The 144,179-nt window shown below is 38.3% G+C and overlaps 2 protein-coding genes, 2 non-coding genes and 1 pseudogene across 7 annotated transcripts; 1 reads left to right on the top strand and 4 right to left on the bottom strand.

Moving 5' to 3' along the window:
- The first annotated feature begins 9,893 nt into the window (after positions 1 to 9,893).
- KCNMB3 (potassium calcium-activated channel subfamily M regulatory beta subunit 3) lies at positions 9,894 to 22,842 on the top strand. Its single transcript, XM_036242493.1, has 4 exons — positions 9,894 to 9,955; positions 20,060 to 20,251; positions 21,109 to 21,307; positions 22,495 to 22,842. Exons 1-4 carry the CDS (start codon positions 9,894 to 9,896, stop codon positions 22,840 to 22,842), a joined length of 801 nt encoding a protein of 266 aa, XP_036098386.1.
- Positions 22,843 to 30,989: 8,147 nt separating this feature from the next.
- PIK3CA (phosphatidylinositol-4,5-bisphosphate 3-kinase catalytic subunit alpha) lies at positions 30,990 to 116,534 on the bottom strand. 4 transcript variants are annotated; one of them, XM_036242715.1, is made up of 21 exons: positions 116,480 to 116,534; positions 65,641 to 66,068; positions 64,930 to 65,139; positions 62,561 to 62,811; positions 60,801 to 61,046; positions 59,881 to 59,966; positions 55,482 to 55,587; positions 54,596 to 54,748; positions 54,366 to 54,500; positions 50,401 to 50,525; positions 49,182 to 49,263; positions 48,692 to 48,856; positions 48,373 to 48,476; positions 46,113 to 46,284; positions 43,022 to 43,128; positions 41,839 to 41,960; positions 40,943 to 41,021; positions 36,111 to 36,281; positions 35,425 to 35,542; positions 35,166 to 35,317; positions 30,990 to 34,140 (listed from the first exon to the last, which is right to left on the bottom strand). In XM_036242715.1, the coding sequence occupies exons 2-21, from the start codon at positions 65,990 to 65,992 to the stop codon at positions 33,870 to 33,872; spliced, it is 3,207 nt and encodes a 1,068-aa protein (XP_036098608.1). In that variant the 5' UTR covers positions 65,993 to 66,068; positions 116,480 to 116,534; the 3' UTR covers positions 30,990 to 33,869. The 4 variants fall into 4 exon arrangements, with proteins under 4 accessions (XP_036098608.1, XP_036098610.1, XP_036098609.1 ...); XM_036242717.1 differs by lacking the exon at positions 116,480 to 116,534 and adding an exon at positions 101,801 to 101,896; XM_036242716.1 differs by lacking the exon at positions 116,480 to 116,534 and adding an exon at positions 75,539 to 75,684.
- Positions 79,286 to 79,388, bottom strand: LOC118617961. The gene has a single exon (XR_004956915.1). It is a non-coding gene; the product is annotated as a U6 spliceosomal RNA (small nuclear RNA).
- Positions 116,535 to 126,760: 10,226 nt separating the features above from the next.
- On the bottom strand, positions 126,761 to 127,126 carry LOC118616854 (annotated as a pseudogene).
- Positions 127,127 to 130,876: 3,750 nt separating this feature from the next.
- On the bottom strand, positions 130,877 to 130,980 carry LOC118617936. Its single transcript, XR_004956894.1, has one exon. It is a non-coding gene; the product is annotated as a U6 spliceosomal RNA (small nuclear RNA).
- Between the last annotated feature and the right edge of the window lie 13,199 nt (positions 130,981 to 144,179).

The following is a 144,179-nucleotide window of genomic DNA, read 5'->3' as shown; positions in this document are numbered from 1 at the left end:
ACCCAGGGCTTGATGATCCTGGGAGTGAGTCCTGGTGCTTGGGTGGCCTGAATTTCAGTACATGGTAAGCTGCCTCAGTTTCCCCTCTTTAGTCCTAACATTCTGGTGCTGCCTTAAGCACTAGTGCAATGGCTGGGCCCTGGTGTCCTACTTAACTCTTGCAACCCCCTTCTGACTTTCTGGCATGTTGGTTAAGGGCCACATGGACAAATAGCCCTTAGTGATGAGCTTTCACCCTGACCCCTGAAGATGAGGCACAGCCTGAATGACTCACAGCCCTGCTGTGCCTGACGATCTGAATGGCTGGGGGCCACCAGGCTTGCCTCTGTCAACACTCTTACTTCCTGCTTCTCCCACTTGGGTGTCGCTGCCATAGTCATCAGGTTTACTCTTGTTCGCCTTGCTGACCAAATTTTTCCCACCTAGGAGCCTTTGCACTGGCCGTACCCCTCTGCTCCCTGGCCTGGTTGGCTTTTCCTCGCCTTTCAGGTCTCAGCTTAAATGCCATGTTCCTATTCAATGTTGCCTGCCCTCTTCCTACCTCTTTCTGTCTCATCATCCCATTTCTCTTTCCTTATCACACTGTAATGTTTGGAATTCTTTTGTTTGGGTTCTTGTTTCTTATCTGTTTACTCACTAGTGTGAAAGCCCCTGGAAGGCAGGGACCTCCTCTTATGCTCACTGCTATACTGGAAGGCCTGAAACAGTGCATGCTGCATAGTAGATGCTCAATGAACTACTTATTGACTGATGCTGGATGGTTCTTGATTGCTAAGACCTCATTAAGTCTTGTTGATGCCAGAGGAAGAAGATGTGATCGATTTTGTGTAGGCTGAATTGTGCTGTCCACTTGGAGCTGTCCAACTCCCTCTGCTGGAACTGTCCACCTGGTCAGTCAAGCAGTGTCCTGGATCAGTTCAGAATTGTCCTCTCAGAAACCTTCCCTTAGCCCTGGCCAGTTTGGCTCAGCGTTTAGAGCGTTGACCTGCGGTCCTGAGAGACCCGGGTTCGGTTCCCGCTAAGGGCATGTACCTCGGTTGCAGTTTGTCCCCGGCCCTGGTTGGGTCATGTGGGTGGCAACCACTCGATGTGTCCCTTTCACGTCGATGTTTCTTTCTCTCTCTCTCTCTCTCTTTCTCCCACTCTATCTGAACAACAACAACAACAACAACAACAAAATGGAGAAAATGTCCTCGGGAGAGGATAAAAAAACCCCAAAAAACCTTCCCTTAAAACAACTATGAGGTATCACCTCACACCTGCCAGAATGGCTGCCATCAACAAATCATCAAACAACAAGTGTTGGCGAGGGTGTGGAGAAAAGAGGACTCTAGTACACTGCTGGTGGGAATGCAGACTGGTGCAGCCATTGTGGAAAACACTATGGTGTTCCTTCAAAAAAATTAAAAATGGAACTGGCATTTGACCCAGTAATCCTACTTCTAAGAATATATCCTAAGAAGCCTGAAACACAAATCAGAAAGAATATGTGTACCCCTATGTTCATAGCGGCACTATTTACAATTGCTAAGATCTGGAAACAGCCCAAGTGTCTATCAATAGACAAATAGATAAAAAAAAGCTGTGGTACATATACACCATGGAATACTATGCAACTGCAATAAAGAGAGATCTCCTATCCTTTGAGACGACATGGAAGGACCTGGAGAGCGTTATGCCAAGTGAAATAAGCCAATCAGAGAAAGACAAATACCACATGATCTCACTTATTTGTGGAATATAATGAACAAGGTGGGCTGATGAACAAAATAGACCCAGAGACATAGAAAGGAGTATGGTTCAGACTGACAAACCTCAGAGGAGAGGGGCAGGGGGGAGGGATGAGATAAACCAAAGAACTTACATGCATGTATGCATATCCAATGGACATAGACAACAATGGGGGGGGTGTCTAGGGGGGAAAAAGAGAAATATCTGTAACAAAATTAATTAATAAGAATTGAGGGGGAAAAGCCTTTCCTTGCCCTAACCCCCAAAGCAGTAGTAGGCATCCATTCTTCCTTGTTCTGGTAGCATTTTTTCCAATCTTTCATTATCCATCTGTCATATAACATTGCATAGTTGCTTACCTAACTTCCCCCCCAGTTAGATTGTGAGTTCTTTGCCAGCAGGAATTCTGTGGAGTTTGTCTTTGAGTCCCTGGTATGTATACATAGTCACAATTCAATCCCACAACTATTTGTGTGGAAATATACGGGTTGGTGAGTGCATCAGTAAACTGCATGCATGAATTTGGTATGCAAGAGGTAAGTCAGGGATAGTGGTGCAATAATAAAACCAACTGATTTAATAGCCATTTATCCAAAAATGACAATCACTGTAGAAAGAAGCCTTTGAAACCTTGGCCATTCATCTGCAGAAGAGCTCATATCGTTGTTATTGTGTCAAGTTAAGTTTATCCCATCCAGCCTCCTATTCACATGCTCTTAGTCACAAGCCTAGGATAGAAGTCCAAAGAGTTATGTGTTCTGACCCACTCGTGACAACTCCAGAGTCACGGTTCAGAAAGTCTTAGCTCTTGAACAACTCTATTTTCATCTAACCTGAATTAGAGTCACGAGCCCTTGTGAGTCCAGCCTCATTAATCATGAGGACGCCTGCCTCATCCTGCCCACGTGCAGATGTAATGACGCACAACACGAAGGCCAGCACAGGCTCACTCTATTCGCTTCCAGTTCACTGATGACTTTATTCTGTGTATCCCTTGACCCACTATGTTATTGCAGTTTGAAATCCAAACACATAATTCCTTTGGTAATTTTATGTAATGCCATTCTGAGATGACATTTTACTCGTAAAAGAAAATTAGTTATTTATTCACCAACCATTGATAAGTCGTGTATTACATCGCAGGCATTGTGCCAGGATGAGTAAATTGAGGACAGGATGAGTAAGATCAAGTCTTTTTCTCTGAGGAGCTGATAGTCCTAAGGGTAAGGCAAGACATGAAGGTAAATGATTTCAGTCTGATTTGGTGAGGGCCATGATAGGCTGAAATCTTGGAGGATGAATGCAAGCTGGTCAGACAAAGCGGGGGACAGGGAGGGAACAGCAAGAACAAGGCAGAAAGCATGGACAGGGAGTGGTACAAGGCCACCCAGAGCATTCTCTGGGCCATGTAAGGTACCTGAATTTTAGCCTATAGGCCCATGTTGTCAAAAACGTATTTTAAAGAATACTTGTTCTGTGTGATGATAAGTACGCTTGCATGGTATAAGGGTTTCATGGTTAACCAAATTTGGGGAACACTGATTTCAAAAACAGTATCAATACTATTCAGTTGGTACCTGTTTTATTGAGCACTGTGCATCATCCTGTGGTCACTGGCGGGGGCAGTGGGGGAAAGGAGGGGGAAGCTATCCAGCAGGAGGCAGTACACATGGCCCCACGCTCTTGGAGCCTGCAGGCCAATAAGGAAAGTAGAAACTAAATAAATGACTACGAATAATTTAAGTATTTACAAGTGAGAAAAGTTCCAGAAAAAATATAAGATATATAAAGAATATAGAGTGGTTAATAAGAAGAATTAACATTCTTTTTTTAGTCTATGCCATGAGCCAGACATTGAGCTAAGGGCTTCATAGTCATTATGACATTTAAAATTGTGGGTGATATGCTAATGTGCTTTTTGCATTTCTAAGTGTTGGACATGAAAAGAGGGCATTTCCCAAGTGGATATGACCACAGGACTGCCCCCCTTCCCACAACATCCATTCAATTCTATAGCAGTTTTGGCATGGGGAGCCAATGGAGGAGGGTTCTCATCTGGGGAGAGAGCTCATCTGGCAAGAGAGTCAGGTTTAATTTTCCAAATGGTAGAAAACATTTATGGGGTAATCCTGGTGACTCAAAAAAGACTAGAAACTTTAGAAAGAGCCTAGGTGTCCTCAACCTTGCCAGTGAGTAAAAATTACCTTTGCTTTTCAAAACACTGACCTATTAAATCTGAGTTTCCTGGAGAACAGTCTGTGTTTTTTTCAAAGCTCCTGTCTACGTGGGAAACTGGTCACATTGGTTGCCTCTGGAGACAGGAACAGGAGGAAGACCCCCATTGTCAGGTTGTGAGCCATGGTTACATGTAACCTATTACAAAACAAATGTGTACATTTAAAAAATCTCCATGGGTAAGCCAGATGTACTTAGAATTGAGAACCACTGGTAGAGTTAATTTAGTGAACTAACAAAATAATGTGAAACCAGTAATTAAGATTTTCTATTACAAGTAAGATATACTAAAATAGATTTTGATCATTTGGAGTTTATTAACTTTAAAGCAACTTTTCAGTGACGGGTGGGAAAGTCAGAGCATGAAGGGTTAAGAAGACAGAAAAAGGGGAGACAGAGACCAAACACAATCAGCTGTTCTCCGGTGGACAGGTGCAGAGTGGGCTGTCAGAACCATGACCTCCACTCACGAGCTGAATAACTGTGGGACTTGGGAATGTTTGTCTGTTTCCCAGATTCCTTATTGAAATGTAGGAATAGTATTAGTTGCCTTACAGGGTAATGGGAATATCCCCTAAATAAGCCAATTGAGATAGAACTATACGTCCACTGAATAGACCTGTCCCATTTGACCCAAGAAAGATGCTGGCACATTTTATCAGAAAGTCTAGAAGAGAATATGTTGAGTCAAACTTAAAGAAATCCCTGCTTCATAATTGCTCACTTTCTTAACAAGGACAGCAGTAGTGTTCAGTTCCTTCAGACTCAATATCCCCTTCACAGCAAATACTTTTACTATCCTGAAATGAGATTCATAGATGAAATAACCTATTTGCATACATTAAAAATAATGTAATGCCCGAACTATTTTATCTTGGATCAAGTAAAGTAAGTTACCATTAAATATGTCCTTTCCCATGTGAATACTTTCATGGCTGTATCAGCAGTACAAGAAGCACAGACGCTGGCATCTATGTGCACAGTCACCATGAATGTGACCGCTGGACATCTGATCTGTCCGTTTTACTATATTGGCAACTCAAATGCTGTGCAGCTATGCTGAGGCGATTTTCTAAAATGTGAGGGACTTTTGAGAAAATTCTGAACAAAACAAGCACACATTTCTCTCTATTTACACAGTAGAGGCATTTTTGGAAAATTCAGTGGATATTGAAAGAATGTAAAGACTTTCAAACATTCCCTGGCCTGTTTTGCTCAGTGGTTAGAGCATCAGCCTGCGGATCAGATAGTCCCAGGTTCGGTTCCCACTAAGGGCATGTACCTCGGGTGCAGTTGGTCCCCGGTCCCGGTTGGGGTCATGTGGGTGGTGACCACTTGATGTATCTCTCTCACATTGATGTTTCTCTCTCTCTTCCTCCCTCCTGCTCTATCTGTAGATACATGTAAAAATGTCCTTGGGTGAGAATAAAAAAAACAAACAAAAAAAATCCTCTCAAACATGAGACATGTTGTGTTTATATGGAAAATGGAGTGAGGTTTTTAGCTCCGATCATTATAAATAGGCTTTTCACCTCCATGAATGTCCAGTGGACATGGACATTTCCATGGCACTCAGTGTAATTCTCTGTTGCATGGAACTTTCTTGTACCCTGCAGGACATCTGCTCCATTTGGCTGTCCACTCCATGCATGGTGACAACCAAGAAACACCTGACATATTTCCAAGATGCCCACCAGGGGGTGGCACTCTCCCCTTGAGAACCACTGCAGCGCCCATGTGACTGTAACTGAAGTCTACCTTGGGAGAAGCTCACTAAATGCTTGTTGAATAAATGATTAAGAATCTTGCAGATTCTCACAACCATCATCTTGAACTTTAGTTCACACTGTGGCCAGGCTGTGGATATAAAAGAAGATCTAGCCAGGGAAAGCCAGATGTTTTCGTCTTTCAAGCCTACCCCAGTTGCCCGGAAGTGGTTGCTTTCAATGCTATGTACCAGTGATTCTCAACCCTTTTCATCTCATGGCACACATAAACTAATCACTAAAATTCCGTGGTACATCAAAAAATATATATAGCTCGGCCAGTGTGGTTCAGTGGTTGAGCATCAACCCATGGACCAAGAGGTCACCAGTACAATTCCCTATCAGGGCACCTGCCCCAGGTATGGGCTTGTTCCTCAGTGGGGGGCATGCAGGAGGCAGCTGATCGATGTAGCTCTCTCTCACATTGATGTTTCTCCCTCTCTCCCTTCCCCTCTCTCAAAAAAATCAATAAAAATATACTTAAAAGAAATTATATTTTTGCTGATCTGACAAAAATTGGTATACTTTTTATTCATTCACACTGGATGGTTATTGTTGTGTTGGCTGTTGTCATTTTAATTCATTTGACAATCTAAGGGAGAAGAGGTCAGTGCCCCTGACTAAATAGTCAGATATTGCATGTTTTAAACATTCTTGTGGCACGCCAGTGGGCCTGCTGTGGCACACCGGGTGAAAATCACTGCTATATAGAGAAAAAACATGCAAAGCCTTAGACTCATGCCTGGCTGGTGGCAAGAGCTGAATAGGTGTTAGTCAGTAGTATTATTACTCATCAGAGCAGGGAGAACACCTTCAGGGAGGTGATGCTGGTTCCTCTGACACACACCAGTGTCGATTTGATTAGTAAAGGTGGCTGGAGATAGTCATTAAGATTAAAAAAAAAGAAAGAAAGAAAGAAAGATTCGATCTAAGACTCCATAAGTGGGTGGCACAGATCATACTCCCTTGCTTTTTTTCCCCTTGCAAAGAGAATTTAAGATCAGATATGACTTTACTTTGAGAGCTTACGTTGTTGCTTATGTCAGCAAAAACTACTCATACTGAGATGATGGTTCAGTTAGGGATTTATTTAGTCTCTGACACACAAATACACAGAGACACAAAAAGAGCATAGACTGTTATAGACTTTTTTGTGGTTGTAAATGATTTGTGCATCTCTGAACTTGGAAAGAGAAATATGTTTCTCATGGACATGGAGCATTTTAGCTACAAAGGAATTCTTAGCTGTAATAGGAATGTGTAATTGAGAGAATGTAAACAAGATGAGTGAGTAGTTTCTCAGCATGGGTAAAGGGAGAGATGATTCTTCTTCTTCTTCTTCTTCTTCTTCTTCTTCTTCTCATGTAAAGCATCTGTAAAGTGCAAAAAAACAAAAACCACGGACGGGACGCGAGTCAGGCATTCATGATGCCAGCCAGCATTTTGCAATAACACCCTCTTTCATCTATAAATCTCACAGCAGTTTATGGGCACTAATTAAATTTCTCCATACTCATACAACTCCCAACAAGTTTCATTTACGCCCTTTTTCCTGAGGAAAACCAGGACAGAGAATGTTTACAGAGTTATTTGAAGTTACTGATCTGGGATTTGAACACAGCACCCAAAGACTGGCCCAGAGAGGGAGGAAACCAACATGGTGGTAGACAGCTGACTCCCGGTTTATGTTCTGTGAGCAGAAAGTGGTCTCCAGCAACTCTGAGAGAGAGGAATAAACTAGGAGTTCAGGGAGAGTCTAGGGGGACCAAGAGTGATGACCAGAGATCCTGACAGACAATGACAGTACAAATACCCATGGTCTCTTACCACCGCAGAACTGTCTGAGCTTGCCATGTTCCTGAATGGACACATGGGATTGCAATTTATGCCAACCACTCTAGGTTCTTCTTGAGAAGTAGGCTTGAGTGAATGGGACTTGCTGTAGAGACATGAGGGGCATTGTCTGGTGTTGGTAGATGGAGAGGCTAACCAGTTACCAAGTGAAGGGGCACCCAGAGGAAAACCAAAGGGCAACAGGTTATGTTACTCCTTCTCACTTGCCATCTTGGCCCTTTATAAAAAATAAAGCACAGGTTCAGTCTGAGATCAAGTTCAGATGGCCCATTAGGTCAGCCACACTTGAGACATATCCAGGGCCAGATGTGTCCAGGACCCACAATAAATCTATCTGGGTCTATCAGAACTTTTAAATTGAGACTAAAAGTAATTTAAAATAACTCACTTTTGCTCTCTGTACCTTCTTAAAAAAATTTTTTTTTTCTTTATTGATTTTAGAGAGAGAGGGAAGGAGAGAGAGAAGAAGATAGAAACAATGATGACAGAGAACATTGATTGGCCACCTCCTGCATGCCCTCCACTGGGGATTTGGTCTACAACCTGGGCATGTGCCCTGACCAGGAATCAAACTGGTGACCTTCTGGTGCATGGGTTGAGGCTCAACCACTGAGCCACACCAGCCAGGCTCTCTCTATACCCTCTTAAGGTGAATTTTAAAAGATAGTGCATGAGCGTGTTCACTTAAACGGAATTAGAATCAAAAGAAGGAAGTAACTGGAAGCCCCAGTAAAGGCAGGTGCAAATTCCGGGTGCCAATAGGGGTCTCACAGGCTCAAAAATTGTTCTATTTCAGAGGTTAAATCAAATACATAAAAATGGCAGCAAATCATTCACTTCTTCAGAGAGAGTTACATACTAAATTGCAGGGGAATTTATTAGCACATCTAAATCTGAAAGGAAAAGGTTATTATATATTTACAATGCTAAATTACAAGCAGGAGGCAGAAAGCAAAAAACCTCTGATTGATATCAGTTTTTATTCCAAAATACATTAAGTACACGTACTTTACTACGAACCTAGTCCCTAACTCTAACAGAAAAATAATACAAACCAGAAATATATAAATTTTTTTAAATCTTCACTCGAGGACATTTTTCTATTTTTTTGTTCAGATAGAGTGGGAGGGAGGGAGAGAGGGAGGGAGGGAGGGAGGGGGGAGAGAGAGAGAGAGAGAGAGAGAGAGAGAGAGAGAGAGAGAGAGAGAGATCGACGTTAAAGGGACACATTGAGTGATTGCCACCAGCAGACCGAACCAGGGCCGGGGGAAAAACTGCAACCGAGGTACGTGCCCTTAACGGGACCCGAACCCGGGTCTCTCTGGACCGCAGGCTGACACTCTAACCACTGAGCCAAACCGGCCAGGGCTATAAATTATTTTTAAATTAAACGATATTAAAATAACTGTAAGCAGCCGTTAATATGCTATCTATAGATGAGATTATACTTGCACTCTTGCTCACACCAATGTTTGGGGAAATGTTAAGATAATAATACCTTTACTAAAACGCATGTAGCAAAAGTACCCTAGCTAGCATTCTATCATCCAATTTCAGTAAGCTATAATATAATAATTGATGTTTATGATCTGGAGGTTATTAAAAGATCCCCAAATGCCTTTTATGTTATCAAAGACAGATAAAATGATATCTGATAGTTTTTAGACCTTTGATAAAGTTTGAATGGTGAGTTATTTTATGGTCCTTGGGGCCTTGAAAAGCTGCGAACTCAAGTAGAAACACTCTCTTAACCAGAACACGCACTAGCCAGAAAAGTCTTTTCTCGACTATTACACTAGAACTTGTGCAAGAGGAAACATGGCCAGGGCAAAACACTTCCTCTTTTTATAAACCTTGAACTGAGTATGTCCCTCACCAATTATATAGGGTCCCTGGGGTCTCGGAACGTTCCCCAAGGGGCTCGGTCTCCATGGCGACGCACCGGGTGGCAAAGCGGAACACAGGTGATAAGGCCTGGCAGGTGCTGGCAGGCCATGGGGAGGAGGTCTGGCTGCAGAAAACCCCGGAGGATCTTCTTGAGCTTCTAGAACTGACTGCTCGGCCTTTTCCGGAATCCGTAGAGCCACAGGCAGGCCTGCCCTGACTTCCCACCCGTCCGAGAAAGTGGGCGCCGCACCCCACCAGGTGGCAGCTCTGGAAGCGCGGGTGCTTTTGAGGGTTGCCTGTGCGGGGACTGCTGGCGCCCTCTGGGACGCCGCTTCCGCCCAGGCCGAAGCAGCACCCTTCTCGCGCCCTCGGGGGCTATGACTCAGGTGAAAGGAGTCCATCTGCCCAGCCCTTGGTCTCATGCAGCCGTTCAGCATCCCGGTTCAAATTACACTCCAGGGTGGCCGCCGGCGCCAGGGCAGGTAAGTCACCACCAGCATCTCTCAGCCCACACTGGGAATCTAGCCGAACAGCAGCTGGAGGAAGAGGCCATAAGGAGCGTTTGGGAGTTGAGTCTGGTTACATCCTCTGAGGGTGCCCACTTGCGGTGACTCCCAGGGAACCCGGGAGGCTTCCCCAGCAGGCTGACTTCTGGGGGCTGCATCCTTTCTCCCTGGCTTCCTCCTCTAGGCTGCACATTCTTGGAGGTCAGTGCCCTTTTAAACTCACCTCTGGCTCCCCAGCACTAGAACATGGCCCAGTACATAGTCGGTGCTCAATAAATATATTTTGGTTAAGTGAAGAATGAAGACATTACTACCAGCATTTGGTCCCATTGTTGAAGCATGCTGGGGCCTTGGAGTCACAGGCCTGGGTTCAAACCCATCAGCTTCACCACTTAATCAGCTGGATGATTGTAGACAAGTCACTTAATTTCTCTCTGCCTCATTCCCCCATTGATGAAATGGGGATAGTAATAGTCACTACATGCCTTAACATACTCTCTATACAATGCCATCATACTATTAGCCATTGCATTTCAAGATTTTTTATTGATGTTTGGAGGGAGAGAAAGGGAGAAGAAGAGAAACATTGATGTGAGAACAGAACATGGATCAGCTGCCTCCCGCACCCCTCCCCCACCGGGGATCAAGTTGGAAACCCAGGCTTGTGTTCTGACCAGAAATTGAACCCAAAATCTTTCAGTGCACCTGACAACACCCAACCAACTGAGCCACACCAGCCAGGGCACTTCTTAAGGGGAAGTGAGATAGTTATGCTATCCTGAGGTCCTTTTTACTCCCCAGGGGGATGCAAAGCAGAGGGGCTGCACGTCTTAAGCTGCACTCCCTTTGCCTGTCCCCGGGTATGGGGCTAGGGGGCAGTCAGAAGTGGGCGCCAAAGTCGGGAGAAGAATAATGCCTGAAGGTGTTTGAGGAATGGGATATTAAAACCTTGCCAGCTTACTCCTGGGAGGGGTACATTTCACAGCCAAGTTCACTCACTCTATCCAAAAACCTGGATGATTTGTTAGTGGTTAAGTGGAGCTGGGAGCTGAGGAAGTAGAAACAGTAAAGATCATGATGGTCATCACATCAACCACTTCCATCATCCTTTAACAACACTCAAGGGGCCCTGGCCGGTTTGGCTCAGTGGTTGGAGCATCAGGCCTGTGGACCAGAGAGTTCGGGGTTCGGTTCCCGCTAGGGGCACGTACCAAAAAAACAACAATCAAGTGGATTTGAGGGAGACAATGCAGGAGAGTGAGATATAGGGGTTTGGATGGATGTAGGAGGTGGAGGAGGAAGGAACAGACAGACCAAAGAGGAAAGAAATAGAGGCGAAAACACTTCTCTCTTAGAAATGAATTAATGCTTTTGTGAAAAGACAATTAAAGTGAATCACTGTTTGGCAGAAGATCAGATGACAAACTTGCAGTGGAACAAGTTTTAATGCCCTGTTCTTAACTTAATTAACCAGATAGAAGAGCAGTTGTGTTCTCCCCAAAGCAATCTAGTATCCCACCTTCATCTTTTAAATGCACAATTGAATTATCGCTCTCTCCTCTTGCCAAACTCCATGAACCAGGATGATTTAACCTCATTTGCTGTTACAAAAGAAGTTGTTAAATAATTTTATAATTAAAAAATAGAAGGGTAAAAACAATTACCCAGATCTCTTCTGCAACACAAACAAATTACAGGAAAACATTAACTTAACATACACAATGCTAAGAAATTACATACACATGTAAAACTAGTGTCAGATGAATTATCAGCTTTGATAAACCACAGCTTCCTGCTAAGGAACATTTTTTGTGCAAGTGACAGTGTTGGAGGGAGAGGCTACTGGTATCTGCAGGGATCGTATCCAGATGAGCATGTTCAAGGCCTTTGAAATTGAGTTTGCCTCAGGCTAAGCCAAAAGGTACTTGTAGCAATGTGTAGTTCCAGGGAGTGTGCAGGTCAGTTCTGTCTGCAGGGGAGACAACAAAAAAGGAGTGGGCACCGCCTTGACTGAATAAAACATCTCCACGTAACACATTGTTTACAAGTAGTGATGTATTGCTGGCAAAAATAAAAAATAAAAATGCTGTTTACTCATTTCTGGCTAGACAGCAAAATTAGGTAATTTTAAATTTTTTTTATTTTTTATCCTCACCCGAGGACATTTTTCTATTTTTTCTTCAGATAGAGTGGGAGGGAGAGAGAGGAAGAGAGAGAGAGAGAGAGAAACGTCGACGTGAAAGGGACACATCGAGTCACTGCCACCTGCACGACCAACAAGGGCCGGGGACAAACTGCAACCGAGGTACGTGCCCTTAGCGGGAACTGAACCCAGGTCTCTCTGGACTGCAGGACGACGCTCTAACCGCTGAGCCAAACCGGCCAGGGCAAATTAGGTCATTTTAAAAAAATAATTTACTTCATTGTTTTTTGTTTGTTTTTTTTTAATTAAAACTTTTTTTTTGTAATTGTTTTTAGAGAGAGAGGAAGGGAGAGGGACAGAGAGATAGAAACATTGATGAGAGAGAACATCAATTGGCTACCTCCTGCACGACCCCCACTGGGGATTAGGCCCACAACCTGGGCATGTACCCTGACCAGGAATCAAACTGGTGACCTCTTGGTGCATGGGTAGATAGATGCTCAACCACTGAGCCACACTGGCCAGGCAAAATTAGGTCATTCTTAAGTGCTTTGAGGTCCTTGGATGAAAGGTGCTTGTAAATGCCACAAAGTTAATTACAGGGCTGTTTATGGTCTTGGAAAACTTATTCAACAATAAAGAAATGATTGAGGAAATCCTCACATATCCAATTGTTGGAATATTATTATGTAGCCAACAGAAGGGTTACAAAGCATTGCTAATGACATGGGAAAGTGCTTATCATGTTAAGTGAAAAAGACAGGATTTAAAAAAAACCATATTCAGTGTGATTTCATTTTATTTAGAATAATATAGAGGAGAGGAATAACCCACTAAACTAACAATTATTATTTCTAAGTAGTAAAATTGTAGGTGATTTTTCTTCTCTATTTTCCAAATTTCATAAAATAAACACATAAAAAGTACCTTACTTTCACAGAGTCTTTGACATTTGTTGAGGCTTTCTTTATGGCTCAGTTGGTGGTTAGGTCTCATAAATGTTTCACATACATTTGAGAAGAATATATATTCCATAGGGGATGGTGTTCTGTATTATCATTGAGATATAGCTTATTAATTGCTTTGCTCTAATCTATTTCCTTATTGATTTGTCTGATTAACTTGTAAATTACTGAGGGAGTATGTAAAAATGTCTCATAATCTGATAGTGGATTTTGTCTATTTCCCCCTGTAGTTCTGTCAATAAGACAATACTATTAGGTACATATAAATCAGTATTGTTAGATTTTCCAAGTGTATTGAACCTTTAATCAATGTTATTACCTTCTTTACATTTATTTATTTATTTATTTACTTATTTATTTATTTATTTATTTTTAATCCTCATCTGAGGATATTTTCCCATTTATTATTAGATAGAATGGGAGGGAGGGAGGGAGAGAGAGAAACATTGATGTGAGAGAGATCAACTGGTTGCCTTCCGTACCCCCCTACCAGGGCCAGGGACAAACCTCAACTAAAGTACATGCCCTTGACTGGAATTGAACCTGAGACTCATTGGTCCGAGGGCCAATGCTCTAACTGCTGAGCCAAACCAGCCAGGGCTACCTTCTTTACTTTTTAAAAAAGATTTTTGTCCCATTAAGTTGAATTTATTAAGCAATTATTCTTTCATTTTACATTTATCTTCAGATAGAGCAGGAGGGAGAGAGGGAGAAAGAGAGAGAGAAACATCAATGTGAGAGAGATACATTGAGTGGTTTCCATGCACACGACCCCAACCGGGCTGGGGACAAACTGCTACTGAGATATGTGCCCTTAGTGGGAACCGACCCCGGGCCTCTCTGGTTCATGGGGTGGCGCGCTAACTGCTGAGCCAAACTGGCCAGGGCTGCCCTTCTTTACTTTTTTTTTTTTTTTTTTTTTTTTTATCCTCACCCGAGGATATTTTTCCATTTTTTGTACAGATAGAGAGGGAGGGAGAGAGAGAGAGAAACATCGAAGTGAAGGGACACATCGAGTGGCTGCCACCCGCACGACCAACCAGGGCCAGGGACAAACTGCAACCGAAGTACGTGCCCTTAGCGGGAACCGAACCCGGGTCTCTCCAGACCGCAGGCCGACGCTCTAACCGCTGAGCCAAACCGGCCAGGGCTGCCCTTCTTTACTTTTAATAAACCCTTTTAATCTTAAGTTTCATATCAACTTGCTTTTTGTTAGACTTTGCCTGACATATTTCAACTTTTCTATGTGTTTTAGATGTATCTTTTGTAAAAACATATATATTTAAATCTAGTCTGATAATCTTTGTCTTTTAGTTGGATTATTTATCCATTTAGATTTATTGTAATTACTGGTGTACTTGGATTTATTTGATCATGTTTTTGTGCTCTCTCTTTTTTTTTTTTTAATCCTCACCCGAGGACATTTTTCCATTTTTTGTCCAGGTAGAGTGAGGAAGAGAGAGAGAGAGAGAGAGAGAAACATCGACGTGAAAGGGACACATCGAGTGGCTGCCACCCGCACGACTGACCAGAGCCGGGGACAAACTGCAACCGAGGTACGCGCCCTTAGCAGGAACCGAACCCGGGTCTCTCAGGACCGCAGGCCGATGCTCTAACCACTGGGCCAAACCGGCCAGGGCTGTGCTCTCTTTTTGTCTTGTCTTTTCCATGAGTTTTCTTCCTCTTTTTTTTTTTTTTTTTGATTGATGCTCCCCCTTCCATACTTTCTTCCTCTACTAGCTTTTAGTTAAATCATTTATTTATACTCTCTATTTGATACTCCAGATATTTTAGCATACAGACTTGAACTTATCAAAGAGAAATCAATGTCTTTATCTTTCCTTAGAAGACTATCAGGCTTTAGAACACATTAACACTGTCACTACCTTTATTTTTTTAAGAAATATTTTTTCTTTATTGACTTTAGAGAAAGAAAGGGAGAGGAAGAGAGAGATCGAAACATGGATGAGAGAGAACTTTGCTTGGCTGCCTCCTGCATGCCCCCCACTGGGGATCGGGCCCACAACCTGGGCATGTGCTGTGACTGGGAATCAAACTGGCCACCTCTTGGTGCATGGGTCGACGCTCAAACACTGAGCCACACCGCCTTGCTGTCACCACCTTTAAATTATATGCTCTTGTCATGTATTTATATTTTCTTTTAACTCCATAATGATGATGATGATCATTCTATTTAAAAATTTTAAAAATAAATTTAAATATTTAATTAAATTTAGTTATTATTCTATAAAGTAAATACCTTCACTTACCTATTTACCTCTTAATTGTTCTTCACTTCTGTTTAAATATCAGCTCTTCCATCTGAATTGTTTTCCCTCTGCCTCAGGCAAATACCTGACATGTTCCTTAGTGAGGATCTATTGATGGCAAACAGTTTTGTGTGTGTCTGAAATGTCTTTATTTCATACTTATTCTTGAGAAATTTCTGCTAGGTATAGAATTCTGTAGTTACCTTCTCTCAGCATTATGGACAATATTCCTGTCTTCTGGCTTTCATTCTTGTTATAGAGAAGTAAGTTTTCACCTGTATCTCATTTTTTTAGTGAATCTGTATTTTCCTCTGGCTGCTTTTAAGCTTTTGTCTGGTCTTGGTGTCTGTGCAATATTTCTGTGATGTGTGTAGGTGTGAATTTCTTTTTAGTTTATCTCACTAAGCTTCTGGAATTTGTGGACTGTGCTCTTCATCAGTTCTGGAATTTTATTATCTTGTTAAAATATTGTTTCTGACTTATTTCTCTTCTCTTTTTCCTGCAGTTCTGAAAAGGCCTTACATTAGACATTTGCTATTTGTTTTCTTGTTTCTTAACCTTTCTTCAAAAAATCTCTCTGTATTATACTCTGGTTTGTAGCTCTATCTCTCTGTTTATTTATTATCTTTTCAGATGTATCTAATCTACTGTTAAATCTTTCCATTGAGTTTTTATTTCAATTATTTCATTTCTAGATATTCTATTTGATTCTTTTAAATATTGGATTGGTCATATTTTAGAGTCTTTTGCTCTTTCTCATATTTCTCATCCTTTCTTTATTTCTTCAAACATATTACAGATATTTTTGTTGTTGTTATTAATTCTCACCTGAGGATATTTCCCCATTGATTTCTTTTTTTTTTTTTTTGAGAGTGGGAAGAAGCGAGAGAGAGAGAGAGAAAAAATGTTGATGTGAGAGAGACACATCAATTGATTGCCTCCACACAACCCCGACGGGGACCAGGCATTGAATCTGCAACCCAGGTACGTGCCCTTGACCAGATCAAACCCGAGACTCTGGTCTTCAGGCCGATGCTCCAATTGCTGAGCTAAACCAGTCAGGGCTATAAATAGTTTTTTTTTTTTTGTTTTAATGTTTTTATTGATTTTTTTAGAGAGGGAGGAAGGGAGAAAGAGAGAGAAACATCAATGTGAGGGAGAAACATCAGCTGCCTCCTGCATGCCCCTCATTGGGAATCGAGCTGGAAACCCAGGCATGTGCCCTGACCGGGAATGGAACCAGGACCTCTCAGTCTATGGGACAATGTTCAATCCACTGGGACACACTGGCCGGGCTAGATACATTTTTTTTTTTTTTTGTCCTCACCTGAGGACAGTTTTGCATTTATCTTCAGACAGAGCAGGAGGGAGAGAGGGGGGAAGAGAGAGAGAGAAACATCGATATGAGAGAGACACATCAACTGGTTGCCACCCACATGACCCCAACTGGGGCTGGGGACAAACTACAACCGAGGTACATGCCCCTAGTGGGAACCGAACTCGGGACTCTCTGGTCTGCGGGCCGACACTCTAACTGCTGAGCCAAACCGGCCAGGGCAGGATACCCAAATATCTGAAATTTTTAGTGGATCTGATTCTCTTGCCAACTTTTTCTCACTCAAAGTCCTTGTGTGTTTTGTGACTTTTAAATGACAGCAATACTCCTGGAAACTTTACAGGATCCCTTTGAGGTGAGCTCCTCTAGGAAAACATGTATTTGCTTCTGCCCTCTGTCAGAGGGACAACTATGTGTGACATTAAATGCAACTGTTAGTTTAAGGGTTTTCAGTTTCCCAAGTAGTGTGAATTTAGTCTAAAACGCTCATGAGGAACAACTAAAAGTTACAGAATCTCAGGGGAGACAGTTATTTTCCCCTTCTAGTTTCAGGGTTTGAGGTGGTTATTTTTAGTTTATTCTTACACTGAGTATCATGTCCTTCGGGGTCCCAGTTCCAGTTGTGTGGTGTATTACATCCTATACCTTGGATAGGCCCTGGGCATTGTTTCCTGTCCAATGCCCCCCCGTTGCCCTCCAACTGTGAAACTGAAGCTCAAGGTCACCAAGTTCTTCGAATGCCCAGGTCAAGGTAAAAGTTTGCATCTGTCCACTTTCCTCTCTAGGTTCCTAGTTTCAAAGAACTTTTGTCCTTTGAGTATGTCCAACTTTATTTATTTATTTATTTATTTATTTATCCTCACCCTAGGACATTTTGTTCAGATAGAGTGGGAGGGGAGGGGAGAGAGAGAGAGAGAGAGAGAGAGAGAGAGAGAGAGAGAGAGATCAACATGAAAGGGACACATCGAGTGATTGCCACCCACACGACCCAACCAGGGCCGGGGACAAACAAACTGCAACCAAGTTACGTGCCCTTAGCGGGAACTGAACCCGGGTCTCTCCAGACTGCAGGCCGATGCTCTAACCGCTGAGCCAAACCGGCCAGGGCCAACTTTATTTTTTTTTTAAAAAAAGCTTTGGCCAAAATATGTAGTTTTTTGCAGTTAGAGTGGGTGTCGAGTCCACCATGCAAATAAAACAGAAGCCTATTACTTTTACAATAATAAAAATGCATCGGTGTATTCATTTTTAGTAATTATTTTATATTATCCTTTTCCTCAAACACGAAGAAACTTCTTCACAAGAGATCTATGAGGTTGCCAGTTTTTCATAAAGCCTTGAAATAAAGTGGACAGAAATATTAAGAGAGAAAATACAGTTTACTATACCACCAGGTCTATCTTTTTCCTAAATTAGACCAGAATCAGGTTATGCTAGTTTTGTATATCATAAAATTATAATGGGTTTGTTAGACCAATGTCTCAGAAATGCCAGAGAGACCTCATAACAAACTTCTTCACACATGGATTCCATGGACATCTTACAATTAAACCTCCAAGATACCTTACGATACAAAACAACTAAAGTCCATTCAGAACACAAGGGAAAATGCAAGGTGTTGGGTACTGGGAATGTACACAACAAACTATCCAAACCTTACTGTATGTGTTTGTTGACACATTATAAAATGTGCGGGCTCAAATTCCATTAAAAAAATTCCCCCTGCCCATTCTCTGAGGGAGGCATGATAGAGGGTGACTAAGTATCAAAGGAGACCAAACATCCCCAGACCAGGTTCTTGATTCCCAAAGCAGGGTTAACTGCAGGGTGCTGCCATCTCCAAGGCCCGTGCCCCCAGAGCCGGCTCCTGAACCATCCTGACGGTCCGAGTTCCCCTCATTCTCTCTAGAGTTTGCAGATGTTGCCAGTAGAAAGCGAGCTACGGAGAAGAAGGGGAAGGATGGGGGATAAAGTGTTAAATATGCTTTGGAAGAAAACAACTAGCAATTCCCTTGATAGGGTTTTTGCTTGGCTTCCTGGAGCCTGAGTCTCTACCATTATAGCTGCATTTGTTTGGCTTAAGATTTTGTTAAAATGGAATTACCTCTGGGACTCAACTGCCTTCTGAGCAGGGACAGCTAATCAGTGACAGTGACCACAGGAAGTGCAGGGACTGAAGCAAATGGGAAAACATACTCCTGTCCACAGGGGCAGCCTCTGCTCAGTTTGGCCAGCTGTTCACAGGCAGGAATGTGGACCTCGTGAAGCTTTTAAAGTCAGAAATCAGCATTTTTATGAGGTTTCTTGATTTTGAAAGTGTTAGTATCTAATCCCACATTTAAAAAATAAAACACAGAGAAAGCCAACCAAAGCACATTTGTGGGCTGGATCCTGCCCATGGGTCACCAGTTTGTAACTTTGTTTTGGCCCTTAGTGTTCACTGGACACCCCGCTGTGAGAGAATTTATGACATCCTTGCTGGGGCGGAGCGGGGAGAGGGAGAGGAGACATGGAGGGGCTCGTGCGCAGGGAGAAGTGAGGTGAAGGGAGACAGGCAGCCGCGAAGCCTCCACTGTTCCGAGTGGACTGGGCACAGGCCAGAGAGCTTTGCGGTAGACGGGCCGCCCTTCCAGCGGCTGGATGTGAAAGATCAAGCCAATTCCTAGTCCAGGATGCTGGCATTCCAAAGGTGAACTTTTGAGTCATTCTTTCCATATGAAATTCATAAGAGAACATAAAAAATATTTTCAGGGGGAATGTGCAGTAACCCTGACAGATAAGCAAGTTCATCACATTTCTGGACATGACACAAACAAAAGGCATGGTGACAGGTGATTCTTCTCTGGCCGTTGGTTAAGCAGGTCTTTAAAGACTTCCACCAGACAACATACCTTTGTTTTGTTTGTTACATTCAAGAAAAAAAAAACAAAAAACTGTAATGCATCGTTTTAGCAAGTTTAGGTAGTCTTTTCACCAAGCTCTGAACATGGGATCTCACTGGGTTGCACTGAACTTGCTCACAAGCCTTAGAGGGGCAGCCAATGGGATCATCCCTCCACCCCACCATGGGTTAGTAAATGTTCCTACTTATTTTTTTAATTTTTATTGATATTTTATAGAGAGAGGGAGGGAGAGAGAGATTGAAATGTCGATGTGAGAGAGAAACATTAATTGACTGCCTCCTGCACGCCCCCTACTGGGGATGGAGCCCACAACCCGGGCATGTGCCCTGACCGGGAATTGAACCAGGACGTCTCAGTCCACGGGACGACGCTCAATCCACCGAACCACACCAGCTGGGCTGTTCCCATTTCTTTATAAACGTATTGAACTATCTCCTCCCTCTCCTCCCCACTGCCCCCAAAGGGCAGCCTTTTCTACCTCAGGGAGGAAGAGCAATACAGACCACACTGATGGAGACCCACCAGATGGGCACAAGAAGCTGCCGTCCAGTGCTGGCGAGGACCGAGCCATGCTGCTAGGGTTCGCAATGATGGGCTTCTCAGTTCTAATGTTCTTCTTGTTTGGAATAACCATCCTAAAGCCTTTCATGCTCAGGTAAGAAACTAGAAAGATAGACCCAGAATTTCCAGTTCAGATCAGACGCAGGCACAGTGGCAGCGAGGGGGGGCTGGCTCCGGTTTCTGCAGCCCTTTGACTGAAGCCGGGAACAGGGAAGACAGAATCCCTTCTTCCTCTCAGTGCTGGGAGCCAGCTGAGAGCTGGAGCAAGAGGTGGTCAGAAAGTGGAAGATACTTCTTTTCTGCTCCCCAACTCCAATCTCAAAAATACTTCCAACAACAAATCCACACATTAATATTCATGTAGGTAATACATCCTTCCTCGAACGTGCAGGTAGCCAAGAGAAGGGTTCATCTAAGCCTTCTACATGAGCACAAGAAATTTTTTAAAAATATGTTTTTACTGCTTTTTTAGAGAGGGAGGAAGGGAAAGAGAGATAGAAACATCAAGTGGATGCCTCCTGCATGCCCCCTCCTGGGGATCGAGCCCCTCATCCCAGGCATGTGCCCTGTCCGGGAATTTAATCGGGACTGCTCAGTCCATGGGAAAATGCTCAATCCACCGAGCCACACCGGCCTGGCAATAAATGTTTTTGAGTCTGCGTTTTTTGAGTTGGATAATGTCTACCTGGCACATAGAAGCTGCTCAGTAAACATTGACCTCAGGGCTGGTGTAGTGAGAAATATGCCAGGAGGGTCACAAATGAGTCGGAACCAGGCAGTTTGCTGCTCTTGTTCCCTGTCTGCATGTCCTCCGTGCCCCCATCATGTGTGGCTGCTGTGATGGTCCTGCGGGACCTCAGAAGAGACAAATGTCTCAGGTTACCCCATGAGCAATATAGAACGATTCTAGAGGGTGAAGATCATCTATTTTATTTTATTTCCAAATGGAAGCACTCAGAGAGAAGAAGCAAACTGCACCGCCATCCACACACGTATCACGGATGATGGGACGGACTGTGCCGTCCTCTGTGGTGTGGACTGTCAAGGTCAGGGCAGGTACCCTTGTCTTCAGGTGTTTGTGAACCTCACCCATTCCGGTCAGAAAGCTCTCCTACATTATAATGAAGAAGCTGTCCAGATAAACTCCAAGGTAATGATCTAATTGAAAAGTTCAAAAGCAACCCCCCCATGCCAGACTGTTCCTAGCACCGTGCAGTACCCTGGGCCATCTTTAGGGATAAATCTGTTTCCTTCCAGTTTTCATAGTGATCAACTCAGGGTCAATGAAACTGAAAGCATTCTTGGAGGAAAAGTGGGGTAAATAGAAAGAGGAGAAATTATTCCAGTTTCACAAATTGGTGTCTGGAATTTATAGGCTGACCCAGTGAACGGAGTCATTTCTAGGCAGTGTTACTTCTGGAGGTCCCGCTCCCCATCATGTCAGAAATGGTAAAAGGTACTCACAGTCCACCTTAAATCAAGCAAGTAATTGACCTTATCAGAGAAATGGAAAGGATTATCATTTTGATTTTAATAAGTTACTCAACTGGTTCATGTAATTTAAAGTGTACGTTTTATAACAATCAAAGTTGAGTTGTATTAGGTTAGTTGTCTTTCATCACTAATTTTCAAAACGTTTTATTGATTTTTTTAGAGAGAGAGAGGAAGGGAGAAAGAGAAACATCCATGTGAGAGAGAAACATTGATCAGCTGCCTCCTGCACGACCCCTACTGGGGACTGAGCCTGAAACCCCGGCATGTACCCTGACCGGGAATGGAACCAGGACCCCTCAGTCCCTGGAAGATGCTCAATCCACTGAGCCACACTGGCTGGATTCAAGCTTTTTTGTAAAGTCAGCAGCTGATAGAGCTCCCTTATCACTGGTTCTGCCTCCCAGGGACCAGGTAGGACCCCTCTGTGTGGGCCTAGGACAGAAGCCTCATATGCTAATCCTTTAGGGAGAGACTTGACTACAGGACATCAAGACAGAGGCAATAGAACGATCAATAGGAGTTGAAAGCATATAGAGAGCACAATAAATATTTGTTGAATGGACCAATGGATTGAGTTCCTGTCCAGGAAGAGACCGAGGACCTGCACGTCAGGATCGTGGTCGTTAGGAAGTTGGTCATTGTCTCTTTTGCAACATCTTTGTTCTAAGAATACATTCCCACATCCCTGCTTTTACCTGCACGAGCTATGTAATAGGTTTCATCACCTCGAGACCGAAACACCCCACTAATGGCTTCATGTTGAAGCTATTTCAGAATGAAAACTGTTAAGTGCTTGATAAGGGGAAGAGTGTCCTCATCTTTCTCCCTCCTCCATATTCCTAGTGCTTTTACACACCTAAGTGCCACCGAGATTGGAATGACTTGCTCCACAGTGCTCTGGACATAAAGGAATTCTTCGATCACAAAAATGGGACCCCCTTTTCGTGCTTCTACCATCCAGACAGCCAATCTGAAGACGTCATTCTCAGAAAAAAGTATGACCAAGTGGTTATCTTCCACTGTTTATTTTGGCCTTCCGTGACGCTGCTCGGCGGTGCCCTGATCGTTGGCATGGTACGGCTCACACAGTACCTGTCCCTGCTGTGCGAGAAGTACGGCGCTGCGCTCAGGGACGCGGCAGGTGGCAGGGGACCTGATATGGAACAGCATCGAAGGAGTAGGGAAATCTGAAGCTGGCGGCCAAATGAAAGTCCTGGCCTGCAGATACCTGCAGTTTCTGCACTTGAGGACTTCATTCTGCCTGCTTGAAAATTAACCATGAATAGGCAGTAAAGTATGATATGGGAAAGAAAACATTTTAAAGTTTTAGTTTTTAGTCTTCACCTGAAAGTATTTTTCCATTGAATTTTAGATAGAATGGAAGGGAAGGAGGGAGCGAGAGAGAGAAAAACACTGACTAGTTGCCTACTAGAAGATCCCAACCAGGGCCAGGGCATTGAACCTGCAACACAGGCATGTGCCCTTGACAGGAATCTAACCCAGGACCCTTAGGTCTGAGGGTCGATGCTCTAATCGCTGAATCAAACCGGCCAGGGTGGAAAGAAAACATTTTATTTATTTATTTATTTATTTATTTATTTAATTTTCTTAAATCGTCACCTGAGGATGTTTTCCCATTTATCTTTAGACAGAGTGGGAGGGCGAGAGAGAGAAAGAGAGAAACATCAACGTGAGAGAGACACATTGACTGGCTCCCTCCCCCCAGACCTTGACCAGGGTCAGGGACCGAACCGCAACCAAGGTACATGCCCTTGACCGAAATCGAATCCATGACTCTTCAGCCATTGGGCCGATGCTCCAACTGCTGAGCCAAACCAGCTGGGGCTGGAAGAAAAAACATTTTAAAAGTCTCGTGTGTATTCTATTTTTCTGTACATACATAACAATCTACCATTTTTCCTACTCCAAATCTCTTTCCACATAAGCCAACAAAGCACTTTTTGTTCCCACGTGGCCAAATAAGCTCAAGGTAGCTGTCCTTGATCCCAGCTCTAGCTAGAACTTGTCCACGTGGAAATCAGTGAGGAGGGTATCTAACCCAGTGAGCACCGGACAGCCAGCTTCGTTCTGTGCAGTCCAGCTTACATTACATTTCTCAAAAAAGTTCTTGGTGAAGAACAGTCTGTTCACTAGGAAGATAGTAATCCGGTAATCACAGAAAGTGGGGACCTGCCATTTCCCTTCACCTTTGGTGAAGCCACTGCCTAGAAAATTCAGTTTAGAGTTATTTGCACTGAACTTTATCATGTATCATAAAATTTGTCTTTTAGCAACAGTTTTTAGTTAATTACGCTTTCCATAAACTCATTTTATTCTTTTTTTAGTTAATCCTTGCCCAAGAATATTTTTTTTCATTGATTTTTTTAGACTGGAAGGGAGGGAGGGAGAGAGAGAAACATCAGTGTGAGAGAGACATATTGATTGGCTTCCTCCCGCATGACCCTGACCAGGGTGGGGGAAAGAATCTGCAACCAAGGTACGTGCCCTTGATTGGGAATTGAACCAGTAACCCTTTGGTCCTCGTGCTGACACTCTGACCGCTGAGCCAAACTGGCCAGGGCTCATTTTATTCCTTGTGCACATTCTGGGGAGAGTGGGAGAGATGGCTAGAATTGTGTTGTGAAGGGGGATGAACCGGACTGGATGGAATCTAACAGTCATCTCAGATAATCCACATCAGAGGACAGCCCCACATGGATACGCAACAATTGTCCATACATTAACTGATGAATCAGCCATGGCTATTAAATAATGAGTCACGAGACTCTCCCTGCAGGTGCTTTCCAAATTAAGCTAAATATATGAGTTGATAACAGAGTTTTTTCTGAAAACCAATGTGCCTTAAAGGATTTTTAACATTGTACTAAAAAAATTTTACTTCATGGACAACAGAAAGAATGAGACTTTTAAAAAAAAATCCTCACCCGAGGAAATTTTTGCATTCAACTTCAGATAGAGTGGGAGGGGGAGAGGAAGAAAGAGAGAGAGAGAGAAACCTTGATGTGAGAGAGACACATTGAGTGGTTGGCACCCACACGACCCCAACCAGGGCCGGGGGACAAACTGCAACCGAGGTACGTGCCCTTAGCGGGAACCGAACCTGGGCCTCTTTGGTCCGTGGGCCAATGCTCTAACCGCTGAGCCAAACTGGCCAGGGCAAGAACGAGACTTTTGAAGCAACTTTTTTTTTTTTTTTGTACAGATAGAGTGGGAGGGAGAGAGAGGAAGGGAGAGAGAGTGAGAAACATCGCCGTGAAGGGACACATCGAGTGGCTGCCACCCGCACGACCAACACGACCAACCAGGGCCGGGGACAAACTGCAACCGAAGTACGTGCCCTTAGCGGGAACCGAACCCGGGTCTCTCCGGACCGCAGGCCGACGCTCTAACCGCTGAGCCAAACTGGCCAGGGCTGAAGCAACTTTTTTATATAGACATAATCAAATGAGAAACTTCGACCCTAAACCAATTTAATGCCTCTTAGAAATTTGTTTTAAGCCATAAGTTACTAAGTAAACTGAATAATCATATTGAGCAATATCGACTTGACGAGTAATGAACAATTTTCGTTTTCTCTTCTTTCCAGTGTGGAATAGTGGAGAGAACGTGTGTCTCAGTGTAGGACTTATTTGAGTTTACAGGCCGTAATTACAACTTTTCAGATGTGTATCCTTGGGCAGTTCAGCAGAGCCTCTCTCTTTCCATTTATAAAATGGGGATCATCTCTTCTCTCATGGGGCCATTTTAGGGAATAAACAAGGTAGAGTATGTGAAACACCTAGCTTAGTTTCTGGTACCTAGCAGAAGTGCTTAAAAAAGTTAGTAGATAATAAAAAAATCTTTTGCTAAGTTTCAATATTCAGTCTGCCTTATGCCTCTCCTGGCTGTATAACCACAGGAAATGGAATTAGTACCTCCAAGAGATATCTGCACCCTCATGTTCACCAAGGCATCATTCGCAATAGCCAAGACATGGAAATAACCTGTGTCCATCGACGGATTAAATCCTGTGATTATAGATATATAATGTGTGTATACATACATGCAATGGAATATTATTCAGCCTTAGAAAGGAAGACCCTGCCCTGGCTCAGCTGTCTGGAGAGCTGTCCTGTACACCACAAGGCTGCCGGTTCTATCTGATTCCCAGTTGGGCATGCCTGGGAGGCAACCTGTTGATGTTTCTCACATTGATGTCTCTAAAAAAAATCAATGACTATATCCTCGGGTGAGGATTAAAAAAAAGGAGATCCTGCTATTTGCAACAATACAGATGAACCTGGAACCAGGCATTACGTTAAGCCAGACACAGAAAGGAAAAAACTGCATTTAACTACATTTATGTGGACTCTAAAAAAGCCGAATACACAGAAACAGAGAGTAGTATGGTGGTTATAAGGGATAGGGAAGTAGGGGAAATGGGAGATTCTGGTTAAAGGCTACAACTTTTAGTTATAAGATAACTACATCTAGAGATGTAGTAAACAGCATGATGATTATAGTTAATAATACTGTATACTGGAAATTCGCTAAGAGTAGATTTCGGGTGCTCTCATCACACACACTTAACTGAGATGATGCGATAATTAGCTTCACTCTAGTAAACATATCACTATGTATATCAAATCATTATATTGTATACCTTAAATATATACAATTCTTATTATAAATAAAATAAATGCAGTGAACCTTAGTACCCTTCACCAGACAGTTGGTAGAGGGGTGAGGGCAGGAGGCTGCAGGAAAGAATCCTCCCTGACTCCTGTTGGCTAAATATGATACGCATTTAAGGTCCAGAATGTGCTGTTTAAAAGGCTGTGGTAAACCCGTTTGTGTACCAAAGACTTCTCTGTAACAAAACGTATATATGTGTACACATTTAAATCATGCCGCAAATTGAGTTTCTGTCCTTTTCTTAAATTAAGGGCACATCTCTATTCCATTGCTTAACAAGTTGGACACCCATCTAACAACATGCAGCTCCTGGGGTTTTTCTCTTAACAAATTCAAATCCACTAATTTGAAAGCAGTTCTCCATGTGTAGAGTGGCTAGGTGGTTCATTTCAGGCAAGAGAGACTTTATGCTTGATGAACAAAGTCAATCAGGGGTGGGGAATGTCCGGCCCGTGGGCCATATAAGGCCCTCGAAATCAATACCAGCCAACATCACACGCCTCACCAAATTAGCCTGACAAAATTTAGCAGGCTAATTTTTAAAGAACTGATTTTTAGATAGAGAGGAAGGGAAAGGGAGAGAGAGAAGTATCGAGAGAGGAACATCGATCGGCTGCCTCCTACTGGGGATGGAGCCCCAAATCTGGCATGTGCCCTGACCAGGAATTGAATTGGTGACCTCTTGGTGCATGGGATGATGCTGAATCCACTGAGCCACACCAGCTGTGCATAGCAGGATAATTTTTAAGATGATAATTTTGGATGGCCTGTGAATAATGTTATAGAAAAAAGTTTCTGCCCCGGCCGGTTTGGCTCAGCGGTTAGTGTCGGCCTGCGGTCCAGAGAGACCCGGGTTCGGTTCCCACTAAGGGCACATACCTTGGTTGCAGTTTGTCCCCGGTCCTGGTTGGGTCGTGCAGGTGGCAGCCACTCGATGTGTCCCTTTTGCGCTGATGTTTCTCTCTCTCTCTCTCCCTCCCACTCTATCTGAACAATAAATTGAAAAATGTCCTCGGGTGAAGGTAAAAAAATAAAAATAAATAAATAAAATAAAAAAATAGAAAAAAGTTTCCCCAACCCTGAAAGTCACTTGAATTACTTGGCAAATAAACACAACTTAAGCAATTATTTTCTGTTAATTGCTTAGAAGTACCAAGTGTCAATGCCCACGTGCATTATGGGTCCAAGAAAAGCTCATACTTACCTTTTGCAAGGTTTACATTAACTGAAAGCAAAACCAGTTTGTTTCTAACCTAACTTCTTTTTTAGGTTCTGTTCTTCAACTGACTTGAAAAAAAGTGCATTTACACATACAAACACATTCATAGGGATATGTTTATACATATATTTCTGCTTAAAATATAACCATATCATTCTTTATGCTTAAAGGAAGTTAATATTTAAACAGATATTTCTCTAATATCCATTACTTTACTGGGGCAGAAAAATTGGCTTTGAAGGCATAATAGTTTCAGGTTTTCATTCCATGTTTCTTAGTCATGATTGTGAAGAACTCAAATTCAGTTAAAATTTGATTATTAGCAATACTGGTTGGCTTTTTAAGCATTCAAAAGATGGCAAAATATAATCATCACAGTTTTTTGGTTTAAAATATATAGTACACTAAGGACTGTTTGGACACAAGTCGAAGTAATGTTTTTAATCAACAGCGTGGTTACAGTCTGCGGAGTCAAAGGAAAGCGACATTGACAGTTCTGGTGAGCACAAGCATAAGTGAGTGACAGGCCACACTTCTCGCAGGAACAGCAAGACGGGGAAGAGGTCTTAAATGTAGCGACACTGTAGTATATTCTATATTCCCAATACAACAACACATGCATTTTGCTGTGTCAGATACTTTTTGGGTTATCATTAAAAGAACATTTAAAAACATTTTTCTCCTAACTAATGCAGAATACCACAGGACTTCAGTCCACTGAATGACAACATATATATAGAGAGATCTGCTACAATAAATTGAACTAGAAAGGGTGGTGGGAGCTACTTTTTAAAATTTCCGAAGTCAACATTTGGTATGATAGTAGTCTTCTTTTGGTAGTGCCACATTCCCCAAGATGTTCAGTGTTATGTTCCAAAAGGATATATTTATTCTTTTAGATTTGTATTCAACCCAATGAAGTCCAAGGATTGAATCACATTTACAACACTGATTGCATTTGAAACTTAGGTTCCATAACCAAAAAATTCCTAGAAACCAGATGAAGGCCAACTTCTCCACTCATTCTTAGGAACCTAAATCAAACCTGGTAAGGGACCTTTTCTTATGAAATCGATAGATAATGACAACATTTGGACATTTACGCTAGAATTAAGGAGTTCAGTCTTAGTAAAGATATTTTGAGAAAATATCAAAGTTGGTTTTCTGCCTCCTTGCTATCCTAAAATAATGAACTAAAATAAGATTCACATAAAAAAAAATGTACATGGATCTTAGCATAATCACAAAATTATTGTAGTGACAGATTAAATAGGACTTCAGATAGATTCATGGACTTAAATAGCTTACAGAATGCAGACTCACCAACATGAGGAATGGAGTCTACAGTTTGTAGTGAAAGCAGTGACCCAACTACACTAGATGTACAAGGGACTGATTGTATTTTTTTCCTCCCTGCTAAAACTTATATGTAATTGTGTAAAAATCAAGCCAGAAACTTTCCTTATGGCTCGTAACTGTCACTTTAAGCAAGCTAGCACGGCTGCAACGTCAACACATCTGAAATCTTAACATGTCTAGGCAAAAGGAACGGGGCTGCGTTGGTAACTAGGAAGTGCAAAACGTCATCAAGTGGAATACTTGAATGAAATAAGCTTATTTAAAAACTAACATCCCAACTTGGGAAACTCCTAATAAATTCTAAACTCTTCTGAATTTTAGAACCTTGATGTTTACACCTTTTACAAAAGATGCCTCTTGACTAGAGCTAGCAAGCAGTGTGTATACAAACAGAAATGTGTGAACATATACCCACACTAATTTCACTAATAATCAAGAAAAGAGAACACAACTAATTTCAAATACTGAACTCAAGAACCGAGTACCATGGACCTCCTAGCACTATAGCCTTTTCCAAATGGCTGCAGCAATGACTCAATTTTTAACCAACATTTTTTCCAAATGTCTCCAATGCCATTAAAAACAAGGCATGCCGACTCTGACTTTGTAAATCTGAAAGACAGTGCTATGCAAATTTCTGTAATATCAGAGCATGAAGTATTGAATTGTAACTCATCTATTATTTTTCCTTATTAACCTTCTGAGGTAGAATTACCAATCTACTTTCATCAGGACCATAGTTATTTTGAGCTAACCCCTAAAATATGTTTACAAAGTGAACATAACTTTTAATAGAAAAGAAAAAAAAAAGGCTTTCCAGGCCATGGCATGTAAGATACATTTACAATTTTTAATGTAATAATTAAGAAATAAAAATGGTTTGTGTTTATGTTTTAAAAAACAGCCCAGCTGTATTATTCTGTCACCAAGAGTTATTATCTGAGTATCCTGTCAATGCTGGAATTTATAGTTCAGCCTTCACACCCCTCCCTCGACAAAGAGCGAGTCCCCCTGCGTCACGCGCAGTATCCTGTCAGGCGTTCAGCCTTCTCCTGTGCCCGCCTGGGCAGGATTTGCAGAATGCGCTCCACTCCTCCCTGTCTGCCCCTTCTCCACAGTCCCTCTTCTCAAACACAACTGAAGTATGAAAGTTGTTTTTAAATAGTAGAAGCACCACAATCCATTAACACCACATATGGCCTTTAAACTGAAATACTATAGTGATGTCTTGGATATTAAAATCAGTTTTTTAAGGTGGATTCTGGGTGTGTGGGTCCAGCCCAGGTCTGCTGATGATGCAGATGTAAAAACAAAAGGAACTTATAACATTCAGTAAAAGTTAACCCGCTGGCTTTAAAATAACGCTAGAAATTAAATTTCTTCAAAGAGCTGCAAGCATGGGCTATTATTAGTCAGGATATGAATTAAAAGGATTTATAAAATCATTAAGAGACAAATCCAAGTATATATGCTGTGAAATTTCCATGGTGTCTTTAGGATAGGCTGCTCATATTTTTTTTATAATGCCAAATCACGCAATTTTTGATGGAAAAAAGAATACAGATGGACTGTGTTTTGCTTATGTGAAAATTACCAATCCATTTAAAATAAAATCCAAGAGGGTATATACATTCTAGTCAAATCATTGATTATTTTCCTGATTAATAAGAACTACACTTTACACAAAATACTTTATCAGCAGTTGTTTTCATAAAAAAACCAATAGTCATAGTTTCACAGTTGAAAAAGTTACACATTAAAATATTTTACAATTCATTGTATATTCACCAGTTTCCCATTTCCTAAAGGGCTTGTAATATAAAGCAGAGTAGAAGGGAAAACCTCAAAGTTGATTTCTTTGACACTAAGTTTTACACAGGACACTAAGAACCACAAAAAGCTTAGGTTCTATCATAAAATAGAGACCAAATTCCATTCTTGATTTAAAATCCAATTAGAAACATCTTTAAAAAAAAAACCAAAAAATTCCATAATATGATTAACAGATTTCAAATTAACAGTAGTCTAAAAATCTGCAAAATAAACAATTTTGTGTAGCTGAAAATATAACAAAAAGTTAAAGCATGATTTTCAAACAGTTGATTATTTTTTGCTAGAATGTGTTTAAAATTAAGTTTTGCTTTCTTTAAACCTACTTTCCCCCTTTCAAAATAGTTATTGAAGGAACTATTGCTCAAGTGACCAAATGAAATTGTAGAGCCATAAGTCAGTTATACCACATTCAATGACAGAGAGTTGGTCATAGAAACTGACCAACTGAAATTGATCTTTGATACCAAAGTACCTGGAAGCGACTATATTGTCATGATTTGAAACATATCCCAAGGGGACTTCCAGTCAAGATGGTGGGGTAGGTAAAAAAAAAAAAAAAAAGAAAAAGAAAAAAAAGAAACATATCCCAGTCATCCATGTAGCATTAATTCAGTTTTTGGTTCTTTGCCTTCAGAGAACCACCTGTCCCTTTTTTCTTATTTTTAATGCTGTTTGCTTAAACTTTGCTTGGATTTGTTTAATATTTACTTGCTTTTAGCTAGATCACAATCTATATTCTTCATAAAATTTGCCTACACTTCTCAAATAGACTTGATTTGGTTGTAAGAACTCTTGAAAATAAGTGTCAATGATGAAATAAGGTATGTGGTGTGATGGAGAGGTCCCAGGGAAAGGGACTAGCTGGACTGACATGGAAAGAGAAAAATTGTATAGATTTTGTGCAAGGAAGCTCAAAGCTTTTTTGGCACTCGGGTAAAACACGGTTCTCTATTAATACTTCAGTTTCTGCCATCAAAGTCTCAGATTTGTACCATTTCACTGAGTTTTCCTGTAATCTATTCCTGACATAGAAAAGACTGGGATGTTAGTATTATAAGTGAATAGATCTAAAAGACACAAAATGTGAACCATAACATTTTAATAAGTTATGAAATCTATATCTGCAAAAGAATCTATTGGTTTCCTGCTTAAAATAGAGGTTAAATTCTTCGGAACTTTTCCAAGACAGTTTAGAGAAGTAAGTTCCCCTAATATTCAAATTTATTTTTCTTGTTGGCAATATTATATAAATGCTTTACTGAAGTACCTAAATCTCCAATAAGTATGCCCTTTAAGGGTTCTAAAATAGCCAAATATTAAGAGTATTTGTATTAGAGTCCTTGTTCACTATTCAAGACTTTTACTATAGTAACTAATTTCATAAGTGAAGATTTTTTAAGTGATGCTGCTTCACTAGAGTACACAACATGCACTCCTCTAAAGTTGTATTCCAATAATATGCCTGATCTCAGTAAATTATTGCACTTTTTCTGGTGTGGCACCTGGACATTTGCTAAAGCTATTTCCTAGGGCATTAATCATTCATTTCAAATACTGAATAAAATATCAGATTCTGGAGTAATAATAGCATTGGGCTCTACATCTTGGGTTAATGTTTTTCAAAATGTTTAAGAATGTTTCCTGTGCTCAAATGCAATTAAGTAAAGTTGGAGAGTGAGCCCTGACCACTAGGAAATGGGACATGATCTTAAAATGGCTTAAGATCCAATTTTTTTTATTGAGATATTAGATAAATAGCCTAAAATGGTAAAAAGTTCATGGTTTTTAGTTCCCCATATTATAAAGTACTATTCATGAGCATACCTCAGTAGAGGGTTTAAGCAATCAGGAAACTGTATTAATTTTGGTAACTAATTTCATATCACTGAGGCATTCTGAACTATAGAAGAGGATGGAAGATGGGGGATTAATGTAAAAACAGAAAGAAAAAAAAGGAAAGAGGATAAACTTTAATGTTTTCTTTAAGTAGTTATTCACTAGTATTGGTATAAATGGAATAGTGCCTGAGTCTTCTCCAAAGACCAAGAGAAGAGCTGACCATGCTGATAGGAACAATAAAAATTTGGGGTGCAAAACAATGCATGACTATGGGACAGATCATGAAATAAAGAATATATATTAATGATAGTTTCTATAATATAAATAGCCTTTAATAAAAAAAATAATCTTTTTAATAACATTAATACTCACTTCTATTTTCTGGAAAACATGCATGAAAAATGTATTCAATTCAATTGCAAAAGGAGAAAAAAAAATCAACGTAAAGTGAATACTGTACAATTCTGGAGCAGAACTATCCTGCTCATTCTTACTCTATGATGATGATTTTACTTTATGGGTGCCCAGAATTTCCCTGGGAAATAAGAATCAGATTCTTGTAAATACTGTCCAGAAAAAAACCCACCCTATAACAGGTCTCATTTGTGACTGCTTCCAAAACTTTGCAGATAGGACCCCAAGTCATCAAAAGGTTTGATTTATTAAAAAAGAAAAGTCTCTGGTGAAATCTCAAGAGTCCCTTCTACCCCAGGCATTTTTCTTCATTAAACAAGGAGTCAAAAACCCACTTCAAACTATAAGTTGAACAGCAATGAAAAAATAAGAAATTTCATCATTTCCAATCTTAATATAATTTAACATCAAACTCCAGTTTACCTGGATGTAATGCCGTAATAGACTTTGCGTGTCCACATTTCAAAACATAGAACATTTGCAAGACAAAAAAAGAACATCATTCTTTTTCCTTCTCCATCATTTCTATATATTTTGGGTTTTTTTTGTTTGTTTGTTTTGTTTTTTAAAAAAAGATACAAACAATCTTCAAAGTTTACCTTTTTGGACTTAAGGCATAACATTAAATTGCGCATCATTCTAAAGCTTAATTTTTTGAAATGAACTAGTTTAGTGCTATCAAACCCTGTTTGCATTTGCATTATTTAAATTATATAGTATTTTATTTCTGTTCTTGCTGTAAATTCTAATGCTGTTCATGGATTGTGCAATTCCTATGCAATCAGTCTTTGCCTGTTGACAGTTATTAGCAGTGCAGTATAGAATCCAATATTGAGCTCTCAGTTTCTTAGTTATCATTTCAGTTCAAAGCATGCTGCTTAATTGTATGGAAGATCCAATCCATTTTTGTTGTCCAGCCACCATGATGTGCATCATTCATTTGTTTCATGAAATATTCCAAAGCCTCTTGCTCAGTTTTATCTAAAGCTAGGGTCTTTCGAATGTAGGCAATATCATCAAAAGATTGTAGTTCTGGCATTCCAGAGCCAAGCATCATTGAGAAAAGATTTATGAAGAGATTGGCATGCTGCCGAATAGCTAGATAAGCTTTGTAACACATCTCCTGAAACCTACAAGTAATAAAACAGTTTGGTTAGTATGAAGCAAATGGCATTTATACCTTCAGGTCTCTGCTCAAATGTCACATCATTCAGAGGCCTTCTTGGACAAACAGGTAACAAACAGCATTCCTCTCCCCAACCCCTTGATCCGACACTAGAACATAAACTACACGCGTCCAAAGGGACTTGGTTTACTGCTTTATTTCCATACCTACAATAATGCCGGGCACATTAGGAGTTTAATAAGGATTTATTAATGTATGAATTGATCCTTTTAGGGTTTAGTCTAGGGCCAGGACTGAGTTATAGATAAAACACAATTTTATAAAAGGTTTTAAAAGTACTTTAAAGTTTAAGATAGACTACTGATAGATATACCATAACAAGAAAAGTTATGAATAAATATGGTAATTACAGTTGACTGAATTCCTCAAATTTCATCACTATACATTTTTCTTAATATCTTAAGTACTATACATTATTTGTCAATACAGAGAAGGTGGAGTCCAAATATTTAAACAGCAGTAAGGCCCTGGCCGGTTTGGCTCAGCAGTTAGAGCGTTGGCCTGCGGTCCTGAGAGACCCGGGTTCGGTTCCCGCTAAGGGCACGTACCTCGGTTGCAGTTTGTCCCCGGCCCCGGTTGGGTCGTGTGGGTGGCAACCACTCGACGTGTCCCTTTCACGTCGATGTTTCTCTCTCTCTCTCTCCCTCCCACACTCTATCTGAACAAAAAATAGAAAAAATGTCCTCGGGTGAGGATAAAAAAAATAAATAAATAAACAGCAGTAAGTAAAAGCTTTTAATGTATTATGAAGTTTAAAGATCACTTTCCTTTTAGACTTTAACTAAATAAGAATTTTTTTCTGTTTTCTTCACAGCATTACACAATAAATAAAACCAATACATTAAAATATTCAGTTTACTCTCCAACGTTAATATAATATCTATTATTGAAATTGATTGAAAAATATCAATTGTTTTGGATAGAATGGCAAGACTTCTTCGTTTTGTGCTTTTGATTTCTTGAGCTTACCTCTCAAATTCTCTTGTCTTTGTGCATTCTTGGGCTCCTTTACTAATCACTATTAAGAAATCTTGTGTCAAAACAAATGGCACACGTTCTCGTTTATAACCAAACTTTTTCTTCTTGTGATCCAAAAAGTGTCCAAAATCTATATGAAACAGCTTTTAAAAATAAGAAATTATGTTATAGTTTGATAAATGCAGAAGTACAATACCCTGAGTGAATAAATTTAAGAACACCAAAATGTTTAAAAAGAGAAAGCTATTACTTGTCCATCATCTTTAACCATGATGTTGCTATTGTGACGATCTCCAATCCCCAAAATGAAGGTAGCGACACAATATCCAGCACATGAACGTGTGAACAGATCAATGGCTGCATCGTATCTACGAAGAAATAAACTCTCTATGAGTACTGTGGAAATACAGAGTGATCCAGTCCAAACTGGGAAAAGATGGTCCAAGTCTGTATTCAAACAATGAAAACAACCACTGACATTAGGGGGAAGACATTATGTTCAAAGATGTGAGAGGTTAGGAGATTGTGAAGTTTTCAGAGGTTTCTAAGGACATTTCTAGATAGTCTTGGACCAAAGGACAATCCTTATTATAGTATAAAAAATAATTACTATGTCATTGATTAAAATGATTTTTTCTAATTATTGTAATTAGAAATAAAAATTTTAATGTGCAATGTTAATTTTTCTGAAAAAGAATAAACAGTAAGAAATACAGCTTTTAAATATCTAAGTTGAATGTATAGGATTTCACTCAATTATAAGCAATTCTGATCATTTAAATACAAATAATCTCAAATATGTCAAAGATTGAACATATTTTTTTCCAAAGTAAATAAGTTGTTTTCCTCTGCTCTAACTCAGAAATATACTCAACCATTAAAGACTTGTCCAATGACAACCTAGGTTAACTAGGAAGAGAAGAATAATACACTCACATTTCTCCTTTGTTCTTGTCTTTGAGCCACTGGTGTAGTGTGTGGCTGTTGAACTGCAGTGCACCCTTCAGACCACCTTTGCACTGAATCTGCATAATGGTGTGAGAATTTCTCACCACCTCAATAAGTCCCACACAGTCACCAATTGACAGACAACCATAAGGTAACATTCTGAAAAAGGATCAAGACATTTGCAATTTAATGATAAAATTTTAAAATGGCAAATATTTTAATAGGCTAATACGGGAATATTCTAGTATTTGCAAATTTGTCATGTTACTCCCTTAACCCAATTTTAACTTTCTTTTATTATAGTATGACAGTCCTAGAAAAATGCTCAAAATTATTTGCCATCATTTATTATAACCTTCAACTGAGAAAGCATTTACTTGTATATCAGAAAAACATTAAGAAAATTACTGTGGCAAGTAAAATGTCATAAACATAACTTAAAAGTATGGATGAATTTAAAGATGTTTAATTGAGCCTGGTCTGTGTGGTTCAGTGGTTGCGCATCGACCTATGCACCAAAAGGTTGCCGGTTTGATTCCCGGTCAAGGCACATGCCCAGGTTGTGGGCCTGATCCCCAGTAGGGGGCATGCAGGAGGCGGCCAATTGATGTTCTCTCTCGATATTTCTATTTCTCTCTCCCTTCCTCTCTCTCTAAATTCAATAAAGAAAAAAGATGTTTAATTGACATCTAAATAATACTTTAAGAACTTATATGAATACAAACATTACCCATGGACACAGAAAATGGGGTGGTGAAGGCCTGGGGTAGGGCAGGAACCGGGAGGAGGGGGGCAATGGGGAAACAAAAAGGGAACATCTGTAATACTCTCAACAATAAAGTTAAAAAAAAAAAGACATTAAATAATACTTTAAGGCACCGGTTTCAAATTTTTGGTCTCAGGACTCCTTTATATTCTTAAAAATCACTGGGGAGTCCCAAGAGCTTTTATTTATGTGGGTTAACTCTATTAACATTAGAAATTAAAATGAAGAAAATAAAATTTAAAATATTTATTCATCCATTTAAAAATAACAAATTATTATAAGGTAATATAAATAACATCTATTATGACACAAAAAAACTGAAGAAAACTTAGTGAGAAGAGTAACACTGTTTTCCATTATTTCAAATTTCTTTAATGTATGGCTTAACAGAACTGAGTTGAACTTTCATATATGCTTTTGTATTCAATCTAATGCAATATTTTAATGGAAGGAAGCTTATGAAGAAAATCTGGCCTCACAGAATATATGGAATAAAAAAAGAGTATAATCGTTTTTTTCAGATAACTATAGATATTTTTCTTTAATATTATTACAAAACTTGTCAAGAGATAGTTTCTCAAGTTGTAATATGGAATCTGAAAGCATATCAATAAACTTTTCATACTGTGTTACATTGAAATTCATTTGTCTATTTTGCCCGTGAATGGAACTTTTACCCATAGTATATGACTATATAATATCCACATCAGTCATTTGGATGACATTAGTTTATTGTATTATGGAGGTCTTTCAAATGTAGACAGTTTTCATTATACCAACTAAAATATCACAATTGTTAATGCAGGGTGAGGCAAAGTAGGCTTACAGTTGTGAGTACGTGAAACAGTTTGTTCTTGTATTATTATATATTAATTATTGTATTATTTTCCATATAGACAACTGTAAACCTATGTTTGCCCCACTCTTTATTACCACTGATCTCATCAGAAAAGTCTTTTATATGGGGAAAGGTGTTATGCTCTTATTGGGGGATATAAAGTTTTCAAAATTCTAATTTTTGCTGGAAAGCTAAAATCTGACAGTTAACAAATACTGTCAGTTGTTCTTGGTGACAGAGGCTCATATTGTTTATCTTCAAGGAAATGACTGTCAAATAGCCATGTCTGAATAACCATAGCTTGTCTATTAGTTATCTCTTAAAAAAAATGGTGTTCCATGAAAAAAACAGCTAGTTCAGCTCACAACTCCGCCCACAAATGCTTTTCCTTGACACGGGCATCCTTTGTCATGCAGCAGAAGTGCTTTATGGGTACTTCCCATTCATCACACAGAATATTAAAAAGGACATGGAGTCAAGGGTAGAGATGGGAGGATTTAAAGAGAGAGAGAAAAAATAAAACCTAACAGCCCAATTGGCATGTAAGTACTTAAATGTGGTTTTTCTTGCTCCATTGTCCTCATAAGCTACTGTCCATTCTTTTTTTTCCTTTAAACATTAACAAAATTTCTTCTTCTTCTTTTTTTTTTTGGTATGTGCCCCTAGCGGGAACCGAACCTGGGACTCTCTAGTCCGCAGGCCAACGCTCCAACCTCTGAGCCAAACCGGTCGGGGCAAATTTTTTCTTTATTGATTTCTAGAGAGAAATGGAAAGGGAGATATAGAAAAATTGATGAGAGAGAACACTGACTGGCTGCCTCCTGCATGCCCCCCACTGGGATGGGGCTCACAACCTGGGCATATGTACTGATTGGGAATCAAACCAGCGACCTCTTGGTGCATGGGTTGACAATGCTAATCACTGAGCCATACCGGTGGGCACTACTGTCCATTCTTTCCACCTTTCTAAAAAGTAATAGTTTACACTTATTTTCATTTAATTCCTTGTGGCCTACCTTCTCTGCCTACCACTTTAGTCAGATTTTCATAAAGCTAATTATGAATCATCAAACCCAAAGGCTTTTTCATAGCCCTTGTGCTCTTAAATCCCCTGAAGTCCCTGACCCTATAAATTGTTCGTGAATCTCTCCTCTCTTTGGGGTTCTCCTAATCACCCTGGTCCTCCTACATGTTTGAATATTTCTCTTATGGAATCTTTTCTTCTACCTGCCCTGGTAAATACTGGAATTTTTAAAGGATGTACTCCTGCTGATTCTCTTATTTTATATTTCATTACTACTGAACATACTTATAGTTTAAAGAGTCACACAGTCCCTATAAGGCTTGTTAGAAAAAAAACAAAACACCATCAAACAGATTACCATAAACATGAATCTAAATTTGCCAAGTATAAAAAACATTTTATGGTTTTGTTTAAAATTAAACAAAAATTTTTACTTAAATTTACTTACGTTAAAAAATACTTAGAAAATATGACTTAAAAACTTTCCCAAGATCCACCTTATTTTCCAATGACCTAGTTTAACTTTAGATTTTTTTTTTGCACAGTCACTAATTTACAATTAAATATTGTAATTACCGGAGTCATATAGTTAAACCTTTCCTCTACTGTGTAGTTCTGCATTCTGTACTTCCCTGGAGGTGGTGTTAGTAGTGGCATGTGGATATCTCACAACAGGAAATTGTACCAAAAAAAGAAACTTGATTCGCCCTGGCCAGTTTGGCTCAGCAGTTAGAGCGTCGGCCTGCGGTCTGGAGAGACCCGGGTTCGGTTCCCGCTAGGGGCAACCGTGCTTCGGTTGCAATTTGTCCCCGGCCCTGGTTGGTTGTGCGGGTGGCAGCCACTCGATGTGTTCCTTCACGTCGATGTTTCTCTCTCTCTCCCCCTTCCTCTCTCTCCCTCCCACTCTATCTGTACAAAAAATGGAAAAATGTCCTTGGGTGAGGATAAAAAAAAAAAGAAACTTGATTCATGTAACAGGAACTGTTTTTTTTGAAAGCAGCAGGTATTAAACAAAGAATTAGAATTTAAGAATTAAAGGTGATAACTAAATTTTGTGATTTGGCAGGTTACTTGATATGTCCATTTTTCTTCTTTGCAATAAAAGGGTTCTATTATTTGTCACCAATATAATTTTATATACTAGTTATTCTTAATCTAAAAGGAGCATACAAATAAACCCTAATCTACTCTGCTGCTGTAGCTAGAACTGATTCCTATTTCCTATGCCCACTAGATAAAATACTTATGAAGAAAGAGGGTGGCCTTTGCCTGAATAACTCTAGATTTGCAAAGTAAGAGACAGAAAAACCACTAGAAGCAAAAATCACTAGAAGATGATGCATGGCAGAAAACTTGGAGATAATACTGATAATTGTGGAAGGCTGGCCAGAAATCAACAGAATGGTAAAAACGTTAAGATTAGTTGCTTTCATAAATTTTCCTGCAAAACCAATTCAAGATTAGAGGATTTAGAAAGTTTTAAAATTAGAAAACTTATATTATGAAAGAAACTTTCTTCTAAACTCTTAACTTCTGAAAGAAAACAGGTCCTTTGTGTCACTTATGTCTTGTTCCTCAACAGACACTCAGAGGCAATTGAAGTCTTTATCAGCTTGTAACAGCTCTTCTTATGTAGCTGAATCTCATTAGCTCTTCTAAGCCCAAGAGGAGGACAAAGGAAAGTACCATAGTGTAATCAACTAGTGTCAATTACTACTCCATACATTTCTTTTACTTATTTATTTGTTCATTTTGTTCATTCATTCATTCACTCATCCATTCATTTATTTTGTTATTCTTCACTCACTCACTCATTCATTCATTCACTCATTCATTCATCCATTCATTTATTTTGTTAATCTTCACTCAAGGATATTTTTCCCATTGATTTTGAGAGAGAGAGAGAAAGAGAGAGAGAGAGAGATCAATGCAAGAGAGACACATAGATTGGTTACCTCCTGCAAGACCCTGACCAGGGTTGGGGATCAAACCTGCAACACAGGTATGTGCCCTTGACCAGGAATCAAACCTGCAACCCTTTGGTCCACAGGCCAATGCTCTAACCACTGAGCCAGGGCTCCATACATTTCTTTACAGATATATGTCTCTACATGCTTTTTAAGTAATATTTACTAATAGTTTACTTTTTCAGAATAACTTTCAACATACAAGATGCCTTACTGGTTACCTACCGAAGATCAAGACCTTGATTTTGCCAGATATTTTCCATAATGCGAATAATCTGAAGTGTTAGCATATCTTGCCGTAAATCTGAAATTCAAATAATATGTATCACCATTTAATGCCTTAAATACAAATTTGGGTATCATGTCATCACACTGTTTTCAAACAATAAATAAATAGAGCTATATTTACTCTTCAAGATAATCTATAAGGAGCAATATGTTGATTCTTTAACTCATTTCTAAAGTATCTGCATAAACCCATCTATATAACAATGTAGGATAAGCTATTTTACAAACATTTTAAATTAACATATTTAAAGTGCTTATTTTTCTGAATCCATGAATTTGAACATGTTTATATTAAAATATTGGGTCAACAGAATTCAATGCTGAAATGTCATTTCCCAATGGAACCCATCAGTGATCCTGCCCCTGCTCCCCCCACAGCCCATTCGCCAAGTAAGAGGATCTTCCTTTACACGATTTCTTACCGGACTACACTTTTCCTTTGTACTATGGTTGTAATTTTATTTTTATAATTATTTGTCTTACATCTTTCTTTTCCCTGCTAGACTGTAAGCTTTAAGAGAACAGTTCTGTTTCGTCTATCCTTACAATCCCACCATCTAGCACATCAAATATTTATGGAAGAAATGCATGCTCTCACAGCTAAACAAACGATAGCTAGAAACTGATTCAGGCCTTCTGATTCTACACTAGTACTTCTTTTTAATAATTATATATACACATTCTAAAGGTTAAGACATCTGCTTAGTATTACACATTTTACCACATGCATATTCCTTAAATAGCTTTTAATAGTCTGCATGGTTCATAAATATCCTGTATATAAAAAGATAGCTAAATTCATGCATCATAAGTTCATTAATACTCTTCCTTACCATCCCCATTTTTAAAGATGATCTCATTGTTCTGAAAGAGTAACTCTGACATGATGTCTGGGTTCTCCCAATTCAACCACAGTGGCCTTTTTGCAGAGGACATAATTCGACACTCTTCAAGCCTTTAAAATATTATAAAACTTTAGCAGGTACCTTAGTTTTATTATTCTTTTACCTTCAAATTAATTTTAAAATACATATATAGCATAGCTTTCTGAAGTGTTATAAAAATGTAAAATTTTCTACTCAAGTTTATTTATGAATTCATTTCTAAGGGATTATAAAGAGAAAATAGCCCTGGCCGGTTTTGCTCAGTGGTTAGAGCATCGGCCTGCGGTCCAGAGAGACCTGGGTTCAGTTCCCGCTAAGGGCGCGTACCTCGGTTGCAGTTTGTCCCCAGCCCTGGTTGGTCATGCGGGTGGCAGCCACTCAATGTGTCCCTTTCACGTTGATGTTTCTCTCTCTCTCTTCCCCTCCCACTCTATCTGAACAAAAAATGGAAAAAAATGTCCTCGGGTGAGGATAAAAAAAAAAGAGAGAAAATAAACATTGCCCTGGCTGGGTAGTTCAGTTGGTTAGAGCTAAGGCTGAGGGTCTGATCTCCAGTCAGAGCACATACAATAAGCAACCATTGAAAACTTAAAACAAGTGGAACAACAAAGCGATGTTTCTCTCTCTCTCTCATCCCCTCTCCCTCTCTCTATTGAAAATCAATTTTATATATATATATATAGCTTAAAATGTGCTATATAATAGCATATAAATTTTCAACAAATATACACATCATTCATTTTGCAGATATTACATTCCCTTTCTTATCCTATGGTACCAGAAATTCTGGCCCAGAATGTTTTAAACTCTATTATTAAAGTAGTAGAACTCATTTGGAACTTAAGAAATATTTTACAACTTACTTTGCAGAGTAGGAGATTGAAAGAGGGAAGCATGTACAGGGTGGAGCAAAAGCAGGCTTACAGTTATTTATATCGAAAACAATACAATAAGTAATACATAATAATACAAGAATATACTGTTCCACATACTCACAACTGTAAAACTACCTTTGCTGCACCCTGTACAATGTAACATTCAAATTATAATGGACATTTTGACTTTTCAAGATTTTCTCCAAAGAGGGCACTTATTTAAATATATCAATAGAAGTTCCAATAAATTACCTTACCTGAGATTTCCTAACTGATGAGCAGGATTTAGAGGAGACAGAAAGCCCTGTAGAGCATCCATGAAATCTGGTCGCCGCATTTGCTCAACTAAAAACTTCATTTGTACCTGATAAATTAGCACAATCATGGTTAAAGACTAATTTCATAAAAGTAAAACTAACTGCTCATTTCTCGCTTTTTTCTTTTTTCCAGATAAAGTGGGAAGGAGGGAGAAAGAGAGAGACAGAGAGAAACTTCAATGTGATAGAGCCACATCGACTGGTTGCCTCCCGCACGACCCAACCAGTGCCAGGGACCAACCGCAACTGAGGTACGTGCCCTTGGTGGGAATCAAACCCGCGACTCATTGGTCCCCAGGCTGACACTCCAACCTCTGAGCCAAACCAGTCAAGGTTGCTCATTTCTCATACACCAGAACCTCAGTCTTTGAGTCTGTATCTTGGATTGGCAGCGTTCTGGTTAGAGGGGTTTCTGGATCACACAGCAGCACAACTCAGGCAGAGAGGCAAGACTGGTGGTATTGTGCACCTTCAGGTAAGAACTCTGAATGAGCCCTGGCTGGTTTTGCTCAGCGGTTAGAGCGCTGGCCCGTGGACTAGAGAGTTCCGGGTTCGGTTCCTGCTAAGGGCACGCACCTCGGTTGCAGTTTGTCCCTGGTCCCGGTTGGGGTTGTGAGGGTGGCAACCAGTCAATGTGTCTCTCTCACATTGATCTTTCTCTCTGTCTTCCTCCCTTTCTCCTTCTCACTCTATCGAAAGATAAATGCAAAAAAAAAAAAAAAAAAAGTCCTTGGGTGAAAATAAAAGAACTCTGAATGATGACGCTGGCAATGTCTTGGCTCTAGGACGGGGCATGGTCAACTACAGCAGGTCAGTAGCCAGTTTTTTTAAGTTGCATTGAATATAGTCATGCCCATTCATTTAGACATTGGCTGCTTTCACACTGGCAAAGCAGTTAAGTAATTACAACAGAGTCCACATGGCCTGCTAAAAATCTAAAGTATTTATTATTTGCCCTTTTAAGAAAAAGTTTGCTGACCCATTGTTGTAGAGGAAAAACTATGGAGACATCATGTTAGCTTAGCTTAGCTTAATAACTTAACTTTAAAGCTTTTCAGAAAATATATTCACTCTCTGTTGGGTAGAAAAGGTCAAGTGAGCGTAAAAGGAATTGCTGGGAAAAGGACTTGTAAAAACATTTGTGATGCTGAGTCTCACACTATACTCATGTTCTAGTATACAATTAGGAAGAAGCTTCCCTTTTTTAATGAATTCAAACCAGAACCCAGACTGCTGATCTACCATGCAATAATTGCCATTTTATTCTAGAAACCACTGTCTATTGAAAATATAAAATGTGAGTGGGGAAAAAAAGAGTTTAGGATCCAGGAATTCATACTAAATTTATTTTCATGCTGGAATTTTAGTAACAAAGATTTTTTCCCCCTTCTTTCCTTACTATGCACATGGGAATAGCTAGAGAATCTAGTTATCACTGACTAGCGTAGCTCTTGATAATGTAAAGACATTTCTTTTTCTGTTACTATCAACCCTAATGTTAGCACACTGCTTCCTGCATTTTATCATTGTTATGATAAAACTACCACACAAGTAACTGATTTTTGTCCTGTGACTGTGCTTTTAGTCCTGTGACTGTGCTTTTAGTCTTGTGATTGCATCTGTACTCGACATCCCTGTGACTATTCATTCCATAAGTACCAATTTGTACTTCTTAATCCCATCACTTTTTTCATCCATCGTCCTATACCCCTCTCATCCGGCAACCATCAAAATGTTCTTAGTATCTATAAGTCTGTTTCTGTTCTGCTTGTTCATTTGTGTCTTTTTAGATTCCATAAATCCTATGACTACATTTTTAGTTCCCTATTCACAACCCCATTTAAGCCAATGGTAATCTGAGTAATGAATTTCATGTTCCTAATTAATCCACTGTATCATGTTTGTTATATCAAAATTCTAGCTTAGAAGAAATGCATATGTTTACAAATTTAACTAATATCGACTTTCTTTTTTCTTACTTCAGTTACAATATAAATAAACTTTATTCTTTCGAAGCAGTCTAGTCCCCTCTTGTTCACAATTCCAGCATCAGAAACAGCACAATTATTTTCTCTGGACGGCAGGCTGATGCTCTAACCACTAAGCAAAACCGGCCAGGGCAGCACAATTATTTTTTAATAACCTATATATAAACTTATATACCACAACTTTAACAAAATCAATTTAGTGGCATTTAGATTAAGCCAGTAACTTTCTTTTAAAGAAAGTGGTATTTTTTCAAGCAGTATTAATGAAGATGTAGGAAAAATTAATTCAGTACTTCTAATTTACATTCTCTGTCCTTTGGGGACTCACTAATAAACTGGGATTTTCCTTTTTTCCAATTCACTAGGGATGGAGTATAATTTTACTTTTTACTATAAAATATGGTGGAATAAAGGATCAAGAATAGGAAAAGGCTGTAAAAACTCTTCACTTTTCATATTCCTTAGTAACATAAAGTTAGACTACAGATGACTAGAACATGTGACATTCACTGAGTGACTAAGAGTCCATTTTAAACTTAGAAATGTAAAAACGGATTTCTTTATTGGTTTAAATTATGTTTAAAAGTTAGGATCATATAAAAGAGAAAGGAGAGAACATTTATTGGGCACTTCCCATGTTCTAGAGACTGTGATAGGTGCTTTACATATCTCATATAATTTAATTCTCATGACAACCCTATGAAGAAACTATTATTCCCATTTTACAGATGGAAAAGATGAATCTAAAAGACTAAATTATGTGTCTAACATTGCAGTGCTGAGAGCTGGTGGCAATGGATCCAAGTCCTAATATGCTTGATTCTAAAAACGCATGATCTGCATAATACAGAGGTGAGCGAATGCAGGTTTACAGTATTTGTATGGAAAGAATACAAATAAACAATACAATAATAAATAAATAACTTAATTATTTGCATACTCACAGCTGCAAACCCAATTCGGCCCACTCCTCTATGCTGGGCTCTCAAATAACCCTGCCACATGCAATGAAGAGTTTCAAAACAAGCTAAAGAGTCACATACCTTTTGAGTTTCATCCTTCTTCTCTTGTTTGAGAATGTCAGTTAAGTTAATGAGCTTTTCCATAGCCTCCACTTGCCTATTCAGGTGCTTCAAATACATCCCACATGCACGACAGTAGGACTCCAAAAGCAGGCCAAATCTCTGACTGACTGTTTTATTGTGCATCTCAGACCTAGAGGAACGGTGCAAGATTAAAAAAATAAAGGCAGAGGGCATGTATATTTATAGTCTCAAATGAGTATATACATCATTTTAAAGAAAATTAAAAATATTTTTTTAAATCCAATAAATGTTATAATCCTACTAACAATAAAATAATTTTAGACCTATCATTTAGAAGAAAAACAAGGGTTTCAGGTAGTTCTTACAAACATTAATTTAATGAACTAGTTTATTTCAACTCCTTTTTTTTTTTTGTTAATCCTCACCTGAGGATATTTTCCCACTGATTTTTAGGTAAGAGTGGGAGGGAGGGAGGGAGAGAAAGAGAAACATGGATGTGAGAGAGAGACATTGATTGGTTGCCTCCTGCACAACCCCGACATGGGCCTTGGATCAAACCTGCAACCAAGGTACATGCTTTTGACCAGGAATTGAGCCTGAGACCCTTTGGTCTGCAGGCAGATGCTCTAACCATTGAGTCAAACCAGCCAGGGCTCAACTACTTTTTTTTTTTTATCCTCACCCGAGGACATTGTTTTCCATTTTTTGTTCAGATAGAGTGGGAGGGAGAAAGAGGAAGAGAGAGAGAGAGAAACAACGACGTGAAAGGGACACATCGAGTGGCTGCCACCCGCACGACCAACCAGGGCCGGGGACAAACTGCAACCGAGGTACATGCCCTTAGCAGGAACCGAACCTGGGTCTCTCTGGACCGCAGGCCGACGCTCTAACCGCTGAACCAAACCGGCCAGGGCTCAACTACTTTTTATTAACTAATGTCAGCACAAGATATTTAAACATGAAAAAAGGAAAAGTAGGCACAAAAATAAAATAGGGAGGGAGTTCAGAACTCAGTGAATACCATGTGACTGCTGGCACACACGTTCTTTTTCTATACTATCTCTAGATTTGTTATTTTATTACATATATGTTTTGGGGGGGGTGGGGAGTGAAACTTTATTAGGCAACATTGCTAAATACACAATACTTTCCCCAATATAATAAAAATTATAAATCCAGAAATCTCAGAAGCTCAACTAACTTAAAGAGAAACACATCAAAGCACATCTGAATTTAAGTTATTTTAAACCCAGCTTCTAGGTTTTACTTTAAATTTATTTTAACATTTAATGAAACCATGTTAATAAATCTGTTTCTAAATTTAGAAAAAAGTGTATGTTTATGACCCCTAACTTTGAGTATTAGATATATCTTATTCTACATTTTTTTTTTTCTATTCTTAATTGGCTTCTTTTCTAATAAGAAACTTGAGATTTTTGTCATTCTTCTAAATTCCAAGGTAAAATTCTTCTCTTTATTTTGGGATATTTTAACCTACACATACAGTAAAACCAAATACACCATTAATCAACATTAATCCAGCAAATTTAACTTTGCTTAGACAGGAAACAAAATCTTAAAAAAATATTTCAGCTTGCCCGGCCGGTGTGGCTCAGTAGACTGAACATCATCCCACGGACGGAGAGGTCCCAGTTCAATTCCTGGTCAGGGCAAATGCCCAGGTTGTGGGCTCAGTCCTCAGTAGGGGGTGTGCAGGAGACAGCCAATTGATGTTTCTCTCTCACACTGATGTTTCTATCTCTTTCTTCCTTCCTTTCTCTAAAAAAATAAAAATCAAAAATAAATATATTTCAGCTCTCGTCTGGCCGGTGTGGCTCAGTTGTTGAGCACTGACCCATGCACCAAGAGGTCATTGGTTCGATTACCCATCAGGACACATGCCTGGGTTGTAGGCCAGATCCCCAGTGGGGAGCATGCAGGAGGCAGCCAACTGATGTCCTCTCTTATTGATGTTTCTATCCCTCTCACTTCCTCTCTCTTTACAGTCAATAAAAAAAAAAAATTAAAAAAAAAATTTCAGCTCTCATTCTTGTAGAAAAATTCAGTTTTTCATTTTACTGCTTATTTAATGTTAAAAAGCAAAGGTTGAGGGGAAACCCATCATTGGTACAATATACTTTCAGTATGGAAAACTCTTCCAGATAAACAAAAACTATAGTATATAAGTAAATATATTTACACACATTTTAAGAAAATAATATGTATCTGAATTTAATGGGAAAATAGTTTGACTTACTTTAAATGCCAAAAGAAAAAGTGCCCAATCCTTTGATTAGTCAATGCTTTTTTGAGTAAAAATCTCACAAGTAGGTTATCCAAATACTGTTCGTATTTTAGTACCTATGTGTTTAAAAACAAACAAACATAAAAACAACTTTATATCAATCAAGGTCAGGTTTGGCATGGTTGGATTTAAAGATAATTTTTTAAGAAAGCAGATACTACCAGTAACAAAACTGATTTTTTAAAAAGCATAAAACCATTTAAAACAGTAGGTTTTGGAAGTTGCATGGATTTAGAATAAAACATTATTTTTCTCTTTTACATTACTTTACCTGTACTAGCTGAATTAGGTACTGAGAAAGCTTGTCATCTGTTAAATATTTTTCCAAGCATCGAACAGCAAAACCTCGAACCATAGGATCTGGGTAGTTGCAGTCCAGAAGCTCCATAGCCTGTTCGGGTTTGATCGGAGGCCAATCTTTTACCAAGCAGTACATCTGTGCATGAGAAAGACCATAAATCATATTTATAAAGCAAAAATAATTGTGAGTGAATCTTCTAAGACATTGTCTTAATTTCTTATTTTAAAATTAGTTTAGATAAAAGTCCCCTTATGAATTTAGTGCTTAAAATGTTCAGTTCTAATTAATTTTATCAGTGGAGGTTATGTGAATGGTATTTTGCTCGACCTTGTTACTATTATTAATGAATGTAAAACAGTGTATTTCATCTCATATCTATGCAGACTTTCTGACAGAAAAGTAATCTGAGCAACGTACCTATTCTGTGCAAGTTATCCAGTAATCTCAAACATGTACTTACCTGAGCTACTTCATCTCTAGAATTCCATTTAACAGACAGAAGCAATTTGGGTAGAATTTCAGGAATAGTTACACAATAGTGTCTGTGTGGAGAAGATAAAACAAAATAAAAAACATTCTTGCATGTTATTCCAAAGGCTTAGATGTCTAAAATTTCAACTATGCAATCTTTAAGAAGTTCTAAACACTTTTTAAAACATTTTACCATTACTAGCCTTCCTTAAAATAAATCAGTGTTTAACATTGTTGCATAAATATGTACATATGTACTTAGATACAGTTACAGTGGCAAGAAAGGCAAAAGAAAAATCCAAATGGAAGACAGGTACTTAGAAAAAATTATGAATTTATTTTATAACACTCTTTACATAGCCCCTTTTATTCACCCACTTAGGCAACTTGAACAAGAAGAGTCACCACTTCCACTGGAAAGAATTTATGTTTTAATGAACTTCTGCAGAAGTGTACTGCAATTTCTTTATTTAAATAAAAGTCTCACTTACCAAGTAGTATGATAATCTCTTCATAAGTATAAAAAAGGCATTAAACTATTACTTTGAGGAAGTGTAAGAAAAAAAGGAAAATAAGGGAGCTCTTAAAAATGGAACTGCCTAGACCAACAAAACTGATCTAAACTATAGGATATTTTTTTGCATCTTGAATTTTATTAAAAAACAAAAATGAAAACCAAATCCTAAAAAGATCTCAGCAATTGATAATTAAAAACAGCCCTGGCCGGTTTGGCTCAGTGGTTAGATCATCGGCCTGCAGTCCAGAGAGACCCAGGTTCGGCTTCCGCTAAGGGCACGTACCTCTGTTGCAGTTTGTCCCCGGACCCGGCTGGTGTTTGTGCAGGAGGCAGCCACTTGATGTGTCCCTTTCACGTCAATGTTTCTCTCTCTTTCTCTCTCTCTTCCTCGCTCTCCCTTCACTCTATCTGAACAAAAATGGAAAAGTGTCCTTGGGTGAGGATAAAAATAAATAATCATTAAAAAAAAGACTTCAATGTACAAAGTTAGTACCAATGGAGCATGATTTTCTAGAGATATTGATCTATATATCTACAGCTTTAAAAAGGATAATGTTCATATAAAAAAGTCATGTATATTATGCTTATTTACTTTAATAGGTATAGCAGAAAAAAGGCAACACCAGTCCAAGTCAATTCTTTCTTCTCTTCTGTAACATAAGAAACAGAGACTCTTCATCTGAACACTTACCTGTGGCTCCACAGAAAATCTTTCTCTTGCTCTGTGATTTCAGACAGAGGATCTCGGGTACAAATTGCTCGGAGCTGTTCTTTGTCATTTTCCCTTAATTCGTTGTCTCTAGCTAATCTGTTACTCTGTAAATTAAAATAATATCTTATATGATTTTCTGTTATATTTTTTTTACCCAGGATTCATGAGTGACACACACACACAAATTGTCATTAAACTTTACACTGTTTATTAACTGCTATGAAACAGTTTACTAGTCTCATGACAAGACTTTCTTTTTTTATTTTCAGGAATAGGGAAGAATCAACTTGACAGTATTTGTGGAACAAACCCAGTAACTTACTTGGTTAACATCACCACCAATCACAGAACAGTAACTGCAATTGGGGTAACACAATTGGAATACTAGGGGGTAGTGGTGAATAATTTATTTCTTTTGCTGATGAGGACCCTTCTTAGTAATCTACTAATGTTCTGGAATAAGAGAATATGACATAGTAAAATGATAAAATTAAAATATAAATTCTTTCATAATCTTTGCTTGAATACATCCTTATAATCATTCTAAGGCTTTCAAATTTAAAAAGTAAAAATAAATAAGGGAAAAAAGGAGGAGAAATACCCTAATCAAAACCATGTACATTGCGTGTTCAAGAACTAAAATAAAACACCATAACTTTTGTTATATTTCCAAGATCCCAAGTAATGTATTTATTTCCTTTAAATATAGATATATTAACTACATATTAAACAATTATAAATTCACATTAATGTATTATAAAAAACAATTATACATCCCTTTGATGTATTCACATCGCATATTCCTAATGGCTAAAAATGAAAACAAACATCCATGCTACTAGGTTTTTATACATTTAAACATCATTAATATATCTAATAGCATCAAGAATTATTACTGGCACGTATTTACTCAACAAATATTTATTAAAACATGTACCGTGTGCCTTCTCTTTTATTACTGTTGGGGGTCATAAAATTGTAAAAGAACCTGCACTAACAGGGCCTCCATTATAGTGGAAAATTAAATGAACATATAAGAAAAATATTGGCGAGTTGATTTAATTACTCTGGGTGATGTGACAGAGAATGGCTGAGTGACTACTCTAGTCTGGGTGTTCAGAAATGGCCTCTGAGAAGGTAATATTTATTTATTTAATTTTATTTTTGTTATAGATGTTTCTCCTTTTTTACCCCATTGACACCCTCCCCCTCTTCCCGCCCCATCCCCAGCTTTGTTGTCCATGTCCATTGGTTATGCATACATGCATATAAGTTCTGTGGTTTCTCTTCCCTCCCCTCTCCCCCCCTTCTTCTGGGCACTGTCAGTCTGTACCCTATGAGATGGTAATATTTAATTTGTGATCCAAATGACAAGAAAGAGCCATTGATACTAAGATCAGGAAGAGACTATTGCAGATGGAGGGAACAATGAAAGCACCTTAGGGAGAGAACGTTCAGTGTAAAGGAGGAACAGGAAGAAGGCCAGTGAGCCTGACGCCCAGTAGATGAGGAAGAGGAGTCATAGAAGATCATGGTCATAGCATGTGAAATTTGCCAGTCAGGGTAAAAGGTCTGGATTTTACTTGGAGTAAAAGTTATTTAAATGATGAATGTCATGATTTTATTTATGTTTAATAAAGATTATTCTGACCCTGGCCGGTTTGGCTCAGTGGTTAGATTGTTGGTCCTCGGACCAAAGTGTCTCGGTTCAATTCTGGTCAAGGGCATGTACCTCGGTTGCAGTTCAATACCTGGCCCTGGTTGGGGTCATGCGGGAGGCAACCAACTGATGTGTCTCTCTCACACTGATGTTTCTCTCTTTCTCTTTCTCCTTCCTTCCCTTTCACTCTATCTGAAGATAAATGGAGAAATATCCTAAAGTGAGGTTTAAAAATAATAATAATAGTAAATAAAGATTATTCTGGGTGCTCTATAGAAGGAGGGAGACCAGTCAGGAGGCTACTGAAATAGTTCAGGTAAGAGACAATAAATGCTTAACCCTTAATTCACAAGGAAAAATAGCCACTGCCATTTACCATCTTGGGCCCATGGACTCTTAATTCTTTCATATTATTTACTTATTTTTATTTCTTTATATTTTTAATATGGAATAACTTAGAGAAGAATAAAGTGACGGTGAAAACAATTATATAACAACTTGGTAAGAATTTAAACATAGTAAAACTAAGGTTATAATCCAAAATAAGCAACATCCTTTGAATGCTAACTAACTGCTTGCTCATCAACTGTCCTGCATGAGCCTGGAACATAGACGTCTTGTAGACACTAAGTCCAGATTTTAATACATATCTAATAAGTTTTAGCTTATCATTACTTCTGGTTCTTCTTGTACTTATGTGTCAAAATTAGTATTTTTGAAAAACTTGGATGTCTCACAATTTTGTTAGTGAGAATGGCCATCTTCTTTGCTTCACATTTGTAAAACATTTCTATTTTTACCCTTACAGATACCAATCAGAATAATGAATCCAAGGATTTTAAAATTCCTACATCACCTTTTTCCTTCCAGTTATAGGTATAACTAATTGGACAGGGATATGGACGTGTCATGAGAATGCTTATCAGTATTTTAACTCCCATTTAAAAACTGAGGAATTCCTATTCAGTTATAACAGAATGGTTAAGAGTATGATGCGCAATACTTATTAAATGGTGACATTAGAAAAGTTCTTTAGACTCCTTAAGCCTGTTTTCCTTACTGGTGAAATAGGATTAAAATAGTACCTATCTTCACAGGACTGCTTTTGAGATTAATGAGATAATATGTGAAAAGTGATTGATACGGCATTTGTACACAGTAATCACTTGATAGACATTAGTAATTATCATCAGGGAATTAAACTTACAGAATAGTGGCTACATCTTTCAAGAAAAAGAATCTCTTTTTGATGTCAAAAAAGGTAATTATACTTTCAGTATCTGACAAAATTCAGTAGTGATTTTAAATCTATTTGTACTTAAAATACCTTTTATATATTTTTGAAAGTGCATAGGCAGGAAGGGTAAAGGTTATTATTATTATTCAGTTTACAAAAGGGATTGGTAAACTCCTCACTGAAAGGTCTTAAGTGCGGGATTGCTGGCTGCCCCTGGGTGCTGTTATTGCAACACAGGAATATGTACAATGCAGTAGGCAGAACCTCTTGGCCCCATATTCATTGGCTGGTCTATCAATGACCTACAACTAGGCCAAAGAAAAAGTGGTACATTTGAAAAGTAGAAAAAAAGATAACAACAAAAACCATCTTCTGACACCTTTGCCCTTGAGAAATAAGGGAGAGTTAATGGTCCTTAAACCCAGTTATATTGTGGTTCCAAAGTTATGGCCAAGATCATACAACTAAATCAATATTAAATTCTATTTTATATATGCTCTTTTCTAGGGGATGGTGGTGAAGCAACATCCTCTGCTTCCAAGCTCACCTAACAATATATTTATACTTTGGTTGAACTTCAAGGTTACTATTTCAGAGAGTTCTTTTCTGAACCCAATATTAGCTTTTCTTTCCTGTCCCTCAGATAGTCATTTTTGGCACACTATTTTTTTTTCCTTCATTGCGATTACTATGATTTCTGATCTTACATTTTTGCTTTTACCTATTTAATGTCTATCTTCACCATTAGACTGCATACCCAATGGAGGTCTCTTTAGGTCACAACTTTATTACCTGGAATGTATCACAATAATACATACATAGAGTTAGCATTCAATAATATTTGTTAAATGAAGGCAGGCTAGAGCTCTGAATCAAGTATGAAGAGGCAGGGCTGCAATAAAAAATATTGTATTGTAATACTGTCCAAGAGCCTGCAGTAGCTATGACAGTGAAACTAAAACACATGACACCCATTCTGTACAGAGCATGTACCCAAATCCACTGATTACGACTAATACTCAAGAAAACTCAAATGAGTTGCCTTACCAGTCCTGCATGGGAATAACTAAATCCTGCTTCTCGGGACACAGACCAGTTGGCATGCTCTTCAATCACTGACATATCTGGAAACTTGACCACACTGCTGAACCAGTCAAACTCCAACTCTAAGCATGGAGTTTCCTAAGAGATAGGATAAAAGTTATTTTATATATATGTTGTGTTTGACTGTCATAAAAAAAGAAAAAGATTCTAATTTATAATAATAAAAACTTTACTTTATTTGGATTTGATCCAGTAACACCAATAGGATTCAGCAAATCTTCTAATCCATGAGGTACTGGCCAAAGATTCAAAGCCATTTTTCCAGATACTAGAGTATCTGTGTAATCAAACAAGTTTATATTTCCCCATGCCAATGGACAGTGTTCCTTAAAATAAACACACAAACAAACCAAAAAATATTTACTGCTCTGTGGGTTAAATTATTAGAGCCATTTCAAAACACTTTTCTTTCCCAGAAAGGAGAATTCAACAACTATCTCCGTAACACTGTCTATAACAAACCATATTAATTTTTTCAAAGTATAAGTAAGTTACTTTCCTTTTTCCCATTTGATATTACATGTATTTTCCCTAATTATTACTAGGAAATATGAACCAAAGCAAGCAAGACAGATATTTGCATGTAGTCACTTAACAGATATTTGTGTGTAGCCACTCTGCATGTTCAAAAATTGTATCAAGCCCTGTCCAATTTGGCTCTGAGGTCAGAGAGGCAGCCTATGGACCAATGCTTGATTCCGGGTCGGGGCTCGTGCAGGCAACCAATTGATGTTTCTCTTTCTCTCTCCCCCTCTCTCTTGCCCTTCCCTCCTTTCTACTCTCTCTAAAAGTCAATAAACAAAATATCCTTGGGTGAGGATTAACAACAACAACAACAACAAAAATGTATCAATATGACCTCAAAGCACACTCATAAATAAATTCTAGAAGCTCTCCAAAGGTATTCCTCTATGATACATTTATTTATTAAAAATTTTAAATATATTTATTTATTTATTTTAGATAAAGTCAAATATTCATTTCTTGATAAAAATACAATAAGCTGTATAATTTAGAGTTTTTAAAGGTGAATATATTGTTTCTTCTAAAATACTTTACCTCTTTAGCACCTTTTCGACCTTTAACAGAACAAATGGAAAGGCAAAGCCGAGCAGCACGAGGAAGATCAGGAATGTATATATCGTAATTCAGCCATTCATTCCACCTATGTAAAATGTTAAAGAAAAAAATTTTTACTGAAAAAGGTTTTATCCATTGCAAACAAATGATTCCTACAAACCATCAAGAAAAACAAAGAAAACAAAAAATAGGCCAAAGATTGAATGAAACACACGTCATAAGATCATATCCAAATGGCCAATAAACGTGACAAAGCAGTCAATACCATTTGTCATACAGAAAATGGGAAGTAAAATGTCGCAGAGCTCTCACTGTGTAAGGATTGGCTAAAACTATAAAGATCGATGATACCAACAGGCGGTTAGAATGTGTAGTAACAGGAAATCTCATAAACACCAGTTACAACGTGAACAAAATCTTACAAACATATTAAGTGAAAAAAGATACAAAAGAATATGTACTCCTTGAGTCCATTTACATAAAATTTAAAAAGCCAAATCTAACCAATAGTGTTAGGATAGCAGTTACATTTAGTGTGGAGAGAAGATTAATGGACTGAGAGGGGGCATGACGAGGAACTTTTAGAATACTGTTAAATGTCCTATTTCTTTTTTTGTTTTAAATATGTTTTCATTAATTTTTTAGAGAGAGAGAGGAAGGGAGAGATAGAAACACTGATGTGAGGGAGCTACATCGATCAGCTGCCTCCTGCACACCTTCTACTGGGGATCGAGCCCACAACCCAGGCATGTGCCCTGACTGGGAATCTAACCGGGACCTCTCACACCATGAGATGACACTCAATCTATTGAACCATGCTAGTCAGGCTAAATGTCCTATTTCTTGATCAGAGTAGTAGTTTTATGGGTATTCACTTTGTGATAACTCACTGAACTGTACACTGATGATGTGTATACTTTTTGTGCATTTGTGCTATATACTTAAAGAAATACCCCCCCAAACAAATTAGCTTATAAAAGGCAAATAGAAAAGGAAAACTAAATAAGATAAAATGAAATTTCCTATTATGATTATAATGATATTTAATTACTTTTATACACATAGTTTTATTCATTTAAATAAGTCAGTATTAAATAAAGGATATGTTAACAGAAAGTATTTGAATTTTAGAACTATTTCACAAGTAATAAAACTTGACACTCATAATAAGAATAAAAAGTTACTATAAAAAGTGATAACAACAATTTTTTCAAATTTTAACAATAAATTCCCTTCAATTTACTGGGTGTTACATGTGAAATAATGTCTATATTTGGTGGGTAAATCTGTAAAGAGCCAAGCAAAATAGATAGCTGTTATTTTTTAAAAAAAGATTATAGCAATGGTTAAGAGTATGAACTTGGAAGTCACAGTACCTAGAGTAGAATCTTGTTTCTACTATTTTACTACAGGTGTGAGCCTCACGTCTGTTTTCTCGTCTTGGAAATGTGACTACTAACAGTACCTACTATCATAAAGTTATTGTGAAGATTAAATGAGATAACGTAAGTAAATCTATTAGAAGAATAACTAGTCCGTGGTAAGAGCTCAAGTGCAATACTGATTTTGAAAACTTTTTAAGTGGCTTCTTCAAAATTCTGTTCTATTTTTTACTATAAATAAAACAAGATCAATTAACAACAAAATGGTATAAAAATTCTATTTTTAATTAGCCAAACTAATGTATAAAACTTTATCAGTAAAATAAGTTTTATGTATTCTAGTATCTTTGCTCAATTATGGATGAAAATTCTTTAAAAAATGATCCACTTATACAGAGAAGACATGTTTAAAATGGGGGAACTTAGCAAGAAAAAATTCTAAAGGATAAAGAAACAACACATGCAGGGAAAAAAATACTGTGGGATTTGATAAGTAAATGTACCCAGAATTTTTAATTACTTCTTAATCTTTAGACTTGCTCAGAGTTAATGAGAAATATTCTATACACGTTCCAAAAGAGATATCCTATGAATGTAGTTGTTTATAGTACTATGTGAATAAAGCATGTTTCTTCTTCTCAAGTCCACACACACAAACACCAATTAAGTTCTTTATTATTAGGCGTTGTTTATTTATACACACACACACACACACATTATATATATACACACATAATCCAAACTGATTCTGATTTTGGAAGATAACTGGTACATTTATAAAGAAATCATAAAGTAATTTATTTAGCATCTGGGAAGTACAGTATTTGAAACAATTACTTAATTTCAGCAAGAATTTTTTAATATTTACGTTTCAATCCAATATCATTTTCTTTTATCTCTAATTTTTTTTGGAAAATACAGAAAAAAATTTAAAAATTTACTTAAATATTCATACTGCTACCATCGATTACCTTTTAGAGAATTCTTGAAGAAAAGATGATCAAATATAAATCCTATTTGTTTGTTTGTTTATTTATTTATTTATTTATTTATTTTTTATCCTCACCCGAGGACACTTCTTCATTCTTTGTTCAGATAGAGCAGGAGGGAGAGAGAGAGAGAGAGAAACATCGATGTGAAAGGGACACATCGAGTGGCTGCCACCCGCACGACCAACCAGGGCCGGGGACAAACTGCAACCGAGGTACGTGCCCTTAGCGGGAACCGAACCCGGGTCTCTCCAGACCGCAGGCCGATGCTCCAACCGCTGAGCCAAACCGGCCAGGGCTATTTATTCATTTATTTATTATTAAATCTCACCTGAGGAAATTTTTTCATTGATTTTCAGATAGAGTGGAAGGGAGGGAGGGAGAGATAGAAACATTGATGTGAGAGCAATATATCAGTTGGCTGTCTCTACATGACCCTGAGGCTGGGGATTGAACCTGCAAACTAGGTATGTGCTGTTGACAGGGAATCAAACCCAAGACCCTTCAGTCTGAGGGCTGACGCTCTGAATGGCTGAGCCAAACCAGCCAGGGCTGTAAGGCCTTTTTTATTTATTTATTTTTCCTTTATTAATTTTTTTAGATAGAGAGGAAGGGAGAAGGAGAGAGAGATAGAAACACTGATAAGAGAGAACGTTGACTGGCCGCCTCCAACATGCCCCCCATTGGGGATCGGGGCCCACAACCTAAGCATGTATCCTGACTGGGAATTGAACAGGAGACCTCTTGGTGCATGGGTTGATGCTCAACCAATGAGCCACATCAGCTGGACTATAAGTCCTTTTCAAATAGCTTCTTTAATTAACTAAAATGTTGACATTTTAATTTTATATCATTAAATAAACTTATATTTTACTTTTATAAAGCTAGCTTTACTTTTTGGTTTTGAAACAACTAGAATTAATCTACCCAATATTATTTTGGGGTTTTTGCTTCAGGCTTGTTGAACCTCTTAGATTGTTGGTTTTATGGTTTTCATCAAAATTAGAAAAATTTTGGCCATTCTCCACTCAAATATTGGTTTGCTGTTCCTTGCACAACCACACGGAACCTGCGACAGCTATGCACAAATGGGAAATGAAGTTTTGTTGTTCTAACATAAATTTTAAAAGATCTTGGGGATGTTTGTTGCCACAGCATAAGTTCTAACTTGAATGACATCACAGTTCAAGTAGGGTGAGGTTACCATCTCTTTGAACTACCTAACTCTAGAATGATAGCCACTTCTAGCAACTTAATTACAAAAATCAAAACTTTTTCTTGACTCTCCTATAATTTAGCCTAAATTCATTATGAAATTTATTTCAGGATAATTTATTAGTTAGCAGGGTTGCTACTCCACTAAATCCATCTTTAATCTTTAATACCAATTTGTGTTCTCTTAAAATATTACTATTATATTCAGGGATAGACTCTTATCCCAAATCATTCTATAGAGAGAGGCAAAGAAATGGCAGGATGGCAAGCTGTTGGAATATACTGCCTTTTACTTCGTCATTATATCTAGGCAGTAATAATTTTAAATGTTCCCAAGAATGCCCCCTCCTCCTAAGAAACTGATTTATTTGAATGTCATATTTATCTGTTCTTGGGAGTAATGTGCCAAAACTGCCTCAGAGTAGTCTGGCTCTGGAGCTGTCCGCCCACTCTCAGCTATTCTAAGTGTAAATGATGATGGAGATAAAAAAAAAAATAAAATGCTAGATTTTAAAATCAAACGTGGGGGAATCATCAGTACAAAATTGTAACCGTATTTTGTTCTCTCCTTAATACAGTGGGATGAATCAGAAAAACCCTATAGATAAAATTTATAGAGAATCAATAAACTGATCCTGTAATTTGACAGAAAGTCCTTATGTTCTATATGTAAATGTCTGGTAATTTCTAGGACTTGCAGAAAACAGATAATGTAAACTGTACGACTTTAAATGATGACATTGCTAAACGCTAATATGACTTCTGAAGACGGAAATCCATATACTTCCTTACCTGGGATTGGAACAAGGTACTCTTTGAGTGTTCACATTATCACACAAGGGCTCTCCTCCATGGTAGATGCCTGTTCGAACATAGATCTAAAAAGAGAAAAGTATGTGTCTACAAATATATACAAACATACATATATAATATATGCACACATATAGGGTGGGGCAAAATTGGGTTTATAGTTGTTTGCATGGAAAATAATATAATAATTAATAAATAATAACACAAGAATAAACTCTGTGTTTTGTGTACTCAAAATTCTAAACCAACTTTTGTCCCACCCTGTACATACTAGACAGAACCAATATTAACAATATTAAAATAGTGTAACTGATATGAATGAGAATCCATTAGAAATTCCTGTTCAGATGCAGCTTTTCAGTTCTCCTTTCCTTCACATACATAATAAGTTAACACTGATGCAGATTCTTCACCAAAAGTTGTTGCTGTTTCCAGGGGAACATCAGACTAATGAAAATCAATATAGGCTCACCTTTAGGACAGGTATGGAAATCAGAGTTTTTCATATTTTAGAAAGATAAATTGGCACATATACTAAAAATTACTTAATACTATTAGAAGTTAGAACACCCATAAATATATAAATATTTCTGCAACAAAAAACACAAATATTTATAGTAGTGAGATCAATAAAGATATAAAAAACCTCGCTTCAGGTTGAGTCAGGTTTTCCTGCCAAATAAATTCTGTAAAACTTTTGGTTTTAAGAGCTTAGAATTATGAACATTAGAACTATTAGAATTAGGGATATTAGAATTATGGACAAAGGACCACAAGCTGTGTAATAGCTGAGGTAGATGGGTAGTTTTCTAGCCATCTGAAAACATACTGCAGGTCAACAGATTATTATTTAGTTCAATAAAAAAGTTTATATAAGATAATAAGCATGAACACGACTTTACCTTGTCAATGTCTCGAATATTTACATTTACATAGGTTGCACAAAGAATTTTTATTCTGAGCGCACTATTTATAACCCAAAGGGATTTTGTAGAAGTTTCTCCATTCATATATGGTGCAGCTGTGGAGATGCGTCTGGAATAAGATGGCATTGTAAAACAGTCCATTGGCAGCTGTGAATAAAGGCTTTCCTTAGCCATCAGCATTAAATTGGGCATCCTCCCAAGCATGATACAGCTTCTTATATACTGTAAAAGATTAAGAGAGATGGGGAGAAGCCATTTTTTAATAGGATTTTTCATTTTAAAAGCAACATGTAAGAGTATTATGAAAGAATTTATGTACTAATCTGCAAAGGTGATAAAAACATCAAACATTATAAATCATATATCTTAGCAGTTGCTATACTTGACATTTAAAATACTAACATTTGGGAGTTAGGTTATAGCACAGGATCAACCAAACACTTATTGGAATATAAATGTATAAAAGAAAGAAAAAGAAAAAAAACGAGGTCAGTTTTTGACACTCTAGTTCTACCTTTAACTATAAGAAAAAAAAGGATCAGAGAATATTCATTATGAAAACACTGCATTTGTTAAAGGAAAAGCAACATCAATTAGTAACCTTCTATCATTCTATCTATTAAGTCATATTGATGTTTAATCCAAGGGTTGCTCCCCCCTGGCTCTCCTGTCACAATATTTCTTGAGAAATATTTATTTTGCTAAAAAGTAAATAACAAAACAAACAAAACACAAAGAGGAGACTGATGAAAACATAGGATGTATTTAAAAATATATTAAAACACACTGGTTTGATCTACAAAGTGGTAGTTAGAATAGAAACTGCTAATAGAAATGCTACTGTGTACATATTATACTAGTCTATTTTCTTACCCATAAGTCCACTAGACTGTAAGCAACCTGAAGGCCAGAACCATGTCTTGCTTGGTACTGTAAATCAGTACTTAGCATATACTTGATACAAGTATAGCTGTTTCTTATAGGTATTTATTTAAGGAACAGAAACAGAAAGGAAGGTAATATTAACAATATTAACAGTATATCTTAATTAACAGTAAATCATAGATTTTTTGAAATGTTTAATTGTTAGTGTCATTGCTTGGGAGGAGATAAAATACTAAATATTTTGAGGTTAGTGTAACTGCCACATGTTTTTATGTTTGTTTGTCTTATTTTGACACAGGGCACATTTACATTACTGCTTACATTGCATAATCAAATGAATACAACAAATCTCTCTCTTTTTTCTTTTTTAAAGGCACATGAAAAGCCTTCTGTGCAAATTCCATATTATTTAAAATTCCTGCTGGCTAATAAAAGTATTTCCGCTATAGAATTGGAACCATCTAGAAAAGCACATGATGCATTTTTCACATGCAGAATACCTAAAACATTGTATCTTACCTCATCGCACAATTAAACAGTCACCAAATGAAATGTTTGTATCTGAATAATGATATAACTATTGTTACAATTGCAAAAATGTTAATCAGCTTGTCTACATACATAGTCAGATCCCCAAATATTAATTACATAAAATTTAAAGGAAGAATACCATCTATTCTTTTAAATTAAATTCATCATCAACCTCTCAAATTAAATAACTATTGTGTAAAAATAAACTTATGTTATTTAATATTATTTTTCAAAAAGTATATTTAAAAAATATAGACACTAGTCCCCAATGTGATTACTTTTTAAATTTAAAATTAATATATTTGAAACTTGTTACTCACCTTATATTGACTCAGAGGATATTTTTCTAGAAAGTATTCATCACATCCACACACTTTTAAAATATATTTGCCCTGATATTCTAAAACACAAAGTTTTAGTTGTTCAGATGATAGTAACATACTTCGAGTTTTTTTCCTGATTGCTTCAGCAATTACTTGTTCTGGCACACAGTCATGATTGATTTTCAGAGTATACTTCTGCTTGTCATTATTTGGAGAAACTATTACCCAAATCACCACTATAATTTGCCCTATAACAGAAAAGCATTATTAGATGCAATCATCACATATACTTGTTTTCAAGAGACAAATTTCAAAAAAGCATGCACTACCATTACTCTAGCATAATGAGAAATGACTTATATTCTAGCTGATTAAATACAGGCAAATCTTCAAATCTAATAGGGCTGCCAGGCCATATCCAAATCTCGTGTTTTATGGTAAGCATACAAAACTATGACTAGTGGGTCACAAGTACCTGAGATCAAGATAATTCCATTTTAAACTGCATGGCACACATCATGGATACAACCCCATGAAGAGTGACTCATGATGGTATACCAAAGGTTCAAAAGTGGAAGAGTTTTTGGTACAATGGGAAAACATCATGGAGACTTAAAGGAAGATGCTAAATCGGAATGAGAGAAAAGATGGGGGAGGAGGGAAAATAAGATAGATTTTCTTATTTTTTTCCTTTTAAGATCAATTAAGCCAGAGAACAAAAAGAAAGAGATGATGATAAAATGGAAAGATTAAAACTGTTAGAATGGTCTGGGTATTCACAATACAATTCTCCCAAGTATCTTATATGTTGGAAACTTTTCCACAAAGATTGGCTAAAAAGGAAAAGAGTGTTCCAATTTAAAAAGTATGCTGGAGTAGAAAAGAATTTCAAATAAAGATGTTACATTATATTTCATTAAACTATTTGGAATAATATGGGTGAAATAGTAATTTGATGTCAACTTATTTTACTAAAAGAACTTTATATTTAACAGAGTGTGAGAGTTAACCTATTCTATAACTTCAAATTAAAACCTTCATTGGCCCTGGCCAGTGTGGCTCATTTGTTTGGAGTATCATCATCCTGTACACCGAAAGGTTTCAGGTTTGTTTTGTTTTATTTTTTTATCCTCACCCGAGGACATTTCTGCATTATCTTCAGACACAGCGGGAGGGAGAGGGGGGAAGAGAGAAACATCGATGTGAGAGAAGCATATCGAGTGGTTGCCACCCACATGACCCCAACTGGGGCCGGGGACAAACTGTAACCAGGGTACGTGCCCCTATGGGAACCGACCCTGGATCTCTCTCGTCCGCGGGCCGACGTGCCAACTGCTGAGCCAAACCGGTCAGGGCAAGGTTTCGGGTTTGATTCCTGGTCAGGGCACATACCTAGATTTCAGGTTCGAACCCCAGTTGAGGCGTGTATAAGAAGGCAATTGATGGATACTTTTTTTTTTTTTTCCTCTCTCTCTCCCTTCTCTCCTCTCTCAAATCAATAAGCATGTCCTTGAGTGAAGATTAAGGAAACAAAAACAAACAAACAATAATCTTTACTTTGATATCTTGAAAAACAGATACCTATCTGATAGTTTCATTTAAAAACAATATAGTTTATATATTTGCATGTTCACTTAATTCTAGAAATTGATATATTAAATGTCAAAAGTCAACCTCATGATCAGATTTAATTAGTGTATATAACATTAAGATTAAGAAATTTATTTTTTCTTTGAATATACGATTTATAACAAGTCTATAGTTTTTCTAAAACTTCATAAAATGTTTCTATTTGTACTTGTTTTTACATGCAAAAAGATGATCAGCTGTAATTCTATAGCAGTGAATTTCAAATTCAAAGTTATTTAATTTTATTCTGAGATAAACAATTCAGCAAGGGATCAGCATCATATGCACACAATTCATTCCACTAATAAACATTTATTATACACAAGTTGTATACTTGGCACTCAACTATATCTTGTCAGTATAAGCAGTATCTGACTTCAAGAAGCTTATCATGTAACTGAGATTACAAAAAAAAAAAAAAGACTATTTAAAAATGTGGGCACAGCCCTGGCTGGTTTGGCTCAGTGGTTAACAGCAGACCAAAGAGTCATGAGTTCTATTCTGGTCAAGGGCATGTACCTAGGTTACAATTCAGTTCCTGGCCCTGGTCGGGGTCATGCAGGAGGTGGCCAATCAATGGGTCTCTCTCATGTCGATGTTTCTCTCTCTCCCTCCCTCCCACTCTATCCGGAAGATAAATGGAAAAATATCCTCAGGTGAGGATTTAAAAAAAAAAAGGGCACAGATAGAAGTTTTCACTATAGTAACCAATTATGGTAGAATGCAAATTTTCTTACCTTTATCTAATTTATTATATATGTGCTTTGGCAGTTCTGGTGAAGATTCTACATTTGGAGGATAGACATACATTGCTCTACTATGAGGTGAATTAAGATCCCTAAGATCCACAGCTTCTTTACAAACATTCAGAATATTTCTTCGGAAGTCCTGTACTTCTGGATCTTTAACCATGTCAAATTCACACACTGGCATGCCGATAGCAAAGCCTTAAAAATTTTATAAAGAATATAATATTCTGTTAAATACAAAGTATAAAATGTTTCTTATACATAAAAAAACTTGGTAGATTTGGAAGATCACAATAGAATAAAGAAGTTTCTCTGGGTTAAAAAATTTTTGATGAATACATATAGTAAGAGTTAACAAGCTTTTAATAAAACATATATTTAGTAATTTGGAGCAAAGGCAGAAAACATTATCCATATCAGTTATTTTTTAAAGAATGATAAAACAAATCTAAGTCAACCATACAAAAGATACTTCTTAAAGAAACCTTTATAGAACAATATCAAGGTGTTAAAAATAGTTCCTTAACACAACAGTAAAAAAATACTTTAGATTTGCAATGATTTTTATTTCAAAATCTATTTATTAAGATTACAAAGGTAATTAACTGGTTCAAACAGAAATATTTCAGTAAGAAGTTTCACAGTTATCTGCATTTAGAATATGATGACAATGACATTTAGTAAAAAAGTATATCATACCAATTTCTCGATTGAGGATCTTTTCTTCACGGTTGCCTACTGGCTCAATTACTTTTAAAAAGGGTTGAAAGAGCCGGAGGTCACAAAGTCGTCTTGTTTCATCAAAAAACTCTTCCCTTTCTGCTTCTTGGGTAACACTTACGAAAATGTAAGAAGATTCATCCTGAAGAAGTTGATGGAGAGGGTACTTTCTTGCTTCTTTAAATAGTTCATGCTTTATAGTTATTAACGTAGCCTCACGGAGGCATTCTAAAGTCACTATCATTCCATTTGGTAGTAAACATTCTACTAGGATTCGTGGGGGCATCAAGTGGATGCCCCACAGTTCACCGGATGATGGTCTTGGAGGCATTGTTCTGATCCTTTACAAGTTTTACATATAAAACTACTTTAAGGAATTAGATGTGTGGCTGTCCCAATGCAGAAATCTAAACCAAAGAAGGAAAACATATGTTAAAAGAGAAACAACTATAGAAGAACAGATTTATGGCACTATTAAATGTAAAAACTCATTTTCCATAGTTGGAATTAGGATAAGTAATAATAATTCATCTTAAATATTTTGATGGAGACTGTTGCTCCAAATTAGGCTAAAAATATTGATTGCAAAGCAGAAATCAGAAAAATCACTTGTATTTTTAAAAAAACATTTTATTTGAATGAATTTTTAACATTTAGGTCTTATCAAGACAGAGGTGAGATTATGGGAAGAATGAACATTAAGTTGTAATTGCAACCAAAATTTCTACCACATACCACCTCTACCATTCTCTTCTACTTTACTGAGCAGAATCTGGGCTGGAAACGATCCTTTATCACGAGCTAACTGCTCTCATTTTAAAGATGAGTAAAGTAAAGCTGGAGAGGGCAAATCTTTTCCCTTTTCTCCTGACCTCCACCCCATGGTACTGAGAAATTACATGGCTTACTCTTTTACCCTTTCTTGAATTAATCTTTATAATTTACTTTTGTGTACTGATTATTATCTAAGTGATATGTTGGACCATCTGCTTCTAAAGTATAAGTTTAGTTGCTATAATATAAAGTGTCACTGCATTTTCCTCAAGATGTGATAAATTTATAACGATCCATCCACTTTATCAAATAACCTAGTCCTGACTGAAATGACCTACACTTAAAGGAAACCCACTGACTCTCTTTGTCAGTACAATGTCCCAACTGTGTTAAACACTTATAATATTTTTAAAAAAATATTAATTATTATTATGACTTGAAACCCTCATATTTTAGATATCAACAATCTTGGGGATCTTTTAGAAGTTACTGTCAAAACCTACTAAGCACAAGTTTATTTCTTGTTGTTTATATTTCTTCTTTTTTAAAAGTATTTTATTGATTTTTTTGAGAGAGGGAAAGGGAGAGAGAGAGATAAAAACATCGATGTGAGAGAGAGACATCAATCAGCTGCCTCCCACATGCCCCCGAATGGGGACTGAGCCCAAAACCTGAGCACGTGTTCTGACTGGGAATCAAACCAGGTCAGTTCATGGGACTGAGCCACACTGGCTGGCTGACACTATTTCTCCACTAAAAATGTACTGGTGCTGTCCCCAGAACTATGTTAGGTGCCAGGGATATTGATGATGAGTAAGACACATGGCCTTTGTTCTCACAAGGCAAAGTTAAGAGTGTGAAGATAATGTGTATGTTGGGTGTGGGGTAATTTCACAGGTACACAACAAAAAAAAAAATGTTCTCATGGAGAAGTGCCAGATGTTACAAAAGCTCATAGTTGTCACTCAACTCATTGGAAGTTGGAGTGGGAAGGCTTCCACAGGAGGCAACATATAAACTGAATTTTTGTTTTTTTTGGTACGTGCCCCTAGCGGAAACCGAACCTGGGACTCTCTGGCCCGCAGGCCGATGCTCCAACTGCTAAGCCAAACTGGCCAGGGCTAAACTGAATTTTTTAAGGATAAGCAGGAGTTGAGCAAACACAACAAGCAGTAAGGAGCATGATGCATCTAATCCAGAAATCTATCTCTGGCTCCTCTATGTCATACCTAGCAACATCTAAGCCATCAACAAACTCCGTTAATTCTATCACTTTTAGTTCCTTGGATCAGGCTACTACTATTCCTGTCTCCCTGCATCTAGGTTTGCTTCCGACAATGCATCTTTCACCTCACAGCCAGTGTGGTCCAGAGAGAGCAATAGGGCCTACATTTTGTTTGTTTGAGATTTTTTTTTTTTTTTTTATCCTCACCCGAGGACATTTTTTGTTCAGATAGAGTAGGAGGGAGAGAGAGAGAGAGAAACATCGATGTGAAAGGGACACATCGAGTGGCTGCCACCCACACGACCAACCAGGGCCCGGGACAAACTGCAACCAAGGTACATGCCCTTAGCGGGAACCGAACCCGGGTCTCTCGGGACCACAGGCTGATGCTCTAACCACTGAGCCAAACCGGCCAGGGCTGTTTGAGATATTTTTTTCACTGATTTTTAGGGAAAGTGAAAAAGAGGGAGGGAGGGAGAGAGAAAAAGAGGGAGGGAGGGAGGGAGAGGGGGCGGGGAAGGGGGAGGGGGAGGGAGAGGGGGAGGGAGGTTGATTGGCTGCCTCCCTCACATGCTCTGATGGGAGCCAGGGATAGAAGCTGCAACCCAGGTACATGCCCTTGACCAGGAATCGATCCTGCAACCCTTTGGTGCACTAAGCCACACTGGCCAGGGCAAAAGGGCCTACTTTGAGCAGCCGTTTCTGCTGTACCAATTTTCAGTTGCAAACAAGTGTTTATGGTATGCTTCAGAGTTTTAACATATGAAAGAGGTGAAGAGTAGAAATACAAATTTCAAGCCCTAACCAGCACCTCTGGAAATATAGAAATTGGAAGACAATCAAAAATATAAAATTATTTTCTAATAGTTAAAAATATTTTTCTTCAAATGTATAAGAGACACACTAAAGTTACAGGATTTAAAATATACTTCTCCTGTTTCTTGTATCTGTAAAAGAAAATTCACTGACTAATAAAAAAACCAGATAAACCTGTGTGTATAATTTTAGAAGTGACTTAGGCTAAGCTTCTTAAAACATACAAAAATTTAAAGAATGCAAGGGATAATGCCAAATGACTACTTTTAAATGATAGTCTGGCTGCACAAAAAAGTTCAAATAAAAACAAAACAAAACCACAAGCCACACCAAAACAGCAGCTGTGTTTATAGTTTTCTTTGTTGAATGGTGCTAACAAGTCTATGTTATGGAATCATGGGGGCAATTCTTTTATAGACTAAATAACAACCTCCAGGGTCTTATATGTTACCTAAGAATTAGCAAAAGAGAAGTCTAGTATAGTAGACAGATCACTGATTCTAATCTTTATTATACTACCATATATTTATGGGCAATTAACAATTGTGAAATACTCAAAATACACTCTTCTCATAAGAGAATAAATGTGATCATAGTCATTAAACACTTGGAGATCCTGGAAGGTGGGCACTGGTTGATATTATGGTAGTTCTACATAGAAGAGAGGATGCTTATCTGTCTTCTTATGCCAGGTCTTATTCTGTACACACCATCATCTCAGAGCTCACATGAACAGAAGTGTAGAAAAAGCAAATGGAGCTAACATTTACTATTTAGTATATATAATGCACTGAGGAAGGCAATAACCCTTTTACATATGAGGAAATCAAAGGTCAGAGAAGTGAAGTTATTCACTACAAAATATGTATTTTGAACTTATGTCTAGGTGATTTCAAAGTGTACCCTGCTATTTGGGCTTCAGTTATGGCCAGGTAATACTCATTGGTAGTGAATAACAGAATGGGCTCCTAAGTTACACTAGATTCAAATTCTGGATGCTTTAATTAGTTGTGTGGCTTTGATAATTTAATTCATCTCATGGAACCTCGTTTGTTAAATTGGGATAATAGTATACACACACACACACACATATATATTTCATCAGATTGTTGTTTTAGACAAGATGATAAATGAAAAACATGTAAGCAAAGAGATTTGCCCAGTAAGCACCCAATATATGTTAAATGTTACTATTACTAAACCTGCAAAGTATACCTACATTATCTTTTTCAAGCTATTATGAATTACCCAGGGACTGGTACCAGATAGGGGTGGGAAAAAGAGGTTTGAGTTCTTTTACCGAGGAAGGCAAATAAATAAGGAGCTTCATAAAGCCATGCCAACTTCAAAAGCTGAAACTTGAAGAGAGCACTGGTAATGCAAGGTCCACAGACAAGTTTGGAATAGTAGTGAATGGCTCAGATGCTGGTACTTTCGTAGCTGCTTCTAGTTCCCCAGACTCCAAAGATTCCAATTGAAATGGTACAGCTATCTACAGCTTAGGTGTGAGGAATCCCTTGCTATTTGTTTCCACCAACCCTGTGTTTTTGGAGAAATATCTGTGTGCTAGGCTTTAGGCTAAATATGCTATGAAAACAAAGGTAAATAAGATGCTTTCTCTTTGGTTGTTGAAGGACTTAGTTTATTAGGGAAGACAAAACACAGGAACAACTTTAACAATGGAAAACTGTTGTAAGACAAAATATGAACTTTGAAAAAGTCACAAGAAATCTCTAGTTGCCTGAGGAGGTTAGGGAAGTCACCAGAGAAGTAAAATTTAAGTAGAATATTATCAATTAGTAGGGATACTGCAGAGAAGGCGTGGCTTGAACATGAGAGTTAGATGAGGGTGTTTTAGATTGCCATATGATTATGTGTGTAAACTCAGACCATGAAAGAACGTGGCCTGTTACCAGCAATACAAGTTGTTCTTTATTACTTGGGTCTGAAGTGCATGGGAATTGGTAAGGTGTGTGACAAGGAAGGTGGAGTGGGAGGTAGGCAAGGGCCACAAGTGTGGGGAGAGTCCACATTAAGAAGTCTGAATTTTATCCTAAGTAAAAGGGAGTCTCTAAAAAGTATTTTGAGAAAAAAAATGGCATCAAACTTTTTCATGATTTTAAAATTCAGATTTCTTTATAACTTTGCTTTTCAAATATAGGCTATAGTAAAATAAAATAAACCAAGGTATAAATATATCTTCTCAAGTCCCTGAATTTGGAGTAAAATCCCTAAAGTTAATTAAGTCAGAGCATATAACATGTTAAGTAAAAGGGCCTTTATGATACAGAAAATAAAATGTTAATAAAAAGGTTGAATTATCCAAGCTTAAGTGCATAATCTATTTACAAAGAAAAATAACTAACTTGACAATAAAAAATCAGTATAAATTATTTAAAATACAAATCTGCCTTTTGGAAAGTTATAACTAAACTACAGAACAACCATCATTCAAAACCGCCTGAAATCAAGCTGAATGGAAGTCCTACAACTACAGAATTAAAGCAGCAGCCACATCGAGACTGGTAGGAGGGGCGGAGGCGGAAGGGCTGGTCCCACACCCACGTGTGGCGGATAAAAATCAGGAGGACACCTCAGCTGGGAAGGTCCTCTCTGAGGACTGAGGGGTCCCCGTCCCACACCAGGTGCCCTGCTCAGGGTTGCAGTGCCAGGAAGAGAAGTCCCCATAACTTCTGGCTGGAAAAACCAGCGGGAACTGAGGCTCAGGAAGGCTGAGGCAGCTGGAGCCCCAGGCAGCTCCTTAAAGGGCCCGCACATGAACTTATCGGACTCACTCCCTCTATCTTGAAAAGGAAGCAGCTCAAGGGCGCCAGAGACATACAGGGAAGAACTGAGCTGTTTGGCATTGGAGCGAGGGCTGGAGAGGGGGCTTTCCCTGGGACAGATGTGCTGTCAGAGGCCTTTGTTCCTTTGGTGAGCCCTTCCCTGGGGCAGCAGACAGCCGCCATATCTGGGACTCCAGCAACCTGGCTCACACTGGTAGCCCCGCCCTGGTGATTCCCTGAGGCCCCGCCCCACTCAACTTTCAGGCCCACCCAAGCTGTTGCCAGTTGCTTAACCATAGGATTGGCCTGTTTTGGATCCTGCCTCAGGTTTTCCTAAATTCTTTCAAAGAAGCAGCATCCGGTCTCAGACCCATACCTGTCATTTAGTAATACACAGAAACAAACACAGGGAGGCAGCCAAAATGAGGAGACAAAGAAACAGGTCCCAAATAAAAGAACAGAATAAAACCCCAGGAAAAGAACTAAGCAAAATGGAGATAAGCAACCTAACAGATACTGAGTTCAAAATACTGCTGATAAGGATGCTCAATGAACTTAGTGAGAACCTCAGCAAACTTAGTGAGGGCCTCAAGAGCATAAAAAAGGACCAGTCAGAAATTAAGGAGGCACTAACTGAAATAAAGAATAATTTACACAGATTCAATAGTAGAGTAGGTAAAGCTAAGAAGCAAACCATGGATTTGGAATATAAGGAAGCAAAAAACACCCAATCAGAACAGCAAAAAGAAAAAGAATCCAAAAAAATGAGGATAGTGTAAGGAGCCTCTGGGACAACTTCAAGCATGCATCTTGGAGTTGCCAGAAGGAGAAGAGAGAAAACAAGAAATCGAAAACCTATTTGAAACAATAATGGCAGAAAACTTCCCTAACTTGGTGAAGGAAACAGACATACAAGTCCAGGAAGCACAGAGAGTCCTAAACAACATGAACCCCAAGAGGCCCACACCAAGACACATCATCCTCAAAATGCAAAAGGTTCAAGACAAAGAGAGAATCTTAAAAGCAGCAAGAGAAAAGCAGTTAGTTACCTACAAGGGTGTTCCCATAAAACTGTCAGCTGATTTCTCAAAAGAAACTTTGCAGGCCACAAAAGAGTGGCAAGAAATATTCAGAGTGATGAAAAGCAAGAACCTACAACCAAGATTACTCTATCCTGTAAAGCTGTCATTTAGAATTGATGACCGTATAAAGAGTTTCCCAGACGAAAAAGTTAAAGGAGTTTGTCACCACCAAACCGTTATTATATGAAATGTTGAAGGGTCTTTTTGAATAAAAAGATAAAATATATGAACAAACAAAATGGCAATGAATACGTATCTACTGACAATGGGATCTACAAACAAAATGAACAGGCAGAACAGAAACATTCTCACAGATACAGAGAACATTTTGTTGGTTGCCAGATGGAAGGGGGGTTGGAGGAATGGGTGAAAAAGGTGAAGGGATTAAGAAGAACAAATTGGGCCCTGGCCGGTTTGCCTCAGTGGTTAGAGCGTCAGCCTGCAGTCCAGAGAGACCTGGGTTCGGTTCCCGCTAAGGGCATGTACCTCGGTTGCAGTTTGTCCCTGGCCCTGGTTGGGTCATGTGGGTGGCGGCCACTCGATGTGTCCCTTTCACATCAATGTTTCTCTGTCTCTCTCCCCCTCCCACTCTATCTGAACAAAAAATGGAAAAATATCCTCGGGTGAGGATTAAAAAAAAGAAGAACAAATTGGTTGCTAGACTGACAAAACTCAAAGGGAAGGGGGGTCTAGGGGGTGGGAAGAAACAAACCAAAGAACTTACATGCATATATACATAACCAATGGACACAGACAACAGTGTGGGAAAAGGCAGGAGGGGGGCCGGAGTGGGGAGGAGGGGGTCAATGGGGGAAAAATGAGGAACATCCATTCAACAATAAAGATTAAAAAAAAAATCTGCATTTTGGAGGTTTGTGGTCACAAAAATATATCTGTTAAAAATAAAACATTTTAAGAGTCAAGAAATACTCTATTGGGTTTCTGAGTTCAGAATGCCAGGACTAAATGTTCATATGCTGAAAATCACAACTGTTCAGAACTCTTAGGAGATAAATTGGTTTTGCTTATCCTAAATTTTTATATATCTACTAATAAGTTATTTCAATGGGGGCAATATATGTCACAATTTACCCTTTTCTTGAGGAGTCCTCATGAGAAAACTGATTGCTGTGCTATACTAAAACACAATATAGCAAAGCTCTTCAGTATTACTGAAGAGTTTAAGGGTGTTTTTGGCCCTAAAACCAACAAGATGGTGCTTTTTAAAACTGCTCCATCCCTTTGTTTTCTAGCAGCTAATGGTCATCCTCAGCTAGCCTGCCTGGTGACTGTAGCCTCCTCTTCTATTATTTACTTCTAGTCAGCGTCAACACCTGACCACCATTTTGTAAGTCTACAAACAAAAGGCCAACAAACCATATGATGACATGAAAACCTCTCCCACATGAGCTTAGAAGCACAAAATATATAACAGATACTTTGCTGATCAGAGATTTTTATTTCTTTGTTCTGATATTAATATCACTGTTAAAAATTACTGCTTGGGCAGGAGGCACTAAAAGTCTTTTAGTTCTTAGAGGGCCTGAACCTGCACTTATTTCTTGGTAAAGGTTGGGTGTGCATTAGCAATCCAAGTGGAGTAGATGGTTTTGCTCAACAGGAGTCAAATACCTTTAAGTACAAAATAAGAGCAGACATGAACAGCAGAAAATTGTCTTAGACTGTCCATTGTCATCTGACTTTTAATGCATTGGGCAATTTAAATTGTGAACATTTGATGTGCATTCTTTCAGTCCAATAAGACAATGACATTTTGACAAAAATAATTTTTTAACTCCAAGCCTTTCTTCACTCAGAATGGTATTTCCAGATTTCATCATTTAAAGCAAGGGCTGTTAAATTATGGTCCACAGTACAAATCCAGCTTAACATCTACTTTTGAAAATAAAATTTAATTGGAGCACAGCCAATAAACTGTGTCACATATTGTCAATGATGCTTTCACATTATAATAATAGAGTTCAGCAGGTGCTATGCAGCCTGCAAAGCCTAAAATATTTACTACGGCCCATTACAGGAAAAGTTTGCTGACCTCTGATAAGGTATTAGAATTACATGATATGAATGGGAGACTTTCTAAATGCACATTGGCTAATAAGTTATCCCCAACCCTACTTTTGCAACTATAGTCCTACATTTGCAATCTAAGTCTTTTGGAGGAAAAACAAACAAACAAACAAACATTGATTTTAGAAAGTGAAGTTAAAATCTTGAAACAGGAAAGTTTCTCAGAAGTCACTTAATTGGATATTTTTCACTCACTTAATTGGATATTTTTCACTGTTGGGAGCTCACTACCTAATATAAAAATTTTTGTGGGGTACTTCTCAAGTTATTTCTGAAGGCTGTCATTCCTAAACTTCATTTCATCAGTTCTATCTGCCTTCTCTATTTTTTCACATACTTGACAGTGATGAGAATTTTCTCTAGGTCTCTTTATCCCCAATTCCTTTTACCATAATTAAAGCAAGAGTTTATCATCATCTTCATTTTCACTGAATGTGTTATTTTGCTTATATTCATCTTAAAATGCAGCAACCAAAATCTAGTACAATATTCTAGAGTCAAATCACCATGGCAGAGTACAGAAAACTATTACCTGACTGTGGATTACGTTTCTATAAATACAGCCTACGACTGCAGAGATTTTTGCTGACTTGATTACTTTAAAATACCCAAAAAGTAATTGAAGGAAGCAAAGGGTGTCAAATATATGGTGACAAAAGGAGACTAAACTTTGGGTAGTGAGCACACAATGCAATATACACATAATATATAGATTATATGTATAGAATTGTACACTTGAAACTTATATAATTTTATTAATCAATGTTACCCCAGCAAGTTTAATTTAAAAATATACATAGAATATATTTCAGACATTTAAAATTCCAGTTTCAATTTCAGAAGTGTATTATGTTTAAAATAGTTATTTGTATTTGAATCTCAATATCATATGTGCATTACAAAATCATTAAAAATAAGAAAGCTGTACTAAAGTGTACACTTACAAATTTAGAGGATACCTAGAGTGACTCCATTGGTAGCTCATCATCTCAAACAACCACAATTTGCTAAAATAAGCAGTTTGTATTTTCTAGATATCTATGCTCTATAAATATAGAAACTGCATACATGTTTGTTGAATGACCAAAAGTTTTACAAATACTTACATCTGATTTAACGGATACATTTAGATATATGTTGACAAGACATTTTCTACCCTCATTCTCAGGCAGGTCAACAGGAAAACATTAACATGTGGTTTTGTGGCTAATTCAGTTGCATCTCTTTATTTGCTCATTAACTAGAAAATAAGATTTCCTGTTTTTAAAAAAATTACCAAATCTTTAGTTCAGTCTGATTTAGACTAAAAGAACCAAAGTTGCCTCTGTACTTGCTACAGAAATAACGTGATTAAAACCTGGATTAAGGAAAAAAAAGGGGGACATCTGTAATGCTTTCAACAATAAAAAACAAACAAGCCTGGATTAATAATTCTATGGTCTGATTACTATCCTTAAAAGTTACTTTAAATGTTTCCAGAGTTAAGTACTCCCTTTTAAAAATGTTACCCAAAGAACATAAAGAAAAATGTCCTGACTGCTCAATCTTTTACAACTAAAAGTTTACAACCAGTCTTTTACATATATTTCTATGATTATACCTTAATACATTCTCTTTTCTTAAAAAATATTTTTATTGATGTTTTAGATAGAAAGGAAGGGAGAGGGGGAGAGAGATAGAAACATGGATAAGAGAGAAACACCGATCAGCTGTTTCCTACATGCCCCATACTGGGGATCAAGCTCACAACCAGGGCATGTGCCCTGACTGGGAATCAAACCAGTGACCTTTTGGTGCATGGGATGATGCTCAATCCACTGAACCCCATGGACCAGGCTAATACATTCTTATTAAAATTATCTACATACATGTTTGACTTCCTGCTAGACGGTGAACTTTTCCAAGATAGGGTCTTGTTTTGAGTCACTATAGTCCTGGAGTATAGAGGAGTAAGTAGGAAAACTAAATTGTTGAAATTATCTCAGGGAAAATGTAACAAGGGCCTGAACAAAGCAGTAATAGTAATAGCAAAAAAGAGGTGGATGAAGATACCTTTTAAAAGATAATCCAAAGCATTGAGAGAACAATTGTATTTGAGGGATAAGAAGCATGATTTGTAAAACTGCAGTGGATGTGCATGGGAAGCAAGTGTCTTTCAATACAAGTTTTCTGAGCCCCAGTTAGAGCCTCTAAATTCTCTGCCTCTAAGAGTCACTGAACTGTTGTTGGAGTGAGTCCAAAGGGACAGCTGTAATATACACTAGCTCTGAAAGGATGCATATTATCCATTTCTTTCAAAGTGCTGTCCTTCACTGACCTTATAAGCTGACCATGAGAAAACAGTTTTAACTCATCCTTTTTAGTGATTAAGAGACCTTAACACTTCAGGGTAGAACATCAAGTTTTCATGACCAGTATATGGAAAATTCCAATTCCTTTAGTAGAAGATGCAATTCATTCTCATGATTAAATTCATAGTGTGATGAAAGGTATTATAAAAGTACATTTCAGGGATTTAATAAATTATTTAAGACAAGGGTTCCTTAATATCAGGTACATGGATGGGCTTAGAAAGGGGCTGTGCTAATGTATTTTTTAAAATAACGACAAACAATTAAGGTCTAAGTCAGTAATGTCCATACCAATGTAGACTTTTGATTTTCAATAAATGTGAACAAGGACTTTATTAAGGTGGGTTAAAAGAATCCAATGTGAGTAGCAGAATCAAAAGTAGTAAACAAACATAAGAACCAGTAATAAAGTGAAGATTAATAAATAGTTAATCTTAGCTTATTAGATACATTATGAATTTTAATAAGAAAATAGATATTTTCCTTATAAAATGGTTACAAAATAGTATCTTTTATATAAACAGAGAAACAGTTTTAAGGTATTTAAGTTTGGCAACTGTGTCTATATTTAAGGGCCAAAAGTATATATACTTCAACAAGACAATGAAAACAGAAGCCCAATTATGCACCTCATTGCCTCCATGAAGATTTAACCAATGAGATCAATGAAAATACCAGCCCAGCAAAGACAGCCTACTATGAAGGAAATGGAAAACATGAAGAGGTTCTCGAAATGCTACTCTGATTTCCAGCTAAACAAAAATTTTAACTCCCAAGAAACATAAAGAAAATTGTCCTAAAAGCTCAATCTTTTACAACTAAAAGTTTATAGCCAAGTTTGTAACGGATGACAACCAACACTTGGGGCACACAGGCCTTTGTAATTCCCCTTTACAAACGAGACCCATGTCTCACATACTTCAGGAATAAAATCCATTTATTACTTGGAATTACAGAAATGATGCCAACCTCACATTGCTCCTTTCTTGACTGATGGGTTCACTTAAGAAAAAAATACAAAAGGGATCTACTTTTCAGCTTAAAGTCAGTATTAGAATTAACTCTCCTCTCTTTTTCTTTCAAAAGCCTGGGGACTTCACAAAATACAACTTCACCCTTTCTTGCCCTAATGAAGCTAACTTCATTAGGACTTGATTTGTAAAACAGTTATTTCCTGGCTCTGGTTATCTAAGGAGAAAGAAGAGACAAAAGAGTACGGTATCTAGGGTCCAGCTAGATAAATTCATGAAGAGTTTAAGAATATCTAGATTAAACATTTTAATTAAGAACATTTAGAAAAAAGTAACATCAGTAATGTGTCTTCTAGTTTACTTGACTTGATTGTTTTAAAGACCTGGAATAAACATCTGAAGGCAAGATGTTTCCATCAGGAATGAGAACTTCTCTCCCTGAAGTTTATCAAGAGGCTTTTCCTTTCTGTTTCTTTCCGGTATAGTGTAATGCCTTCATAAGTCTTTCCATGGTTTTGAATACTTTCAATAGTCTTCTTTCAAGTCTTACTGTTACTGTGGGTGAGGGTGGGTGAACGACGACAAACTCTTGTTTCACACTGTATCCTTTGCCTTTTTCTTTCTTTATAAAAAATGAACAGCTACCTTATTTCCTCACTTTATGGGATAAAGACAATTTAGTCATTATTGAGGCTTCTGGTCAAGTTCTAGTCCTTCTGGTGGTACCCCTCCAGTGTCCAGATGGATTAAAACTTGTCTATACCCCACTGATCAACTTTATGGTCTTTCTTGACAATGGCAAAAGGATGAGTCTTACATACCAACCCCATACTACCATTATAAGCAAAGTAAAACTTGTGTCAGTGACAGGTTTCTCTGTAAAAACTGTCACTCTGTTTCCTTGCACAAAACAGGTAGTTCGTGTCCACAAAGAAATAAACAAACAAAAATCCAAAATGCCAAAACAGTACATTTTCAGTCTAGTCTACTCTAATTAAGATGGAGCTAGCAACTTTAAATAGGGCTACTAGCAGACACAATACATTTACTTAATTGTATCCAGACACATTTCATAGGTCTCTTTGCTTTCGAGTATTATTTTCATTTTTGACCAACTCAACATTTCCAGACTTAACAGATTTGTACTATCTACCAGAAGGCCGAACTGATCTGGGAGAGAGAATCAGAGACCAAGCATAAAGCTCCATCATGGTCCCTGGTCTCCATTAGGTCTTCCTATTTTCTGAGGCCAAGTGTCATAAAAAATGCAGCTATGGTGTCTGTGCCTATGAATACATACTACCATGCACAATGAACAAAGAAGATATTCACACATCACTGCTGTAATTGGCTGTGGCAAGGATAACATTTTCAAAATCAAATGACAAGGTCTGGACTGTGCTGTAGTGATCACGCTGGAGATTCTGCCAATACTGACAGGCTAAGGAGGGAATGTAAATGGACTCTAACAATTTGCTTTGAGGCAGGAAAACAGCCTGCTAGTAAGTGAATCAAATAAAAATATTAGCTTAAAAATATGGAGTATTTTTTGAATGTGTGTATCAACCTTACACAAGGGCCATGCTAGTCTTCTGTTGTCATTCCAATTTTAGTAGTATTATTCTGTGGAAAGAGGTACTCTCCAATGAACTTTTAACCAAAAAATACAGGACCGTGCTTTTAGTTTCATTCATACCAAGGCATAGTCTCTTAATAGCTACATGACTTAATTAAGCATCAGTGGAATATAGTGTCATGAAAACATATTTCAGTTCACAAGGTATTTAATACACACAGGATTAGATTAGACTGCAAAAATCTGGCCTGAGATGTACTGAGAATCCTTGGTCATCATACCAATTCTTAGGTCCCTGACATTTTTGTCTTGTTATTTATCTATGCTTGCTATTTTCCCTTTGTGTTTTATATTTTTTTTTCCCTCAAAGGTCATTATTTAACCTCTTCAAGAAGTTTTCCCTCTTATACCATATCTATTGATATATTACTGGCATTTTTACAAATAGAAACAAAGCAAATAATGTATAGTGCATTGAAATTTTATTTCACGGAATTTCATTTAAACTAATCACTTAATATCTGTTCTTAATCTGGTCATTTCACATGCCAAATTTACTGGTTAAAGCAAGCATTCCCCTGTTTATTTAAGCAGATAAACCCATAAAGAGTTACTTGTAAATATGTTTCATTGTCTTCAAACTACACTCCAATGAGTGTAATTATATTACTTGTTTAAAGAACACTACCCAGCCCTGACCGATTTGGCTCAGCGGTTGGAGCGTCGACCTGCGGTACAGAGAGACCTGGGTTCGGTTCCCGCTAAGGGCACGTACCTCGGTTGCAGTTTGTCCCCAGCCCTGGTTGGTCGTGAGGGTGGCAGCCACTCGATGTGTCCCTTCACATCGATGTTTCTCTCTCTCTCTCTTCCTCTCTCTCCCTCCCACTCTATCTGAACAAAAAATGGAAAAAAAAATGTCCTCGGGTGAGGATTAAAAAAAAAAAAAAAAGAACACTATCCAAATATATCCATACGTAACAATACATTTCAAGAGGGATGCTACACTGGATGAAACACATGTAATACAGTAGAAACTTAATTTAAAAACTGCTTTTTTAATGATAAAGACCAAACAATAACATTATATTTTGATATAACTGTCATCTGTTCCATTTCTGGTAATAACAGAATATTTTAATATTATACTAGTGATGGTGAAAAACTCTATTGTGAGCAATTACTGACCAACTTCAACAGTGATTTATCAACCTTCAGTATTTGATCTCTGGTAAAAGGGCTACTTCACTAAAGCAAAATTTGAAGTAATGCAGCAATAAGAGAGAGGGTAGCTTAATCTCAGTGCAAGTGTCACGTAGCCAAGATGTGAAGAGAAGCAGTCCTACAAATGACAGTGACAATAATGTGGACATTTTTTAGCCATTACAATATGGGCAAGGTATTTCAGAATGCACTTGATGATGGGAGATAAGAATTACTAGATAGTCTTTACTTAACCTGTTTATTCATTGATGCTCAATATGTCATCAATTGACCACCTAAGGCATATAGTTAAACAACAAGTTATCTTATAATAATGTAGTAAGTTAAAGTGGTAGCTTAAAAATGTATCAACTGATAAAAACTTTTAAATTGGTTACTTAACATAAGTCATTAAACTATTATCCCAACAACTGCTTCACACATTATGATTCATTAGCTAATTTTGATGACATTGTAATAAAGGCACAGAAAGAGTTTCAAGAAAGTTTGAAAAAGAGAACTTAAAGAACTAAAATTCTAAACCTTCCCTGGGGAGTAGTACCTCAAGAAAGGGTATACTTGCAAAGGCCGAAGTAAAGACATAAGGGAAAGTCCCTGGGTGGGAGAGAGCTACCATAGGGGTCATTAACAGAAACGTCTGTGTGTGCACCCAATAGTGGCTATTACAGCGATGGACACGTGATGGAGAATTTTGATGTGAAGAAAACTCAGAGTGAGAACATCTATTATGGTACATCAAGAGCACACTCAAAGCTCTAGTTCTTAAATTGGAAGATTAGCTGAAACTAAACTGAAACATAATCTTTTAACTTCATCTAGTCAATACTATAATCTCTATTTGATAGTTGCTTTAATGTCTAATGTGATGATAATTTGATACTCTCATACCAATTTTGGAGGGGAAAAAGAGACAGAAAAAATTATTTCAAGTATTTCCACTGTCAATATTGGAAGTCAGAAATTTACCTTCTGTTACAAAGCCCTCAAAATGATGAAGTATTTTATTTCTTAAAATGAAAGTATGGGTTCTATTTTTGTAGCATAATTGACAAAATAACAATAACTAGCTTATTAGTTTTTAAAAATCTACTTTCACATCTCTGGAAATCAACTAATTAAAACCTGTGCTCAGCCCTGGCCGGTTTGGCTCAGCGGTTAGAGCGTCGGCCTGCGGTCCAGAGAGACCTGGGTTTGGTTCCCACTAAGGGCATGTACCTCGGTTGCGGTTTGTCCCCAGACCCGGTTGGGGTCATGCAGGAGGCAGCCATTGAATGTGTCCCTTTCATGTCGATGTTTCTCTCTCTCTCTCTCTCTCTCTCTCCCCCCCCCCCCCTCGCTCTCTCCCTCCCACCGTATCTGAACAAAAAATGGAAAAATGTCCTCGGGTGAGGATAAAAAAAACAACAACCTGTGCTCAGTTCCTCTCTCTCTCTCTCTCTTTTTTTTTTTTTTTGTCTCAGTTCCTTTCTTAAAATCGGTTCTACAATACTAGTGTTCTTACTCATCAGTAGTCTACTCACAATAGTATCACTAGCACCAAGATACAAATAAAGTGCTGTACTTATGACTGCACTTTGGTTTCCACAAAAGCAAAACTCTGAGAAAAGCATGAGTCATTATCCCCAGGGTAAAAAAAAATAACGTTTCTTTGATCAGAATATAAAACATTACTGAAACCATAATTTAGATTAGAAATTCCTTTTCTGAATAAAAAGGACAGAATGTTTCTTTTCTCTATGTGAACACTCCAAAACTAGCAGAATTGTCCATCTGTCTGCTTTTACTACTCTCCATATCTGGTATGTGGTGACAGAAAAACAACCTTTAGTCTAGCCATTTTCAGTCCTGGTCTTTTGTTTTTCTGTCCTGTCAGGATGTCATTTTCCCAGGACAAAATACATACACACACACACACACACACACACACACACACACTCTCTCTCTCTCCCTCACTATCTGACTCAGTATCTATTACAAAGTCACTGCAATATACATAGAGAACATTTTAAAAGTGGATATTATTTCCACAATGTTAAATGTTAAAAAGTTCTCAGGTTCATATTTTGTATCTCATCTTAAAATATTTTACTTATTAAAAGGTCAAAGTTACAAAGGTAAGGACCTACTGATGCTATAAATGATTTTGTTAAAGTCACATGCTCTGCCCTCCAAATTTCCCAAATAAAAGTCAAAACACTCTTTCTATCATTTTTCTATGATAACCTTTTCCCAAGGTTGGAACCTTTGAAATCCTCAACTCCTCTTGCATGATGTCATTTCCACACATTAAACTGCCATCACATTCTTTTGTTTTTTTGGCCATCTTCTCTATCACTCATAGACCCAAAGAGTTCTCATAGGAATACTGACCTGTCTCTAATTCTATAAGCATTCATTAAGCAATTGCTATCTATAAGACACTGGCAATTAAAGTGAAGGGATGGGTGTCCTGGCTGGTTTGGCTCAGCCATAGAGCGTTGGCCTGCGGACCACGGAGCCATGGTTCGATTCTAGCCAAGGGCACGTACCTGGGTTGCAGTTTGTTTCTCGCCTTGGCTGGGGTTGTACGGGAGGCAACCAGTCGATGTGTGTCCCTCTCACATCAATGTTTCTCTCTCTCTCCTTTTCTCTCCCTCTCTCTCTACCTAAAGATAAATGGACAAATGTCCTCGAGTGAGGATAAATAAAAATAAATAAATAAATAAAGTGAAGGGATGGGTGATGGAAGAAAGGGGAAAAAACTGCTCATATGTGTACATACATGAAGGTGAAAAGGACAGAGTTCCAAACTTTATTACTCAACCTACAAGGCAGAACGTAGTAATACAGGAGAATGAATCGTGTGTGTGTGTTTTAAGGGAGTCACTCTTAATAAATGAAAAGGATTTCTGACAGGTACAGAATGAGAAGGGCAGAATGATAAAGTAGGCAGTATGCAATAAAGCAAAAAGACCTGGAAGCACATATTATTCAGTTTCTCCCTTCCCTGATTCATTATCCACAGTGTCACTAGAACTGGCTACCTAAAATACATACCTAGCCCTGGCCAGTTTTTCTCAGTGGTTAGAGCATTGGCCTATGGTCCAGAGAAACCTGGGTTTGGTTCCCGCTAAGGGCACGTACCTCAGTTGCAGTTTGTCCCTGGCCTTGGTTGGGTCGTGCGGGTGGCAGCCACTTGATGTGTCCCTTTCACATAGATGCTTCTCTCTCTCTCTTTCCCTCCCACTCTATCTGAACAAAATATGGAAAAATGTCCTCAGGTAAGGATAAAAAAAAAATTAAAATACATACCTAACCACACTGCTACTCAATTAAAATAATATACTGACTCTTCAGTATCTAAAGAGCAGTACAGCTGAAACTCACAGCCTCACCACAACTATGTTCTGCTCTGACTCCCCCTTACTGCCACACCTGTCCCAACTTCGAGCTCTGATGTTTTTTAAAAAAAATTTTTTTTCTTGCCCTGGCCGGTTTGGCTCAGTGATTAGAGCATCGGCCTGCAGTCCGGAGAGACCCGGGTTCGGTTCCCGCTAAGGGCACGTACCTCGGTTGCAGTTTGTCCCCGGCCCTGGTTGGTCATGCGAGTGGCAGCCACTCGATGTGTCCCTTTCACGTCGATATTTCTCTCTCTCTCTCTCTTCCTCTCTCTCCCTCCCACTCTATCTGTACAAAAAATGGAAAAATGTCCTCGGGTGAGGATAAAAAAAAAAAAAAAATTTTTTTTCTTTACTGATTTTAGAGATAGAGAGGAAGGGAGAGGGAGAGAGAGATAGAAACATTGATGAGAGAGAACATCAACTGGCTGCCTCCTGCATGTCTCCCACTGGGGATTTGGCCCACAACCTGGGCATGTGCCCTGACCAGGAATCGAACGGGCAACCTCTTGGTGTATGGGTCGATGCTCAACCACTGAGTCACACTGGCCGGAACCCAAACTCTAACCTTATTGGATCAATCTTCTTTGCCTTTATAAGTAGGGTCTATGATCTTTCTTTTGCCTCTATGTCCATTTACTGCCATTTCAATCATATTTATCCTTTAAATTCAGCCCAAATGCCTTCCCTACAGTCCTTTCTCAGTCTCATTAAAATTTTATTTATGCCCTGGCTGGTTTGACTCAGAGGTTAGAGAATCAGTCGGCCTGTGGTACAGAGAGGCGTGGGTTCAGTTCCCGCTAAGGGCACGCACCTCGGCTGTAGTTTGTTCCCAGCCCCTGGGGTCGTGTGGGTGGCAACCACTCAATGTGTCTCTCTCACATTGATGTTTCTCTCTATCTCTTCCCTCTCTCCCTCCCACTCCATCTCAAGATAAATGCAAAAGTGACCTCGAGGATAAAAAACAAAAACAAAACTTGATTTATAATTCCAAAATAATTTTAGAATAATTTTGTTAAGTTCAAATACAAAGATCAAAGCAAAACTTGATATTTTGACTGAGAACCTTTGATTTATACTAATTTAGAGAGACCTGACATTTTTATAAGATATTCTTCCTATCCAGGTATCTATTTCACTCACCTAAGATTTTTTTTTAATCCTCACCTGAGGACATTTTTCCATTTTTTGTTCAGATAGAGTGAGTGGGAGGGAGAGAGAGAGGAAGAAAGAGAGAGAGAAACATCAACATGAAAGGGACACGTCAAGTGGCTGCCTCCCGCAAGGCCCTGATCCAACCAGGGCCGGGGACAAACTGCAACCGAGGTACGTACCCTTAGCAGGAACCAAACCCAGGTCTCTCTGGACCACAGGCCCACGCTCTAACCGTTGAGCCAAACCGGCTGGGCCTAAGTTTTTTTTTCATTGCTCCTCAGTACTCATTTTTAACATATATATTGTATGTTATTTAACATAACATACTGTAATTAACATAAAATAAACTGAACATATCTTAAGTGTTAAGTTTGATGACTTTTTTGTTGTTGTTAATCCTCACCTGAGGATATTTTTCCATTGATTTTGAGAGAGAGAGTGGAAGGGAGGGAGGTGGGGGGTGGAGAGGGAGAAAGAGAGAGAGAGAGAGAGAGAGAGAGAGAGAGAGAGAGAGATCAATGTGAAAGAGACACATGAATTGGTTGCCTCCTGCATATGCCCTGACTGGGGCTGTGCATCGAACCTGTAACCCAGGTACATGCCCTTGACCAGGAATTGAACCTGGGATCTTCTGGTGCTCCGGCAGATGCTCTAACCTTTGAACCACACCTGCCAGGGCAGTTTGATGACTATTGATAACTTTTTACAATATGTAACCACCACACAAAATGAAATACACAAAATTTCTGTTACCCCAGAACATTCCCTGATGTTCTTTCCCAATAAATTTCTCTCTGTCCCCAGATAATACCATTTTGATTTTTGTAATTATAGATGACTTTTGGTGGTTCTTGAAATCACATAAACCAAATCACACAGTGTATATACTCTTTTGTTGTTGCTTCCTTTGCTTAACATTCTGTTTTTGAGATTTACCCATGTTGTTAATATATCAGTAATTGGTTCTTTTTTTAAACCCTCAATGAGGATATGCTTATTGATTTTAGAGAGGAAGGGAGAGAGGGAGAGAAACATCAGTGTGAGAGAAGCATGCATCAGTTCCCTCCCGTACACCACACCCCAACTTGGGGGCCGGACCAGGATCGACCCACAACCTTTTGGTGTACGGTGTGCAGGACGACATTCCAACTGAGTCACACTGCCCAGGGCATAATTGGTTCTTAATCACCAAGTATTAGTCCAAAATATTCTTACAACTTGTTTATTCTCCAGTTGTTGAATATATGACCTATTTCCACTTTTGGCTATGAACATTCTTATATCAGTTTTTGTTTGAGTGGGTGTGTACTTTTATTTTTTTTGGTAAATAGGAGTGAAATGCTGGGTTGTACGATGTGCAGACTGATTGCTTATCCTTTAAAAAGCCTGCCTGTAAAGTCATCCCTTGGTTGTGTCTGGGAACGTAGATCTTGGATTTTGAGAGGATTCCCATTCCCTGATAAGAGTGACTCATTGTGCCCAAACTATTCATGGAAACAGTATGGTTTATGTCGAATACTTGCCTGGAATTTGGGTATGTGCTGGGCAGAGGAATCAGCCGCTAATAAAACACTTTGTACTGTATCTAACAAGCTTTCCTGGTTGGCTAATTTCACATATGTTGTTTCAATTCCTTGCTGGGGAAATTAACTCTATCTTGTGTGACCCCACTGGGAGAGGACCCTTGGAAGCTTACACCTAGTCTCCCCTGGACTTCTTCCTGCATATTTTCTCTTTGCTAATAGTGCTTTGTATCCTTTTGCTGTAACCATGAGTACATACCAAGTCCTGTGAGTCCTCCTAGCAAACCACTGAACCTGTCCAAACCTGTCTGTGGTCTTGGTGACCTCCCGATACATAAGGAAAACGTTATATTTAACTTTGTAAGAAACTGCCTACCAGTTCTCCAAAGTGGTAACCCACTTTGCATTCCCACCAGCAATAAATGAGAGTTGCAGTTACTCTACATCTTAATAATTATTTAGTAGTATCATTAAAATTTTTTTTTTAGCTGTTCTAGTAGGTATCTAGTGGTATCTTACATATTAAAACCACAGTGTTTTAATTTGCATTTACTGATGACTAATGACTTTGGAAATTCTTTCATGTGTTTATTGGCTGTATGTTTCACTTCTATGGAATGTCTCTTTTAGTCTTTTACCCATTTTTATATAAGGTAGTTGATTATTAAAAATGTTGCTTTCAGCCCTGGCCAGTTTGGCTCAGCGGTTAGAGCGTCGGCCTGCGGTCCAGAGAGACCCGGGTCTGGTTCCTGCTAAGGGCATGTACCTCAGTTGCATTATGTTCCCAGCCCTGGTTGGGTCATGTGGGAGGCAGCCACTCGATGTGTCCCTTTCACGTCGATGTTTCTCTCTCTCTCTCTTCCTCTCTCTCCTTCCCACTCTATCTAAAAATATATATATATATAAAATGTTGCTTTCAGAGATTCTTTTTTTTATTCTCACCCGAAGACATTCTTTTTTATTTTTTATTTTTTTATCCTCACCCGAGGATATTTTTCCATTTTTTTGTACAGATAGAGTGGGAGGGAGAGAGAGAGAGAGAAACATCGATGTGAAGGGACACATCGAGTGGCTGCCACCCGCACGACCAACCAGGGCCAGGGACAAACTGCAACCGAAATACATGCCCTTAGCGGGAACCGAACCCGGGTCTCTCCAGACTGCAGGCCGACGCTCTAACCGCTGAGCCAAACCGGCCAGGGCCCGAAGACATTCTTGCATTCATCTTCAAATACAGTGGGAGGGAGAAGGGGAGGAAGAGAGAGAGAGAAACATCGATGTGAGAGGGACACATCGAGTGGTTGCCACCCACACACCCCAACCGGGGCTGGGGACAAACCGCAACCAAGGCACGTGCCCTTAGCGGGAACCGATCCCAGGATTCTCCGGTCCATGGGCCAACGCTCTAACCGCTGAGCAAAACTGGCTAGGGCTCAGAGATTCTTTATATATTCTAGACATAAATCTTAGTTACTTGTAAGTACTAAGAATTCTTTTTCCCCTTCTGTGGCATGTCTAGTCATTTTATTTATATTGTCTTTTGATGAGCAAAAAATTTTAATTTGGATAAAGACCTATTTATCTAGTATTCTTTTATGATCAGTGCTTCTTGTGTCCTATCTAAGAAATCTTTGCCTTCTCAGTAGAGTTTTAAAAGATTTCTTCATGTACGTTTATTTCTTACTATGGTTTATTAAGTTTATTTCTATTTATGTGATCATTTTTGTTAATTTTGTGAATGAGTTTTTGTCTTCCATTATGTAATTGGTTCTTGTTCATATAAAGGAAAATGGTGGTTTATTTATACATTAATACTATAATATTGAAAAGCCATACAGAAAAAGATAGATAAAAATGGCTAAATAAAAGTCAGAAATTTTGGTTTGGCCAAGTACCATAAACCAAATTGAAAGACTATTGGCAAACTGGGAAGATACATTTGCAAATGACAAAGGGCGAAGCTTTTTTTTTTTTTTTTTTGGTAATTTACAAATACCTTAGACAAGTCAATAAAAAGATGAATAAGAAAACATTGTAAGTACACAGTTTTCAGTAGAAGAAATTTAAATGGTAAGTTTAAGAGAATAATAACTTTAAAATGCAAATAAAACAATGATATACTCTCTTTTTTTACTTATCAGATTGAAAAAAAAAAGTAAGCTTGATGAAACCCATTACTGCAATCATAGCACTCTCAGATTGTTGATGGGAATGTAAACTTTTCAGAAGACAATTCAACAATATGATTCAAAATTTAAAATATACACATTTTTAGACTAGGCAATCCCATCAACAGGAATATATTATATGGATATATTTGTAAAAATTCACCAACAAGTAGGGTAAAGAATATTCATTGCAGCAATGTTCATGAAAGCAAAAATTAGATACAACCCAAATATTCATTAATAAAAGAATTATATCAATTATAGTAAAGCAGTTTATGAAGTACTATACAGCTCTTCAGATGAATGACAGATTTGTATGTACTGATATAAAAAAATTATTAAGGCCCTGGCCAGTTTGGCTCAGCGGTTGGAGCGTCGGCCTGCGGTCCGGAGAGACCCGGGTTCGGTTCCCGCTGAGGGCACGTACTTCAGTTGCAGTTTGTCCCCTGGTTGGTCGTGCGGGTAGCAGCCACTCGATGTGTCCCTTCATGTCGATGTTTCTCGCTCTCTCTCTCTTCCTCTCTCTCCCTCCCATTCTGTCTGTACAAAAAATGGAAAAATATCCTTGGGTGAGGATAAAAAAAAAAATTATTAAGATACAGCAAGGTGAGGCAAGAGCTGCAGACAGTGTGTGTATATAAAATTTGGTATCTTCTAATTTCGAAATATCAGAGTAAAGACCTTTGTCTCCCTAATCGCTCCTAAATAAGGAGAATAAGAAAACAAAACATCATCTTTGATGAAGCTAGAAAACTACAATTCTAAATCATAATATATAAAGTCAGGTTAAAAAAAGAATGAAAGATGAGGTGAGGAACACTAAATAAAGTGTCTGCATATAAGAAGCCAATTCTCACAAAACCTCAAAACGGTTCAGGACTAGGAGACACTAAGAACTATTAGAATTCCAGGTCTTTAACTCCACTTAGTATAGTCAATGACTTCCTCATCCTTCAGAAATCAGAAGGCATAGTTTCTGGAAAAACTAAACCCAAGAGACTTTGAACTTAAATAGACACAAGTTGTGACTAAAATCAGAGATTTTGTGAAAGTCTAAGAGACCCAGAGTCCCTTTCTTTAGTATAGCTCCAGACCATAAGCAGCCCCACACAGGGGATGGTAGATTTTCTCCAGGAAAGGATAGCAACCTGACTAACCTAGAGCAAGATCGTGACATTTAGGAATTTCCCACAGCTGTATTCAAGTCTTTTATATCCTGTTTTTCTGTCTACTTATTCCATCAACTGTTTAGAAAAAAGTACTGAAAACCCCAACTCTAAATGTTAACTTGTCTATTTCTCCTCTCAGTTCTGTCAGTTTTGCTTCTGTGTTCTGTGTTCTGTTGTTAAGTGCATACGTACTGGGAAGGACAAAAGTAGGATAGCAGTTGTTCATATGGAAACTAATACAATAATTAATAAACAACAATACAAGCCCTGGCTGGTGTGGTTCAGTTGGTAGGGCCGTGTCCTACTCACCGGAAGGCTGCATGTTCGATTCCTGGTCAGGGCACATGTGGTCTTGATCCCCAGTCGGGTGTATGCAGGAGGCAGCCAATCAATGTTTCTCTCTGACATGGATGTCTTTCCCCTCTACTCTCTCTAAAAATTAATAAAATAAAATAATAATAAAAGTATCAACTGTTTTGCATACTTACAACTGTAAACCTACTTTTGCCACAGTCTGTATTTAGAATTTTAAAATTTTCCTCTGTATTCATTCCTTTATAATTTTGAAATGTCCCTCTTTGGCCCTGGCCGGTTTGGCTCAGCGGTTAGAGCTTTGGCCTGTGGTCCTGAGAGACCCGGGTTCGGTTCCCGCTAAGGGCGCGTACCTTGGTTGCAGTTTGTCCCCGGCCCTGGTCGGTTGTGCGGGTGGCAGCCACTCGATGTGTTCCTTTCACATCGATGTTTCTCTTTCTCTCTCTCTGTTCCTCTCTCTCCCTCCCACTCTACCTGAACAAAAAATGGAAAAATGTCCTCGGGTGAGGATAAAAAAAAAAAAAAAAAATGTCCCTCTTTGTCTTTAGCACTACTCTTTATTTTAAAATATATTTTGGCCCTGGCCAGTTTGGCTCAGCAGTTAGAGAGTCAGCCGCGGACCGGAGAGGCCTGGGTTTGGTTCCTGCCAAGGGCATGTACCTTGGTTGCAGTTTGTCCCCGGCCCCTGTTGGGGTTGTGTGGGTGGCAATCACTCGATGTGTCTCTCTCACATCGATGTTTCTCTCTCTCTTGCCCTCTCTCCCTCCTACTGTATCTGAAGATAAATGCAAAAATGTCCTCAGGTGAGGATAAAATATATATATAAGCTGATATTAATATAGTTACTCCAGCATTCTTATGCTTATTATTATTATTATTATTTTTATCCTCACCTGAGGACACTTTTCCATTTTTTGTTCAGATAGAGTGGGAGGGAGAAAGAGGAACAGAGAGAGAGAGAGAAACATCGACGTGAAAGGGACACACTGACTGGCTGCCTCCCGCATGAACCAACCAGGGTTGGGGATAAAGTGCAACGGAGGTAGGTGCCCTTAGTGGGAACTGAACCCAGGTCTCTCTGGACCGCAGGTCGACGCTCCAACCGCTGAGCCAAATCAGCCAGGGTTCTTATGCTTATTTTGATGAAAATTAAATAAAAAATTTAAATAAAAATATGATAGAAGATACTTAAATTAAAAAGTTGGTTATAATTTTATAGTAATAAAAATTTAAATCTGAATGAAAAAATCTGAATGAATAAAAATATATTCCTACATTGCCTCCCATTTTTCCCCTAGAATTAATCATATGTTGTTAACATTGGCTATACTTTGAGGAGCAGGATATGCGTGGGCAGTTAAGAGAGACAGAAATGAATGTGAAAAGTAAAATTTGCAAGTTATATTTGTGTCCTCCTTTCTTATTATACTCATTTTGTTCCCTTGTCTCTAACTGTACGAGTACTGTACACCAACACAAAAAAGGTGAGAAAACGGCTACTGATTGTTCCTTGAGTTAGTCATTACATGAATGGAATGTAGCTCATTATTAAGTCTGACTGAAGTTTCTGGTTTGGGATATCTATTATTTAATCTATCAAGGAATAGCTTTCCATTCTTGTTTGACTAAACGTGTGTGTGTGTGTGTGTCTGTGTATGCATTCACGTGCGCATGCATGTATGAGAAAAAATGTATGTGTATATGTGTGCTACAGATTTCCTAATATTAAAATGACCCTTGTATTTCTAGAATGCCATTAACTGTGGGGTATGTGCGCGTATACGCATATATGTGTGTGTTTCAACAATCTGTTAGCTGATTATTTATTTAGGATAACTAATACCTGCTGTAGTTTTCTTAGTGTTTGTTTTTGTGTGTTTATATTTGTGTGTACCTCTAAAATAGTGTAAGGAGTTTTATAATAGTTTTTAATATACTGAATATTTGAAACAAGAGTAATGAGGGAAGACTTGTCTCTAACTGTACGAGTACCGTACACCAACACAAAAAAGGTGAGAAAACGACTACTGATTGTTCCTTGAGTCAGTCATTACATGAATGGAATGTAGCTCATTATTAAGTCTTAATAAACATTAAAGCTTCAGTTATAAAACTAGTATGTGCAGTACTGACCCATGAAGATGCAGGGAATAGAATAGATGCAGAAATGAACCGAAGTAATTGATGCAATTTGGTATAGAAAAAATTCCAGAATCTCTAAATGCAGGTAATAAAATGGATTATTTACTAGCTGGTCCTAGAAGAAGTAACTAGTCATTTGGAGGGGTAAAAGAGTTCAATTTTTTACTGCTTTAAGATATATAAAGAAAACTTTAAAATGCTCCTGAGTAATGTAAAAGACTGGAAGGAACAGAAAAACATACCATTCTTGGATGGGAAGACTAAATTCACAAATGTCAACTTTCCCTTAAATAATCTGTAATTTAACATTTATGATTTGTATGTGCAGAATTTATTGTGGTGACTCTAATGTTCAAAGTAAATAGCAGGAAGCCCAGGAAAAACTAGAGGAGAGGAAAAAAGCATGGGTAGAGAAGGATCTAGCCCTATCAGATATTAAACTATATCATAAAAACTACAATAATTATGATGTAAGATACAGCTCATGAAGAGTCGGCTATCTAGAACAGAAAATTCAAAAACAGACACAGAATGCACAGGGTGAGCAAAAGTAGGTTTACAGTTGTGAGTATGTGAAAGTTTATTCTTGTATTATTTATTAATTATTGCATTATTTTCCATACAAACAACTACAAACCTACTAAAATATGAAAATAAAACCACAGAAGTACTATAAGAACACAGGAGATGATCCTTTTTAATATGTATGAAGAAGTAAAATTAAGATGCCATAAAAAGAAGATATAAGAAATAAAAATTCCTGTATGAAGGAGAATAAAACCACAGGCAAAGATAAAAGAAACTAGTAAACTAGTAAAAACTATATACTACTCATATCTGACAAAGGAAGAAATCCCTACTGTACACACAGAAACAATCCAATAAAAAATGGACAAAAGGAGCCCTGGCCGGTTTGGTTCAGCAGTTGGAGCATCGGCCCGTGGATGAAAGAGTCTTGGGTTCAATTCTGGTCAAGGGCACGTACCTCAGTTGCGGTTCAGTCCCTGGCACTGGTCAGGGTCATGCAGGAGGCAACCAATCAATGTGTCTCTCTCACATCAATGTTTCTCTCTCTTTCTCTCTTTTTTTCTCCCTCCCTCCCTCCCTCCCTCTCTATCTGAAGATAAATGGAAAAATATCCTCCAGTGAGGATTAGAAAAAAAAAGAACAAAAAAGATATGGACTGAGAGTTCATAGAAAAAGAAATGCAAATGGCCAACATACATATGAAAATTACTCATCTTTAATCAGAATAAAAATGCAAATTAAATGATATAACATTTCACCTATTAGATTGTCAAAGGCAAACTGCTGGAATATAGAGCAGAAAGACATATTAAAAACGGGGAAGAAAGATATAAGATGAATCAAAGAGGCCCAACAACCAAACACGTATTATTCCTGAAGAAATAAGGAGAAATTAGAAGAAAGGAAATAAAAGAAATAAGAAAAACCAAAAAGCCTGCCGGTGTGGTTGAGCACTGACCCATGCATGCACCAAGAGGTTGCCAGTTCAATTCCTGGTCAGCGCACATGCCCAGGTTGTGGGCCAAATCCTCAGTGAGGGGCATGCAGGAGGTGGCCAACATAAATGTCTTTCTCAAATCAATAAAAAAAAAAGAAAAAAGAAAAGAAAAACCAAAGAAACACATTTCTGTGTTTGAGCGAGTTACATGTTTAAGTTAAAAAAGACCAGGGCAACCCACTAGGGTCCCTTCTCCTTTGCAGGGAGTCTATTTTCTTTTTTTTTTTAATCCTCACCCGAGGACATTTTTGCATCTATCTTCAGATAGAGCCGGAGGGAGAGAGGGAAGAAGAGAGAGAGAGAGAAACATCGATGTGAGAGGGACACATCAACTGGTTGCCACCCACACGACCCCAACTGGGGCCAGGGATGAACCGCAACCGAGTTATCTGCCCCAGCGGAAACTGAACCCAGGACTCTCTGGTCCACAGGCTGATGCTCTAACTGCTGAGCCAAACTGGCCAGGGTGAGCCAAACTTGTCTATTTTTAAAAAAACTTTCCTTTTGCCTGAAAATTAATTAATTAGTTAATTAATCAATCAATTAATTAAAAAGGACCACTGGAGCAGAATAAATGTTAAAAAACAAAACTACACTAGACAATACAAAATAAACATGAGAGACTAAAAGCTTTCACAGGGGGTAAAACTGGTAACATGTAAAAGAACAATGATTTGACTGGCAACACTCTTCTCATCAATAGCAACAGGAATGAAAAACTATGCAGTAGTTAAAATCTGTTGCACCCTGGCTGGGTGGCTCAACTGGCTGTAGTGTCCTGGTAGACCAAAAGACTGCAGGTTCAATTCCTGGTCAGATCACATACCTGGGCTGCGGGTTCGATCCCTGGGTCTGGAGCATATGGGAGGTAACCAATCCATGTTTCCTTCTCACACTGATGTTTTTTTTTGTTCTTTCTCTCTCCCCCTTTCTATTTAAAAATTTCAATTATAAAACAAAACAAAACAAAACAAAACAAAACACAAACATAACCTCTAATGAGGATTAAGAAATTTAAAAACTGTTGGAAAATAACTGGACCAGGATTCTATACCCAGCAAATTATGTGTAAAGAAAAATTAAGGTATTTCTTTGGCTTTTATTTCTCATGAGTCAATTCTAAGGCACCTGAGCTGGTACACCACTAGCCAATCAAAGATGGAGGTCAAGAAAGAGGAAGAGATCATATGCTAGAAATGGTGGAACTGACCCATTTTTTTTTTTAAAAGCAATCCTAGGATAAAGTTTTATATCAATTGTAATAACCCCAAACTAGAAGATGAAATCTGTATGGCCCAAGTAAAAAGTGTTTAGGAAAAAGAATACAACAGGTTCTAAGCAATAGAAAAAATAATTGGGGAGTTTACAGTACCTAATGAGTATCCAGGGTGCAACAGATTTTAATTACTGCATGTTTATTTTTACAATAGAGGGGGAAAAGGCAATTGGAAACTTTAGGAAAAAAACAACAAAAATTTAGGTTATAGAATAGAATGTAAATGCTATCATTACTTGACAATGCAAAAAGTAACTGTGTGTACACACACACACACACACACACACACACACACATATGTTGTGGACAGGTAGTAGACAAAAGAAAAACTAGGGTGCTATTATCACTGTAAAACAGTAAAGAATCAGGAATATTATTGATGTGATAGAAAATGAATATGTAAATATATGAAAAGCAGAATGATAACAACAAAAGCCAAAAAAAGAGAGAAAGGAAGGATAGTGAAATGCTGATGAAACATGGTAACAAAATGAAGAAACAGTAGCAAAAAATTTCAAAAGTGAAATTAAAATGCTCAAATTTACTTCAATAATCTTTAAGTTCAGTGGCTATCGTAAAGGCAATTCTTCAATTTCTCAAATGCTCTTATGACTTACTAATGCATATAATTCAGCTTAATATATTAGGATTATTACAGCTATTTGCTTTTTATAAAAGTTTTTTGAGACACTGAGGAACTCTATCTGGAAATCTTTATAAGATATAACAGTTTTTACAAGTATTTAGCGTATTTCAAAGTATGCTACCTTAATTTCCATTTTCTTGACTGCAGCTCTAGAAATATTGGCAGAAAAAGTCAAAAGCTGACAGCTGGGTATAAGGATATTACAAGATGACTCTAATTATCTAAAATGTTTCTTTTAAAAGAACAGTTGCTACTAAATACTTCATTGCTAACATTTGGCTTAAGCCATAGCTACATGCATTCTATGGCATAGTGGATCTGAACTTGCAGCTGGTGGTTGATTTCCATCAACACCTAAAGACTGAAGTCTAAACTTCGGAAATCAAGCTTTAAAAAGTATGATGGAAACCCACTTGAATACTTACATATATACCCTTTGTCGTTACCTACATAAATATCAGTTGAATTTAAATTTAAAAAATATCTGTGGATACTCATTAGGTATCGTAAATATGGTTTCTGCACGAGATACAAATAAATATCAAAGCAGATTATAGTAAATTGGATATGAAACTGAGAGACAATTTTTTTTTTTTTATCCTCACCCGAGGACGTTTTTCCATTTTTTGTTCAGATAGAGCGGGAGGGAGAGAGAGGAAGAGAGAGAGAAACATCAATGTGAAGGGACACATCGAGTGGCTGCCACCCGCACGACCAACCAGGGCCAGGGACAAACTGCAACCAAGGTACGTGCCCTTAGCGGGAACCGAACCCGGGTCTCTCTGTACCACAGGCCGATGCTCCAACCGCTGAGCCAAACCGGCTAGGGCAAGAGACAACTTAATATCCAGTAATTAGTTCTTGCCTTGGAGGAATAGGTATTATTTTATAAAGTAGGACTATGATGAAAAAGTTTATTAAAACATCTTCTCTCCCCAAAATGTTAAAAGATCAACTAATGTGTGTGTGTGTGTGGGGGGGGGGGGAGTAGATGCTTAAAAAGGAGTGTGTGTATGTAATTTTACTGTGATATTCTACCTTTCCTGTAAAGTCCAAAATCAGACTTCTTGGGTGTGAATCTCAAGTCTATACTTAAACTGGGTAATTGTAGGCAAATACTTAACAATAAGTATTTCCTCATTGAAAAATGGTACTAATCGCTCCTTCCTTGCATTCTTTACTGGATTATTAAATCACACGATGAGCATTTTATTTTATTTTATTTTTTATCCTCACCCGAGGACATTTTTCATTTTTTTGTTCAGATAGAGTGGGAGGGAGAGAGAGAGAGAGAGAGAGAGAGAGAGAAAGAGAGGAACATCCATGTGAAAAGGACACATCGAGTGGCTGCCACCCACACGACCAACCAGGGCCGGGGACAAACTGCAACCGAGGTACGTGCCCTTAGCGGGAACCGAACCTGGGTCTCTCTGGACCGCAGGCTGACGCTCTAACCGCTGAGCAAAACCGGCCAGGGCACGATGAACATTTATTAAGCAATTATTATGTGCCAGAATTATGTTAGAGGGACAAGATAAATAAAATGACATCCTTGACTTCAAGAGGCTCATAGTCTATTGAGGAAGACAGATATGTAAGTAAGCCGAACTTAGTATGTGTTCGTTGTAACAAAAGCTAGGGAAATATGGAGGAGGGAGATCGACTCTACCAAGGAGAATGAGTCTAGGAATACTTCATACAGATTATTAGAAGCTGAAGATAGTGTGCCAGGTCAACAGTTATTGGGGTAGGGGCAGTCATGGCAAAAGGGGCTCTGAGTGGCAGGAACAATATGAGCACAAGCACAGGAGTCTGGAAAGGCCTAGGTGACTTTGAGGCAGTTCAAAATGGCTGGGTTGTAAGGTGTTCAATGAGGGGAAAGTATAAAAAAAAATGCATCACATACAGAAAAGTGGGCTGGTACCAAATTATGAGAATTATAATAAATTTATGAGATTGCACTTTATTCCAAGGTCAATATTCCTCAAAATCTTTTCCTGGAATCACATGCACGAGGATGAAAAATGGAAAGCCTTGTTAAAATGCATGTTCCCAGACCCAGGCATCCACTGAATCAGGTTTTTTAGGGTCTGGGTAATTCTCATTTTGACAGGCTCCCAGGTGATTCTTCATACCCAAAGCTCAAGAAACAGCAATGTAGGCCATAAGGAATTCCTAAACTTTAATTCTGTATTTGGGGTGATGTTCTGGCAGCAGTATCAATCTCTCTCTCCCACAGAACCTATTAGAGCACATTCACAAAATCCTGCTAGTTACTTACATGTCTGATAATTTTAGCAGCAGTATGGAAAGTAAAAGAGAAACGTGGGTTGATTGGGATATTCAGCAATAGAAGAAAGGGTCAAACTAAGGCCGCTGAATTCTGGAAATCTAAGTGTAAGATAAGATAATATTCATCAGGCTCCTTTCTAGAGTGCTTCTCACAGTTCTTTTCTTAACTTAGATTATAGATTGTATTCGCATTTCTTTCAATATAAAAGTAACTCATGTTTATAGAAATTCATTCACTTAAATACTGACTGAAGTTTCCATTAAGATCTAGGACTGTGTTCTGTCCCTACTTGAAGTACAGTGGTGCACAGAATGAGGAAAACAAAATAGTGAAAAACACCTAAGAAACAACCATCACCATTTTTTAATGTATTCTTTTACAGCTTTTTTTCTATGCATAATGCTTTATATAGTTGTGCTCTATAGTATAATAACTTTGTATTTTGCTCTTTTCACTTCAAAAATACTTCCTCAAATTATTGTAAACTCTCCATAAACAATAGTCTTCTATGACTACCTATTTCTATGGGAGATACAGCACAGTTTACTTGTTGAATACTTAAACTGTTTTTAAAATTTCCACTATTATATACAATGCTGCAAATGGAATCATGGGATTAAATTATGTTAATTTTAAAGGCATAAAAGTTGCTGACTTGCTTTCCAAAAGAACTGAATCAGCCCTGGCCGGTTTGGCTCAGCGGTTAGAGCGTCGGCCTGTGGTCCAGAGAGACCCGGGTTCGGTTCCCGCTAAGGGCGCGTACCTCGGTTGCAGTTTGTCCCCGGCCCTGGTCGGTTGTGCGGGTGGCAGCCACCGATGTGTTCCTTTCACGTCGATGTTTCTCTCTCTCTCTGTTCCTCTCTCTCCCTCCCACTCTACCTGAACAAAAAATGGAAAAATGTCCTCGGGTGAAGATAAAAAAAAAAAAGAACTGAATCAATTTAGACTGTCAATAGAAATATATGAGCAAGCACATTTCACGGCACCTTCACCAGCACCAGCACCATCAGAAAAAACTTACTGCTAACTCAGAAGAGTAAAACTATATCACTGCATCTTAAAGTTTCACTTCTTTGATTATCTGTCCGGAAAAAACTTTTTCCATATGCTTTTATGTCCTTTAGTAAATGAACATGTTATCTCAAGTTTTTTGCTCATTCGGTTACATGAATTTTGCTGCTTTTGAAAGTGTTTGTATCAACACCTTAAAATTTAAAGGTGCAATTGTGAAGTTGGGGAGATTCCATTGGACTAGAGATGTTTGATCTCATTGGCCTCTCTGTCCTTCCACCCTCCTCTGAATCCCTGCATAAAGTGGTTTGATTCCCCTCGATAAAATAGATATAAACATCTGTCTGATGTGTGCATGTATATACCTGCATCTATATCTATATATTTTTTTTAATGAATTCCCAATCCTGGTTTGCACATCTTTTAATCTGTTCATCTGTATTGAAAAAAGAGGGTTGGAAGAAAAAGACAGAATAAATGTGATTTTTTTTTCTTTATTGATTTTTCTTTTTTTTTTCTTTTTTTTAGAGAAAGACATAGAAACATTGATGAGAGAGAACATCAACTGGCCACCTCTTGCATTCCTCCCACAACTCAGGCATGTGTCCTGACTGGGAATCAAATCGGTGACCTCTTGGTGCATGTGTTGACACTCAACCATTAAGCTACACAGGCCAGGCATAAATGTCAATGTTTTATTTGAGTCAAATGTAACAAACTTTCCCCTCATGAGTCCTTCCAATTCTTTAAAGTTTGAAAAGTATTTCCCCATCCAGATAAATATCTTTTTTAAATGAGACCAGCATAAGAGTATTTATTTTACCCACCTCTTCAATTTACCTGGAATTTATTTTGGTGTATAAGATGAGATAAACATTCAAATTAACTTTGGTTTTCCAACTATTTAACACTCTCAAAAACATTTACTGATTGCTTTCCTTTTTCTACTTAAATTTCTGATGATGCCTTCACTCTACTATTTAGAATGTCTAGTTCTGGGATCTTGACTCCCTTTTACCAACTGTACTACCAGTGCTTATGCCAATATCCAACTACTTCACTTACTACAGCATTATGGTATGTTCTGAGATCTGATAAGGCTATACAGTTAGTTCTGTCACTGTTCTTGATTTTTCACTTAAAAGCCATCTCACTTTTACCTATTTAGTGTCTTGGACAGAATTAAGAATTATCTCATTACTTTCTCAAACACATTTAAAAATTAGAATTATGCTAAATCTGTAAGGTAACTTAAGAAAAACTGATATTAGCTCTGGCCAGTTTGGCTCAGCGGTTAGAGCGTCGGCCTGCGGTTGGAGAGACCCGGGTTCGGTTCCCGCTAAGGGCACGTACCTCGGTTGCAGTTTGTCCCCGGCCCTGGTTGGTCGTGCGGGTGGCAGCCACTCGATGTGTCCCTTCACGTCGATGTTTCTCACTCTCTCTCCCTTCCTCTCTCTCCCTCCCACTCTATCTGTACAAAAAAAAAAAAAATGGAAAAAATATCCTCGGGTGAGGATAAAAAAAAAAAAAAAAAAAGAAAAACTGATATTAAAAAATAATTTTATTGATGTTTTTAGAGAGAGGAGGATAGATAGAAACATCTATATGAGAAAGAAACATCAATGGGCTGCCTCCTGCATGCCCCCTACTGGGGATCAAGCCTGCAACCCAGGCATGTGCCCTGACCAGGAATCGAACCGAGATCTTTCAGTCAACAGGATGATGCTCAGTTCACTGAGCCACATTGGCCAGGCAAAAACTGATACTTCCCAATCAGAAACATGGTTTTCTTCCCCTATAACCTCTTTGCACCACCTCCCACCACCACCTGGCTGCTCCGTTCATGTCCCAAAAGTTTTCAGGTTTCTTCACATAGACTCACACATTTCTTATTAACATAATTTTATATTTTCTGTTATTGTTAAAAATTATTTCTTTTTCTATTATGTTTTCTAAATAATTACTAAGGAGAACTATTGATTTTAAAGTATTTGTCTTAAATCTACTTACTCTATGTTCTTATTCTAATAATTTCTCATAAGATCTTTATTTCCCTTATCAGATTTATTCACCTATGCATTACAAAATTTCATATTAAGCCATCTATGTATTCTTGGAATAATTCCTACTTAGTATAATAAAATAGACTTAATGTACTATTGAATTATTTTTACTCCTGTTTTATTTAGAGCTGCTATTTTATTTGAATTCTACATTCTTTGTTTGCACACAGTCATTTCTGGAACACAGAACTCTAGAAACATCTCCTTCAGTCACTAGCCATCTAGTAACAACTTTTCAGGCTCATAAAATATGTGGTTTATTCAGTGTCTTATAGACAGCAGGCAGGTTAGTTATTCTGGTTCTAACGCAGACTTATAAACAAATGTCCCATCTCTCTGCATGAAACCTTTCCTTCTCCCCCAACCTAAGAGAGATGGTGTTTCCTTGGTCTGGTAGTCATGTCTGCTGGCCACCTCGGAAGAATGGCACATAGCAGCTCAGCGTCTGGTTTTCTTTCCAAGGCTCTAGTGGAAGTTCTACTTCCCCACACAGATTAGAAAGAACATTCAAGAAGTGGGTGTTGGTACAAAGGGAATGAATATCACATAAGGAGGAAAGAGTCACATGTAGATTTGTCACATTATTTACATTTTCTATCTTCTATAGTTTCCATTTCTCTAGGTGAAAGAACAGAAACCCACTCAGAGTTTTCACAAAATAACTTCTGCCTAGTAGGGTTGATTTTCCTTTAGTAAATCCATATACTGTAAAAGAACAGATGGGAGAAAGGAAAGAAACATAAATAATAGTAAGTTAAGTGGTCACATTAGGACCAGATATTGTGAGGTAGTTGTAATTTCCAATATTCTATTCCCATATTGTTCTAATATGACTTAAAAAGTAACTCATCTGGGGAATGAAGCACATGTATATTTGTATTTTTAAAAAACAAGTAGCTGAGCCCTGACTGGTTTGGCTTAGCGGCTGGAGCATCGGCCTGGGGACCAAAGAGTCCCAGGTTTGGTTCCCGCTGGGGCACATACCAAAAAACAAACAAACAGGTAGCTGAGTGATTAAACATCTTCTTTGCATTTATTCAATCAACTTTGTACTTGGCAATATGCTAGACCCTGGGTATATGGTGGCAAATAACATAAACATAGTCTGTGGATGTACAAAGTCAACATTTTTCCTTGAAAAATCTCCTAAATTACCCATAAATTACAGTGTATATCTTTTTCAGTATTATTTTGTTAATTACTTGGTATTAGTTTAGTAAATTATCTTGTACAGAAATATGTTTTGTATAAAATTATTATCTATTTGGCAACCCAGAACACACAAAATTATATATGCAATACAGACATTCATGTAGCATTGAAAATTAGTGGGTATATGCACATACATGCATGCATCAGAGGGAATGTACATGCACAGACGACAGTTTGCTGTGGCCGTATCTGTAGGCCAACCTGGAAATCAACACAACTGCTCAGCAAGCCTAAAACAGCAGTTTCTCTTCCAGCACTGGAACAAATTGCTGTTTCTTTGGTGAGCACTGGTGGCTTGGCATGAGATGCCACGTTGTATTAACATAAATATGTCTCAATAACAGAATCACTCAACACAGTGGGATTTTCATAGCTATACACTGACACCAGTTGAGGTGACAACAAATTCACATCTTTACTCTCATGTGTACTCTGAAGCAAAAGCTCAGTAGTGAGACACTACTACAATATTTAAATGATTACTTTCATTATGGTTTTAATTTTGACTAATTACATATAGTTAAATTCATATAAATTAAATGTGATGAGACTCCACTGTACTGATTAGATGTGGAACTTCAGTTTCCTAATCTGTGAAATGGAGAGAGATTACATGTGTATAAAAGTGCTACTGTGAGGATTTCAGGAGATAACACATGCAAAGTCTGTAATATTCCCCTTTCCCAGATACATGATATTTAAGTTTGAATTTGAGGTATATCAAAATATACACACTAAGGTGCACATTTACCGAATAAAGAAACTTTTCCCCCACAGGTTGTCAACTATAATTCTTTGTGATGCCATTTTAAAATAAGTACTTAATTCTTAACTTTAATGCCTAGGTTAGTCATGACCTCATAGTATGGCAATAAACTCTCGATCAGTAATAATGTCATGTTTCTTTTTTCATTGTGCATACCAACCCAAAAAGACTAAATTCTATATAGTTTTACATGCCTAAAAATGTTTGAAAGTATTCCTGATAATTATTTATTTCATCATCATTATTTTTTTGTTAATCCTCTTCACCTGAGGATATTTTGCCTTTTTTTTTTTTTAGATAGAGTGGAAGGGAGGGAGGGAGGGAGAAAGAGAGACAGAGAAAGAGACATCGATGTGAGAGACACATTGATTGGTTGCCTCCCGCACAACCCCAAGTGGGGCTGGGTATCAAACCTACAATCCAGGTATATGTCCTTGACTGGGAATCAAACCCATGACTCTTTGGTCCTCAGGCCAATGCTCTAACTGCTGAGCCAAATGAGCCAGGGCTGCTTGATAAGTATTTAAAAGCAAGTAACAATGAAACATTTTGAACAGTTATGCCAAAAATTACAGATCCTTTCTAAAGCAATATCCATATAAATTCATAACAATATATGTAGATTTTTAAAGTGTATGGATTTCTTCTTCTTATTATTATTAGCCTGGCATATGAGATATACAAACTATGGGATCATTAACTTGAGAAGAAAAAGTTACCTTGTGTGTCCATCAAGAGCAGTCTAATCAAAACTGCTATAAAGTAAGACAATATAATCTCATATATAGTTACCAAAACTTAAATATGAACTAATAGTCATACTTATATAAGGTGCCAACAACATGTTGTACCTGATGCCACAGAAACTTGTATCAATGATGCCAGATAGCTTACCTTTGTGATTAAAGACAAAGACTTAAGACACTGAACTGATGAAATTAATCAAAACACATAGTTGCTTTCCTTGTTTTCACATAAAGGAAAGATTTATAGAATGTCCAGTCGGTGTAAACTAGGTAACCAAGAATTCTATATAAAAGAACAGCCTTGGCCAGTTTTACTCAGTGGTTAGAGCATCAGCCCGCGGACTAGAGAGTCCCTGGTTCAGTTCCGCTAAGGGCACGTACCTCATTTGCAGTTTGTACCTGGCCCCAGTTGGGGTTGTGTGGGTGGCAACCACTCGATGTCTCTCTCTCATGTCAATGTTTCTCTCTGTCTCTTCCTTCCTCTCTCCCTCCCACTGTATCTCAAGATAAAATGCAAAAATGTCCTCAGGTGAGGATTAAAAAAAAAATACTGTATTCAATAAAGATTTCATAGCAAGAATTATGGGCAAGTGAGATACAGGAGTTTTAAAACACAACATGAGAATTTTATAAAAGCCATGCAACACAGGGACTATTTGACAATGTGTCACAACTACTATCTTTAGTGCATGAAGAAGACAAGGAAAGGAAATACATAGTAGCACAAAACAAACATTGCTTTAATGGCACAGTGCTAAGATATCTGTTGGGAATATTTAGGACAAGGAAAGGTAAATTAAAGAAGTCTAAGTACACTGATTATATTTTGTGGATTTTCTAAGACTGTCATGACTTCAAACATTCTGTTGTGTTGTCACATACTTGCCCCATTTTGGTTGGGAAAAAAATTACATGTACAGATGATGTGCTGTCGAACTGTGGACACTGGTATACTTTTGTTAACCAGTGTCCCCCCAATAAATTCAATAAAAAGAAAAAAAGTATTTGCAGGAGAAATGTACTAATTTAAATGTGTGATAGTTATATTCAACAAAAAAAGAACACATCATGTTACATTTAGCTCTGTGTTAGTAGTTATACATTAGTAGATTAGTTGTATATTAGTTCTATCAGTGAACATCACATAGATGTAAAATAGAGCTTGCTTTTATTGTATAGAAATAGTCAAAATTATTCAAAGTGATTTTGAGAAAATCTGGAGTCCCATAACATCACTAAGAAAGTTGAAACTTGGTCATTTGTAGTGAAGAAACTACAAAGAAAGAACCAGTTTCCACACTATAAAATTACTAATAGTTAAAGTTACTTTGAATTTTACTACCATTGTAATTATCAAGACAAGTTCAATGGCTGCTTTGAAAAAGTCATGTTCAACCTTTACAAGTGGTACATAGAGAAAAAAAAAATGCAAGTATTTCTTTCCTAAATACTTTAAGATGCTGCCTATGAGGGTCTTAACTACAAATAATGGTCATTAGAATTTAAGGAAGTCTTCATATGGAAAATAACTTTAGAATAACATTACTTAGACTTCTGGTCAAGATGGCAGAGTAGGTAAATGTGGTACTTGTATCCTCTCACAACCACATCAAAATTACAACTAACTACAGAACAACCATCATTCAGAACCACCTGAAATCTAGGTGAATGGAAGTCCTACAACTAGAGATTTAAAGAAGCCACATCAAGACTAGTACGAGGGACAGAGACACAGAAAGGAGTGGTCCCACACCAAGGTGGGGTGGTTAAAAATTGGGAGGGATATCTCAACTGTGGAGGCACCCCCTGAGGAGCAAGGGTTCCAAGCTGCACACCAGGCTCAGTTCAGGGTTCCCATGCCAGGAAGAGAAGTCTTCTTAACTTCTGGCTATAAAAACCATTGGAGATTGTGGCTGAGTGAGATGGAGGCTTCTGGAGTTCCAGGCAGTTCCTCTTAAAGGGCCCACACATGGACTTACTCTGACTCCCTCTAAACTCCAGCGCTGAGGCAGCAGCTCAAATGGCACCAGGGACATACTGTGAGGAACTGAATTGTCTGATGTCAGGGTAAAAGCTGGGGGAGGGTCAGCTTTCTACCAGACAAAAGTGCTGGCAGAGACCATTGCTCCTTTTCTGAGACCATCTCCCCTTCCCACAGAGTGGGCAGGTGGGCGCTAACCTGAGTCTCCATTAACCTGGCTCATACTCTTCACCACCCTGGTGATTCCCTGAGACCCCCACCCCACCCAACTTGCTGACCTACCCAAGCTGATTCCAGTGGCTTTTCCATATGACTAGCCTGTCTCTGCTTATGTTTCAGACTTTCCTAAAATCTCTCAAACAAGTAGCATCTGGCCTCAGTGTACCTCATAACTTTTGCTAAGTGGCGCCAGGCCTGGCACTAGCAGCATCAGGCCTAGTTCCCACCTTGGCTTGCCTTGACACTTCCAAGTCCAGCACAAATAGCACCATCGGCAGTTCACTTTGTATCTCATGCCCTGAGCAGATTACAGGCAGTGGCTAACCCTGGCCTACACTTCCCAGGACGCCCCAGAGCCTGTGTACCTAGTGGACAGCTTCAGTTCACGTCCAAGCACCACCCAACTACCTCCACAAGCAACATACTCAAGGAGTGGACTCAGCAGGCACCAGAGCCCTGTTGCAGTATGTCCTGCTCTGTGGGGTGGGTCCCTGCACAGCTGATCCTCCACAGTGGTCAGTGGTTGCAGCCAGTCCTTGCAACTGATCAGCCTGGGGGTAAATCCCTCCCACTGATGTGCCAACAGAAATCAAGACTCAATTACAACAGGAGAGTGTTCACAACCCATATTGGAGTGGGAGGGTGACATACCTCGAGTGCCAGCTTGGGTGATTGGGGAGGCTGTGCCATTGGAACCTATGTAACACCTACTTTATTAGACTACTCTACCAAGCCCAGGAGACATAGCAGCTCTATCTAATACATGGAAAAAATACCGGAGGCAGCCAAAATGAGGAGACAAAAAACATGTCCCAAATGAAAGAGCAGAACAAAACTACAGAAAAAGAACTCAACAAAATGGAAACAAACAATCTACTAGATACGAGTTCAAAACAACAGTAATAAGGATACTCAAGGAACTTAGTGAGAACTTCAACAGCATAAAAATGGACATGGAAACCATATAAAATAACCAGTCAGAAATTAAGAATACACTAACTGAAATGAAGAATAACTTATAGGAAATCAACAGTAGACGAAAGTGAGAATCAAATCAGCGATTTGAAATGCAAGAATGCAAAACAACCACCCAATCAGAACAGTAAAAATAAAAAAAAAAATTTAAAAAACGAGGATAGTATAAGAAGCCTCTGGGACAACTTCCAGTGTACCAACATTGGCATCATGGAGGTGCCAGAAGGAGAAGAGAGAGAACAAGAAATTGAAAACCTATTTGAAACAATAATGACAGAAAAATTCCTTAACCAGATGAAGGAAATAGAAATACAAATCCAGGAAGCACAGAGAGTCCCAAACAAGATGAACCCAAAGAGGCCCATACCAAGACACATCATAATTAAAATGCAAAAGGTTAAAGACAAATAGTCTTAAAAGTAGCAAGAGAAAAACAGCTAGTTACCTACAAGGGAGTTCCCAGCTGATTTCTCAACAGAAACTTTGCAGGCCAGAAGGGAGTGGCAAGAAATACACAAAGTGCCCTGGCTGGTTTGGCTTAGCAATTAGAACACTGGCCCATGGACCAAAGGATTGCAGGTTTGATTCCTAGTCAAGGGTACATACCTGGGTTGTGGGTCCAATCCCTGGCTCCTGTTGGTGTTGTGTAGGAGGCAATCAATCAATGTGTCTCACATCAATGTTTCTCAGTCTCTCTCTCTTTCTCCCTCCCTCCCTTTCATTCTATCTAAAAGTCAATGGAAAAATATCCTGAGGTGAGGATTAACAAAAAAATATTCAAAACAATAAAAAGCAAAGATCTGCAACCAAGATTGCTCTTCCAAGCAAAGCTGTCATTTAGAATCAAAAGCTAAAGGAGTTTACCACCACCAAACCAGTATTACAATAAATGTTCAAGGGTCATCTGAAAGGAGAAAGAGAAGAACAAGGGGGGCGGAAGGGGTGGAGGGGAGGAAGAAGAAGGAGGAGGAGGAGGAAGAGGAAGAATAAGAAAAAAAAAGAAGGAAGAGGAGGAGGAGAAAGAAGAAGCAGAAGTAGAGGAAAAGATAAAAAAAATATGAACAATGAAATGGCAATAGATACATTTCTATCAACTGGATCTAAAAAACAAAATAAATGAACAAGCAGAACAGAAATGGACTCAGATACAGAGAACATTTTGATGCTTGCCAGATGGGAGGGGTGTTAAGAGGATGGGTGAAAAAGGTGAAGCCATCCAGAAGTACAAATTGGTGGTAGTCATGGTGATGTAAAGTACAGCATAGGGAATATAGCCAATAATATTCTAATAACTATGTACGGTGTCAGATGGGTGTGAGATTTATTGGGATGATAACTTAGTAAGTTATAAAATGTCTATTCACCAAGGAGTACACCTGAAACTAATATATTGTATGCTAACTGTAATAGAAAAATATATGATTTAAATAAAATATGAAATAATTTTTACTACTGATATTTACAATAACTATAAAAATGACAGTTTGAAAATATCATTTTTCCTTCCTCTGTTGGCATGTTTAATTTGATTGCAGATTGGGCTTCACAGTAATACCTAATTTAAGTCTCTCTTCCTACAATTTTTCCCATTAATACTGCTTTACATGTGATGATGTACTCCATAAATCTACATCCACAGAACAGTAACTTATTTAGCAAAAAAAAACAAAAAACAAAACAAAAAACCTCCAAGGTTTTTGCATTTGCAAAGAAATTAACTTCATATGGAAAAACAAACACAATTCACTTGCTGTTAGGCTAAAAGCAGTATATTGTTTCAAGATGGAATAGTATTTTCAGCTCTAGACCTGCAGTAAATCCATCAGAAAAATACTTGGAATGGTACAATCTCTGAAAGAAAAATAAGCTACAGAAATATGCTTAGCTTGTTGAAAGTGAGTACATACCCAAAATAACTTTAAATAATATCTCATTACCCTAACAGTTTACTTGTTTAAAAATATTCAAAAGTTGAAGATGAGTACTTTGAACATTTATAGAAACAACAAATCAATAGCAAACACCATCACTTTCTGATCAAGGACAATATTTTTTGTCAACCATATACGTATTTGTCTGCACAACAGAGGATACGTCTATAAAAAAAGAGGCTTACTATGCCTCTGGTATTATGTTTCTAACATTACAACACATTTTCTAATAACCATCTAGTGGGATTGGTTACCAAGGGAAATTGTGGAACATATTTTCCTAGAAGTCTTTAACAAGGACAGTGGCCAGTGGCTATTAAGAGTGCTGTGACAGGTTTGCTGGCCTTCATAACCCTAGCAACTGGAATGCAATGGATGATCTACACTCAATGCCTGTCAGTCATTAAATTGCTCTCAGTGTAAGCAAATGGCCATGACTGCAATAAATCTGAATCTCCAAAGTCACTGGTGGTTTCAGAAAGAATATATATCTATTCCAGTCCATTATTTTCTGATGGCAGCTTGTCTTGACCACAGAATTTCACACAGGACCTTTAAAATATGTGCAAATTTATAGACAGGCAGACAAAACTATTTTAGCTTCTGAAAATATCATAAACTGAGATAAACCATCCTCCTCTAAGAAGTGGCTCACTTTCATCTTCCCTGAAGTCAGAAATAGATTTTATTTATTTTACTTAAAAATTGTTTTTAATTTATTGATTTGAGAGAGAGAGAGAGAGCTTGATTTGTTGTTCCACTATCTATGCATTACTTGGCTGCTTCTTGTATGTGCCCTGATCAGGGACTGAACCTGAAACCTTGGTGTATTGGGACAATGCTCTAAACAACTGAGCTACCCGGCCAGGGCTAGAAATAGACTTCACAAATACTAGTAATCTCACAGAGTTTTGGAGCTGTAAAGAGCCTTAGAAATTTTGCAGGGGAAGAAACAAGTGCCAGAAGGTTAAAATCTAAGACCAACCAGCTAGTTAATTGTTCAATATAGAACCCAGATTTTCAGATTCCTGATCCAGTGTCCTTTTTCACCATAGCATAGAGCCTCTCCTTAACCTATCAATCTTTGTAAAAACTGTATCCAAATAGCAATACAAATATGTAACTAATTAACAACACATATAAAAAAGTATTTCTTATATACTTCAAATCTATACATAATAAATGATCAACTAAGGCTGGCACATAGAATTTACCTACTTTTCAGATAGTTTAAAGACTATAGCTAGTAAATGATAGAAAAGTATTTTGATTCCTAATTATGATTGTACTCCAAAAATATCAATGCTTACTGGTCACCTACATTTGGGCACAATGCTGAGATGTAAGAATGAATACAAACATGGCTTCCTTCTGTTAAAAAATTTATGCTTAAAATTATCTTCATAATATTGCCTTAGATTTCTATAGTATTTTATGAGATGTATAGCTCCACTGAGTCTCATTTAACTTCTGGTGAGTTAGGCAACAGAGATGTGATCAGAGCAGAATGTTTCTATCCTAATGCAGCTTTTTTTCACATCGCAACACTGACCTCTTTGGTTTCCACTATACAAATATTTAAACTTATAAGTGTACCAGATAAGAATGGTCTGTAAGAATTCTTACTCTTTTTTTTTTTAATCCCATGTTTGTTTCAAATGGCAATGCTGGTCTTGATACAAAGATTCTTTTGTTAACAATTGCAATGATATGCTAAAAGTTACTAAAACTTAACCTCTTATAAATGAGTGCAATTTAGATAAATTAGCAAGCTAACTACTAAAATGATACAAAAGAAATGAATATTTAATTGTTAGGCCAAATATAAAACGTTATTCTTGTATAAGATATAAATTTAAAATAACGATTATTGTATGTACATTATTCCTTAAATGATTTTATGCACTTTGGGATCTTTTAAATTATCTCATTAATTAATTACATGAGCTACTTAACAAGCAACATATTACAATTCCTATTGTATCAATGCAGAAAAAGAGGCAAAGATGTGATATAATCAAGATGTGATGTAATCTTCCTCCTCTCCCAATTTCAGAATGGAATTTAGTCTCTCAGCCATCCAGATTAGAGCTCTATAAACCATACTGAAAACAACTTCATTTTAAAAACTATTAAACTTGAAGAAAAAGTTCTGAGCTACCACTTTTATTACAAACTCTTTATTATAAAAGCATTTTAACTTTAATTTTTTTTTCCACTGATTGATTTTAGAGAGGGAGAAAGGGAAAGAGAAAAACAGAAACATAGATTTGTTGTTCCGCTTATTTATACATTCATTGGTTGTTTCTTGTATATGCCTTGACCAGGATTGAACCTGCAACCTTGGTGTATGGGGACAACACTCTAACCAACTGAGCTACCTGGCCAGAGCTGGAACATTTTAACTTTAAAACTCCCCAAACTGTATAGTTGGGGAGAGGAGAAAGAACACCTAAACTTCTTTAATCAGGATCAACTGATTCATATAATAAATGATTAAATGTGAATAAGATATATAGCTATAAAATACTATTAGTATATCTAAGGTTGAGTAATCTTCAGAGGAACTCTCAAGCTTTCAGGTTGAATCCTCAGACTTCACTGTTTTGTCTCATATTGCTTTTTTATACCCTAATTCTTCAGTTTCTTTTACCTACAATTTTTAATTTTTATTACAGTATTTTTCCCAAAAAGACTGTTAATACGATTCCCTTTAAACATAAACTTAGGAAAAAACCCAGGGAAGTCAATTTAATTTATACAAAAATAAGACAGATACCAAGAAACTCCAGCAGAGGTCTTATTACATTGTGTGTAAGGTTACTCCCTATTACCATAAATAAATAAATAAATATTAAGACAACTACATAAAATTAAGAAACAAGGCTTCCAAATAAAGAAAAAATATGAACTTCAATCTGTTAACTGTTAATATGACACAGAAAACAAACTCATCTTCAGTAACTGGTGCTGACCAGAGGTCTATTCCCCATATCTCCTGGAAATGACTAAATGATGGTTCTTGAACTTTCAGCTTTGGTGAACAGAGATTTCACCAAAATTTCTGGGTCTTTTTTTTTTTTTAAATAACTCATCCTTAATTTTAATTTCTTTCTTTTTTTTTGGAAGTCAAGTCTGATTTTACTTATCATTGGAGATGGTGTAAGGCCATCAATTTAGACTCTTCCACCTGCCATATTATGTACTATGGATATACTGATAGCATGAAACTTGCTACCCTGACATGGTTAAAACTTCTAGGCACAATTATTTCCCAAGCAGGTTGACTAACACACTGATGTTTGACAATGGGATGGGTTTCTAATAAAATGAAACTAAAAGCCACAGTAGTTTTTGGTCCCTAGTCACACCTGTAATGCTAGCAGTCAGTAGGGTGAAAGATAGGATTTATTACTCAAACTGTGTCTGCTATCTCAGCTAAGTCCACTCATGAGCTCCAATACCTCTGAAGGGGAAAGGAAATGAACCTTTATTAAGCACCTGATCCAGGACAAAAACTCTCTTGGATTCATGTATCGCATTAAATTCAACAAATCTATTGAGCAGCAATTACCCCCATTACCCAGATAGGACATCTGTCCAAAGTAATTCTGCCAATAACTGTAAGAGCCAGGCTTTGAATCAAGGAGCTTCAGGTTCCAAGGCCAATATTTTTAGTACTGATAGAATTTTAAGGTTAGAACACTAGTATCATGTAAAGCACCAGTACAATTCCTTTGTGTTACAGGTGAGAAAACTGAGGCCCAAAGAAAATGAGACACACTTACGGTGAAATTGGGATTTGAATTAAAGTTTCCTTATTTCCAGTGTAGTTTGTGTGTAATAATGATCTTTTTTTTTTTTTGCGTGCTTGTGTGTGTTTGGCATTGAGTGTCACTCTTGATATAATTTGCATATAATTTATAACATCGCAACTGTCTCCAAATGAAATTCATATAAGTGGCAAGTTCAGGGATATAAATTTTTAGTGACCAAAATTATTAAATGTATTTGGCAAGAATAAAAATGTAGTTTTTATAAATTATTACATATTGTAAAGAAGTTTGTTGCCAATATGCTTGTTTATTCAGTTAATAAAGTGCCTATTATATACAGGCTACTGTGCTTAGCAAAAACAGTACAACTATGTATGAGATAAAAGGAGTCTCTATCCTTCTCATGGAATTTACATCTTGGGTACAGACAAATAAATAGGCAATTTTAATGTAGTGAGTCAATGCTATGATGGTTAGAGTACAAGATGCTATTGGAACAGGAAGCATGTACACCTAACCCAGGCTAGACTTTTCAAGGGAGGTGGTATGAAAGATGAGTAGGAGTCAGCTAGTTAAGGATGGGGTATGGAGTGTATATATATTTCAGGAAGAGCTGCAGAAGGGAGGTGAAATGTACTTAGAGAGAGGACCAAATCATACAGGTCCTTGAAAGCAAGGACTTTACAATCCTGTCTATTAGAATTACCTGGGGAACTTAAAAAACAAAACAAAATAAACAAAAACAAAACACAGATGTCACAAAACAAAACGAAAAAACCACAAATGTCTGGGCTTCATTTTAAACAAATAAAATCAGAATTTCCGAGAATGAGACCTGGCACTAGTATCTTTAAAAAGCTAACTAGATGATTCTATTATATAACCGGGGTTGAAAACCACTGTTTAAGCTATATAGGGAATTAAAATATATATTGCAAATAAAAGGTTATCTTAAGTAGCTAAACTTTCTGTGGATCCTAGTTTCTTTATCTATTAAAAAGCAGGCTGGAATAGGTTAGAAGTGGCATGATATAGTGAAAGGAGTTAGAAAAACAACAATTTTTGTCAATGAGTTTGTCATCTGACACCTGTCTGAACTTAGATTAAAATACCATTTCTCAGAGAAAGTTGTACTGCCTTGTTTATGGAATTGTTGTATAACTTGGGATAAATAATACTTAAAACAGCCTGATAACTGTGCTAATAAAATATAAACCACAATATTCCAAGATTTAGGCTGCTAAAGTTGCACAATTTTTAAGATCATAAATATTTTCACCAGAGATAAAATCATTTATGATGCTTCATTTAAAGAAGCACCCCACCTTGGCATTCAAGATATTAAAATAACAAAATAAAGAACTGATCCTTTAATGCTACTCTAGTTGCTGAAGAGATCAAATGGGATTAAGTTAGCTCTTTTCAAATAAACAGATCAACAGAGTAAATGTCTTTTTTAAATGGTAATGGCGAATGTTTAAGAATCTTTACTCAAAAAAGGGTACTAATAAGGAAAGTTACACACAAAGTAAACTGTTTTAGGAAAAAAGTTATTATGACCTACATTATTATATAAGTATTTTATTTATAAGTTTAGTTTTCTTTTTAAAGCAATACTTATTGGGGATGGAGAGGATCTTACCCTGACAGGAAGGAAGCTCTGCCTTCAGAAGGACTGTTCCACACACGGAGCCAGGCAAAGCCACTGTTCTTTTACAGTCTCCCTTTTATATACATCTAGCACCGTGAGAATATACACTTTCATGTGATTTTTCAGTTTAAGTACAGTATTTGTATTTAGTGACATCTCTTTAATGCTGTATCCAATTTACTTATAATTTTAAAAATTAGATACATAAAAACATTTTCTGCATTTATATGGGGTTCATTTTCAATTCAACTAAAACTGATAGCAATGTCTTTCAAACTTTATACTCATAGTCAATGATAAAATATTAAGTTAATATTCATTTACTTTCTTGCTATTTTCACCGTGATGCTATTGCTATTATGATGGCCTATCATTTATTCAAATCATCCAATTTACAACGGTGAAAAACGCACAAGAAACTTGAAAAAAGTTATCAATGAAATTTTATCTCAAAAGACAAGATGAGAAACTTAAAAAAAACCAAACACACACACACACACACACACACACACACACACCTGCTGGGTCCTCCTTCAGAACATTTTGACTGATGACATTGCAGAACAGTTAATCTGATATTTTAAAATTTCCAGAACATGTAATGTTTAGATAGAGATCTATGCTGTCAACCAGAATTCAATCGTTCAAGAAAAATCTTAAAACTTGAACACAGGCATATTAACAATTCCTTATGCTGCAGTTATTTCGAGTCCACTAGTAAAGACAAAGTGTTCTGATTCACCCAAATTAAGTTGGCAACATGGTATCCTAAGTATTTCCAGGTCTTTTCTTAACAGGCAATCCAGCACACAAATTTTGTACAGTGCAATGTAAGCAAATAACCAGAGAATCTACTTTCTACGCAGGGAAACATGCGACCAACATTGCCCGCAGTGGTTCAAATGCAGCCGTAGAAAACACCCGACTTGAATTACCAGCAGTTTACCTACCCAAGTTTTCTAGGGGATCTCCCAGGCTTCCAAAGCATCAGCACACCAACCCATGTCCTGCATGTGCACAAAGGCGCAGCGCTAAAATGAGGAAGCTTCACCCAAAAACGAAATCACAACTCTTGTTTCATTAAAGATTAAGCTGTTTTCTAAAAGCTTCCTCTTACTGCGCTCTCCTTTCCCTTCATAGAGCTTTGTAAACAGCTCCCCAGTTATTGACATCTAAGAAAGTAGCTTTCGATTCCCAAGTCTAGTAACCAGCCACTATCGCCACTACTCCCTTAGCATCCTAAAATAAACGTCTGGAGCGGCGGTCACCCGCGCTCCCCTGTCTTCCCGAACCACCTCGGGGCTGCGATACCCGCTTCACAGAAGGGACTTAGTAACGACACAAATGAAGAGACAATGTCTCAGGTCTATGAATGAAAGATCCAATACGTTTGATTGTCATGGTCAAAAGGAAAAAAACAACCTCGGGAGGAAGGTGGGAGGGGAGCTGCGGCGTGGGGGGAGCGGTTTTCCTTCATGCCCCAGCCGGGCGATTTAAACCCAGTCTGAGGCAAACGCAGGGTCGCGGGGCTGGCGGGGCTGGCGGGTCTGGCGGGGCTGGCGGGGCCGGAGTCCTCGGGCGTGACAGCGCCTTAGGACCTGCTCGCGGCCCCGCGCCCGGCTCTCCTCCCGCCGCGGTGCTCGTGGCTGCCGGGCCACCCGCGGGCCGGGTGGGCGTGCAAGGGCGCGGGGACCGAGCTCCCGTGGCCCGGGCGGCGGCCCGGGGCGCACTTCCTCAGTTCCCAGCCGCCCCATCACCAAAAATGGGAGAGGAAGGAAACAAGGAGCGAGGCAGCGAGGCAGGGAGAAAGGGAGCGCTGCTCTCGGCATCTGGGTGAGGCCAGCGGCAGGCCGGGGAGCGGCGATCGCGGCGAACTCCGCTGCGGCCGACGCTGGGAGAGACAACCGGCGGCAGCCCCCGCCCAACACGGCAGGCGCGCCCGAGAGTCCCGGCACCCACCCGGTCCCCATCCCGACCGCGCCCGCTCCCGGCCAGTCCGCGCTCTACTCACACTCCGAGCTCCTCCAGGCTCCGCGGCTCCCGCCGCATCGGGTCCCAGCCCCGCGGGCGGCGGCGGCGGCGGCGGCGCCGAGGGAGAGGAGAGCGGGCGGCACGGCCCCTGCCTCCTGGCCCCTCTCCCCCGCCGCTCCGGAGCTGCCCGGCCGGGCCCGAGCCCTGCCTCGCCGGCGGCCCCAGCCCCAGCGGCCGCGGCGGCAGCAGCCCGAGACCTCAGCGGCCGCAGCGGCGGCACCGGAACTGCTGCTTTCTCCTTCGCGCTGCCTCTCCTCGTTAGCCCCCGCCACACGCCCCCGCCCCCGTCTCCTTTCTCTGTCACCCCTGTTTTTTTTCCCCTTTTGTTTCCAGAATAAACTTTATTGGTCTCCTTTTCCGCTCACATCGTGTAAACAAACAACGAACTCATCCCCACCCCCTTGACTCCCCCCTCCTCTCAGAGGAGGGTCGGAGCTGAGGAGGGGCCGGGCCTACCGTGCCCCGGAAGCAGATGTGCACAGAGGGAAGTGAAACTGCGGAGACCGGGCGGGGGGGGGGGGCGGGCAAGTGGGCAAATCGGGTAACGAGGTGTTGGTGCGGCTGCGCCTTGTTTTTCCGCCCGACGTTTGGGTGGTGTTGGACTGAGTTTCTGGCGTGCGTGTGTTGAGCGCTGCGTCTTTTGCAGGGGTGAGGTGGTGTGTCATCCTAGGACGCCCGTGTGTCGTGTGTCGGCGTCTACGAGCGGCAGGCGGGCTGGGGTAGAAATAAAGAAAGGCGGGTGCCGGGAGCAAGTGAGTTCATTCACGTTGTGCCCAGAGAGGAAATGAGAGTTCCTCTCGTTCGGGGACGAGAGAAGGGGCCGCGGTGGCTAACCGCCGCGTGTCAGCGGCTAACCAGAAGCAGCGATAGATCCTAGAAAGAAGGCCCTCTCTCGGGCGGCGCTGCGCGTCCTCTGCCGACGTCAGGTTAAGTTGTAGCCCATCCCGAAAGAGGAATGCGCTGCCACAGCCCTCTGCAACCCTTTGACTCAGGGGAGACCTTTTGCAATGCCCGCTCCCCGCCCCTTTCTTCCAGATTTGAATCAGCTTATAGGACTTTATTGTGACTAATGAGAAGGCGTGCTTGCTTCGCGTAGTGCCCACGGAGACGTCAGAAAAGCCATCTTGGCTCTAGATCAGATCCAGGGTGGTGCTTCGGTGCTGCGTACTACAGAAGCCTCCTTTGGCTGGAGAACCCTGTAATGGGATCTGGTGCCTTTTGAGATCTCTCCTGATTAGGGCCCAGTTTTCTCCGTGTTTCTCCCCCTAGTGGTCTTTCATTGTATTGAAAAGGCTTAGGAGCAGTGAGTGATACAAGTCCTGAAACGTCAGCTCTCCCTTGAATGTTTAAGGTGTAGGGGACTGGGAAGTGACCCACCGCAGAAACGTTACAGACCAGTTTGTCAAGCAGAGCTAAAACCTGACACCACAAGTTCAAACCCAATTGTAAATGAGATCCGTTCCTCTGTATGGGCATAGTTTCATTTGACTGTTTCTGTATTTCCTGTTTTCCTAAGCTCTGGTTTTCATCTCACATTCTGGGGGGTCTATGTTTCTAAATATTTTTCTCGAACCAGTGTTTTTTGTTTGTTTGTTTGTTTGTTTGTTTTAGCAGTTTCAAAATGCGATGTTACTCCAGAGCAGGAGATATATATATCATTACTAGTCAAAGTAAACCTTATGGCAACATTTCCCAAATTGTGTTTCCAAGCAGAATTTCATGAGAGATTACTAGGTAGTCTTCAGTGAGGAAAATTCTAGAATTCTAGGTATAGTTTTCCTTCTAAAATATAATTTTATATAAGAAAATACTAATTACATTATGATTTTTTGTTATGCAATAATTTGCCTTTAACTGCTGAGCCAAACCCACCAGGGCAATAATCTAAAGAAATCACCTGTCAGCAGAAAATACCATACTTGTTACTTGAATATGTGATTATTCACTGGTACAGGAATAGTATTTACTGCCCAATTCACAGAGACCATTGCTTTATTAGTGCTTTATCTTGCTTCCAAAGGTGTTTGCACCTATTATGTCAAAAACCATTGCTCAAGGTCCTATGACTGCAGGAAGAATATTTTACAGGAAAAGTTGAAATAGCGATTATCAGACTGTACATCAAACAAACAAAAAAATGGAATACTTCAGAATTTAAGAATTGCTGCTTATGTTTCTAAATGTCCAAGATGAAACTATTGTTCCATTCTAACACACTGCATGCATATATGTTAAGAGTTTCTTGCCTTTGGATTTATTTCCATTGAAAATAATGATAACTGATACTCAAATGTGTATTGTACACCCAAACATTCTCTAATAGCACTTATGTCACTACTAATCTGTGAAGTAATTTGGAAACAAGTCAGCTTGAATATGTAGCAGTATACTCTGGATGAATAAAATTGCCAAGTCAAACAGTGATAATACACCAAAAAATAACAGAATGAGCTACTTGATAGCACATTTTAATTCAGTTATGGTCAGAAAAGGTACTTTTAAGATTTCAGTTCTGTTCAATATGTTAAGGTTTGTTTTGCCCCAGAATGTCCTATATGCATTTATTAAAAAAAGTTCAATGTGCGTTTTTGGGAGGAATGTTCTATAAATGTCAATTATATCCATTTGGTTAATAACATTGGTCTTCTGAATTCTTACTGTTTTTCTCTATTCTACAATTTCTGGGAGAGGAGCATTGATGTCTCCAACTAAAATTGTGGATTTGTCTATTTCTCCTTTCACGTCTGTGTATTTTCACTTTGTATGTTTTGAAGCTCTTGTGAGGCTGCACATACATTTAGAATGATATGTTTTTGATTAATTGACGTTTTATCATTAAGTACTATTTCTCCTTGTCCCTTCTAATATCCTGTTTCTGAAATCTATTTTGTCTCACATTAATATAGATACTTCAGCTTTCCTTTCTTGGATTAGTTTTTCTGTGATATATCTTTTCCTATCTTTTTATTCATCATTCTAAGTTGTTATATTTAAAATGGTTTACTTATAGACAACACACGGTTAGGACTTTTTAAAAAATCCAATCTGATAATCTCTTCTTTGAATTGCTGTTTTTAGATGATTTACATTTAATGTAATTATTGATATGGTTGGATTTAGGCCTATTACTTTATTATTTGTTTTCTGATTTCCCATACTTTTTTCTGTTCTTACTTTCCTGCTTTCTTTTGAATTGCTTGAATATTTTTTAATATTACATTTCTTTTCTTTATTGACTTTAGAGAGAGAGGAAGGGAGAGGGAGAGATAAATAGAAACATCAATGAGAGAGAACATCAACTGGCTGCCTCCTGCATGCCCCCCACTGGGGATTTGGCCCACAACCTGGACATGTACTCTGACTAGGAATTGAACCAGCAACCTCCTGGAGCATGGGTCAATGCTCAACCACTGAGCCACACTGACCGGGCTTAATACTACGTTTGAATGTATATATTGTCATTTTGGATATAGCTCTCTCTCTTTTTTTTTATAACTTCTCTGTGGTTTATAATATGCATACCTAAACTTTCACAGTGATATAAGTGTTAATATTATATCACTTCAAGTAAATGTAAAGAGACACCTTACCACCATATAGATCCCTCTAGTCCCCTGTCCCCAAATGACCTTTATGTTGTGTTATATTTTTAAAAACTTTTAGAAGAGTTTATTTGAGCCAAACTGATGACATGCCAGGGAGAAAGATCTCAAATGCTCCAGAGAATAGCAGTTTTTCAGCTTCTTTTATGCACTTGAAAATAAGGAGGGACTGCACATAGAGGTGGGAGAAAACAAGGTGGGGATTGGATTTCAGGATAGTTAACAAGATTATGTGCTCTCTTGAGGGTTAATGCCACCTTTGAGGGGTATTACTTCCGGCATTTCAAAGTTGTGTCAACCTAGATGCACAAGAACAATGGACTGGGCTGGCTTAAAACCTTTCACTAAAGGAGTTACAGGCCTGGGTTGTGACTACCTACTATGACTTGCCCAGTTAGGACTTATGATCAGATCACCCTGTGCGGTTACTTTCCATAGAACCCATTTTTTTCATCCACACTTACCTTTTTGATCTTAAATCAACCAGCAAGATGCATGATGACCAACCTTTTGCTTCAATAGTGTATTCTCACAGAGCTAGGAAGGCTCATTCCTAGGACATGTTGGTATTGATGTCCTGTTGTTGACTCTTGGGGATGGAGCAATACTATAACCATGGGGTCTGAGTTGAGGCTGAATTTTTCCCAAAAGGAAAGGGCAGGCTAATGAAAAGGAGTCAGGTCTTATGGCCTTCATTGCAAAAAAACATTGAATCCTTTCTATCCTGTGAACTATCATCATCCAAGTTTTGCCTTCTGTCTCATTTTTCTGTATTTGGCATCTAGTATAACATTTATATAAACCATACAAAGAATATTAACAATTATCATATACATGTTTAGTAATCATGAATAGTTGGACAATATAGAAAAACCCAAAGAACAAGTATAACTATTATTATGACTAATATCTTTAAAGACAATCAGACTAATATCTTTAAAGACAATCAAACAAAATGGATTCTGAGTTCAATATCAGTCCATCGATATCCAGGCCTTGTTGATGTCTTAGGATAGCTGTCTGCCTCTGGTGTCAGCAGTTTCTTGTCCGCAAGGAGTCTTTGATGTTTGTAGACAGTGGTAGATGTCCACTCGAAGTTAAGAGCCTGATAAGTTCCCTTCTAATGAGGTTGGAAAGTGTGTTTTATTTGATGTCTTTTCCAATAAGCAAAATCTCCATGTGGCAGTTAAATTAGCTTTCTTTTTTTCCTTTCCTCTCTCTCCCAGGATCTCCTGTGGTGTCTTCTCTCTCTCTCTCTCTCTCTCTCTCTCTCTCTCTCTCTCTATCTATCTCTATCTCTATCTCTATCTCTATCTCTATCTCTATCTCTATCTCTATCTCTATCTCTATCTCTATCTCTATCTCTATCTCTTTTGTGCTGTAGGTTTAAGCTTTGAGCCCTCCATATACTTGAAACAACCTTACAGAGATGGGCAGGGAAGTGATGGTGTCACTGCCCCCTTTGGGGCAGCATAAGTGGTCTTTAAAGTCTTTATCTCCTGGGAGCTCTCTGAAAGGAAGTGGTTACCAACTTGGAATTTTCTTGAAGTGGCTCTATCAGACCTTGGCAATAGTGCAAGATGTCTCTATCCAATAAGGTCAGGTCATAAGTTTCTTCATCTAAGGCCAGCGTAAATACACTACGACGATGCCAGGAAGCCAGGAAGCCAGGAAAAACCAGGCCCTCTTGGGTTTTCCAAAGCCCCAATTTACTCATTTAATTTACAACCATTGTTTACCTATACAATATACCTTAGAAGTTTTTTTTTATCACTTATTTTATTTTATTTTTTTATCCTCACCCGAGGACATTTTTCCATTTTTTGTACAGACAGAGTGGGAGGAAGAGAGAGAGAGGGAAACATCGATGTGAAAGGGACACATCGAGTGGCTGCCACCCGCACGACCAACCAGGGCTGGGGACAAACTGCAACCGAGGTACATGCCCTTAGCAGGAACTGAACCCAGGTCTCTCCGGACCGAAGGCGGACGCTTTAACCGCTGAGCCAAACCGGCCAGGGCTTATCACTTATTTTAAATGCTTCCTAAGTAATTTCAAATCTTTTGAGGTGTTCCAGGGGCCCTTCTGAAATGCTGCCAAGTTAGTCCTACAGATAGTGAGATTTTTAACCCTTAAAACATCAATTTCTATTGAAAACTAAGAAGTAAGCAATTAGCATTCTTTAGCATATTAATTTTGTAATCTCTAGAAACATTTCATAGACATAAAAGTCAATTATTAATGTTATATTATTATTTTTATAAAACACAGGCAAAATAAAGACGTCCTTTACTGAAACCAGCAAACTTAAACTAGGTTTTATTTACTAAGGATTAATTTTGATCATGTGAACTTGAAAAGCATGAATTAGTTTCTATTTTTCTGAGAATTTTAAAAGATTCAATTCTTACAAGCCCTTGCCTTTAAAATGATTTTAATAATACCATCTGGAGGTAGAAAATTATCTTACATTTACATCATATATACATACATAGACACACATAGACAGACACAAACAGAAGAATTGGATCCAGATTTTGTTTTGGAAGCATTTATAATTTATATATGTCCTTGACAAGTCAAGTTAAAATAAGCATAGCCATTTTTAATACCCTAAAGCAGGGGTAGGGAACCTTTTTTATGCCAAGCGCCATTTGGATATTTATAACATCATTCACGGGCCATACAAAATTATCAACTTAAAAATTAGACTACTGTATTTAGTTAAACATTTAATTAACTGACCCCAAATGTGATGGCTGGAACTGCTTCTTTTTGGTGAGGCGTGTGATTTAGCTGGTATTGATGACGTTGCTACTCGAAACTGCTTTTCCAGGTTTTCTTTGGTCAGTCTTGGAACACAGTTGACTCTTTACCATTGGTAAGTTTTGAAAAGAACTGTTCGCAGCAGTAAGTTGTTCTGAACACAGATGCATATTTCAGTGCATGTCTCCTCAAAGCGGGAAATTAATCATTGCTTATGTAGTGTTAATAGAACTGAAGCAATGGGAGGTTGTTGTACCTAGTTTTCAGCTCATCTCTTTGCAGATGAATGATTTCACATTGTAGGTTGTCAGGCACATCAGTTGGTTCCACATTGAACCATCTAGTAAAGATGTTCAATTCCATTTGTTTACTTTTCACATCCTTGAATCTTTTATTAAATGCCTCAATTAGTTTCACACATTCACCATATTCAAGTGTCTTAGAAGGCTTTTGTCCTTCCAGAGTGGGGAAATGCACTGTGTTATTCCTTTTGAGTTGCACTTTCCACAGCCTTAATTTAGCTTCAGATGATTTCATGTTTGAAAGCAGGGAGCTGAGAAGCTGGTTGGGCCCTGTAGCTTGATATTCAGCTCTGAGTGGTCCTTGGTAATGTCCACCATGAATGCTAAATCACACAGCCACTTGCTATCATTGAGTTCTCTGACAGGTTTTCCCTTCAAGAATTGCTTAACTTTCCCCTGGCTGGTTTGGCTCAGTGGTTAGAGCATTGACCTATGGTCCAAAGAGACCCAGGTTCGGTTCCCACTAAGGGCATGTACCTCGGTTGCAGTTTGTCCCCGGCCCTGGTTGGGTTGTGTGGGTGGCAGCCACTCGATGTATCCCTTTCATGTCGATGTTTCTCTCTTTTCCTCTCTCTCCCTCCTGCTCTATCTGAACAAAAAAATGAAAAAATGTCCTTGAGTGAGGCTAAAAAAAGAAAAAGAATTGCTTGACTTCATCCTGCAGTCCATAAAACATGAGCATGTTCCCACAACTCAGCTACCACAATTCACAGTGATAAACAAGATCACCATACTCAGAGTCAAGATCATTCAGTAACTCCTTAAACTGGCAGCTGTTAAACCCTCTACTTTTGACAAAATTTATGCATGACTACTGTTGACATCATCTTGTTGATCCACAACAACTGTGCATAGAGACTTTCTTGGTGTATGATCTAATGGCATATAATTAAATCACTTGGATCAAGGCTGAGACAATTCAGTTCTTTCTTGACAAATGTAATTAACCCTTTTTGTAAGCCATCCATGGCTGGAGCTCCATCTGTAGTAAAACCACTTAACTTTTCAAATGTTAGCTCAAGTTATTTCATTGCTAAAACAAGTCTCTCAAGTCCTTACCTCTTGTAGTGCCATGCAGGGTTTCCAGTGACAGCGGTTCCTGTTGCATGTCAAACTTTGCAGTTATCCCATGAGCGAAAATGCCCAGTTGGGCAGTATTTGTTATGTCTGTTGTCTCATCACAAGTCAGAGAGAAAAATTGGAAATCTCCTGCAGAATCCTTCAGTGGTTTTTTAATATCTTGTGCTAAGTCAGTAATCTGATCTGAGACGGTTCTCTGAGACAAACACTTTGAAACAATTTTACTTTGTCTGGTGCTAACTGTGGGGATGGGGGTTTGGTAGATGTATGATTTATAACCTTGTGATAATGCATTCTCGCAACCTGGCCAGCCTAGGATCAAAGTGTGTGTGTGAACAGACAGGTTTGTCTGATAGGCAGGAAAACCACCTTGTTTGCATTGAATGCTTTGTTTGCATGTGAATAAGATAAGATTTGCATGACAAAGGCTGGAACACTGCCTCAGTGGACAAATGGGCTGTAGGCCCAGGTGTGGCTGGGTTTGTTATTTTTTTTAGCTTTAAAGCCTTTCCTCTGTAAAAAGCGAGAGATAAGGCTAGGCTGTATGGTTTGCAGAGATGCCATCTCAAGGATATAATTTACATAAATCCACTTGTAACCTGGGGGAGCCAATCTGCAAATAAATGGGACTGCGTCCAAAGATCTGGAGCATTTGCTCCCTTGCCAAGCTCCCTCTCTAACCAGCTTGTACTTGTAGTTCATCGCATTGCATCTATCCTGGCAGGCCAAGAGACGGCAGCTAACAACTCTCTCTGCAGCAGCCACCATGCACTGTCACAAACTGTCCTCTACATGAGACCTCAGCTTCTTTATTAGCTCGCCCACTACATAACTCATCTGAAAGCAGCTTGTTGTGATTCCAGACTCCACTGAAGAGCACTGATTTTCTCCAGAAGCATTTGGCCTCCCAATTCATTGAGTTTAACATGTTTTGAGCTTTAATGATTCTCCACATTGCCTTTTTTCATTATTGCTGGCTTGTTGCCACAAACTAGGCACACAGGTTTGTCTTTGACTTAAATGAAAAAATAATTATTTTTCCATTTCCCTTGGAAAGATTGATACTCTGCATCAACTTTTCTTTGTAGTTGCCACTTGTAGGTTGTCATACCACTTAAGTTTTAATAACTATCCAGTGTGTGTCACCAACAACATGATTATTTTGTTTTGATCACTGTTCTAATCCTGCATCTTGGATTTGGAACATATTCAAAGTTCATATCATTGACTGTTGAGGTCTTTTTTGGGTACTGTAATTTCCTTAATCTTCATCTCAGATGCAGTTTTTGTGAGGATTGTTGATCATGGACATGTGGATAAAGGTTGGATTGGAATTATTGTCTTTGTTGACAAAGAAGTCGACAAACGTCGTCGTCAATCATTGGAGGCAAGATCATCAATGTTGGAAGGAATCATTTCATCTCATCATCACCATATTGCTGTATTTTCGCCACAGTGTGTTAACACTCCCAGCTCGCCTAGCACTGACTGCCCTCTGAGTCAGCACAATACAGGCACATGGGCTCCAAGCAGCCAACAAGAAGCATACATGTCTGCCCCGTCATGTACTCATATGTGTCGTATCCCATAATGAATGTTCCTTGCTTGTCCCTCAAAATTTAAATTATTATTATGATTCACTTAATATAAATTTATGTTCCTATGAAAAGAGCTCCTAGATTTATTGAATTTCAAGTCTCACTTGCAGTTGCCTTGGCAGGGCCACACCAAATGACTTCAAGGGTCTTATATGACCTGTGTGCCAGAACTTTCCCCATCCCTGCCTGAAAGAATTAGGTTGATACCTAAAGGACATCAGGATCCATTTATCTAAATGGATCTCAAAGCTCTTTTTGAAGCTTTGAGAGACCAATTAAATATACTTTCCAGCCCTGGTTGGTGTGGCTTACTTGGTAGAGCATTGTCCTATGCACCAAAAGGTTGCTAATTTGATTTCTGGTCAGGACATGTGCCTGGGTGTGGGCTCAATCCCCATTTGGGAGGAGGGGTGCAAAAGACAGAGGCAGCTGATCAACGTTACTCTCTCCCTCTTCCTCTCTCTCTAAAAATCAATTTTAAAAAATCTTTAAAAAATGCTTTCCATTCTTTCTGCCTAATTTTACAGAGAGCTCTTTTTCTCTTTAAAATTTATCTTTATTATTGTAAGTATTACATATGTCCTTCCTTTTTTCCCTCCATTGACACCTCCTCTCCTTTCCTGTCCCCCCCCCCCCATTGTTGTCAGTGACCATTGGTTACGCATATATGCATATACATTCTTTGGTTTATCTCTTCCCACCCCCCCACCTCCACCCCCCCTTCCCTCTGAGGTTTGTCAGTCTGTTTCCTACTTCCACGATTGGCTTATTCTGCTTAGCATAATACTTTCCAGGTCCCTCCATGCCATCTCAAAAGGTGAGAGAGCTTTCTCTTTCTCTCTCTCTCTCTCTCTCTCTCTTTTTTTGATTTAATAAAGTTTTACTTTCCAAAATGTACACCTGGTGACCTGCTCACGCATCTTCTCCAGCAGCTGAGGCATCCCCACCTTTTGTGTTCCTGGTGTAAATTACTTGAGCTCTGTGCTTGGAGACTAATAAGCCCTTTGCTGAGGAGCTCCTGAAGGGCGGCCCTGGCCAGGGAGCTGTGGATCTTCAGTCTCTCAGAGAGGACAGCTAAGGTTATGACTTATAGTTGGGAACTTCCTTACAGAGCTTGTCATATGTCACTTTGTCAAACAAGACTAGGTTGTTGAGCTTGTCCCGGACTTTGCCTTTGGACCACTTCTTTTTGGCTTTGCCCCCAGATTTGTTCACTGGGTCCTTGTCTTTCTTGGCCGACTTCCCAGCATCTTTCTTCTTGTCATCCTTGGGCAGCATAGCAAAACCCCAGGAGCAGCGGTGACCATCTGCGGCCTCCACAAGATGTCGGACAAAAAGGCAAGAGCTTTCTCTTTTATAGCTGCATAGTGTTCCACTGTGTAAATTTACTACAGCTTTTTTATCTACTCATCTACTGATAGACACTTGGGTTGTTTCCAGATCTTAGCTATTGTAAATAGTGCTGCTATGAACATAGGGGTACATAGTGTACATATATTCTTTCTGATTGGTGTTTCAGGCTTCTTAGGATATATTCCTAGAAGTGGTATCACGGGGTCAAATGGCAGTTCCATTTTTTACTTTTTAGGGAAACACCATATTGTTTTCTGTAGTGGCTGCACCAGTCTGCATTCCCACCAACAGTGCACTAGAGTCCCCTTTTCTCCACACCTTCGCCAACACTTGTTTTTTTTCTGGAGCACTTGTTATTTGGTGACTTGTTGATGGCAGCCATTCTGGCAGATGTGAGTTGTTTTTTGACAGCTTTTTCTAATTGTGCATGCAAAAGATTATTAATAAAGGATCCTCAGTTTGGCCATCTTGGTACTAATAGAAAGCTGACTGTCATGAAGCTTATTGACCTCAGAGGCACAATATCATGTATGAGATATGTAGAGACTGGACAAACTTCCAGGAAAACCAACCCTTAGGTCCTTATCTCCAGATGAGCCAAGGCACTGAATATTCTTATAGGACTGCCTGACGCCCTAGAGCAGTGGTTCTCAACTTGTGGGTTGTAACCCTTTGGGGGTCAAATGACCCTTTCACAGGGGTCACCTAAGGCTATCAGAAAACACATTTCCGATGGCGAATCATAACAGTAGCAAAATTACAGTTATGAAGTAGCAAGGCAAATAATTTTATGGTTGGGGGTCACCACAACATGAGGAACTGTATTAAAGTGTTGTGGCATTAGGAAGGTTGAGAACCACTGCCCTAGAGGAAATTTTTCTCAGGTCACCCACAAAGACTTTTATCATTTATCAATACTTGAGCAAGGGCCAGTGAGAAATTACTGGATGCTGCCTGAACCTGGATGCTTTCTAAGGCACGGGACCCTCTCTCAGGCCCCTCTCTGAAGGTGAACATAGTCTAGGGTTCTTTCTCTACCTTTCTCCCTGAGGCTCCTACCACCGGCTTCTCTGGGATCAGCTGTGCCACTGCATTGGATGACTCCCGGTGCCCATCTCTGCCGCTCTCGATTCGGGGATCTGAACAACTACTGTCACCCCATTGGCTGTTTGGGCTCAGAAGGTGTTTCTTTTCTCTTTCCGAGCTAAAAAAGTTCAGTTTCTCATTTAACCAGCAAAGGTATTGTTCAGACTTGCAGTAAGCAAACTAATTAAAAAGCCAAAATTAGCAGCAGCAACCCATTTTTTTCTTCCTTATCCACCTCAAGGATTTCCTAAGAACAGCTCAAATAAAGTCATGGCCTGCTATGTAAAGCAAGGAGTCCCCAAATTCCAAGAGAAACTCACCCCAGTTCACCTGATATGAAGTTGGGAGCCTAGCCCCTGGTCCCAGTTCACAGGGTGCTCAGGGTGGGCTTCTTCAACATGAAGATCCAAACCTGTAGAGAATTTTTATGAGTTTATTTGAGCTAAACTGACACTATATGTCTCAGAGTAAGATCTCAAATGCTCCCGTTTTATATTTAACAGTCTGTTACATTTGAGTGAAATCTATTGTTTTATATAAAACAAAACAAAACATTGCAATAAAATTAAAGTATCATTTGACCCTCTACCCAAGCCCCATTCCAATTTCCTCTTCCCCAGAACCAACCACTATTTTTAATTTGGTACTTAAAATTTTTTTATTTTTTTTATCCTCACCCGAGGATATTTTTCCATTTTTTGTACAGATAGAGTGGGAGGGAGAGAGAGGAAGGGAGAGAGAGAGAGAAACATCGACGTGAAGGGACACATCGAGTGGCTGCCACCCGCACGACCAACCAGGGCTGGGGACAAACTGCAACCGAAGTACGTGCCCTTAGCGGGAACCGAACCCGGGTCTCTCCGGACCACAGGCCGATGCTCTAACCGCTGAGCCAAACTGGCCAGGGCCTTAAAATTTTTTTAAATTAGCGGAAGGAGAAAGAGAGAGAGAGAGAGAGAGAGAGAGAGAGACATCAATGTGAGAAAGAAACATTGATCAGCTGTCCCCCAATAGTGCCCCAACAGAGCTCAAAGCCAAAACCTGGGCATGTGCCAGACAGGGAATCTAGCCTGCCACCTTTTGGTGTACAGGACGATGCTCCAATTAACTGAGCCATGCCAACCAGTGCTAATTTTTTTCTTCTTCTTCTTCTTAGTTTTACCTGCATTTTTCATGCTTTTACCTATCTACATCTGTAATTACTTTTTAAAATAGTGTCATGTGGTACATTTTCCTTTACAGCCATTTTTACTCAACATTATCTTTTTGAAACCTGTTTATGTTGATCTTGTTCTTTTATTTTATTATTTTATTTTTTTATCCTCACCCGAGGACATTTTTCGATATTTTGTTCAAATAGAGTGGGAGGGAGAGAGGGAGGGAGAGAGAGAGAGAGAGAGAGAGAGAGAGAGAGAGAGAGAGAGAAACATCGATGTGAAAGGGACACATCGAGTGGTCGCCACCCACACGACCCAACCAGGGCCGGGGACAAACTGCAACCGAGGTACATGCCCTTAGCGGGAACTGAACCCAGGTCTCTCCAGACCGCAGGCCAATGCTCTAACCGCTGAGCCAAACCAGCCCGGGCTTGTTCATTTATTTTAAAGGCCTAGCACACTCTTCTTCCCATCTCTAACTCCTACCGCCACTTGGCTTGCCTGCCCACTTCCTTCAAGTCTTTATTCAAATGTCAGTGTGGATTTTCCTGACCATCCTTTCAAAAATTATACACGCTCTCATAGGGCTCCTGTTTTCCCTTTTCACCCTTGTCTTTCTTCATAGCTCATATTACCATCTAACATATTAAGTACTTCTTTACTTATTATGTCTCCTTCTATAAGAATGTAAGCTACATGAAGGCAAGGATTTTTGTCTCTATTATTAATGTCTATGTTTTTGGTTTTTAGAGCAGTGCTTGGCACACAGCAGCCATTCAATAAATATTTGTTTAATAAACAAATGAATTTAGTGATGTGCCAGTCAATAGGCAATTAGGTTATTTAAAGTTTTTCCATATTATAAGCAATACTGCATTGGATATCCTTTTAAAAAAATTTTTTAAAATCCTCAACTGAGGATATTTTTCTATTTTTGTTTAGATAGAGTGGGAGGGGGAGAGAGAGAGAGAAACATTGATGTGAGAGAGACACATTGACTGGTTGCCTCCCACATGACCCCACCCGGGGCAGGGGATGAACCGCAACCAAGGTACATGCCCTTGACTGGAATTGAATCCACAACTCATTGGTCCAACGGCTGATGCTCTAACCACTGAGCAAAACCAGCCAGGGCGCATTGGATATCCTTCTAAGTCTCATGAATGAATATGAATTTCTAAGTAGTAATATGTACACATTTTCAATTTTGCTAGACTGCTAATTGTTTTTCACAATTACAATGCCAATTTACCATCCTACCAATTATGAATTATGAATTTCCCCTTGTTTTTCCTAACTAATAATGTTAGATATTTTAGCCTTTTCTAATCTTAGTAAACACTGACATTTCATTATCGATTTTTTAAAAAACTATTGCATTGGTACTAGTAAGTTTCCTTTGAGTCTTAATTTTTTTTGAAGCATTTTAAAAGATAATATGGAATGCTCCATGAATTCGCATGTCATCCTTGTATAGGGGCCATGCTAATCTCTGTATCATTTCAATTTTAGTGTATGTGCTGCCATAGCAAACACTTTCTTTTTTACTTTTTTTTTTTTTTTTTTGATCCTCCAGGATATTTTCCCATTTATCTTCAGCTAGAGTGGGAGGGAGGAAGAGAGGGAGGGAGGGAGGGGGGGGAGAGAGAGAGAGAGAGAGAGAGAGAAACATCAAAGATCGATGTGAGAGAGACACATCAATTGGTTGCCTCCCACATGACCTGGGCCAGGGATGGAACCTGCAACTGAGGTACAGTGCCCTTGACCTGAATCAAACCTGAGACTCTTTGGTCCATGGGATGATGCTTTAACTACTGAGCCAAACTGGCCAGGGCTGTGTTAATATTGTTAACTGCATAGCCAAGTAGTTGCATGCTTTTCTATCTTGAGAAACTTTACTTTTTCTTGAAGAAAATACTTGCATCATTTATCACATATATAATTTTTATATGTAACTATTCTTTTTCCAATTGCATATCAGTTCTGTCATATGCATAATACTTGTTCTCGTCCCCAAATATATCTGATAAGATATATCAGATAATCCATTAATTCTACTTATTTTTTTTTTTATTCTCTGTAACCATATCTCAGAGCCCTTCATCCTCCTGCTCCGGTCTGCACTTATTATATCCTAGGCTCTTACTGCCTATAATCTGGGACTTCCCTTTGTGATTTCCTATTTCAGAGACCTTGCTTCCTAGATCCTGTGCTTTCCTCTTTCTTGATTACTTCCTCATTTCAGAGGACTACTTCTCTAGTAGCTTCCTTAGAAAGGGTGAAGGGGAAGTAAATTCTCTGAGATCTTAAATATCTAAAAAGATTTGTTCTATTTCAGTGTTTTTTTCTGGTTGCATATTGGAATTACATGGGAGAGCCTTAAAACAAAAACAAGCCCTGGCCGGGTGGCTCAGTTAGTTGGAGCATTGTTTAGTACACCAAAAGGTTGTAGGTTCGATTCCAGGTCAGGACACATACCTAGGTTGCAGATTCAATCCCTGGTCGTGTGCGTATGGGAGGCAACTGATCAATGTTTCTCTCTCACATCAATGTTTCTCTCTCCCTTCCTCTCTCTAAAATTAGTAAACATATCTTTGGATGAGGATTTAAAAAAAAAGCAAAAACAAAATCAAAACACCTTCTCAGGTCATGCTTCAGACCCACTAAATGAGAATTCTGATGCTAGGATTTAGTAGTTCTCTAGGAGATTCTAATGTGATACAAGGTTGAGAACTGGAAATGAAGGTTGGACTGTATATGGTAGGCCAAATTCTAAGATGGCCCTAAAGATTTCCTCTCCATGATGTACACAACTTGCATAATCCTCTTCTATTGAGTGTGGATGGTACTAGTATATATGATGGAATATTATTCCCATGAATAAATTACTAATCAGTTGACTTTGAGTTAGATTATCCTGGTTGAGTCTTGCTTAACCAGGTGAGTCCTTCAAGAGAAGGTAAAGCATCTGAGAGATGTTCCCCTGCTGGCCTTGCAGATGAAGAAGACTGTTAATATTGAGAGAGGAGGGGGCCATATGGCAAGGGTCTGAGGGCAAGCCATTAGGAAATCAGAATCAGAGCAGTCCCAAGTTGACAGGTAGCAAGAAAACAAGGAAGGACTCCTGTCATTCGACTTCAAGGAACTGACTTCTACCAATAACTGAAATGAGACTGGAAGAGGATTTTGAGTTCCAGATGAAAGCACAGATGCAGCTGATACCTTGACTACAGCCTCATAAGACCCCCAGCAAGGAACCCAGCTCTGTGCCCAGGCTTCTGACCAACAGAAACTGTGAGATAATAAATGTGTAACTGAGATTATGGTAATTTGCTATGCAGCAGTAGAAAACTGTGCCTAGATTTCTGGGCATGGGGTTAAACCATTCTCCCTGTGAATTTTAAAGGCATTGCTCCACTGGCTTCTAGCACTCTAATGTTGCTATAATGAAATTAGATGATGTTCTAATCCCCATTATTTTGGAGACATTTGTGAGTTAATTTCACAGAATATATACCTTTTCTTTTAATATTAAAATGTATATTTTATAAGAACAAAGGCATTCATTCACTTAAATTACAACAGTACAATTATGAAAATCTGAAAATTTAACATTGTTATAGTACTTTCATCTATATTAAAATTTCACCAATTATCCTAATACTGTCCTTTGTAACATTTTAAAAAGGATCCTGTTTAGAGTCATGAATTGCATTTAGTTTCCAAGTTGTTATGTCTCTTTAATATCAAAGAGTTCCTCAGACTTTGTCTTTAGTGACGTTTTTGAAAACAATAGGCCAGTTATTTTGTAGAATTTCCCTCAATTTTGGGTTGTCTGATCTCATGCTTAGTTAAAATCAGGTTATATATTTTTGGCAGAAATACTATGTAAATGTTAATGTATTCTTTCCATTTATCGATTTTTAGAGAGAGATGAAGGAAGAGAGTGAGAGATATAATTTGTTGTTCCACTATTTATGCATCGATTGGTTGATTCTTGTATATACTCTAATCGGGGATTGAACCCACAACCTTGGAGTATCGGGACGATGCTCTAACCAACTGAGCTACCCAGCCAGGGCCTAATGTGTTCTTTTCAATACATCCCATCAGAAGGTACATGATGTCACTTTGCTTCATTGTTTATGATATTAACCTTGATCACTTGGTTAAAATGGTATCTGCCAAATTTCTCCATGATAAGCTACTATTTTTCCTGGAAAATTCTTGACTAAACAATTGTTCTAAAATTACTTTTAGATTGGTTTTAGGATTCTTTGATGATTCATGCCTGATTCGATTGTCATTATTTTTTAATGATCTGAGTTAATTGTTTAATTTACTTTTAAGTGATTTGTTTTTCTCTCTGGAAGCTTCTAGACTCTATTCTAAGTGTACCATCATTTCATGATTATGATAGTAGAATTTAATGATACTGGTGTAGTTTTTCTTTATTCATTCTCCTGGGCAGTCAGTAGATTCTTTTAATCTCGAAATTCTTTTATTTTGGAAAAATTTATTTTTATTATTTTATTCCTCTATTTTACTTTATTCTCTTCTTAGAAATTCTTGTTAGTCAGATATTATACCTCCTGTATCATTCTTTTTTTGTTGTTAATATTATCTGCCCTATAGTCTGTCTCTTTAATCTTCTCTTTGCTATACCGTCCAGAAGTTATCAATCCAATCTTGAATTTTTAATATGTGTTTGAGTTTCAACTTTTCTAGAGTTATTTTCTGTTGTGATTGTTACTTTAAAAAATAACATTCTGTTCTACTATCATATATCATATATGTGATGTGTTCCCTTTTCCCACCAAGGGGCATTACAAAATGTTTGGATGCTTTCTTTTGTTCATTTTCTTGTATCTGGGCTGGGGTTCCTTCCCCTTTCATGCACCCCCACCCCCGTTTTGTTTATGTGTCCCAGTATTATATATTAGGGACTCTCCTCAAATGTTTGGTGACTCAGACTATCCATTTATATTTTAGACTCAGGTGCTAAAAAAGCTGAGTAGTTGGCTTCACTGCAGGGTGATTCAGCTGTTAGGATGACATTCGTGTTAGATATTAGTAAGGGATTGTTCCAGGGCCATTCAGTTTATTTTTTATTTTACTTAATTTTTTAGGATCCTCTAGTCTTTTGCTTCAGACATGTATCTATCTGATTCACGAAATTTCTAGAATGAAGGAAGGGTCCTGACTTCTTACTACTCAGGATGCAGGCATTTACAGTGTACTTCTCTCCTCTCTGCTGTACCTGTTGTGTCTGAGCATAGATAGAGCCTTTCTGATTTCATTTCCTTCAGAGAGGGTAGTGGTTTGGCTGTGCTGGATAGAGAAGAAGACCTGTTGTTTCAGTCATTTTGTTTACAGACTTTAGACCAATTTATCTGCTTTTATCTCTGCCTCTTATCCCCACAACTAGGGCACCTGATTTGTCCCTGTTTTGAACCTCTCAGGGGTTCACTGAGGTGAATCAACATGTTTCTTATTAGTAGGCATCTTACAGCATCCTCTCCTTTTCTGTTACCATATCTCTGTCTTCCATCTTCTAAAAATTTGTTGATATAATTTGACAGCTGGTATTCTCTGTTGTGTTCCTTTTCCTTGTGAATTTGTTTATGTTTTTCAGTAGCACATTCAATGCCATTTTTAGGTGGGACTTTGGATAGAGAGGAATTGAATTTATATGGTAAATGTGACATGTTTCTGTTCATTTTAATGTATTTATTCTTCTTGATTAACATATAATCAGTTTTCCATGTTATCCTAACTCACCTACCCATCCACTCACCTACCCATCTAATTTATTTAGAATTGCATTAAATGTGTAGATTAATTTGTGAGGAACTGATATCTTTATAATACTGAGTCTTCCATTCCTGAAATTCTTCATTTATTCAAGTGTTCTTTGATACAGTGCAGTAACTTACTACCAGGTTCTTTATATAGAGCTTGTATGTTTTCTGTAATCTTATTGATAGATATTTCATCTTTTTGATTGGTCTAGGGAATAGACCTCTATTGCAACCCCCCAGTACATTTTCTAGTTCATTATACAAAATATTTTTATATTTATATTCTATCAGATAATTTGGATGAACTTCTGTATGTTCTGAAAAAGTAGAATCGATTCTTTTATATAAATGTGATAAATAATTTTATTTATTTTTTTTTGGTTTTTTGTTTTTAATCCTCACCCGAGGATATTTTTCCATTTTTTGTACAGATAGAGTGGGAGGGAGAGAGAGGAAGAGAGAAAGAGTGAGAAACATCGACGTGAAGGGACACATCGAGTGGCTGCCACCCGCACGACCAACCAGGGCCGGGGACAAACCGCAACCGAAGTACGTGCCCTTAGCGGGAACCGAACCCGGGTCTCTCCAGACCGCAGGCCGACGCTCTAACCGCTGAGCCAAACTGGCCAGGGCTGATAAATAATTTTAAAATGTGTATCATATTTTATAACAAAATATGAGATGAAAACTTTTAGTAAGGTTGATAAATTTTGTTAATAAACATTATCCTTTATTTTCTTGTAGCAATTAATCTGTGGCTTTTTTCTATTTTGTTTTTATGCAAATAAGCATTATGTGTTGACAGTTCCACTTGATGGAGATCTCTTCACACACTTCCATTTGAGAAGTATTCCATGATCAAATAAATCTAAAAATGCTGTCTTAAAATACCCAGCACCTACCACAGTGCCAGGCACTTGGCAGGAACTCAACAAGAACTTACAAAGGAATGAATGTGTTTAGTCTTTCCAACCATCTTTCCTTCAACTTGTCCTCTATAACTCGGACACGAAACATTTTCTAAAAACTCTCCAAGTTGAATATTTCATAGCATCCCTAGAAATCCATGTTAGTGTTTAATCTCAATGTCAGGAAACTTCCTTACCCTAAGGCTATTTTGCTGTAGTTTAAGTCATTTCCTTTTATTCTTTAGTGCTGTTAGAGAACAGGTTACCATTCCTTGAGTATAAATCTGAGAGAAATGTCACATGGGACTTGGAAATTTTACCTTTCTCCACTATGATTCTATAAAATGAGGATAGTTCTGCCACCCATGAAAAGAAACAAGATTTATTTATAGCAGAATATTTTAAAAATATGTTCAATGATTTTAAAGAAAGGTGATACTTAAATATAAAGATATTTATCTCACTTTTCTGTCAGATCTCTTTATACCAAAGGTTTCCAAACTTGACTAATCTTTAAAAACACCTTAATAGATATAAAAAAAAAAATTAGCACCCCCCCCCCCCACAAATATATTAAATTTTAATACCAGATGGGTGGTTCTTGGAAACTTAGAATTAAAGAAATAATTTTCCACTCTGGAAGCTTTTAGAACCTCCTCTTTATTTCTAGTGTTGTTATCTCTTGGCTTGGGTCAGTTTTTCATATGTTGTACTAGGTAATAGGGAAGCTCTTTGTAAATGTAAATTTTGGATACCAGGTCATGAAGGACACTGGGTTTCTTATTTCTCCTCCTCTGGATTATTTGCTCTGGGGGAAGCCAGCTGTCTTGTAAGAACATGCAGTGGTGGTATGAGGAGTTCCATGTAGTGAGAAACTGAGGTCTCCTGTCAACAGCCATGTAATGAACCATCTTAAAGAGGATCCGGTCCTTGTCAGGTCTTTAGAAAATTGCATCCCAGCTGATGGCTTGACAGAAATCTTATGAGTGACCTTGAGCCAGAACCATCCAGCTAAGTTACTTTCAGATTCTTGACCCCCAGGAACTGTGATATAGTGAACATTTCCTGTAAGTTGCTAAATTTGGGGTTAGTTTGTCACACAGCAACAGATAACTAACCTGTCTCATGCTGAATGTTCCTTTTTATGGCATCCTGTTTTGTTTCGTAGATGTCCTATCTTCTGTCATTTCACAGGACATTAATAATCTATATTTATTTATTTTACTTACTGCATTGTCTCTAATTCTTCTGAGTTTCATTATTTTGGATTCAGGATAGTTGACAAAAAGACAAAGGGATGGAAGGGGATACAGATTCTGGGAATGAGATGGTGGGAGAGGAGGCAAACAAATGGCAAATGTCTGCTACAGGAGTCAAGGGAAATAAAGTAGGAGAAAAAGATTAAATGTTTTGTAAGAGAGAGATCTATGAATATATTCTAGAGGGTTTTTTTGTTTGTTTGCTCATGATTTCATCAACTATGATCAGTCCTCAAATTCCTTAATCCACATCACCTTTGGCAAAGATTTCTAATATAGTGTAAGTTAGAAGTACTCAGTGGTGTTTCTACACTCTTTTACTTGAATTTTCCTTTTCCTAAAGCTATATGATAGGTAAGCCAAGAAGTTATAAGACTGCATTAAGAAAACCTCACATTGTTTGTATAATAAGTAGATTGAGTGTTGATTAGTCTGACAGTAGTTTTCCAACAAAGCTAAATGTCAATAGGATCATTGTAGACCCCATCACCTATGTCTGTGACTTTGAGCAAGTTTCTTAAATATTAAAAACCTATTTTGTAAAATGCAAATATTACAAAATAATTGTATCTACTCTGGGGTTGTTATAAAGATTTAATAAGATAAGGTGCTTAAAATAGTGCCTGGCACAGTGTTCCCTGTCCTTTTTCTCTTCTTCTGTTTTTACTTCCTCTTCTTTCCTTTTTTCTTACTCTCCTCCTTTGCCTCAGATTTCTCCAGTATTAGCTTTATACAACAATGTATAATAATGAACCTTGAATCTGTCTAGGAGGAAATTCTGGCCTATTGGCCACTTTCACACGTTTTATCCATATGCTACCATAACAAATTATGATATTGACACCTACGTTTGTTAAGTTATGATCAGACCTCTAACACAGAAACTTGAATTCCTGTAACACACCTAAATCACTCAACAAATTTTACAGAAGGCGCATTCAGTGAGAGAAATTGTGCTAGGTAGAGGTTATATAAAAATACGACACACTGCTTATAGTCTGGAAGAGGAGACAAATATAACAGAACTCCCCTCTACTATAGGCATTCTCAGAATGCTGGGGACATAGAAGAAGGAGCTCTGATATGCTTATGATGGTCAATGAAGGTTTGGAAAAGACAAAGCACTCGAGAAGGGTAGTGTGTGTGTGTGTGTGAGTGTGTGTGCACGGTGGGGCATTGGGCATAATTCCAGATATAGAGACCAACATAGGCAAAACTACAGAGGTATAAGAGTGTATGTTATGATTGGAAACTAGCGAGTAACTGAATGTAAAATCTGAGGACCTACTATGTATCTAAGTTATATAGTAAACATGGAGTCTTCAAAAACCAAAGCATAGTTCTTGCCTGTGCAATGGCAGCAAATTAAGTCCTGGTATGGTATCTGAGAATTACAAAATCAGCATAGAGGAAGTACTCCCATAGTACTTTGTGCTAATCTAAGTATTTGCTTAATAATTAGTTAATATTTGTTGGATGAAGAAAGAAATAAAAGATAAATCTTAAAGAATGTTCAGGAGTGGCTCAGTGGTTGAGCATTGACCCATGCACCAAGAAGTCACTGGTTTGATTCCCAGCCAGGGCATATGACCAGGTTGTGGGCCAAATCCCCAGTGGGTGGCATGCAGGCCAATCATTGTTCTCTCTCATTGATGTTTCTCTCTCTCTCTCCCTCTCCCTTCCTCTCTCTCTAAAATCAATAAAGAAAAATTTTTTTAAAAGAATGTTCAGGAGTGAGCTAGGTGGAACTTTTATTTCTTTATCAAATATTACCATTCTTTCTCTACTCCAGTACTTCAATATTTATATGATATGCAGATATTTTCTTTTATTTAGCTCTTCTAATTATTTGCTGCCATCTAGTGTAATAAAGTTGATACTCAAATGTTTTTTTCTTCCAGTTTTACTAAAATATAATTAACATACATCATTATATAAGTTTAAGGCATGCAGCGTGATGGTTTGATTTACATGTGTTGTCAGATGATTATCTGACATCCAGCTTCTCATACAGATACAATAAAAGAAAAGGAACAAGATTTTTCTTGTGATGAGAATTCTTAGGATTTATTCTCTTAACAACTTTCCTACATATTGTACAGCAGTTTGACCATAGCCATCATGTTGTACATTATACCCCTAATACTTATTTATCTTATAACTGGAAGATTTTATCTTTTGACCACTTTCCTCTATTTTTCCCTGCCCCCTATCCCCTGCCTCTGCTAACCACAAGTCTGGTCTTTTTTCCTAGTTTATTTGTTTGCTTTGTTTTGTTTTTAGATTCCGTGTATAAGTGAGATCATACAGTATTTGTCTTTTTCTATCTAACTTACTTCATTTAGTGTAATGCTTTCAAGGTCTATCCATGTTGTCACAAATGATAGGATTTCCTCATCTTTATAGTTGAATAATATTCATATATTTATCTTTAAGTTCTTTATCCATCCATGAGTGGACACTTAGGTTGTTCCAAGTCTTGGCTATTGTTAATAATGCTGCTATGAACATTGAAGTACAGATATCTCCTCAGAAGTGGAAGGGTCATATGGTTCTATTTTTAGTTTTCTAGAGTCATTAATACTATTTTCCATAGTGACTGTACCAATTTACAACTCTACCAACAGTGCACAAAGTTTCCCTTTTCTCCACATCCACATCAGCCTTTGTTTTCTCTTTTGACAGCCATTCTAACAGGGGTGAGGTGATATGTCATTGTGGTTTTAATTTGCATTTCCCAAATGACTAGTGATGCTGAGTATCTTTCATGTACCTGTTGGCCTTTCATGTATCTTCTTTGTAATGTTTTTAATTAACATGATGCTCTGTTGGTTTTTGAGGAGTATTGCTCTTCATAATTCATTTAAAAATTTAAGCCATAATTAAAATTTGAATAAAAAGTGAACAGTATCATAATGATGGTGCTATTTAACAGTATGTAATGAGAATTTTCCAGATTAGATTTTATGTTTTAAAACTAAGTCAGTGAAAGAAACTGATATAAAATTCAAGGGATGGTGCATACAGAAAAGGTAACTGATGTAAGTTAAAAAATTAAGAACACTCTAAGGCAGTACAATGAAATGGTATAATTTGGAACAGCCTCTGACCTATGTTGCTGGCTTCTGGGTTTCTGTATTTCTGCTCAAAGTTCATGAATGTGTTTCTGGTGGTGATTTTTAATGTTTAAAAATGAGGTACATCATTTCTATTTATTTATTTATTTATTTCCTTTATTGGTTTTAGAGAGAGAGGAAGGGAGAGGGAGAGAGAGATAGAAACATCAATGAGAGAGAACATTGATTGGCCGCCTCCTGCATGCCCCGCACTGGGGATCGGGCCCACAACCTGGACATGTGCTCTGACTGGGAATCGAACCAGTGACCTCTTGGTGTATTGGTCGACTTTCAACCATTGAGCCACCCTGGCTGGGCTCATTTCTTGATAGTTAAAAAAAAAAAAAAAACCTAAGTGAATTCAATCACAAATATAATTTAAGTTATTCACTGGCTGTAACTGTCATATCCCTATCATAATGTTATTCTCTCTTTCTCCCTCCACTTCTTCCCTTTCTTTTTTGCATTCTGTGAAAGGAAAAAACTGTTTTTGTTTTATTTCACTTTTAGAAAACTTGTGGCCCTGAAGGAAATGTTGGCTGGGTAGATCTGCCATGACATCATCACTAGACTTTAAGACAAATGTAACACTAGGTTGTTTTTGTAGCCAGCACTTGCTGTGATGAAAGAGGCTCCGGAAGGAGAACTTCCTGCCCTTCCAGGCTTAGGGACCCTCAGAGTTTCCTCTGAGAGGTACCAAATTAGAATGGAATGCTTTATTAGACTATTTCATCTATATTCTTTATCCCATTTCTCCATGTAAGTGTACCATTAGCACCATGAATTCCTACATAGAGGAAACTCTAAGCTGGTGTCAGAAGACCGGAATTCTAATTCTGGTTCCTGTTCAGTAAGTGGTGGTATGAATTAGTCAATATGCGTAGGCTACTCTGGGCTTTTTTATACATTCAAGCATTGCATTTAGGCTTTTTGTTGTTGTTGTTGCTTTTTTTAGTTCTTTCCATCTGTAAGATGCAGTGATTTTTCTTGCTACTTACTTTGCTGAACTTTTTGTTTTCTGGGTTTGAAAGGAATGCAAACCTTCATTAGAAAACAATTCTTGAAGAGGTAGGGAAATAAATCCTAGTGGAAGAGTTGTTGGAGAAATAAGGAAGGTGGAGTGGTTGCCATTTTTCTTTTAGGTCCATCTGCTTAAAGGTAGCAGAACAGTTTCAGACATATCTCTCATCCTTTCACAATCAAACAAAATTGGTTCTGTTAAGTCTGGAATGTGTTTCTGTTACAAAAGGGTACAATATCCAGTATTGGGAAAGATGTGAGTTCACAACATAGTTTATCAGAAGGGGACCTACAGCTCGGGTGAGATAAATGAATGGAGGCACAGCAAGTACTGGAGGCACAGTTAAATATGCAACACCCCACAGGAGAAGCAGAAGACCCCAAGGCCTCGCTGGCCAGTTGCAGGCTGTCACCATCGACTTACTTGCCCTGTGGAAACTGGAGCGCTTTTTATGAAGTAATCACTGATTTTCTAGTGTGATTTATGAAAATTGGTCTTACGGTTCCATAAATAGGATATTAGACTTAATGAAGACATTCTTCGGATAGTCTGAGAAAAAGAAGACTTTTCACTGTTAAAAATGAGGCAGTTTTACTTTATGTGGAGAATCAGCACGGGACCACTTAACCTTATAAAGAAAATAAAAAGAGTATGTGTCAGATTGGGAGCCTATCTCTGTTAAGGACCTTTCCCAGGAGCTAGTGTTATGTGAAAGAAGATTCAAGCACATCATTCTTTCCTTTCTGTTTTATTCTTTCAGGCCCCTATAATCTATCCTAAAACATTTATTTATTCCCTACCATTTCAAGGGCCCCTTTAGAAAACATGAAAAACACATCACCAGGGGGAGAACAGTGTGAGAAGACAATGAACAAAATTGGCAATTGAAATGGCTGGCCCAACTTTGGTGCCCCCCCACGTCCCCCCACAAAATGCCACCATAGGGAAAGAGATTCTCCAAGTTCTGAAAGACAGTAAGTTAAATTGAATATCCACATTCCAAAATGGAGCTGACTGATCTAGTCAACTTTCTAACTTGAAGTTCTCACAACTAAAAATGTTCAAATAATTAACCATTAAATACTGTTTCTTAACATAAGCTTGTCAACTGGACATAAAGTCGCATTTTCTAATTTCCTTTCTAATACTGAAATCCTTGAGGCAGGACAGTAAGAATCTAGAGAAATTCCCTGACAAGTAGAACAAGAGAAACAGACAAAATAATTAGACAACACTAAACATTTTATAATTTATGGGGAGAGAAGAAATTACATGTAAATGTAACAAACTGGTAAATATTTATGAATTTTCTGCTTCTTAGTATGAGGGTGTGAGAATAACAAACTCCTGATTGCATATTAGCAATTACTGTAAATCTCAAGAAGACAAGAAAAACACAGTTCTAAATAAAGTCTCTATGTCTGCCTAGAAAAAAAAACGATATAGATATAGATATAGATACAGATATATAATATGATGCCCGTCTCATAGCAATTATGTTTTTGTATCTATTGATTAGGAGATGACACAATATATAAAAACCTGACATGAATTTAGACCACTTTTAGTGGAATTTGATTATTATGTCTAGCAGTTCTATAACATTTAAAATGTACTATATGTATTATCTAGAGAGACTTTTTTTTTATTTTTTATTTTTATCCTCACCCGAGGACATTTTTTTCGATATTTTGTTCAGATAGAGTGGGAGGGAGAGAGAGAGAGAGAAACATCGACGTGAAAGCGACACATCGAGTGGTTGCCACCCACACGACCCAACCAGGGCCAGGGACAAACCGCAACCGAGGTACGTGCCCTTAGCGGGAACCGAACCGGGGTCTCTCCGGACCGCAGGCTGACGCTCTAACCGTTGAGCCAAACCGGCCAGGGCGAGAGACTTTTTTTTTTAATCCTCAACTGAGGACATTTTTACATTTATCTTCAGATAATGTGGGAGGAAGAGAGGGAAGAAGAGAGAGAGAAAGACACATTGAAGTGAGAGAGACACGTTGACTGGCTGCCATCCACACGACCCCAACTGGGGTGGGGACAAACTACAACCAAGGTATGTGCCCTTAGTGGGAACCGAACCAGGGACTCTGGTCCGCAGGCCGACGCTCTAAGCACTGAACCAAACTTGCCAGGGCTGGAGAGACTCTTCAGTCTATAGATAATGTTAAGTGAGCAAAGGGTTTAGATAATCTCTTGTATTATCTCCACAGGAACCTGTCTACTGCTCTAGAACAATGAAACTCAACCAGGTTGAGGAGCGAAGGACCTGAGATGCAAGTGGGTTGAGCTTTCCCTTCTTTTAGTTAGTGTTATGAAAACAAAGAGTATACTGAAAATATGTATGTTTTTCCTACTCAAACATTTCCCTGCCTTGAGATTTGTGCATTGCCCTGCTACCTTCCCTACCATCCCTCAGTACATCTCCAGGAACAGTGGTCCCTGCACCCAGTGGTTTCACGCCCAGGAAACATTGTGTGATACGATGTTTAAATAAAACAAAACCAAATAAAAACATGTGAATGCTAGGGTAAATGGGGAAATCCTGTGATGAGAAACATTAGAAAAATAAACAGTATCATTTTTATAATCTAAAGATATATTGAGACTAAAAAGAATGT

This window comes from Molossus molossus, unplaced genomic scaffold (genome assembly GCF_014108415.1).
Source record: "Molossus molossus isolate mMolMol1 unplaced genomic scaffold, mMolMol1.p scaffold_m16_p_5, whole genome shotgun sequence".
Classification (NCBI taxonomy): Eukaryota; Metazoa; Chordata; class Mammalia; order Chiroptera; family Molossidae; genus Molossus; species Molossus molossus.
Note: the sequence above shows the minus strand (reverse complement) of the source record. Positions and strands in the feature narration are given on the sequence as shown.

Coding starts and splice junctions, on each gene's coding strand:
- PIK3CA (XM_036242715.1), bottom strand. CDS start 65,992: ATGCCTCCAAGACCATCATCCGGTGAACTGTGGGGCATCCACTTGATG. Junction 46,285..48,372: donor TTTTTCTTTTGGCATTTAAA/GTAAGTCAAACT, acceptor CCGTTCCTCTAG/GTCTGAGATGCACAATAAAA. Junction 35,543..36,110: donor GACAAGAACAAAGGAGAAAT/GTGAGTGTATTA, acceptor ATTTCTTCGTAG/ATACGATGCAGCCATTGATC.
- KCNMB3 (XM_036242493.1), top strand. CDS start 9,894: ATGCAGCCGTTCAGCATCCCGGTTCAAATTACACTCCAGGGTGGCCGC. Junction 20,252..21,108: donor CTAAAGCCTTTCATGCTCAG/GTAAGAAACTAG, acceptor TCCAAATGGAAG/CACTCAGAGAGAAGAAGCAA. Junction 21,308..22,494: donor CTGTCCAGATAAACTCCAAG/GTAATGATCTAA, acceptor CCATATTCCTAG/TGCTTTTACACACCTAAGTG.